Here is a 131,630-nt window from a genome sequence, read left to right on the forward strand (position 1 = left end):
TTATGACTGATTGTTTTCCCTTTACTGACGTCAGAGACACAAGGAAAAATAATACGATATTCTTTCTGCATAGTGAATATATCATCATCATAATGCCATATAAGAGCGATTCTAAATGTCTGTTCCCTGATCCTTCAGCTGGTATACTTCATGTGAAGCGCTTTGAGTGTGTAGAAAAGCACTATATAAATGTAATGATGATGACGATGATGATGAATTATCACCATTCTCATTTAAAGTGTCTGTCGTTCATTGTTCAGTAACATTTATCCCTGAAAAAATAAGATAACTTATGTATGAATATTTTTCTTGTCTAAAAATTGATGTTTCATTTGGTATAATGAAATAGAGAAGTAGCAGTTGTTAAAATTAAAGCTGCATTGAGGAGTTTGGGGGGGGGGTTGACTTGGCGCACCCCTGTGGACAGAAGCGGTAGTGTTCCCCAAAGAACGACCTCATTTGGCGACCCCTAACAGGAGCAGACGGAAGTGGTAATAGTAGCTTGTCTACATTCCGTCACTGGTAGGTGGTGCATTTGTTCTGAAGAAAAGATCGAGAGAGAGGTAGTGGTGTTTTGGGAAAACGAATGTTTACGAGATACAAAGTGGTGAAGTGATGTATCTCTATTTCAACCGCTTGAGCGATAAATCCCCCCCACCACCACCACCACCCCTTTACCCTCTCTTCTATTTTCTCTTCTTTCTCGATCTTCTTTGCGTAGCTCCAACTCATACCGGGACCTGGGCAGGAGTGTGTACGTGCCATACACACAGGGCCGCTGGGAGGGCGAGCTGGGCACAGACTTGGTCTCTGTGCCGCATGGCCCCAATGCCACACTGCGCGCCAATATCGCCTCCATCACCCAGTCGGATCGCTTCTTCATCAATGGTTCCAACTGGGAGGGAATACTTGGACTGGCCTACGCTGAGATAGCACGGGTAACATGAGGAGGAGACGCAGATGGAGCAGATCATGAGACAGGGTGTAGAAGTGGGTGGAGCCGCTGGATCACGGAAGAGTTTTTCCCATTCAAAACAGCCGTTGAAATTTTTACGTTTAACGATTACCGCAGTAATGCACGACACAGACAACATGACGATTAAGTTATGCTGTACAATTATTTCACAGCCATCAAGTTATTAAGGTTTTTGTTTCTGAGAATCACATTTTTAAGTCAACAACTGCAATACCCGTGAGTCTCAACGGCCGTTACGACGAAAGCCCGCCGCTCACATCGACGTACTTAAGAGCGGTGTCGACAGTCACGAACAAAATAATACACCACAGTTTTTGTTGAACTGATCTAAATTACTGCTGAATTATTTTAGCCGAAGAATTTAGTTAGCTACAAAGCGCAGAATTTTCAAAACTCCGCCAATGGACGGCTCTTAAACGCAATGCACATTGGGACTTGTAGTTGATTCGTTTGTTACGGACACAGCGTTCCAAAGAAGTGGATGTTTTTCAGGGCGGTTGTTAGTTGGTACTGATGTTTCGACTGGGGGAGTTTCACGATCATCCAACGGTTAGAAAAACTCCAACGGCCAGTCACGTGAAACTGTCTATAAGAAAAATGAGTGAGATTTTTCTTCTTCTGTAAACTAAGGTCGCCTGATGCAATCCTGCCCACTTCGCCGCTCTATTGAAGGAGAGAGGGAGGAGTGGATGAGTAAAGCAGTGAAAAGGGGAAACGGGAAGGACAAAGAGTTGCGGGGGGAGGGCGGGTTGATGGAGGAGAGGGGAAGTCTGGAAGATGTGCGGATATGTTATGCCACATGATCCCCCTCATACCTAAACATATCCTTTACCAAGTAGTGCAAATAGCTCAAGATGGTGGAGGCTGTCTTTTCGTTCACGTAGATCTACCTCTAGAGATAAATATTGTCAGCCTGCTAGCTATGTAGTTCACTATCCCCCACCTCTCATCGGATAAACGGACTATATTATTGACAGGCAAATTCAAAAATGCATTAAACTCGCCCTTTTTATCTCCTGTGTCACAAATATATGTGCTTGTATGAACTGCTGGACAATTCTTTTATGAAACATATTTTGAAAAGACATTTTCATGAAAATGACTCATACATTTAAATACTATACTGATAGACTAAGGCTAAATTAATTTATGCATTAGTTGTCCTAATTTATTGAAATGTTTCAGCAATTAAATATTCATAGATGTGTAATAAATCACAATGCTTATTTATCCATTATACTGAGCCATACACAATGGATTTTGCATATCATAATGGGGTATCTGTGATGATAACATTTGCTGCCTGTGCCAAAATTCTTGTCAGTATAGTAAGTATATATCCAGGCACATAATATATAAATTAACATACTATGAATTGGTAGTATGCCTTGATTTTTGCCATGACATGGACAAGACATTGACAAAGGGGTGGCTGGGGGTTTGATAATGAAGATGGAGGTGGATGAGGCTATGAGGAAACAGGAGGAAGAGGGAAATTGATATTAGCTTCATCTTCTCAAACTGAAAGATTGCTCTTTCCGGTTAAAGGATGCAAACAGCTGGCTGGATTGGCCATTTAGGATTAAATCATCCCCTTCCCTCTCTTTGTCTAGCCTGATGAGATGTTGGAGCCCTTCTTTGACTCTCTGGTGCGCCAAACGCCAGTCCCCAACCTCTTCTCTCTGCAGCTGTGTGGGGCCGGCTTCACTCAGAATTACTCCCTGGGCAGTGCTACCGTCGGCGGAAGCATGGTGAGGCATACACACTCATGCAAATAATCCGCGTGTGTGGATCGTGCAGAAAAATGCAGTATATGGCACTCTTGAAATCATAATTTGATAATCAGAGTCCCATTTTTCTCAGATCATTGGAGGTGTGGACCCATCTCTGTATGTAGGAGAACTCTGGTACACACCCATCCGCAGGGAGTGGTACTATGAAGTCATCATTGTACGCATTGAGGTCAATGGACAGGATCTTAACATGGATTGTAAAGAGGTAAGATATGAAGGATGGATGGACAAATTGGTAGAAATGGAGGAAAGGAAAAATGAAAGAATGACAAAAAATATGTTAACAAATGATGGAATACATATTAGAAAGGTAGGGTTTGTATTTCATTACATCACATAATGTAACGGTCCTGTTTTCCCCCTCTTTTCAGTACAACTATGATAAGAGCATCGTAGACAGTGGGACCACCAACCTCCGCCTACCTAGAAAAGTCTTCCAGGCTGCCGTGAAGGCAATCGAAGCAGCTTCCTCAGTCAGTCCTCCCTTTTCTCACACCTTTTCCATTATACCCTTTACACTCTTTCTTTACACTCTTCACCAACTTTTTTTTTGTCTTACTTTGTTTTTTGTTTTTTTTGTTTGCTTTACTTTTCTCTACTTTTGCAAGTAGCATACATTTAGATTGGAGCACTCCAGAGCCATGCCATCTATTTCAATTATTTTAGAAAGAATACTTTGATCTTCACATCGATTCTTACCTGGCTCGAGCAACATCTTAGAGGAGCACCGCTGTGCCCGTGACATTCAGAATCAATGGCATCTTTAGATATGCCAAGATGCAAAATTAGCACGTGTTGAGACATCTAGAGGTCTTACTTTTCTCTTTTTTTTTTGCAATGTACCTCAAGACATTTCAAGACCTAATCTTTGAAATGTGCCTTTGATGTCTAAAGACATCACAGGAAGCTAATTTCCCATGGCTTACCCAAAAGTAAATGTCAAGACATGCCCAAGACAGCAGCCTGGGCATTGAGATGGCTGCTGTCTTGGAAGATGTCAACCTAAAGTGATTAATTCATTTCAGTGGCAATAGCTATACATATTTACATGTCCGCCCTCTTGCTCTCTCTCATTTCTGCAGACAGAGCAGTTCCCCTCGGGGTTCTGGCTGGGGGAGCAGCTTGTGTGTTGGCAGGCTGGCACCACCCCCTGGCACATCTTCCCTGTTATCTCGCTTTACTGATGAGTGAGAATCGCAACCAGTCATTCAAGAATCTCCATTCTCCCCCAGGTAACTCAACATCAACTGCACCAGAACATTGTTTCTTAAATCAGGTGTCATTGAGCTTTTTGAAAGTGGTGATCTCAAAGATTCTGGTTGCATTCTTTTTCAGCATACATTTCTCAGATGTCATCTCAAAGCCGTTAACTAGTTTGTCCACCACAATACTGAAACACAGAGAGTTTGTTCCACTTCTCCTCTGAGTGATATAAACTACACCACTACCTATGTGACGCTTGGGATTTTTGGTGGCAATGTTGCAACAGACACATGTTTGTATTTCACAGTATTCCTGTGAATGCAAGTGATTTCATCAGATGCCAATAGGCTGAATCGTCATTATGCCACCTTGTTTGGCAAAAGATAGTAACTTAATGGACATTTTATGAAGTCAGACTTTTACAGATTGTTAATTTAATTTCAGAGACCCACCATATAGATCCACTTCGTAACACTACAATCCCCCCCCCCACACACACACACACCCCATCGATAAGGTTTTGGCAAAAGGAGCCCCATCCGAAAAGATCATTGTTGTTAGATTTGAAGTTGCACAGAACTACGTAATCCCCCCACTGGAAGATGAGAGAAGTGCAGTAGTCATCCATGTACATTGCCTGAAACATTAAGCAAAATTATAGTTTATTTAAACTACTCCTAATTTTGCTGATAGATCCCTAATCCCTCTCAATGACCTTTTGACCCTGCTTTAGAAACCACTGTCATAAAGCTAAATGGCTTTCGTTGAGTCAATAAAACAATCTTGGCAAGAGTGCTAAATCAATTAAAAGAGTTGTGCTCCCAGTGGGATGAAATACATTTTCTGAATTTGAGCTCCTGTGTGACAAACGCATTAGAGTGTATTTAAATGAGCCTTGTATTCAGGATGAAAACCTACTCACTGGATCATGAATTTAGGTCCACACGTAATAACCAGTGATTAGAGTAGTAGGATATTTATAGGAGTTTATTTATATAGCATCTTTTTAAATCAAAGTTACAAAGTGCTGCAAAAGCTACAGATACAGAAAAAATAAACAATGTACACATACAGTTGTATACAGAAAAGTAAAAAAAAAATAATTACAGCCCCATTACAGGGAAGGCAAGTTGGTAGAGGTGGTTTTTCAGAAGTTTTTTTTAAAGCTTTTTACAGACTCAGCTGATCTAACAGAAGGGGGGAGACTGTTCCAGAGGAATGGGACCCTTACAGCAAAAGCACAGTCACCCTTAGATTTGTGGAGGGAGCGGGATATAAATAAAAGACCCTGGTAGGACGATCTAAGTGGCCAAGAAGTGGAGTAAGGATGCAAAAGTTCAGAAATGTATATAAGGGCAAGACCATTTAGGGCCTTACATGTGATAAGCAGCATCTTGAAGTCTATTCTATAATTTACTGGGAGCCAATGAAGGGATGCAAGGATTGGTGTGATGTGGGATCTAAGATTGGTATTGGTTAGCAGCCTGGCTGCAGCGTTTTGCATGAGTTGCAGGTGGGACAGGGCTGCTTGACTGAGAAAGGAGAAAAGAGCATTGCAGTTGTCAAGGCATGAAATAAATAGGGTATGGATTAGTAGTTCAAGGTCTCTGGTTGATAGCATTGATTTGATTTTTGTGACGTTCTGGAGTTGGAAAAAGCAGGTGTTGACAAGATTGTTTATGTGTAGGTCGAAATTCAGATTTTGGTCAAAGAGTACACCCAGATTTTTTGAGGAGGGTTTAAAATTGGTGGCCAGAGGGCTGATCCAAGGTTTCACTTCTGAGACAAACTTATTAAGACCAATAAGGAGAACTTCAGTTAGGTCTGAATTGAAGAAAATTGAGTGACATCTATTCATTAATAGCATCCAGGCAGTCATGAAGTGTACCTATATTACCCATATCATTTGGCTTAACTGATAAATACAGCTGCATGTCATCAGCATATCAGTGGTGAGAGATGCAATTGAACTGGCTAACCAGATTTCCTAGTGTTAACATGTAGATTGAGAAAAGGATGGGACCAAGGATTGAACCCTGCGGAACTCCACAGAGTAAAGGGGCAGTTGAGGACACAAAGTTGTCTATGGCAACCTGAAACTTCCTGTTAGACAGATAGGACAAGAGCCAACTGAGAGCAGAGCCCGAGATACCAACCCACTTATTTAAACTTTAAAACAAGATGGAGCGATCAATAGTATCAAAAGCAGCAATTAAGTCAAACAGGACCGGGATAGAATGTTTGCCATAGTCAGCTCGCATTAGGATGTCATTTGTCACTCTTAGTAGTGCTGTTTCTGTACTATGTTGTTGACAAGAGCCAGATTGGAATTTATTGAAAATATTGTGTCCTTCAATTAAGAGAGTGTAGAACAAGAAGACTTATTTAATCAGGTTCTTCTCAAAAAGTGAGCTTGTGTATTTTACAAGCCTGGCTGTCTGGATGGGATAACAAATTACTTCGGTAACTTGACACTTCCTGTTAATCAACATCCTGTCATGGTCCAAGCAAGCTGAAAGAAGAGTTCTTTCTGATAGAGGTAGTGTAGAGGTTAGCTGCGAGAGCTAGTGAACAGGAAGTTGCCGTTTTGAATCCTAAGAACACGTGATTGTGGAAAGTGAATGAGCAGCATTACCCCCCGTAATGTCCCCACACCACTTACAAACACAATCACTGAGTTGCAGGCTGATATTAGTGGACTGAGGTTTTTGTACTGGGCATTTCAAGTGTGTGTGTGTGTGTGTGTGTGTGTGTGTGTGTGTGTGTGTGTGAGAGAGAGAGAGAGAGAGAGAGAGAGAGAGAGAGAGAGAGAGAGAGAGAGAGAGAGAGAGAGAGAGAGAGAGAGAGAGAGAGAGAGAGAGAGAGAGAGAGAGAGAGAGAGAGAGAGAGAGAGAGAGAGAGAGAGAGAGAGATCAAAGACTCGCCAGTTACCATGAGGGGACACATTGCCAAAGAGTTGATTTTGACTCTCATCTCTGAGGCTTTCAAAAACAAAAAAACAAAAAAAATCCTCCCTGCTATGAAATGACACTTTGGAGATATAAGATATAAGAGTAAATTAAAACCATCTGAAAAGAGCCGATCCTCGCCTCAGAACAACATTTGTATGTTGGTCACCTTGATGCCAGTGGAAACACTAATAGCTTGAGAGAAAAGACTTTCATGAGTTGATGTACTAGATCTGACTGGTTTGTACATACATTACACATGTGAGCCACCCAGCAAGACCACAGATTTTTATTGTTTTTCTCTGAGTAGGGTTGAGTGTTAGATACACGCAGACTGGCCCTACTGCATTGTTTGGTTCACTGAAATAGGAAAAAATCAAGAGGTTAAAATAATTTATTTGAAACCCCTGTGCACTATCTCACAACCATCTAAAGCACGCTTTCTTTTTCTTGCCATGTAGCAATACCTACGGCCCGTGGAGGACGTTGCTTCAGCCCAGGAAGACTGTTATAAGTTCGCTATATCCCAGTCCACTACAGGCACAGTCATGGGAGCTGTCATCATGGAAGGCTTCTATGTGGTCTTTGACCGTGAAAAGAAACGCATCGGCTTTGCTGTCAGCACTTGTCATGGTGAGAGGGGTGGGATAGAGGGATGCCAGGTTGAGGAATGTGCAAGGAAAATGAAAGAGAGTAGCAGAGGGTTGGGCCCAAGTTATAAGGAGGAAAGTTAAAAAGAAATTGATTAAATATGGATGTTGGTAAGAAAGGGTAGAGAATGATGTAAGTAGGTCCAAAATTGGGAGTTCTCACTCTCTGAGCTAAGTTATACTCTGCCTTGGCCCTTTACTCCCATAGCTAACAGTAATGTGCTTGAAGGGAAATAGTCCCGATTTTCATCATTATCTCTAAATATATCTTGTAGGGATAATACTCCTATTAGCTGCTATAATATTGTGCAGTCTTCGATGTGTCTCTGAAATGCTGCCAAAATTGTGTCTGCTGGTGATGTCACAGGTGGACAATCCATGAACATGGAAACTTGCTTCCTGTTTTGCCAATAGGCTGCACTGCATAAGAAAATGTGTCAACGCTACTCAGTGGTTAGCACTGTCACCTCACAGCATGAAGGTACAGGGTTCAAAGCCCAACTTAGGGCCACCTGGACCTTTCTGTGTGGTGTTTGCATGTTCTCCCCATGTTCGTGGGGGTTTCCTACCACATCAAAAGGCATGCATGTTAGCGACATACTCTAGATCTGAATCTAGCACCCAGGCGCCAGAGAAGTGGCAGCCCATTGCTTAGGATGGGTTAAATACAGAGCACAAAATGATAAAACTGTAATTCTCTTCTAAGTAAAGGTGAATAACAAAATGCTAATAACAACCCTACACGCAGCTGTATAATGTAGTGTTGATATTCACGTTTTCTTATACAATGCAACCTATCGGCAAACGGTGAAGTAAGTTTTCATATTCGCAGGTTTTCCGCCTGTGACATCACCGGGAGACAATTTCAGCAGCATTTCAGAGACACACATAAGTATTATGTGTGCTAATGGAGTCTTATACCTACAACATATATATATATATACAGTGCATCCATAAAGTATTCACACCCCTTCACTTTCCCTACATTTTTTTATGTTACAGCCTTATTCCAAAATGGATTAAATTCCTTTTTTTTCTCATCAGTCTACACACAATACCCCATAATGACAAAGTGAAAAAGGTTTTGTAGAAATTTTTGCAAATGTATTAAAAATAAAAAACTGAAATATTGCATGTACATAAGTATTCACACCCTTTGCTATGACACTCACAATTGAACTCAGGTTCATCCTGTTTCCACCGATCATCCTTGAGATGTTTCTACATCTTGATTGGAGTCCACCTCTAGTAAATTCAACTGATTGGACATGATTTGGAAAGGCACACACCTGTCTATATAAGGTCCCACTGTTGACAGTGCATGTCAGAGCAGAAACCAAGCCATGAAGTCAAAGGAATTGTCCGTGGACCTCCGAGACAGGATTGTAACGAGGCACAGATCTGGGAAAGGGTACAAAAACATTTCTACAGCTTTGACGGTCCCGAAGAGCACAGTGGTCTCAATCATTCGTAAATGGAAGAAGTTTGGATTCACCAGGACTCTTCCTAGAGCTGGCCGCCCAGCCAAACTGAGCAATGGGGGGAGAAGGGCCTTGGTCAGGGTGGTGACCAATAACCCGATGGTCATTCTGACAGAGCTCCAGTGTTCCTCTGTGGAGATGGGAGAACCTTCCAGAAGGACAACCATCTCTGCAGCACTCCACCAATCAGGCCTTTATGGTAGAGTGGCCAGACGGAAGCCTCTGCTCAGTAAAAGGCACATGACAGCCCACTTGGAGTTTGCCAGAAAGCACCTAAAGGACTCTCAGACCATGAGAAACAAGATTCTCTGGTCTGATGAAACCAAGATTGAACTCTTTGGCCTGAATGCCAAACGTCACGTCTGGAGGAAACCAGGCACCTCTCATCACCTTGCTAATACCATCCCTACAGTGAAGCATGTTGGTGGCAGCATCATGCTGTGGGGATGTTTTTCAGTGGCAGGAACTGGGAGACTATTCAGGATCGAGGGAAAGATGAATGGAGCAAAGTACAGAGAGATCCTTGATGAAAACCTGCTCCAGAGCGCTCAGGACTTCAGACTGGGGTGAAGGTTTACCTTTCAACACGACAACGACCCTAAGCACACAGCCAAGACAAAGAAGGAGTGGTTTCGGGACAAGTCTGTGAATGTCCTTGAGTGGCCCAGCCAGAGCCCAGACTTGAACCCCATTGAACATCTCTGGAAAGACCTGAAAATAGCTGTGCAGCGACACTCCCCATCTAACCTTACAGAGCTCGAGAGGATCTGCAGAGAAGAATGGGAGAAATACCCCAAATATAGGTGTGCCAAGCTTGTAGCTTCATACCCAAGAAGACTTGAGGCTGTAATCGCTGCCAAGGGTGCCTCAACCAAGTACTGAGTAAAGGGTGTGAATACTTATGTACATGCAATATTTCAGTTTTTTTATTTTTAATAAATTTGCAAAGATTTCTACAAAACCTTTTTCCCTTTGTCATTACGGGGTACTGTATGTAGATTGACGAGGGAAAAAAAGAATTTAATCCATTTTGGAATAAGGCTGTAACATAACAAAATGTGGGGAAAGTGAAGGGGTGTGAATACTTTCCGGATGCACTGTATATATATATATCCATCCATTATCCAAACCGCTTCTCTTGCTCAGGGTCGCGGGGATGCTGGAGCCTATCTCAGCAGTAATTGGGCTATATATAAATCTATGCTTTCACCTTTATGTCTGCGGCAATTGTGTCAGAGAAGCTGTCATTTTTGGAATGGAGCTCACCAATTAAAGAAAAAAAATTACGATTGTTAACATTATCTCGTTAAATGAAACACTCAATGGTAGGGAAAGTGCTCAACAAACAAGGAGCAAAATAATCCAGTGATTCAAGTAATTCTTTAATTGAGAGTACAAGCCTGTTTCGTGCCATAAGCAATCATCAGCTGTCAATAGAGCTACAACATATATATATATATACACACACACACACACACACACACACACACACACACACACACACACACATACATTCACCGGCCACTTTATTAGGCACACCTGTCCAACTGCTCGTTAACGCAAATTTCTAATCAGCCAATCACATGGCAGCAACTCAATGCATTTAGGCATGTAGACATGGTCAAGATGATCTGCTGCAGTTCAAACCGAGCATCAGAATGGGGGAGAAAGGTGATTTAAGTGACTTTGAAAGTGGCATGGTTGTTGGTGCCAGACGGGCTGGTCTGAGTATTTCAGAAACTGCTGATCTACTGGGATTTTCATGCACAACCATCTCTAGGGTTTACAGAGAATGGTCCGAAAAAGAGAAAATATCCAGTGAGCGGCAGTTCTGTGGGCGAAAATGCCTTGTTGATGCCAGAGGTCAGAGGAGAATGGCCAGACTGGTTCGAGCTGATAGAAAGGCAACAGTAACTCAAATAACCACTCATTACAACCGAGGTATGCAGAAGAGCATCTCTGAACGCACAACACGTCGAACCTTGAGGCAGATGGGCTACAGCAGCAGAAGACCACACCGGGTGCCACTCCTGTCAGCTAAGAACAGGAAACTAAGGCTACAATTCGCACAGGCTCACCAAAATTGGACAATAGAAGATTGGAAAAACGTTGCCTGGTCTGATGAGTCTCGATTTCTGCTGCGACATTCGGATGGTAGGGTCAGAATTTGGCGTCAACAACATGAAAGCATGGATCCATCCTGCCTTGTATCAACGGTTCAGGCTGGTGGTGGTGGTGTAATGGTGTGGGGGATATTTTCTTGGCACACTTTGGGCCCCTTAGTACCAATTGAGCATCGTGTCAACGCCACAGCCTACCTGAGTATTGTTGCTGACCATGTCCATCCCTTTATCACCACAGTGTTCCCATCTTCTGATGGCTACTTCCAGCAGGATAACGCGCCATGTCATAAAGCTCGAATCATCTCAGACTGGTTTCTTGAACATGACAATGAGTTCACTGTATTCAAATGGCCTCCACAGTCACCAGATCTCAATCCAATAGAGCACCGTTGGGATGTGGTGGACCGGGAGATTCGCATCATGGATGTGCAGCCGAAAAATCTGCAGCAACTGCATGATGCTATCATGTCAATGTGGACCAAACTCTCTCAGGAATATTTCCAGTACCTTGTTGAATCTATGCCACGAAGGATTAAGGCAGTTCTGAAGGCAAAAGGGGGTCCAACCCGGTGCTAGCAAGGTGTACCTAATAAAGTGGCCAGTGAGTGTATATTGAAACTTTGTATGTCAAATAGGCATCTACATTTATTATATTTCTGAAAAGGTGGGTTTAAGAATATTAGGTTAGATTTGCTGTCACAAAATGTAGGTTACGGGTTGCATTTTGGAAAATAATACGTCAGCCGTACCGTTCGATGGCCCGTTGCATTCTTTTCCTTCCGGTTGCTCTCTTTTCCTGTCTCTCTCTTTTTCTCTCATTCTCTTTTTTTCTCTCTCCAGTCCACGATGAGTTTCGCACAGCGTCAGTGGAGGGGCCCTTCCACGGCATGGACCTGGAGGACTGTGGGTACAACATTCCTCAGACGGACGAGTCCACGCTCATGACCATCGCCTACATCATGGCGGGCATTTGTGCTCTCTTCATGCTCCCGCTGTGTCTCATGGTGTGCCAGTGGCGTTTTGCCCGTTGCTTGCGCCCACACGGAGACTTTGCAGATGACATATCCCTCCTGAAATGAAGGGGAAGGGAGACAAAGACGAGAGACGTAGACACCTAAGTGTAGATGAGAAGTATCCATGGTTGTATCCATGATATGTGTAGTGCCATGTAAGCTAGTGGCACTATTCAAAGAGATTTGAAAACGAACTTGGCATGTAAAGAAAGCGCAGACATATGGGGAATGTTTGGAAATCTTTGCAGCTCTCAAATGACATAAAACTGTTGAATTAAGAGACATTATTTACAAATAGGTCAAAATTAAGAAGGCGAGTATCATTAGTAAATGATTTCACCTGTGTATTCAGGTTTTCAAGCAACCTATGCAGATACAGGGACCATAATAAAGCCAAATGATGTGTGAAGTGGACAAAAAAAAAGATGATTGGTCAGTAATGCTCAAATTGATCTAAGTGTTAACTGGATTTTAGATTAAAAGATTTGTCTTAACTTTGCATTGCTACATAATGAGTAAATTTGGTTTATGTTAAAGACTTTATTAAAATTGTTAAAGTTAATCAAGTTAAATTCCCAATGAAAACTGCTCCCTGTATTCTAGACATGGGTAGCTTTGCTGATACACGATGTAATACATGATAAACGTATAGTGTGTGTGTGTGTGTGTGTGTATGAGCGCGCGCGCGTGTTTGAAATGTGTTCCTGTGTTTGTGGCAGAAGAGGTTTAACGTGCGAGCATGCCTGTAAAACTGTAAATGATGACTATACCCAGAAAGATCGCACTAAATGGAAATGAAAATGTTAAAAATCAAGTATGAATAGCGTATATGAAAGTACCATTTTTGCATATACCAGCAAAGAACTCTGCAATGCAAATGCAGTAAGCATAAGAGACTTGTTTAAATATTAGACTCTAACATCATTTATCATAATTAAATTTTCCACAAAACTGAGGCTACTGAATACAGTTGATATCAATGCCACCTTTTCTGCTTATATTGATAGTTTAAATGTATTTATTGAACCTAGAGTTTGTGTGTCTCAGATAAGTACATGCACACGCACATTAAAACACACGTTGCTGTAACTTTGCCAACTCTTGCTGCACTATCTGATGTTTTGAACACATGACACCTGAGTGAAGTAAGACTTTTTGTGGCTTCTCCCACAGATAAAGAAACAGCCTATTTCACACCATTCAGTGGGGAACATCTGTGTCCCAGAAAGAGGAAACAAGCCTAAATATGTCAACACAAAAGAATACAATAGCCTTTATTGTCAACAAAGGACAGTTTTTACTGTCTATCAGCAAACTGTAAATAGTTAAGGAGTCAGATCTGTATATTATTCTGGCAGGTGCTGGCCAACAACGCTATTTAACCAATAAAGTATCTATTGTCACTGTAATGCAGTCATTTGATTTTTATTTTCTTGACTGCACATCAGCTACTTGAATGTTGTTGCACTCTTCAAAGCTAAAACCTACTCTGTACTGTTTTGTACTGTTAATTTTTTTGTTAATTGATTCATTCTCAGATAAACGCTGGGACCAGAGTAAAGAAATGCTTTTATTTGTATCACCTAACAGTGATAGACCTGAGTTAGCAGCAGAGATGGGCAGTATTTCAATTAAATGTATTTGAAATATGTATTTAATTACTTTTGAGTATTTTGTAATTTGTATTTTGCTGGACAGAAAAAGATTAGATGTAATTTGTAACAAAATACTTTAAGATCTTTTGTGTATTTGAAATACATTATTTAATATGTCATTTTATACTTAAATAAGCTATTTTTATCCCCAGGTTTAAACTGTAGGGGAAAAAACTGTACAACAATTAGCCTAATCAGTCTTTGGCTAAATGCAAGTGAATCATGTAACATGTCCTGTCAGGTCCAGCAACGCATTCATTGTGAGCTACCGTACTTCATTTGTGTTTCTTGTGACCAATAAGTAGCTTGAGGAAAGACGCTGCTTTGGTGTTTGGTGCAAATGTCCCTAAAGATAAAGTTATGTAATCAAAATATGATCAGATATTGCATGCTAAGGCAAGCTTTCTGAATGACTCTAAAATACAACAGAAGAAACTATCAATTAGCAAATATGTGCTCTAGAACTGGCAAATATACTTACTAGCTAGTAACGTTAGCATACCAGCTAACATCACAGACACGCTCAGGCAGCCTGGAACAGTGGCCTCTCGTGGTTAGTCATCATATGAGAAGCTTCGTTGATGAGATTAATTGTTAGCAACTTCTGTAAGTCAGGACAAAATTAATTTCTAGCATAGCTACATTTAGCCGTTTTATAGTGGCCATTCTTAATAGTTGTCAGGGAAATAGCTTGCACAGTCCTCTTGAGGATAAGGACAACATTTTACAGTGTTTGCTATGCCAGGGGATGGTCAGGTTAATATTCAGATTAAAACAAAAAAAAAAAACAAACAAAACAAAACAAAACAAAAAAATTATATATTTTAAGAAAGCAAGACATGTATCAATTAAGAATCTTTCATTCTGATGTTTACACATCATCTTTTTGTACAAAACATTTTATAATACGGATTATAGAGAGTTAATACCATTCAAAGTGAACTGACCCCGTTCCTGGATAATGCTTAATAGCACATAAATGACTGCATTTTAGTGTCTATCATGTGAGTTATTAGCGTTTTGTTTTTTTTATTGCTTCTGGTTTTAAGTTGGTTTTAAGTTTTTATGGTTTTAAGTTGCAACTGGTGGGCTGAATCAATTAATGGTATCTTTATACATATTTCTTTAGGTAGAAGTCAGTCATCTCAGGGGATGAGTGGCAATGAACCATCAGAGCCTGGCCAGGCTGGCCCATCATCTGCCACATCTGCAAAAGAAGAAGTTCCACCAATGCTCAAATGTGCAATGCTGGATGGGAAATATTTCCAAACAGTGAAGCAGATCCCAAATGGAAAAATAGAGGCCGAGTGTCAGCTGTGTAATAACATCCATCCATCCATCCATTATCCTGCTCTCAGGGTCACAGGGATACTGGAGCCTATCCTAGCAGTCATTGGGCAGCTGGCAGGGAGACACCCTGGACAGACCACCAGGCCATCACAGGGCCAAGACACACACACACACACCTAGGGACAATTTAGTATGGCTGATTCACCTGACCTGCATGTCTTTGGACTGTGGGAGGAAACCCACTAACTGTGCACTAACAAAAAGCTCATAATATGTGGCTGTCTTGCAGCGACATCAAATTTTAAAACCCACTTGAAATGAAGGCACCCTGACAAAATAAAGGAATCTGAAGACCACAAATAGGAATTTGCAAGTGGGAAAAGCAGCAAAAAAAAAGCAGGACCTCATACAAACAAATTACTCTCTTTGAACGTGGTCCAATGACTCAAAATAAATTGAACTCTCTCGTCACACCTTTTGTCACTAATGGCATGTACCCGTTGGCCACTGTTGAACATAAAGAATGTATAGGCATGGTACAGGGACTTTGCCAAGGTGCTAAAGTTATGTCCAGGAGGATACTAGAGGGAACAATCAATCAAACCTTTAATAATAAACCAGCAAATTTGAAGGAGAGACTTAAGTGCACACTGCAGATATCTGGTCAACTAAAAAAAACAAGTTATATGGGAGACACTGTACATTGGATACAAACAGACATGCTAGAACATGAATTGGCTGCTCTTGCTTGCAAACATTTTCCAAGTCAACATACCTACAATTGCATTGCAGCACTACTGGAAGAAATCCATTCAGAATATGGACTCACAACTGACACTACTGTGGCTATTGTAACTGACAATGCATCAAACTTCTCAAAAGCATTTTGAGAGTTCAATATTATAGTCGTTTCAGAGGAACAGGATGAGACAGATGAGCAGGAACGGGATCTTTCATTTGTAATAATAGATCCAGAGGGAGAAGAAGTGTCAGAGTGTGCTATAATATAATTCTACCACCTCACGTCAGGTGTTCCACTCACACACTCACTGAGTTTGGTTTCAACCACTGATGCCAAAAGGGCATCTCTCATCTCATCATCAGCCACTTCTCTGGGGTCGGGTCGTGGTGGCAGCAAGCCAAGTAAGGCACTCCAGATGTCCCTCTCTCCAGCAATGCCCTCCAGCTCCCCCTGGGGGATCCCAAGGCGTTCCTAGGCCACATTGGACATGTAGTCCCTCCAATGAGTTCTGGACCTACCCCAGGGTCTCCTCCCAGTTGAATATGCCCGGAAAACATCCAAAGGAAGGCGCCCAGGAGGCATCCAAATCAGATGCCCAAACCACCTCAACTGGCTCCTTTCGATGCAAAGGAACAGTGGCTCTACGCCGAACTCCCTCCGGATGTCTGAGCTCCTCACCCTATCTCTAAAGTTGAGCCCAGACACCCTACGGAGGAAACTCACTTCAGCCATTTGCATGTGCGATCTCACCCTTTTGGTCACTACCCAAAGCTCGTGAGGGTTGGAACGAAGACTGACTGGTGAATTGAGAGCTTTGCCTTCTGACTCAGCTCCCTCTTCACCACTACGATCCGGTTCAACATCCACATTATTGCTGATGCTGCAACAATCTGCCTGTCAATCTCCCGCTCCATCCTACCCTCACTCATGAACAAGACCCTGATATACTTGAACTCCTTCACTTGGGGCAACAAGCAATCCACCATTTTCCGGTAGAGCACCATGGCCTTGGAGGTGCTGACTCTCGTCCCTGCCAGTTTACACTCGGTTGCAAACCGCCCCACTGCACGCTGGAGGTCACGTTCTGACAAAGCCAACAAAACCACATCATCTGCGAAGAGCAGAGATGCAACTCTGAGGTTCCCAAAATGGACACACTCTCACCTTGGCTGCGCCTTGAGAGCCTATCCATGAATATCACAAATGGAATCGAAGACAAGAGACAACCTTGGCGGAATCCAATACCCACTGAAAAGGTGTTTGACTTGGGGCCGTGCCTATAGTCCCCGGGTCGGGAACATAGGACTCTTTCGGAAAAAAGGGTCCCATATTCCCCGTTTTCCCCTAAAAAGGTCCTATAATCCCGGCTGCAATAGACACCGGGGAACATAGAACCCTCTTTTGGAAAAAGAGTCCTATATTCCCCGCTGTTTCCAGGGGAACATAGGACCTTTTTCCAAATAAAGGGTCCTATATTCCCTGCTATTGCCAATCGAGGAACAAACCGGGGAACTTAAAACCCTTTTTGCAAATTATTTCCTTAACGGGTCCAAAATACTAAAACTGGGGTCATGGCTGAGTTGTAGGCTACGACAATCTATTCCTCCACTGATTAAATTAGGCCGTATTACCATTGTTGGCTGTTGTATATCGCAGGCCACCTTGAGTGCGTATCCAAATTCGGCCTAGAGGAGGCTGTAATTTGCGTTATTGTTATTTCTTACCAATATTTACTGCAGTAGGGCTAGTTAGTCGGCTCTCCGGCTCAGCATGGACAGTCGGCAATCAACGCAAGTTTGTCTTGCAGTAGGCCCGCCTACCAGTATAACCTAGCCATTTCCACCTTCGCTCAAAGTCCAATTTGCACAGCACTGGACACTTCAGCCACTTTCTTGTTACTTTGCAGTTCGTTTTCCATATTAAATCACTTGGCAGACTTTCTTTCAAAAAGACTTTAATGATGAACTTTTTAGGCAGAGAACTTAGACCAGGATTTGGAATTTAGGACCAGCACAAAGTATCCATCAACGGGGGCCGCCTACCTTACACAATAGGCTAATTGCCTAATAATAATAATATGTGCTTCTCAAAAATTAAAGGCTTGTGGAGGTGCTAAACCAAAAACATGAATCAAAGACGAACATCAAAGGATGTAAGGTAACACTCACCAAATGGTAAAAAAAATAACAGAGGCAGTCCTCTATTTCACCATTTTATTGTTTGGCATCAGTCATTAAGGTTTCTGAAGAAGACCACCCGGCCAAGTTAATGATTGATGCCAAACAATGAAATGGTAAAATAGAGAATTGTGTTTTTTTTTTAATTTGATGAGTGCTACCTTACATCCTTTGATGTTCTTCTTTAATAATAATAATAATAATAATAATAATAGCCTAATTATAAAAGAGGCCTAATAACAAATAACAATTACAGGCATAATACTATCAATAGTAACACTGATAATAGGCTATTAATAACAAAATGCTTCTAGTAAAAGCTTGGCTGAAAAAGGGTTGGTCTATGGCAGAAGCCCCCCAGAAAAGGCATGGTCTAAAACAAAAATCTCCAAGGCCTAACTAGCCTAACGTTAAGGCTTTTTTCTTCTTCAAAAAAGCAAAATGAGTAGTCCTAGTCCATTAGGCTACTCAACAAAGAGGGGCTAAAACCTCTACTCAGCCTATCTGAAAATGTGGTGGCTTACAGCCCTCCAATATGATTCCAAATCTCTGTGACCAGCATCCAGTTGACCCTTTAGCCACAGGAGACGGGCCTCCAACCTCCTCCACTTGGAATCCCGCCTTGGGGGAGCATCTCCTTGTAAATGACCCATATACACTCACTGGCCACTTTATTAGGTACACCTTGCTAGTACCGGGTTGGACCCCCTTTTGCCTTCAGAACTGCCTTAATCCTTCGTGGCATAGATTCAACAAGGTACTGGAAACATTCCTCAAAGAGTTTGGTCCATATTGACATGATAGCATCACGCAGTTGCCGCAGATTTGTCGGCTGCACATCCATGATGCGAATCTCCCGGTCCACCACATCCCAAAGGTCCTCTATTGGATTGAGATCTGGTGACTGTGGAGGCCATTTGAGTACAGTGAACTCATTGTCATGTTCAAGAAACCAGTCTGAGATGATTCGAGCTTTATGACATGGCGCATTATCCTGCTGGAAGTAGCCATCAGAAGATGGGAACACTGTGGTGATAAAGGGATGGACATGGTCAGCAACAATACTCAGGTAGGCTGTGGCGTTGACACGATGCTCAATTGGTACCAAGGGGCCCAAAGTGTGCCAAGAAAATATCCCCCATACCATTACACCACCACCACCAGCCTGAACCGTTGATACAAGGCAGGATGGATCCATGCTTTCATGTTGTTGACGCCAAATTCTGACCCTACCATCCGAATGTCGCAGCAGAAATCGAGACTCATCAGACAGGCAACGTTTTTCCAATCTTCTATTGTCCAATTTTGGTGAGCCTGTGCGAATTGTAGCCTCAGTTTCCTGTTCTTAGCTGACAGGAGTGGCACCCGGTGTGGTCTTCTGCTGCTGTAGCCCATCTGCCTCAAGGTTCGACGTGTTGTGCGTTCAGAGATGCTCTTCTGCATACCTCGGTTGTAATGAGTGGTTATTTGAGTTACTGTTGCCTTTCTATCAGCTCGAACCAGTCTGGCCATTCTCCTCTGACCTCTGGCATCAACAAGGCATTTTCGCCCACAGAACTGCCCCTCACTGGATATTTTCTCTTTTTCGGACCATTCGCTGTAAACCCTAGAGATGGTTGTGCGTGAAAATCCCAGTAGATCAGCAGTTTCTGAAATACTCAGACTAGCCCGTCTGGCACCAACAACCATGCCACTTTCAAAGTCACTTAAATCACCTTTCTTCCCCATTCTGATGCTTGGTTTGAACTGCAGCAGATCGTCTTGACCATGTCTACATGCCTAAATGCATTGAGTTGCTGCCTTGTGATTGGCTGATTAGAAATTTGCGTTAACGAGCAGTTGGACAGGAGTGCCTAATAAAGTGGCCGGTGAGTGTAATTTTGTATGGTGCTCATTATTGATTTGTATTTGGTGCCTAAAGTACAGTCCTGATTGATATTAACAGCGAATTACACTTCCTTTTGTTATGTGACCTTTATTTGAAAAACTCTGGTCTCCCATGATGCTGTGCGCCATTGCGAGAAAACGGCAGAACTAAACTGAAAGTTGAAGACGATGGTCATGTTCGCTATGCACAGAACGAATTCACAACTTATAATTGATTGATCATCATCATTTATTTAGCACCTAGCTGGAAGGCGAAAAGCTCTTACGGTGGTTCTATGGTGTGTCTACGGTGTGACTAGTAAAATGCTGCAATAAATGGTTTGATACCGCACCACGGACCCATCAGTCGTTATTGGAGTGCATCGTCTGAATAAAGTCCGGCTGGAATGCTACAGTATGAGCTAGCCTCTTCATCAACCCCGCCACCACGCTGCCAGAGGAGGTCTATGAGGACGAGCCACGGAGCTAAGTTGCTACTAGTCTACAAGGGACAATTCATCGGGCGTCTTGGCGCCATTTCATCGGGCTACTCGACGCCATTTTACGGGTCCTCTAGACAAAGGAACTCTACTCTCATCAGGCAACTGGCTTGAAGGTTTGGTGTGACGGTCAGACTCTAAAGGTATGGAACATTTCATTGATTGATACGGAACAATTCATCTTCACTGAGAACATTGATAAACATATGGTTTGAGAAGAAAAGGTTTAAGAAGAAAAAGACATCAACAACAATGGACATTTATTGAATTTGATGTTTCTCAGTGTGAAGCTGATGGGACTTTATAGAACAAATAAGTTCACACAAAGTAACAAGTGAATCAAGTGACTTTGTTTATTGACTGTTATTATTATTACTATCCATTTACTGATCATCCTTCCTGTTGACTGTGAAAAAAAGGGAAAAATGTTTAATGCATGATTTATACAGTCTGAATGGTAACTGAATGTTGTATTCAGTGGAGAGATTGATATTATAACCTTGCAGTCAGTAATATAACAGTCAGCCTACAGTAATAGGCTCTAGTCCTCTAAGCAGTCTGTAGCTATACCAGGTTCTCTGCTCCTCTCTTCGGGTAGTCTATGGGCTATAGTAAAGGCAAACAATTCATTACATCACATTTATCATGGCAGAATTGAATATGACTGAAACAGAGAATCTTGCCCCACAGTCGGAGCTAGAGAATCAGATAAATAGACTACAGCTTAAAATTAGTAAGCTACAAGAGGCTCTCAATGAAACGCTAGAGACTACCGAGATAGAACACTTAGAGAAGGAAATTCAAACTAAGGAAGAAACACTAAGTAGCCTCCAAAGTCAACTTGAAGAACAAATTGGGGATAGCCTCCGACGCTCGACTCGAGTGAAGATCTCGACTCCTAAAATGCTTGAACTGCAACAAGAGGAGGTGAGGAAGAAGGAGAAAAAGCTCCTCTCAGTGTACGAAAAATGGAAGAGTCGAGCTCATGAATCAAGAGAGCGGCTAAAGAAAGACCTCAAGGAAACTGAGCTGGCATCTCTGCTTGATACTTTGGAGAAGGATAAAGAGGCTGTGTTGAACACCTATAATGACATACGAGGTCACTTCACACCCTCAGCCAAAATGAGAAGCCGTGTTGATGCATGTGAGGCAGCGACAACAGAGATTAAGAAAATCGCCTACGAGAGGATTGTAGACATCGATTTAGATTTTGATGCAGAACAAGCACAACGACGTCTCAAGGAGCTACTCAAGGGTGGCTATGCGCGCTCAATCTATGGATCCACTGTCAAGAGTGTCAAAGTCAGTCCACAGCCACAAAGGCAGCACTTTAACAGTCAAACGTGTGGACGCGGCAGCAGAGCTTGCAGCAAAGGAAGCGGAGTTCGAAGAGTTGCTTGAAGAAGATAAGCAAAGGGAGAAGATACAACGTTTGGAGGAGCAACAAAGGACACTAGAGGAGCAACGAAGGACGCTAGAGGAGCAACAAAGGTGGCAGCTTGAAGTGAAAAACGCGCTCTTGAACGTCTACAGGCAGAAAAGGACTTAAGGGCTGCACGGGCCAGACTTCAAGTCTATAACCAGGGAACATCACAGGGCGGCAGTGTCCACTCTAATGATCCTGAAAGAAATCTTCACGGCTGCCCAGCTACCAGCAACCAAACCCTCAATATAACGGCATCGTCACTTGACGTAAACGTGTCGTCCCTTGCCCGGGCCCTCCAAGATAGTACAGCCCTGAATAGACTTCCAGTGCCAGAGCCATCGGTATTTAATGGCGACCCCATTCAGTTCATTGAGTGGAGAACTTCATTCATGTCACTCATTGACTCAAAGGCCATCTCCTCAGCAGACAAGCTTTACTACTTGAGGAAATATGTAGGCGGCCCAGCTCATTAGACACTGGAAGGGACCTTCTACAGAAACGATGGCGAGTCTTACAAGGAGCAAACTGAATCACCGATACGGACAGGCCTTCGTCATACAGAGAGCCTTCAGGGACAGGCTCACAAAGTGGCCAAAAATCCAACCAAGGGATGCAGAGGGACTTAGAGACTTTTCCGACTTCTTGAACGCCTGCCAAGACGCAATGTCTCATGTGAAGAGCATCGAAATATTGAACGACTGTGAAGAGAACATGAAGCTGGTCCACAAACTGCCAGACTGGGCAGCATCTCGATGGAACAGGAAGGCTACGGAAGCCTTGGACAGGAATCAAGAATTCCCCAGCTTCAAGGACTTCACCACCTTCATGGCAAAGGAGGCAGCGATCGCATGCAATCCGATCACCTCACCTTATGCCTTACGCAACTCCGAGTCTAGCACAGCAAAACCGAATAACAGGGACCCTAAGAGGAACAAGGCGAGTGTTCTGAGTACGCAAACTGAAACGGACAGTGACAAGCAAAAGCCAGCCAGCGGAAAGGAAAAACCCCCCTGTGCGTTCTGCTAAGACAGTCAACATGGGCTACATGCATGTCCCAAGTTCATCGCCAAGACTCTGGAGGAGAGAAGAGAATTCGTGAAAGAGAACAAGCTCTGCTATGGCTGCACCAAACCCGGCCATAGCGCGAAGGACTGTCGACATAGACATACCTGCAACACCTGCAAAGGCAAACACCCCACCTGTCTTCACAATGACAACCACGTGAAAAGGGAACCGTCTGCAGCTCGGGAAAACACTCCCCCAAGCAACGCTAATGAATCAGAAGCTGCCGCGACTGCAATGTCACATGCCGTCACGACTGGACAGTCTACCAACACATCGATGATTGTACCCGTATGGGTGTCATCCAAGAACAACTCAGGAACAGAAAAACTTGTCTACGCCCTGCTGGATACACAGAGTGACACCACATTCGTCGACCAGGAAGTGAGCAGCGCTCTAAAGGCAGAGTCCTGTCCAGTGAAACTGAAGTTAACGACAATGATAGGAAGTGACACCATCGTGAAAAGCCAACGAGTCTCGGGGCTTCGTGTGCGCGGTTACAGATCTTCCCTCCACATCGACCTTCCTCCTGCCTACGCTAAGGACTGTATACCGGTGAACCGCGCCCACATTCCTACAAGTGAAACAGCCAGACAATGGAATCATCTCTCCGCAGTCATAGACGAGATTCCACCGCTGCAAGATTGTGATATTGGTCTTTTAATAGGATACAACTGTGCGAGGGCAATGGCACCAAGAGACGTAATAGCAGGAGGAAATGAAGAGCCTTACGCAATCCGAACCGACCTTGGATGGAGCATCGTGGGTTGCTCTTCACCGTGCCTTGACACTCCAAGCGTGGCGAGACAGTGTTTCCGAGTAGCTGTGAAGGAGCTCCCGCCAGTCACCCCTGCAGATGCTATTCGCATTCTGGAGTCCGACTTCAAAGATGCCAAGGAGGATGAAAAGACGGTGTCCCAGGAAGATATCTTGTTCCTGGACAAACTCAAAAACGGCATCCAGAAGAACAGTCAAGGTCACTACGAAATGCCCTTACCTTTTAAGGAGAGACCCAACCTACCTGACAACAAACAGCTTGCCATCGTTCGTCTCAGCCATCTGAAGAGGAAGCTGGCAAAGGATGAAAGATACAAAGAACAGTACATCAAGTTCATGGAGGATGTCATAGAAAAGGGTGACGCAGAGGAAATACATGATGATGGGAAGGAAGGAGAAAAATGGTACATACCTCATCATGGTGTCTATCACGCCAAGAAGCCAGACAAACTGCGCGTGGTATTCGAATGCTCTGCCAAATACAAGGGAACCAGTCTAAACGATCATCTGCTCACCGGACCCGACTTGATGAACAATCTCAATGGTGTTCGCCTTCGCTTCCGACTGCATTCTACTGCGTTGATGTGCGACATAGAAAAGATGTTTCACCAATTCCACGTGAGCGAGACGGATCAGGATTACCCGCGCTTCCTATGGTGGAAGAAAGGAGATCTCAGCACGCAACCTCAAGAGTACCGAATGAGGGTGCATATCTTCGGTGCTGCCTCATCACCTGGTTGCGCAAACTACGGCTTGAAGTACCTGGCTACTGAGAACAGAGACCTATACCCCCTAGGTTCACAGTTCATTCTGAGAGACTTTTATGTTGATGATGGTGTCGCAAGTATGGACAGTACAGAGAAGGCTATTCAGCTCGCTCGAGAAGCCAGAGAACTTTGTGCCCTGGGTGGCCTTAGACTCCACAAATTTGTGTCCAACGACAGACTTGTAATAGAAAGCATACTGTCATCTGAATGTGCATCAGAAATCAAAGATCTTAACCTTACCTTGGATGACCTACCTTCAGAAAGAGCGTTGGGGATCCAATGGCACATCGAGTCAGACTGCTTGAAGTTCAACGTCAATCTCAAGGATCAACCTGCAACACGCCTAGGTATACTGTCTACGGTTGCCTCCTTGTATGACCCCCTAGGGTTTGTCGCCCCATTCTTGCTCATTGGAAAGGGAGTACTGCAGGAAATGTGCAGACATGGAACGGGTTGGGATGATCCTCTGACTGATGAACTTCGCCCATGGTGGGAGAGATGGAAAAATGACCTTACCAACATGGAGAAGATCGACATTCCCCGGAGATATGCACCTGCAAACTTTGGGAGGGTCACCAGACAGGAGTTACACCACTTCTCCGATGCAAGCACGGCTGGCTACAGACAGTGTTCATATCTGAGACTCAGAAATGAATGGAGGTTGGGTAGAGTTTTAGAGACTGTAGTAGATAGAGATGGACTGGTTAGGAGGGGGAAGATCTGTCTAGGGGATAGAAACCTAGGCAAAAAAGGTGAACAGCTCACCAAGCAGACAGTGCTTGAACGGCCAGTTCAAAAACTGGTCTTGTTACTAGATAGTGACTAGTTAGTTACTAACTAACACATGCCTTGCATCTCTTGAGATGCGTTTTTTTTTTTAATTTTGTTTTAAAATACTTGACACTCCTTTCCCACGATACTTATGGTTTATGGTCATTTTGAGTTGAGAAATCATTTGTTTTTGCTTATGCTTGATTTTCTATATTCAAAACATTAATGATTTGGTGGGAGTGTAAATGACCCATATAATTTTGTCATAATATTTTTTATTATTATTGATTTGTATGGTGCTAATTATTGATTTGTATTTGGTGCCTAAAGTACAGTCCTGATTGATATTAACAGCGAATTACACTTCCTTTTGTTATGTGACCTTTATTTGAAAAACTCTGGTCTCCCATGATGCTGTGCGCCGCTGCGAGAAAACGGCAGAACTAAACTGAAAGTTGAAGACGATGGTCATGTTCGCTATGCACAGAACGAATTCACAACTTATAATTCATTGATCATCATCATTTATTTAGCACCTAGCTGGAAGGCGAACAGCTCTTATGGTGGTTCTATGGTGTGTCTACGGTGTGACTAGTAAAATGCTGCAATAAATGGTTTGATACCGCACCACGGACCCATCAGTCGTTATTGGAGTGCATCGTCTGAATAAAGTCCGGCTGGAATGCTACACTCCTCGCTCCGCCATCTCCAGCCTTTCCTCTGCCAGGGTTTGCTGGTCCTTAATGTGGCGCAGAAACATCCAAAGGGATGGGTGGCGCACTTGGACCGCATCATTTAGAGTGCGATAAGCTACAAAAACAAAAACAAGAGGTTAATCATGTAAACTGTTAAAGAAATGTGAATATGCTGAACATGTTGACAGTGGCTTGATAAACATGAATGCATACTACAGCTTTAGGAGTGTAGGCCTTTGTGTGATGTAGACCTCCAAAAATTATGCTGGATTGTGTTAAACTGATTTTTAAAATGAAAGTTAAATACATAGCCTATGGTGAATTCCACAGCTAATTGATGGAAACGATGTAGATTTATCAAGCTTTAAGAGTATCCAAAGCAATGGTTGACTGCGAGTCCTACACCGATGCTATATTATTTTTTTAAATGATGATATAAATAATCGACTAAAAACAGTATAGCCTAATTTACACAACCATAATCATACAATTGGCCTACGTTATCATAGCCTGCACGCTTCTGTGGTTTCGCATGAAAATGTTAAGCGTGTTATGGGCCACACATCAAAAATAAAGTCTGTTCGCTGATTATTCAATAAATCAGAAAATAAGTCTTAGTCACTTACACTCAACGTGGTTGTTGGTCCTTTGCTCCATGTTGCGTGCATAGACGTTCCACATTGGATGTGGGAAGAGGGCTCCATTGTGGACGTATGTGTTCCCGACATACTGCAGGAAGTCATGCAGCTCTGGATGGCCCCGCTGGACGCGCCTCGTGTCCAGGTGGTGAACGAGCAGGGCGAAGTTGTCTTGAACTGTGTCCAGTGGTAGGTGGCCGAGTGCCATCACCTTGCGGATTACTGCTGCCAACTGAAGGTCATCCCGGAATGCAGTAGTCAGTCCAAGTCTTTGCACCCTCTTCCACAGGGCTTGACTGAAATGGAAGTAGCATCCACTCACTTGTGCCCTTGGAAGTTCTGTTTCCAGCGCATTGATAAGCGCCTGTTCAAAGTCGCATATGACCTTTTGAGGTGCCCAGTGGTGCTGCATAATCCTCCTGGTTTCCCGTTTGATGCAATCGAGCACCTGCCGGTAGGCCCAATTGTGCGCTGGCCCATCAGCGCATGCACCAGAGGGATAACGAAGCCATGCATGTTTCCAAGTACTGTAAAAGCTCGGCTGAAGGGGCGGGGGGCACGTTCTGAACGTTGCATCCATATATACGGTTCCACAGCCTCGCAGCTTCCTGATGTTTCCCTCTGTGGCAAACACAGCGATAGCCCACTCGTTGTCTTGGTGCAGGAGGAACTGTTCCCTGTCCCATGTTTCAGCCCATGCACCTTCGATGACGACATCCTCAAGTGTAGCTGGAATCGGGGCCATGACTGCTGCGCGTGCTCTGGCCATAACAGTCCTTACAGACTGGAATCCTTGTGGTGGTGGTCTGTCGCCGCCACCCTGGATTTGACGTTGCCGACGCTGCACGGTGCACCATTTCTCCGTCAGGGGGATGCACGTGTTCTCCAACATCGTGCACAATAATGTTAGCATCCACGTCCTCCCCTTCAAATCTATTTGTGATCAGTGGCACTCTACAGTTCCACCTCCAGCACCTCCATCTAATGGTGTCTTGATTGGTGCGGTGCTTCTGATATCTGAAGTTCTCATGTACCAACACTTTGCCCCCTCGATCACCATCCATAACTATCACCATTGTTTGTCTTCTTGTAGGCTAGTAAGCACATGACAGTGAGTCCACGAGTTATCACCGATAACAACCGATTGTTGCAAATTGTTGCAAGTTGGCGGGCGGTTTAGACATTGGTGAATTTTGATCATGTGGTTTAGAATGCCAGGAAACTTGCGTGCAGATGACCACACAACCACGACAAGTTTTAAATATTTCCAAACTCGAAATCATGTGTGCATTTGGCTATTTATAAATTATTTTTCGAGCAATATGTGTTTTGTGATTCAGCTTTAGCGTTGTTGATTAGCCTTTCATTCATATTTTGTCAAAAAGGCGTATTCATTAGCCTAGGCCTATGTCCCGTTATTTCTGTAGCATACAGCATCTTAGAATCTTAAGAGACCAGGCAGATATTATTATTTTGTTGTTATTACCATGCTATATTAGCCTACTTTATAATTATGAATATTTCAATTATCCAATTTTTAGCATTTCTAATATAAGGCTATATTGTTATTATTATCATCATCATCATTATTATTATTATTAGGCTATTATTATTATCATTATTATTATTATTATTATGTCATTATTATTATGTTATTATTATTATTATTATTATTAACATTACAATTATGATGCTTAAAGGGCCTTACTGAGCAGATGGTTTCTATCTAATATCTGTCAGATGCTTTTCCCAATAAGCTGGTGTGGTTATGATGGGAACGACGGCTTTCTAGGGAACATAGAAGAAGTGGGTCGGAATTGGCCTATTGTCGGTATCAGCCAGCTTACGCAGGAGTCTATCCCTGGTACAATGCGCTAGACCTCTGGGAGATGGACTGCTGAGGATGGAACACAACACCTATCCTCAGCTCCCAGCACTTCTCGCACAATGTGCTACTCATACGCTGAGTTGGCGGCACCCGGGATCGAACTCACGACCTTGCGATCCATAGGCAAGAGCTCTACCGACTGAGCTATGCCCGGGTACAATTGCCCAAGGAACATAGGCTTACTATATTACATTCAGACACAGACGAGCCAGCTCACCTACTTGGCGAGGTGTATTTTCCTCGATAAGTGACACATTTCACGCATAAATATCATTGAACTACCGGGGTGGGTTATGTGCCCAAATATAGGCTATAGCCTAGTAAGTTGAAATTGGTTTAGTGTCGAAAGTTTCCACATACTTTAGCCAACCTGGACTTTGTGAATTCGTTTTTGTGATATAAAAATAGAAATCGTATGATTTATTGTCTTCTTAATAATCTGCCCTAAATAATGCATTATTGAAAATGCACTTTTTGCGCCAAACAGCGTCAAACCTGCTGACCGGGGAACATAGGACCTTTCTTTATAAATAGGGTCCTATGTTCCCCGGGTGCCCTAGGGGAACATAGGACCCTTTTTATAAAGAAAGGTCCCACGTTTCCCTGCACATACAAAACGGGGAACATAGGACCCTTTTGGGGAAAAGTGAGGAATATAGGGCCCTCTGTATACAAAAAGGTCCGATATTCCCCGGTCTCATACAAAGCGGGGAACATAGGACCCGGGGACTATAGGACCCAGGGACTATAGGGAGGACCCCTTTGACTTTATGCCGAGAATGCGGACACAGCTCTCACTTTGGTTATACAAGGACCGAATGGCTTGTAGTAACTGCCTTGGCCCGGGGTACATGGTCGTAAGCCCTCTCTAAGTCCAAAAAACACATGTAGACTGGCTGGTCAAACTCCCATGCCTCCCTCAGCACTTCCGCAAGGGTAAAGAGTTGGTCCATTGTTCCATGGCCAGGAACGAATCCATATTTTTCCTCCTGGATCCAAGGTTCGACAATTGGTCGGGGCCTCCTTTCCAGCACCATACTAGAGTAGACTTTCCCAGGTAGGCTGAGCAGTTTGATGCCCTGATAACTTGAGCACACCCTCCAGTCCCCTTTTTTAAATATGGGAACTACCACCCCAGTCTGCCACTCCACAGGTACTGTCCCCGACCTCCACGCAACACTGAAGAGGCATGTCAGCCAAGACAGCCCAACAATGTCCAGAGCCTTCAGCATCTCAGGGCAAATCTCATCCACACCTTGTGGCTTGCCCAAAAAAACCTCCTTCTTCAGCCTGACGGCTTCCCTCACCATCAGTGTCCACCAAAGGATTCTTAGGTAGCCACCTCGACAGGCATCAGTGACCTTATGACCACAGCTCCTACCTGCCACATCTACAATAGAGGCTTTGAACATGGCCCACTCAGACTCCATGTCCCCAGCCTCCCTCGGGATACGCGAGAACTTCCAGAGGTGGGAGTTGAAGACCTCACAGACAGGGGCCTCTGCATTCCCAGTTTATGCTCACGACACATTTGGGTTTACCAGGTCTGTTCGGTAGCCTTCCCCGCCATCTGATCCAACTGGCCACCGGGTGGTGGTCAGTTGACAGCTCTGCTCCTCTCTTCACCCGAGTGTCCAAAACATATGGCCGCAGATCTGATGATATGACCACAAGGTCTATCATCGATCTTCGGCTTAAAGTGTGCTGGCACCAAGTAAACTTATGAATTACTTATGTTCGAACATGGTGTTTGTTATGGCCAATCCATGACTCGCACAGAAGTCTAATAACAAAGCACCGCTTGGGTTCCGATCAGGGAGGCCGTTCCTCCGTATCATGCCCCTTCAGGTTTCTCCATGTTTGCCCACGTGAGCGTTGAATTCCCCCAGCAGAACTATAGAGTCCCCAGGTGGAACTCTATACAGGACACCACCAAGAGACTCCAAGAAGGCCGGATATTCCAAACTGCTATTCGGTGCATAAGCGTATACAACAGTCAGAGCCTTCCCCCCAGTGACTCGCAGTCGTATAGAGGCAACTCTCTCATTCCCCGGGGAGAACTCCAACAAGCCAGCTCTCAACCGGGGACTTGTGAGCATCTCCACACCTGCCCAGCGCCTTTCACCTTGGCCAACTCCAGAAAAGTAACGAGTCCAGCCCCTCTCCAGGAATTTGGTACCAGAGCCCATGCTTTGTGTGGAGGTGATCCCAACTATATCTAGTTGGTACCGCTCCACCTCCCGCACCAGTTCAGGCTCCATCCCCTGCCAGAGAGGTGTCATTCCACATCCCGAGGACCAGTCTGCGATGCCAGAAGTCGGCACGCCCCGGTCCCTGCCTTTGCGTGCCGCCCGCCCTGCACCCTACCCCAGTTCTCATCCCCACGGATGTATGGGTTCATGGGTTGGGGGTTCCATGTTGGTTTTTCAGGCTGGGCCCAACCAGGCCCCATAGGCCAAGGTTTGGCCACCAGATGCTCACTGGCGAGCTCCCTTCCCAGGGCCAGCTCCAAGAAGGGGCTCCAGTTTCCCTTTTCTGGTCGAGGTGCTGTGGCTCTGCTGTTGTAAATTCATCGGGTTTCTTGGGAATCGCTCTTAGTCTGGCCCCTCCCCTGGGACCAATTTGCCTTGGGAGATCCTACCAAGAGCTATTGCCCCCGATAACACAGCTCCCAGGATCAGTGGGACACTCAAACCCCTCCACCACGTTAAAGTGGCAATTCTCAGAGGGGGCCAAAAGGGCAATTAAAGACAATTCAACACTGCAGGCTGAATCATTCACCCATGGCAAAGGATTCAGCCCTATGGCATGCTTCTGGTAGACCAAAATATGCGGAAATACTCAATGACTTGACCAACCAGCAACTGAAGACACCCTGTGTTTGTAGGTGGAATTCTCTTTATGACTGTTTGAATCGGCTTTTCTTTTTTTTTTCGGGAAATACTTCCTGAGATCATGCCTGCCTTGCAACTCTCACCATTCAACGAGGTAGAGGTTGATTTCCTTAAGGAATACGACAGAGTCCTCAAGCCCATTGCAACTGACTGCCTTCAAGGTCAGACCTCATGCTACTATGGTGAGCTCTTACTTTCCCTCTTTGCTGTTCAGGTTAAATTACATGACATGCAAGCTTCAAACCTGTGGTATTGCTCACATATCCTGCAAGCCACCATAGCTGGCTTTGATAAATGTTTCAGTAGCTTCTTACAGCTGAAGACTGATGTCAATGAAGCCATCCTGGCTACAGCAACGCACCTGATTTTCAATATGAGGTGGTTGCCTCCCAAACTAGCCGCAGAGAACAGAATACATAACCTGTTTCTTCACTCAGCTGAAGAGCTTAGCCTTGTGTCAGAAAGTGAGACTGCCTCATTAAACACTACTGAAGAGAATGGAGACGATTTCTTCATCTTCTCTGACCAGAGTATGGGTAAACTACTCTAACTTCAGTGTCTTAAGGTTAAACTGCAATTTCATGAATTAATAATCAAAAACGAATATTCATCATGTAGCCCCTTTTACCCTGTTACCCATTAAGGGCATGGCCCCGAGGTTCTCTCACTATAAGCCAATTTACATTAATCTTAGTTTGGGTTCGCTAATTATACAAATTAACATGAAATGAATAACCTTTAGATTAATAATCAAACAAGACAAAGTTGCAACTCGAAATATTTAGTTATTGTAAAAAAATTAATAAATAAATAGTGCACTTTCACTATATCAGGCTCAATACAGTTCAAATACAATATTAAAGTACTGTAGCAAATTCGGGGGACAGTCCGGGAGACCGTCACCACAGCCAGGACGCGAACCCGTGGCTACCACTACACAAGCGACAACGTTAACCAGTCGACTAAAGGGTCCCACCCATTAGTCAAGGACCAACGTGTCGACTTATCCATGCATGTTACAGTACGTTCCTTTTTCAATATTCCAAATCAAACACATTAAACATTAACTAAACTTAAGCCGGCATCTATCAAACTAATAAAGAGGTCCTCAAAAACCCACCCTTCCTAGGTGACAGGAAATGGCGGTGCACGCAAATGGTCCAGGCGCGGGTGAAAATGAGACGAAAGACTTGCTTCTGGTGACTTGTTCCCACGTGAGAATCCCACGTAGCCAGAGGACCGTTGAGCAAACCCTGGTGGCTCAAACCGCTATCTGGTGCATAGGCCGCAGAACCAGTATGGCCAGTAGGGCCGTGGCCATACCTACTTTGGCGTGCATCAAACATAAACATGTGTAAAAATTCAAATCGCAAATACGTTACATTCTTAATGTATTGCACTTTTGCGCGCTTCCTGGGCTAATTTCCACTAGCTGTAAGCCTACGTACAGTACGTAGCCTATCACAAGCAACAAACTTTGTTTCCTAATGATTGATTGGTTATTTGTGTCACATGAGCTTAGCGTCACATGGACGTGAATTTCACAGAACAAAATACCAGCGCTCTATGTAAGTAGACTAACTGCTAGTGTGTTCGATAAACTTTAAGCAATAGTAACGTTAAAATTAATGATGAAGCGTCGAAAAACAACTGACTTCTTCGGGTCAAAGTTAACCAAGGTAGCTGAGACAACCACCGTCACTCCAGCCCACAATGAGCCCTCTGAGGAACCAGAAGTAGAATTTCTAACTGCCGCTGCTCCAACTAGCCCCTCTGCCGCCGCTACCCTCAACGTTATGAGCCTATTGCCAGATGTACACAGGCTGTTGAAATTGTTTTATACAATTCCCGTGTCAACTGCCAGCGCCGAGAGGTCTTTCTCAACCCTTCGTCGTATGAAGACTTATCTAAGATCAACAATGACTCAAAGGAGACTCAATGACATGATGTGCAGCCACACACACGGGGATGCTTTGGCCAATGTGGATGGTCTCGCCATTGCCAGTGACTTCATCCAGCACAACGAGAGACGGAGGAACTTCTCTGGGAACGTTTAAGATGGGGTGATGAGCGTTGACATGTTTTAATCCTATGCAACTGGACTTGACATGTCAAATGATTTATGCTTTCTCATCATACAGATTATACTATTTGACTGTGACTCACGTGTATCCAAAGGAGTTGAATCAAGTGCAACTGGACTTGGTATATATCCGTGAAGACGTTTTGCCTCTCATCCAAGAGGCTTCCTCAGTTCGTGCCTTTCTGACTAGACCAAGCTAGTCTGACTGGCTGGTGATGAGACTCAGTATTTATCCTCTAGGAGTCGTTGTCAGAGCTATTGATATGCGTGGCTCTTTTGTGTACCGATGTTATGGCCGCGCCCGTCGCCATCGGAGCTATTGATTTGCATTTGTTTAGCCGCGACGGTCGTTGGGGGTGTTGATTTCGACTTCATTGTTCAGTGGTCATGAGAGTCGTTGGAGCCGTTAGTGACCGACTGTTGTTCTTGGAGGCTAGGCTTCTTGAGTCTCCTGGGTAGAGATGAAAGGACAGAGGAGGAGGTCTGCGACACCACCTATCTCCCACTTACAATGCCGTCCTTTCGTCTTATTGGAGCTATTGATATGTTAGCGACGGGCGTGAGAGTCATCAACAGGGAAGTGCGAGACAAGTGTGTCAAGCTCCTCCAGAAACTCACCGAGGGGGCCTGGTGGGCGGTACACAACCACGATGGTGAGTTTGACTGGATAAGAGACAGTAACAGCATAAAATTCAAAAGAGGGCGGAGAAAATTGTGGAATGGAAACAAGAGAGTATTTCCATTTCAGGGAGATCAGCAGGCCAGTACCACCATCCCGCCTCCCAGCTCTGGGAGTGTGAGAAAAAGAGTACACATCAGACAGAGGTGCGGCTGTGGTAGTGTTTTCTAGCATTATCCAGGTCTCAGTTAGAGCAAGAAAGTTGAGGGAGAGCAAGGATGCGTAGCCTGAGATAAACTCAGCTTTCGGCACCGCAAACTGGCAATTCCAGAGCCCTCCCGTCACCACTTGCTCAACGTGAGTGGAGAGAGTGGGATAGATGAGATTGGTAGGGTCACACCGCCTAGGAGTGACCCAACGTCTATGCCAGCCCCGGGAAGAGGAAAGGACAGGAATGCGAAGGAAACACACAGTCCATACTAGGTCCACAAAATACAGATGACTGACCGGATCTAAAAAGAGCAGTCCATGCTTGACGAAGTCTTGGCTTGAAAAAGTCGCGCTTGCGTTTGTTTACTCTAGCCTTCATTCAATCCAGGTTTGTTTGCCTGAGGCTTGGAAGTAGCAGCAGTGATTTAAAGAGCACTGATTGCTAATTGTCTGCCAAGAGTGCAGGCCACACCCTGGCCACTTAACACCCAATTGGCCAAAGAGGTACACTGAAAAGAGGCCTATTGCCCAGAAACTGGACACTTATGTAAAACTCTATCAAACCCCAGACAGTACTATTAAAACTGCAAACAGCAAGTTACAAAGGGATATATTTATAAGCTAAAAGGATAACTAAATCAAAACAGCTAGGCAATAAGAAATATTTAAGGGCACACTAGGTGAAAAACAGCTACAGCTAGAATAAGTAAATAAGACAAGTAAGTAAATAGAATAAGACAGTTACAATTAGAATAAGATCCCACTAGGAATCAGCAGCAGATGTATAGACAAAATGACTAATACTCAAGCAGCTGGAATAAGACTAGTAGCAACTTGTTAAGCAAGAAAGATGATACTTACTCTATTCTAGATGAACAAGCAATTCAGAATCACTCCAGAAGTTAAAATGCACACTGTGCATTACCAATGGTAAGAGCTGTTGGTTCTCTGCTAGGATAATGCTGAGATCAATGGGTGGGGTTTGAGCTGGTCTGGACTGTCCTTCACATGAGAGTGGAGGGCTAAGCTGGACTGGACTGTACTGCAAACAGATGTGTAGCCTGAAAAACATAAACCCAGCATATGTTCATGACCTTTTATTCAAGACATGTGACTAATACAACAATATCTGTCCAAATAGGCATTTCTATTTGATGCAATAATTAACAACACAGAGAAGTACAGACATTTCAGGTTAATAGACAAGGACTTACTTGGACTTATGACAGCAGTGATCTGACAGGGAGCAGAGCAGAGGAATGGGTAAGCTGATTTTCTGGTGATTCTGAGCTGGAAACAGAGGCATAAAACACATAGATTAGTTCAAGTTAACAAATATCCAAGTTTGAATATTTGAAGCATAATAAAATGAATTAGAAACAATAATACTTACCAATCGGCTTGCTTTCCATGACTTGAGAGAGCCTGGTTTGACAGAGCTGGCTGGACACGAGAGAGCTGCGCATGACAGAGGAGCACACTCCCCGTTAGCCACTCCACCTTGTCATACCTAGAACACTTAAAACTCCGATTTACCAAGCCCACTCTCTGCACCAGCTTGATGGCGGCTGTTTCACTAGGTGGGCATTAAAACGCTGTATGCTAATCTCTTTTTCTTAGCTTTCTTAGCTTATCTTTCTCTGCGCTGCGAATACCAAAAGGTATGATGAAGATTGGACAACAAGTCAATATATAGGGTATGCGGGTGACGTCACAGATGCGGAACTCGCAGCAGTAACGCGGCACTGAGCGGCAAAATGACTGAGTGGCAGCATTAACGTCCAGCTTGAATACAGCGAAAACGCATCTAAAAAGGGAAAGAGCTGTTGTGCGATAGACTGCACTAATAGATTTCACAAGAAATCGGAGTTATCTTTTTACAGACTATCAAAAGATAAGATAAAAAGAAACAAATGGATCGCTGCAATTCGCAGAAACACGTGGAATCCAGGCACCGAATCATGGATTTGCGGTTCCCATTTTGTGTCAGGTAGGGTAATGTTAGGCTATGTTGGATTTTTGGGTAACGTTAAATGGTAAAATCATAAGGTCATATACTGTACTGACTACTCATCAATTAAATATTTAACATCTTTCATAAGTTTTTATCAACATCCTTGTGTTGTGTTCTACAAACAAAGGGGAGAATTGTTGGCTTAACGTTACAGTTTTCACAGTTGTAACTTAATAAAATAAAATAATTATTTGTACAAACCTATCCACATACAAACAGAATGTCCATCGGTGTCCTCGTCACTTTAATTTCGCCAACAAATCCCGCGTTGAAGTACGACCGAGCGTCAAGACTTTTCCATACCTTGCATACCTCAAGTGTAGAGAGTGTCAAAGTGAGAACCACATCTCTGCTCTTCATCCTGGACCGCCACCGTCTCCACTTCCTGGGCATGGTGGGGAGGGAACAGAAACAACACCTCAGCCTGCTGTCTCGTCAAACTACATTGAAGTCTGTGGAGACGGTCAGAGCACAAGGTACTGCTCCAAGATCTGCTTAGTGAAGGTCTTCCCTAAAGCACACCCAGAAAGAGTGACAAGAGCATATGCTGTGCTTGACGACCAAAGTAACCGGTCTCTTGCCAGGTCTGACTTCTTTAACATGTATAGCATCAAGGGGACTGACTCATCATTTACACTCCATACGTGTGCCGGAACAACAGAGATGACCGGGAGAAGGGCTATAGGCTTTGTGGTGGAATCACTAGATGGAGCTATGACAGTCACACAGCCTACGCTGATCGAGCGCAATAACATTCCAAGTGACAGAGCTGAAATACCAACTCCTGAGGCGGCACTAAATCGCCCTCACCTCAAGCCAATAGCACACTCTATCCCACCTCTCGATCCTTAAGCTAAGATCCTCCTCCTCCTGGGTCAAGACCTACTTAGAGTTCACAAGGTGAGAGAGCAATGGAACAGTCCACATGATGCCCCATATGCACAGAGATTAGACTTGGGATGGGTTACCATAGGCAACGTCTGCTTAGGGGACACTCATAAGCCTGCATCTGTTCATACTTACTCCAGTAACATCCAGGGAAAGATGCTGCTCAGGGAGCTCTCAGGCGAGGGCTTAGAGTGGGACTCGCCACTACCCGTAGAAAGGGAAGCAGAGTGGAATGCATGGAGGAGCTCTCTCAGTGATCTCAAACAGCTACACATTCTGAGACCATATGCTGCTGCTACAATTTCAACAGCCACTAGAAAAGACCTACATGTGTTCTCAGACGCCTCAGTCAAAGCCATTGCAGCAGGTCGCCTGCCTCAAAGTAATTGACGCAGAAGAGAAGCTTCGTGTAGGGTTTGTACTAGGAAAGGCCAAATTAGCTCCACAGTCTGCTCTTACAGTCCCGAGATTAGAACTGGGTGCTGCTGTTTTAGCTGTAGATTGCAGAGCTCATCACGGTGAACTGGACTTTGTTCTTGATGCTACTGAATTCTACACAGATAGCCACGTAGTCTTAGGATACATAAGCAACCAGACAAGGAGGTTCTATGTATATGTTAGTAACAGAGTGCAGCATATCCGAAGAGCCTCAGAACCAATGCAGTGGCACTTCGTCTCCACAAGCTGTAACCCAGCCGACATAGGCACACGCTCTGTGCCTGCAGCTATGTTGGGTGACAGCGCCTGGCTCAAAGGACCTGCCTTATTGTTACAAGCCAGCAGAATGGCAGAAGCTGAAGCATATGACCTTGTTGACCCTGATTCAGACACTGAAATACGAGCACTTGTCACTCACCTGTGCACTTATGACTCTCAGCTCTGATCGCAGCGTTTTGAGCACTTTTCTTCATGGAAGAAGCTGATCAGGGCCATAAGCTTGCTCATTCACATCGTTGAGTCCTTTAAAAGCAAAAACCAAGACCAGACTTGCAGTTCATGGCATCACCGCAAACCGCCGCGCACAGTCGAAGAGCTGATGAACGCAGAGGTTGTCATCATCAAATGTGTGCAGCAAGAGGCCTTTGAAGATGAAGTTACCGGCATAGCCAGCAGAAAGGATGTTCCTAAACACAGTCCTCTACACAAGGTCAGCACCTGCTGTGATGAAGAGGGGATCTTGAGAATAGGAGGAAGGCTCAGACACGCCAACCTAGACTACAAAGAAAAACACCCTCCCATTGTTCCAGGTAGTAGTCAGGTTGCAAAGCTGCTCATAGAACACCGTAATCAGCGTGTAATGCATCAGGGTCGGATCTTCACAGAAGGAGCAGTTCGCACTGCTGGATATTGGATCATGGGAGCAAGAAGAATAATCAAACACATTCTGCACAACTGCACCATCTGCAACAAACTCAGAGGCAGAGCAAATGAACAGAGAATGGCAGACTTGCCGCCTGAGCGCCTGAGCACTGAACCCCCTTTCACCTTTGTGGGCTTGGATGTCTTTGGCCCTTGGCCTGCAGTTTCATGGCGCACCAGAGGAGGTCAGTCAAATAGCAAAAGATGGGCTGTCCTCTTCACATGCCTTAGTACACGTGTCATCCACATTGAACTGTTTGAGTCTATGAACAGCTCTAGCCTCATCAATGCACTGTGGCAATTCTTCAGTCTGCGAGGGCCTGCCAAGTAGATTCGGTCAGACTGTGGGACAAACTTTGTTTGGGGCCTGCCGAGAGCTGGGTTTCCTACTGTCCAACTCGAACATGTCAAGCATCAAAAAGTACATTGGAGAAGAAGGCTGCACCTGGATCTTTAACCCGCCTCATTCTTCGCATGGCATTCTTAGTTTAGTGGCAATTTAGTGTTATTTGTGGTGATTTTGCGCCATCTAGCGGCTTCCTTTAAAATAGAAATAATGTTGTAAATACGTGGCTCTTATTTTGAAATGTCGTATTCACTTTTTAACGGTCAAACTTCATTCTAATTCAGGAAGCTGATAGGCAGAAGGTGTGTGATTATGCTGTTCTCTAGGAAATCTTTTAAATTTCTTACTAACTTTCTTGAAAGCGTTCATGCTTTGGGAAGGCTTTGATTGTAAGTACTGACTTAGAAATGTACTTAAGAATATATTGAAAGAATATTTTGAATGCTCGTTTAAATCGCGTTAGCTACGTTAGCTTCGAAATCTATTCTATGTAACCTGGTTGATAGGCTAGGCGAGTGCATATATGTATGGAATATGAGATGTAATGACAAGATACATTTATAAGGTACATTTTATGTTTATTTACAGTTTTACAAAAAAGAATAATACTCCATTGCTGAACTGAAGACAAGTAAAAGCCTGGAAACTACATCTTGCCTCTGAAGTTCATTGGATGTTAACTGTTGGCTGTCTGCCTAGCTGAGTAAACGGGCGTGAAACGAGGACAGAACCCTCCTCTGAGTCACACGAGGATTCGAACCGGTGATCCTCTGGTTTTATTTCTTTGTAAAGCACTTTGTAACATTGTTTTATAAAAGTCCTATAAAAATAAAGTTATCATTATTAATGTAAACTACTAATAAGACACGTTAGCCCCTAGCTAACGGGTCTGACCCTTTAGCCGAGCGGTTAGTGATGTCGCGTTGTGGTGCAGTACACTCGTATCGAATCCCGCACCGGGCAAGAAAATAACCGGTTACATTAATATCATAATAAGACGGTCGGTGGTGGGGGCGACCCGGTGGCTCACCTGGTAGAGCGCGTAGCAAATACAAGGCGGAGTCCTTACTGCAGCGGCCTGTTGCTGCATGACATCCCCTCTCTCTTCCCTGCCTTTCCTGTCTCTCTGTACTGTCACTGTCAAATAAAGGCAGAAAATGCCACAAAAAAAAACGGAAAAAAAGGCGGTCGGCGGAGGGAGCAAGTGTATCTATCCGCACCCTGCAGCTAGTAAAAACAAGCCCCCCACAGTGCAACAAACACCCACATCGGTACAAGAAACGCTAGTTCAACAAACTACAACACCCTTAAAACGAGTGTGCAAGTGATGGAAGTGGGCGTGTCTTGTTCTAGTACCGCAGGCTGCAGCTGGGCCTTTCGAGGAGGGCGGGAGGATGCCGGAAATGGCGTTGGAGTCGGGGAGCAAAATTGAAAGTGGAAATGAGGACACGCGGGATAAGTGGTTTGGATAATGGATGGAGTTCATGGGATGTTTTCGTAGGGGCGGAAATGGCGTCGGAGTCGGGGACAGACAGCGAAATCGGAAATTAGAATGAGGACACGAGAGGGTTTGAAAATTGGAAAAGGAAGAGGAATACAAGGAATTGCTCAAGCAACTCTGGTCAGATAGCCGTGACAAGAGAAAACGGGATTTTCAACGACCCACATGAGGTCGGAAAGTTTGTAAAGAGAAAACTTGCAAATCCGAACTTGACTTAACCAGAAGTAAGATGGTTATCATTGGTTGTATCGCAAAGCGTCAGAGAGACATGCCCTTAAAATCGATATTTAGAAGTTGTCTCTGTGACTTGCTTTCCACTCGGATTAAAAGCAAAGAAGAAGAGAGTGATAAGTGGCGTGCCACTGTCAGTAGAGGCTGAGCTCTTTCGGGATGTTGCAGGTTTTGTCGTGTTATGCGTAAATGCGAACGTCTTTATTCAGTACAACTCAGAAGACCTCTCTGCCGTCTATTCCGGTAGCTTTCAAAATAAAAGTCCCTTGCGCTATTAACTGATTCCTCCACATCTCCCTTTCTAAGAAAACAGCGCAGACTGTACCAAAAGTATATCAGACAACAAGCCAATAATAATGTCAACCAATAAATTTCTCTGCACATCTCACATTAAACATACTTGGCAAGAATGTTGAAATTAGCTTTTTTCCCCCCACATAATACCTGGCGCATTACAGGATAGAACTGCTCACTTCTCTACATGCTCACAAATCCAGTCTGTAAGGCTTTACTACCACTCTGCCAAACCTAGTCCTGGTAGAGAAAGGCATGACTGTCTTTGGAGTCTGCATTGGAGACTCAGGGTGGTCTGGGGTAGCCAGGGCAGACCCAGCTGGCTGAGCTGGTGTGCTGTGTGTCTGTGGCTGAGTTGCTGTCTCAGACAAGCAGACGAGATGGTGTCTGTTTCGCCTGATGGTGCCTGTAGGGCCGTCCACTAGATATGAACGAGGTGTGGAGTGAGACAAAACCATAGTGCCCTTAGACTTGGTATCAGTGACCCACACTGACTGTCCAGGTGTGAGCTGACTTAAGTCCCTCACTCTGTGTCTTTTGTTGAAAGCCTGAGTTAACTTTGACCTCCTCTCTCTTTCTCTGGCTGCCACAGCAGCCCCATTAGGAAGAGCTAGGATGAGCACCACGGCGGCCCCATTCGGAAGAGCTGGGACGAGCACGCCTGTGCCCCAGCACAGGTGTGCGAAGTCTCCACCCCATCAGTAATTGTGCAGGGCTGTAGCCGTTTGCCATTGGAGTAGCTCTATAGGTCAACAGAGCAAGGTATGGGTCTCTGCCTTTCTTTAACAGCCATTTCACCGTCTGGACGTGGCATTCTGCCTCTCCATTGCTTTGGACGAACTTGGGGCTATTCATGACATGTTTGAAGCCGTAGGATACTGCAAAGTCCTTGAACTGTCGCCCAGAAAATTGAGGTCCATTGTCACTGTAGAACAGTTCGGGGATGCCGTGTCTGGAGAAGATGGATTTGAGATGTACAATCACATCCTCTGAGCATGTTGGGGTTAATTTTGCAATTTCCACAAGTCTTGAATAATAATCCAGAACTAGAAGATAGCTGCTGTTGTTGAGGGTGAACAGATCCGCACCCACTTTTTGCCATGGTCTCTCTGGAAGCTCACTGGGCAGTAATGCCTCCACTGGGTTGGCACGTTCCTTTATGCATGTTGTGCAGTTTCTCACCAGCTCGTTCAGTTGGCTGCCTTGGCCAGGCCACCATACTGTTTCTCTGGCCCGCTCTTTGCACCTTGTCATCCCCTGATGTCCTTCATGTAGACCCTACAGGACAGAGTTGTGCATCGCTGTGGGAATGACTAGTCTGGTCCCTTTTAGTAACAATCCATCGTGCACAGTAAGGATGATAGCTCTTTCTGGCCAGTAGGCTTTCACTGGACCTGTGAGGTGGCTGTAGTCAGGCCATCCGCTCTGACTAAATGAGATGACCTCTGAGCAAACACTGTCTTTTTTCAGTTGTTCTCTCAGTTGTGCCAGATATGTTGAGCTGGTGGGCAAGCTATTTATCACCTCTTCTACATAGATGTTAGTGTCTTCCATTAGGTCTTTGTCTTTGTCGTTCAGACTCGTGCTCGGGCTGACAGGTGCACGTGAGAGAGTGTCTGCGGTGTGAAAGGCTTTACCAGGAGTGTGAAGAGATAGAGTAGTTGTACCTCGAGTCTGAGTCTAAATTGCTGGATTCTGGGAGGAAGCTCTGTTAGAGCCTAGTGACTTAACAGGCTAACTAGAGGCTTGTGGTCAGTCTCTAGAGAGAAATGTCGGCCAATCAGGAAGTCTCTAAAGCGCTCACACCGCCATGTCAGTCCTAGTGCCTCTTTCTCCACAGGTGCGTACCTCTGTTCAGTCTCGGTCATAGAGCGTGATGCGTACGCTACAGGCCTCCACTGCTCCCCCTCCTTCTGTAGGAGGACCACACCAATTCCATATGATGAAGCATCCGCTGACAGTTTCAGCTCATTGTTGGGGTCGTATAGTGTCAGGACCGGAGGTGATGTTAGATCATTTTCAGCTGGTCAAATGCTTGTTGTTGTGCATAGTTCCAAACCCACTGATTTTTCTTTGAGAGAAGGTCCCTTGGTGGTTTGTCTTTCTCTGCCAGCCCTGGAATGAAATTTCCCAGCTGGTTGACCATCCCTAGGAAGCTGCGGACTTCGCCTGTATTGGATGGCTCTTTTATCTCTCTGACTGCCTTTATTTTTGTCTGGGTCTGGTTGCACTCCATCAGCTGACAGGATATGGCCCAAGAACTTCACTTCTCTCCTGCCTAGTTTGCACTTCTCCATGTTCAGTATGACGCCAGCTCCTTGGAGCTTGTGGAGTACAGTGTGAAGTCTGGTGTCGTGGTGCTGTTGGTCTTTTCCCCAGATGACAACGTCATCCATATGACATACCACTCCCTGCAGCCCATCGAGGATCATGGACATTCTCAGCTGAAAGTGTTCAGGGGCTGACGCGATGCCGAACGGCAGTCTGTTGAAATAAAAATGGCCAAAGGGAGTTATGAATGTTGTGTATGGTGCTGACTCAGGGGATAATGGGATGTGCCAAAACCCTCTATTTGCGTCTAGTTTGCTGAAGACTTGCGCTCCTGCGAAAGAGCCAAGTGTCTGCTCAACTGAAGGCAGGATGTATTTCTCTCTGCATACTGCTTCATTGAGCCGGGTGAGGTCTATGCAAAAGCACACAGAGCCGTTCTTTGTTGCCTCCATACCAAAACACCATTCTGTTGGTTCTTCGAGTCTGGAGATAATTCCCATCGACTCCATTCTTTCAAGCTCCCCCTTCACTTTCTCCAGTAAAGGCATTGGGACACATCTCGGAGTTGCCAGGGATAAAGGAATGGTGCCAGGCTTGAGCTTAATAGTGTATGGCTACTGCATCATTCCTAAGCCCTGGCACAGTTTTGTATATGACTCTTCCATCTCAGCTTTGTCTACACTGTCTAGCCTGGACATGAGGTTAAGCTTCACGTTAGCTGGTCTGTTTAACAAGGCCATTTGTAAGTGTTTTATGTCATACACATCCTCCTGGATCATTAGCTCACTTTTGCCTAGTGACTCAGTGTACCTGCCTAAAACAGGAAGTGGCTTACCTCCTGGGCTGACTAGTGGTCTGTCTGTTTTAGTCAAATGGGTGTCTGTCTCTGCTATAGTGTAGTATGTCTGAGCTGGAATGACGGCGACGTCAGCTCCCGTATCTATTTTAAACCTGACTTTATGGTTTCTGATAGTCAGCTCTGCATACCATGGGTCTGTGCATGCGTCTGCATCTACGGAGCTTAGGAACAAGGATGTGCCACAGTTCTCACTAGTTTCTACAGCATGCACTGCCTTGCCAGATTTGCACAATTTACTGTTGTGCCCTTTCTTTCCATATGTATGGCATCTCACTTCTCTGGCTGGGCACTGCCATTTTCCATGGCCTGGGGATTTTCCACATCTGTAACATGCCTGGCGACCAGATGGTGCTTTTCCTTTTGACCCTGTTTTTGGTGTGGGCAGCTTTTGTTTTCTATTCTTTGTTGTCACTGCATCAATTTCGGTTTTAGTTTCCTCTCTGAGGCTCGTTTGCTGTCTCTGTATCACTTCCGACTGCCTTGCCATGTTGACTGCTTTCTCTAGCGTCAAATCTCTGTCCAACTGCATTCTCTCAGCAAGACTGGCATCTTTCTGTCCTACTACAAGGCGGTCTCTGATTAACTCGTCGTTAAGTGCGCCATAGCTAGTTTTCTGCTAGGGCATACAATGCAGAGATAAAAGAGTCTACAGTCTCATTAGCTAGCTGCGCTCTTTGATTGAATCTTGCTCTCTCATATATTACGTTTTTTTTCTGGCCACGAGGTATTTCTCAAAAGTGTCTCTTACCGCGCTGTACTGTTGTCTTTCTGCATCGGTTAAAACTTGGCACCTGGCTTGTGAACTAAGATGCAGGTTGCTGGCCAGTCTAAATCTTTCAAACCTCCTTATCCATCTTTCCCAGTCTTGGGGTTTGAAAAGTCGAACGCTTCTGGAGGCTGAATTGTGAATGTTGTGCTAGGAGGTGCGTTAGCAGGGTTAGCTGCTAGCTGGGGAAGCTGTGCCGCTGCACCGTTGTTGTCTTGGGACATCTCGCCGTTCGCAGATATTACCTACGACTAACTAACTTAAAGCTCTCCCTAGCTGTCACAAAGTTCACTCCTTACTGACAATCTGACACCATGTCGTGTTATGCGTAAATGATTCCAACAGTCTCCTATCGAGGGTAATGCGAACGTCTTTATTCAATACAAATCGGAAGACCTCTCTTCTGTCTATTCCGGTAGCTTTCAAAATAAAAGTCCCTTGAGGTATTAACTGATTCCTCCTCAGGTTTGTATGAGGCAAAAAGAATGGCTAGATTCTAAGAAGGGGGACAGTAAGTCTCTGTGTTTGACTTTTGAAGGGACATTTTGTACGACTGTGGGTATGTTACAGGGTGAGGCCATACGAGAGAGCTCCTTTCAGAGGTTTTTGTTGTCAAGAATATGGGCATGTTGCTGCAGTATATAATGGAGTAAGAAGATGTGGGGAGGACAACTGCAATGTGGAGGATTTTTAAGTTGATAAAGCGCAAGCAAAGTGCATGCACTGCAAAGGAAATCATGATACGGGGTCAGCACAGTGTCCAAAAAGAACCAAGGAAGAGAAAGTGAATAATGAGAGCAGAAATGGGATTGTCGTACACCGACACTGCCAAGAGAATGGAGAGAAATATGTGCATGGACAAGAAAAGGTTTTGGCATTCATTGCCATAGTCATAAATTGTGCTGCTGAAATAGAGGGGAAGTCGGAAAGAATCAATACTGTGCTGGACGCTGCCGGGAGATACTTGAACGTTGTGGACATATCTGGGGAAAATCTAGATGTTACGCTACGTGGAGGATTTACATCAACTCAGACAACTGGGTCTGGTTATAGAAAGGGCAATGTCGTGAACGGGATTACTGTGGGTGTGTAATGTAAACTGTGAAGTTCTTATATTCCAGAGGGTGGCGGTAATGCAATTTTCACGGTGTGCCAACCGCCATAAAACAGGACGAAGAAAAAGAGAAGAAGAAGAAGAAGAAGAAGAAGAAGAAGAAGAAGAAGAAGAAGAAGGCGTTGTTTGCGTTTCTTGTACTTTGCGGAAATGAAACAACGAGTTACGGTTAGCTCGATATTTTCGCACGTAAACAGAAATAAGATTGCAGCTGAAGGGTGATGTATGTGAGTCATTATGGAATAATGTAGGAGTCAATCGCTGTGCTGTGTTCACTTCTGCTTTGAAGACAGCAGTGACAGTCATTCGGTCGTCAGTGCCTGTCAGGTAACTACATTAATTTAACAAAGCAACCAAGATAGCCGTGTGACTCATCCATGGCAAGCTGTTACCAGGTAGCGTTAACTCGTTTCCATAATGTCTAACACTTTTAGCTCATTTTAATTATCAACCTTTTTCACGGTTTGCCAACCGCCATAAAACAGGACGAAGAAAAAGGGACGAAGAAGAAGAAGAAAAGGCGTTGTTTGCGTTTCTTGTACTTTGCGGAAATGAAACAACGAGTTACGGTTAGCTCGATATTTTCGCACGTAAACAGAAATAAGATTGCAGCTGAAGGGTGATGTGTGTGAGTCATTATGGAATAATGTAGGAGTCAATCGCTGTGCTGTGTTCACTTCTGCTTTGAAGACAGCGGTGACAGTCATTCGGTCGTCAGTGCCTGTCAGGTAACTACATTAATTTAACAAAGCAACCAAGATAGCCGTGTGACTCATCCATGGCAAGCTGTTACCAGGTAGTGTTAACTCGTTTCCATAATGTCTAACACTTTTAGCTCATTTTAATTATCAACCTTGGCCAACATAACTTAGATTGTCTTATCGCATTGAATAACAAACACCGTTAGCTTGCCAACCAATCTACCATCTGGCAGGTACTTTAAATCAAACCTGTACAATCAGCAAAATGTAGAGCTGACTCTGGCTAGTTAAGACAGGTCAGCAGGTTGTAGTAGTTAGTAGCTGGGTTCAGTTTATTAAAGTCAGTGTTTGTTTAATTCTTAGATTTCACCCCTTCTGGATGTCTGTTTTTGATGCTGAATTTGAAGTTTTTGTGAGTGAATTGACCTAACACGTTTTTTGATACTCCATTGATCCCTGTTGAGACTCTTTTTTTTTAATGTGTCCTCAAATTGAAAATAAAAATGATAACAATAACGTTACAACCCCAAGGGCTATATCCACTTACCTGTGGTTAATTGACTCAAAGTTGTTTATAACCGTTATTGTATTTAGGAAGATTCGGGCAATTTGTGTTACAGGTATCACATTTGTTTTTCAAATGGTGGGTATTGTGCTGTGGAATGTCAGTCCAAATACAACTTTTTAAGATGTTATCACTAAACCGAAATTGCCAATTGTTAAAGCTGAAATCTGTGATTTCCCTGGTCTGGCCCTTCCCCTGGCAGTGAAAACTACAAACAAGGTGTAGCAGCCATTGTTGCACGTGCACCGTCAGCTCAGCAATAAACTGTTCCCACCCTTGTAACAATGGCATTGTCAGACCAAAGCTAAAAGCAGGCAATGTAATATATGAAAAACTAGAATTAGTAGATTACCTGTCCAACAGAAGCATCGCCACACCGCCACCATGTTTCAGTCCCTTTTTCCTGTTTGAGTGGGATTATGTTTGCTGGTGCACCAGCAGTGTTCATCCTACCCAGTTAAAAATGTCAACAGCAGCATATGGAGAATTTCTCCAACCATGGTTAAGATGTCAGTTAATATTATGTAACCTGACTCAATGGTCTAGATGGCTAAAATAACTTATTAGTAGAGAAAAATCTCGGATTTCAGCTTTAACATCTTCAGAAAGCTCTGACATCACAATTGAAAATAACCTTATCAGGTGGGAATGCATGCCTTTGGTTGGTATGCATTATATTAGTAACACACTGAACTTTCCATAGGCCATTTTTAATATTTTTTTAATCTCATTTTAATGTTTAGGCATTTTTTTGAGGAAATAGCCCACTGCAAAATATCTACAATCTTTTAAGTTTTTACAGGGGTCGTAGCATAGCTATTTTGTAGAGGTTTGTGACTCTTCCCAGTAGCCTACAGGTTCTTCTACTCTTTAAAGCTTGCATGAATGATTTGAATGGAAAGACCCTCCTTATAACACTGAATTCAGCTCCTTAGTGTTGTTTGTAGCTTGTTTTTCTTTGAAGCAGAGCACTGTTTGAATTTTCCTGTTATGTAATTAGCTAGGTTGCTGACTAATGAGCAGCATCTGTTTGTGAAAGCCACCTCACATTGTCTGTGGCTAATGTATGGATAGACTAAAGTTGTGATATACCAAAAGAGTATTAATGAACAATGTGATTCAACCACAACTCTCTTGAGTTGTAAGAGAGTTGGCCTGATGTTGTGAAATTTAGCTACTGACTGCTGAATACTGCTTACAGATGATAAGTAGCCACTATTCGTTGTCATACTTTCCTCACCACTACTGTCTTCTTAATCCTCTCTGCCTCTGCCTCTTCCAGGTTGATGTTCAGATGAGGAGGTGCTGCTGAAGTGCTCCTGTGCATTACCCTCTGTTGCCATGGCAACAACCTATTTACTCCCATTTCTTCTCCTAATTTCTCTGTCCTCCTTCTCTCTACTCCTTCTAACCCTTCTCCCCTTTGTTGCCCCCTCTTTTCTCTCGTTCTCCTCCCCTCCCTTGCCATCCCCCTGTGGCCCGGGCCAGTCCTGGGCAGTCCAGCTCCACGCTGGCCCAAATGTTGGAGAGGATGGGGAGCATAGCTCTGTGGATCTGGACCTGAGAGCCAACAAGGTGAAGTACTTAATTAACTTTGTGCCTTATATGGATGGGGGAGTTTCACAAACTAATAATCTTAATGCAAGTGTCATGCTAGGTGACATCCAAATACACTAGTTAATTACATTCAAACAGTGCCTGTTAGGCTTGTCATTGGCTACATAGTAAAAGCTATTTCATGTTTAGAATATATAGTTATGTATCTTTCAGTGAAAAGTTATGACTACAGTGCCTTGCAAAAATATTTAATCCCCTTGACAGTCATCGCTAATTTCTGGATTATGAAAGATACTCGCATCTGTTCCTGAACAATATTATTTTTGTGAACCCTTAAGCTCTAACAGCATGTTCCCAAAGCCAAAATAAGTTATGTTTCACTGACTTTTTGTAAATAAAAACTAAAATATAGTTCTTGCATAAGTATTCAACCCCCACACATCAATACTTTGTAGAGTACCCTTTTGCTGCAATAACAGCCATGATTCTCTTGATGTAAGTATGTACAAGCTTTGCACATTCTTCTGGAGTAATTTTTCCCCATTCTTCATGGCAGAATTTGTACAGGTCTTGCAGGTTGGTGGGATGGCACCTCTGGACTGTGATTTTCAGTTTGTGCCACAGATTTTCAGTGGGGTTGATGTCCGGACTTTGGCCTGGCCACTCCAAAATGTTCACCTTTTTGTTGCTGAGCCATGCAATTGTTGCTTTAGCATTGTGCTTAGGATCATTGTCCTGCTGGAAGGTTACCTTCTCCCAAGCTTCAGTTTTATGGCAGACTACAACAGGTTTTCTTCCAATATTTCCCTGTATTTAGTTCCATCCATTCTTCCCTCAATTTGAACAAGGTTCCCAGTGCCTGCAGATGAAAAGCAATGAAGAGTGGCCACTCTTTTCTATAGGGAGGGTGTTTTTTAGGGCATTAGCAGTATTAGGTTTGTGCCACACATAACGCTTGAGTTCTGGCCAAAAAGCTCAACTTTCATCTCATCTAACCACAAAACCTTTACCCATATCCTAACTGGATCTCTCTCATGCTTGGTAGCAAACTCAAAGCATGCTTTTATATGCATAGTTTTGAGCAACAGCTTCTTTCTTGCCACCCTCCCAAACAGGCCAGATATATGGAGAGCCCATGATATGGTTGACTCATGCACATTTACTCCAATTTCAGCCACTGACCTCTGGAGCTACTTCAAAGTGATTGCAGGATCGTCTGTGGCTTTCCTCACCAGCCCATGTCTTGCTCAGACACTTACAGTTGTGCTTGAAAGTTTGTGAACCCTTTAGAATTTTCTATATTTCTGCTTAAATATGACCTAAACCATCATCAGATTTTCACACAAGTCCTAAAAGTAGATAAAGAGAACCCAATTAAACAAATGAGACAAAAATATTATACTTGGTCATTTATTTATTGAGGAAAATGATCCAATATTGCATGAGTGGCAAAAGTATGTGAACCTTTGCTTTCAGTAGCTGGTGTGACCCCCCGTGCAGCAATAACTGCAACTAAATGTTTCTGGTAACTTGATCAGTCCTTCACATCGGCTTGGAGGAATTTCAGCCTATTCCTCCGTACAGAACAGCGTCAACTCTGGGATGTTGGTGGGTTTCCTCACATGAACTGCTCACTTCAGGTCCTTCCACAACATTTCAGTTGGATTAAGGCCAGGACTTTGACTTGGCCATTCCAAAACATTAACTTTATTCTTCTTTAACCATTCTTTGGTAGAACGACTTGTGTGCTTAGGGTCATTGTCTTGCTGCATGACCCATGTTCTCTTGAGATTCAGTTCACGGACAGATGTCCTGACACTTTCCTTGAGAATTTGCTGGTATAATTCAGAATTCATTGTTCCATCAATGATGGTAAGCCGTCCTGGCCCAGATGCAGCAAACCAGGCCCAAACCATGATACTACCACCACCATGTTTCACAGATGGGATAAGGTTCTTATGCTGGAATGCAGTGTTTTACTTTCTCCAATCATAACGCTACTCATTTAAACCAAAAAGTTCTATGTTGGTCTCATCCGTCCACAAAACATTTTTCCAATGGCTTTCTGGCTTGTCCACATGATCTTTAGCAAACTGCAGATGGGCAGCAATGTTCTTTTTGGAGAGCAGTGGCTTTCTCCTTGCATTTCAGCGTCATGAACATTAACGTTACCCAATGTGAGAGAGGCCTTTAGTTGCTTAGAAGTTACCCTGGGTTCCTTTGTGACCTGGCCGGCTATTACACGCCTTGCTCTTGGAGTGATCTTTGATGGTCGACCACTCCTGGGGAGGGTAACAATGGTATTGAATTTCCTCCATTTGTACACAATCTGTTTGACTGTGAATTGGTGGAGTCCAAACTCTTGAGAGATGGTTTTGTCACCTTTTCCAGCCTGATGAGCATCAACAACGCATTTTCTGAGGTCCTCAGAACTCTCCTTTGTTCTTGCCATGATACACTTCCACAAAGATGTGTTATGAAGATCAGAGTTTGATAGCTCCCTGTTCTTTAAATAAAACAGGGCGCCATTTCACACGATTGTCATCCCATTGATTTAAAACACCTGACTCTAATTTCACCTTTAAATTAACTGCTAATCCTGGAGGTTAATATACTTTTGCCACTCACAGATATGTAATATTGGATAATTTTCCTCAATAAATAAATTACCAAGTATATTTTGTCTCATTTGTTTAATTGGGTTCTCTTTATCTACTTTTAGGACTTGTGTGAAAATCTGACGATGTTTTAGGTCATATTTATACAGAAATATAGAACATTCTAAAGGGTTAACAAACTTTCAAGCACCACTGTAGCTTTGGGGGACGGCCTGTCCCACAAAGCGTCTAGGTGGTGTGATACAGCTTCCACTTTCTGACAATGGATCCAACAGTTTTCTGTGGGACATCCAAACACTTGAATATTGTTTTGTATCCCTTTCCCACCTTCTGCATCTTAATCACTATTCTGTCCTACGTGTTTGTGTCCATGTATAAACAGGCCGACAGATAGCCAACATGAAGAATCCCAAAGAAATACAGAGTCCCGGTCCAAGTTGAGGAACTTTACTGAAGAACTTTGAGAATTCAACCTTTTTTTTAAAACTGTATAGGGGGGCAATACAGAGAAAGAATGTTTCAATAAACATTGCATAAATTATAAAATGTTATCACATGTCTATGACATAACTACATAACACATGTAAATAACTGCACATGACTGCATGTAAATAATAATTGTAGGCTACATAACCATGTAAATAGCTGTACGTAACCTAGGAATTACGAAATCACACATGACTTATGAATGACTTATGAACTAATTGTAAATAATGTATGTATAACATAGCTCAGTATGCTATAATATAGGCGGAATACGGGCAGACAGAATAACGTGACATTTCTACCACGGAGCTGACACAGCTAACTAGCAACCGAAAGCCTGGCTGGCTAACTAGCTAACAGAAAATGGGAGAAGCTGACGTTACACATAGCTATTTTCATATTAACATGAATACAACGACGTTCTTATGACGGACATCATCAATCACTTAAATAATGTCGCAACTGAACTTACAGACGATGCTGTCCAAGGCACAAATGTAGATAGAAGCAATAAACACAGGAGCTGGGCAAACATGAAACTCCGCATGGAAAGCTGGACTGTACTGTTACCATGACTATAAGGCAGCAAACTATTTCCTGAATTAAAGTCACGTGAGGAAGGCTAGAGGGAGCAAATAAACTTCAAAATAAAAGTACTCTTCTCACATTCTAATGAAGTAACGTCACACTCCCCGCCTGGTATAATTACTATACCACTACCTTAAACTAACATGAGGAGCATGTCCGGACAACACAAACTAACTCAGTCCATATCCTCAGCAGGCATGAGTAGGACTGTCTCGGAGACAGGCCTGAGGAAGGTCTTTGTAGATCCATATTTTGTGACCTTGAGCTCAATCTTCCTGACCTTTCCATCCTGGCCAGGGAATGTCTTTGTAACAAGAGCCAGGGGCCACTCGTTCCTCGTCACTTGATTGTCCTTCAGCAACACTAGGTCGCCCTCCTTGGCGTTAGGACGCATGTCCTACCACTTGCTGCAACTTTGGAGTGTGGGGAGGTACTCACGCCTCCATCGGTGCCAAAAGGTGTTGGCGAGATGTTGCACCTGCCTCCACTGCTGGCGGTGGAGATCCTTGCTGTCGAAGGTCCCCGGAGGGGGAGGGAGAGTACACACCTTTTGCGTCAGTAGTAAAGCGGGGGTCAGGAGGAAGGGAGATTCTGGGTCCAAGGAGATTGGTGCGAGGGGCCTGGCGTTGATGATTGCCGTAACTTCTGCCATTAAGGTAGACAACACCTCATGAGTAAGGCGTGATTGGCTGGTTTCCCTGAGCATGGAGTCAAGAATACGTCTGGAGACTCCAATCATACGCTCCCAGGCTCCTCCCATATGGGAGGAATGAGGAGGGTTAAAGATCCATGAACACCCTTCCTCACCCAAGTACTTCCTGACGCTGGGCTCTTCGGGATCTGTGAGGAGCATATGCAACTCCTTGCAGGCGCCTGTAAAGTTTGTACCACAGTCAAAACGAATCTGCTTCGCAGGGCCTCTCAGTGCAAAGAATCGTCGTAAGGCATTGATGGAACTTGATGTATCCATCGATTCGATGAGTTCGATGTGCACGGCACGTGTGCTCATGCACGTCGATTGCTGCATGCTTGAGCCTTCCCCCTATCCTCAGAAGACCATCTTCATCCACGTAGGGGTCCAGCTTCCTTAGAGGACTGTGTTTGGGAATACTTTTCCCAGCAGCCAAGCAGGTGAACTCTTCTCTGTAGGTCTCTCTTTGCACACAGCTGATGATGAGAGTCTCTGACATTGATAGCTGTTCCGCCGTGCAAGGCTTTGTGGGACCGGTACAGGTTTTGAGGTTGTCTTCCACAGCAGCTTTTTTGAGCTCCAAGATGCGGGTTAGGGATGCGATAGCTCGCACAAGAGACTTCCATGAGGAGAACCGCTCAAAGTGATGAGATCCCAGGTTAGCTGGAGGGACGGAGAGAGTCGTGGCATGAGAACGCACCTCACTGTCAGAATCCGGGTCGACGAGTTCGTGAGGCTCCTCTTCAGGAGTGTGAACTCCGTCAGGCAGGGACAGGAAAGGGGGTCCTGTGAGCGATGTAGTGTTTGTTAGCTCGGCGGCAGGTACCGATTGGGTAGCATGATCCGCTGGGTTTTGAGCTGTGTGGACGTAGCTCCACTGTTCTGGTTTGGTGAACTTCCTGATTCGCTGCACTCTGTTGCAGACGTACAAATAGAACCGCCTGGTCTGGTTGTATATGTACCCTAAGACAACTTTGCTGTCTGTGTAGAACCGCATCGTGTCTACACTGATGTCCAACTCCCTCTCCACCAGCTCTGCCATTTCCACTGCCAGCACAGCGGCACCAAGCTCCAGTCTTGGGATAGTATGAGCGGACGGAGGCGCCAGTTTCGCCTTTCCCAGGACAAAACCGACATGACACTCTCCATCACTGTCGATCACCTTGACGTAAGCTACCGCGGCGATAGCCTTCACTGAAGCGTCAGAGAAGACGTGGAGCTCATTCCTTTGCGCGATAGATAGGGTGGTGGGAGTGTAGGCTCTTGGTATCCTGATGTCTTTCAGGTCTTGTAATGAATCTTTCCACATCCTCCATTCTGCTTCCTTTTTATCTGGTAGAGGTGTCCCAGTCGAGAGCTGCATTGCAGGTGAGTTCTTGCAGCAGAAACTTTCCCTGAATGACGACTGGAGCGACGAGACCGAGGGGGTCAAACAAGCTGTTCACCGTGGCTAGAGCACCTCTGCGGGTGAAGGGCTTCTCTGTGGCCGTTGTTCTGAAGGTGAAGATGTCGTGCTTGAGTTCCCAGCTGAGTCCCAGGCTGCGTTGGATGAGGGTGGAGTTGTCGTCGAAGTCCAAGTTTTGCAGTCCCTTCGCATGGTCTTCTGGAGGGAAGGCCTCCAGGACATCAGAACTGTTTGACGCTATCTTATGGAGTCTCAGGTTTGAGGCAGCAAGCATCTCCTGTGTCCTTTTCAACAGGTCGATGGCTTCTGTGGCTGACGGGAGCGACTTGAGGCCGTCGTCGACGTAGAAGTCGTGTTCCACGAAGTGCTTGGCATCCATTCCGTGTTCCCTGGAGCCATGTTCTGCTGCTCGGTGAAGTCCATAGATGGCGACAGCTGGGGATGGTGAGTTGCCGAATACGTGGACTTTCATGCGATACTTGACAACCTCTTGGTTGGGGTCGTTGTTGTTGAACCACAGGAAACGCAGGAAATCCCTGTTGTCTTCTCGAACGACGAAGCTGTGAAACATCTGCTCGATGTCTGCTATGACAGCCCCTGTTTCTCTTCAGAAGCGCATCAAGACTCCCAGCAAGCTGTTGTTCAGATCTGGGCCGGTAAGTAGCACATCGTTCAGGGAGATGCTGTGATGTTGAGGGCTGGAGTCGAAGACAACCCTGATCTCGTCTGGCTTTTGAGGGTGGTAGACGCCGAAGATAGGTAAGTACCAGCACTCACTTCCCTCCGGTAGTGGTGGGGCCAACTCAGCCTGGTCGTAATCAAAGATGTTTTGCATGAAGGTGACGAAGTCGGCTTTCGTCTTAGGCTTTCTTTCCAGGGTGCGGCGGAGAGAGGTAAGTCTGCTGAGAGCTTGGTCTCGATTGTTCGGGAGCCGTCGATGAGGGGATCGGAACGGGAGAGGCGCCACCCAGCTGTTGGTGTCGTCCATCACCATCTCTCTGTCCATGAACTCCAGGAACAGACGATCTTCAATGGAAAGCCCCACTTTGTCGTCATCTTTAGTACTCTGGAAGATAGTGCTGCCTAGGCTGCAGTCATCAGGGACTGGGGTGTCATGTTTGACGCTGTAAGGAGGAGAGGCGCTGTTCTGTGCTTTGGAGCTGAACCTTTCCTTGACCTGGAGACGGTTGGGGCACAGAGTGAGGAGAGATGGCCTTCCGTTTTCGAGCACGCTGGTGCGATAGGAAGTCACAGCTGCTGGCTTGTGGGCTGAACCCAGGCACACGTCCCCTATAAACCACCCAACCCAGGTCTAGACGTTGGGCATGGGGGCGCTGGGAGGACCATTGCGTTGCTCCCTGACTTTATGGACCTGAAGGATGTCGCATCCCAGAAGTATCAGGATCTGGGTTTCAGGGTCCAGGCGAGGGATTCTGCGAGCGATGGACTTCAGGTGGCTGTGGTGCTGTGCAGCTTCTGGGGTCGGGATTTCTGTCCGATCGTCAGGCATATGGTTGCACTCGATAAGTGTTGGAAGCACCACACTTATTTTTCCATCCAATGACTCCGCCAAGAACCCTGTGGCTCTTCTTCCAGATGTCTCGGTGACTCCTGCACATGTGCGCAGGGTGTACGGTGAGTCTGAACCTCTGATTTGGAAGAGGTCGAAGAATTCAGATCTTGCCAGAGATCTATTGCTCTGGTCATCCAGGACGATGTAGACGTTAGTAGCTCTGTCTGGGTGTGCTTTGGGGTATACCTTCACCAGGCAGATTTTGGCACAGGATCTGAGGCTTTGGCCTCTGCCACAGACTTCTGTGCATTTAGAGGTGACTGCTGGTGGAGGCGCCTCCTCTTCACTCTCCCCGCCATGCTCTGAGGTGGGGTCCTTGTCTTTTTTGTCCCATGGAGGAGGTCCAGGGTGGAGTGCCGCTATGTGGTCATCGCTCTCGCATTCGCTGCACTTCAAAGTTGCCTTACAGTTCTTCGCCAGGTGAGTTGTGGAGGAGCAACACCTGTAGCAGGCACCATTCTCTTTCAGAAAGGCTTTGCGCTCCTCAAGAGGCTTGCTTCGAAAACCCCGACATTTCTTTAGAGGATGGGGCTTCTGATGGATGGGACATTGTTTCCCAATGTCGCCAGGCTTGCTGCTCGAACTGTGTGACTGAGAAGCTGAGCGGTTTGTTGAGACCTCTGTCTTGTGGGTGGAGACATGCCTTTTGGCGTGTCTTGATTCCTTTTCTGATCGCTCATGTTTTGAGGACCCTGAGGAGGACTTGTTGGAAGTTTTCAAGGGAGCTGAAGGGAGAGTAAAGCTGGGGTCGTTTCTTCTGCGTGCCTCGCTGCAGATAAAGCCTGCGAAGAAGGTGAACGGGGGGAAAGAGACATGGTGCTGCTCTTTGTACTGGGAACCTTTAGTTATCCACCTCTCTTGTAGACTGTGTGGCAGCTTCTCAACGATCGGGTTGACACCCCTGGCGGTGTCCAGGTACGAGAGCCCCGGCAGGTAGCCCTCATACTTAGCAGAGTCTAACTCCATCAGCAGGTTCCCAGTTCCCTCAACTTTACGGGGTCTTTCTGAGAGATTTTTGGAAAGTTCTCTATCCTCTCAAAGAGCGCTCTCTCGATCACTTCAGGGGAGCCATAGCACTCTTCTAGGCGTTCCCAGACAAGTTGTAGGCCCACTACAGGGTTGGCGACATGCACAGAGCGAATCCTTGTAACGTGCTCTGAGGACATTTTTCCTAACCACTTTGTCAAGAGGTCGAGCTCCTCGCTGGCAGTTAAGTTCAGTCCTTCAATGGCGTTGAAGAAAGAGGACTTCCACGCCCAATAATTTTCTGGGCGCTCGTTGAACTGGATGAGACCAGAATTCACAAGCTCTCGGCGCACCAAGTACCTCGCAATGTCATTCATACCAGTCGTGTCATCATGATGTGGCTGCGGTGAGGCTCTGAGAGGAGAGTGGTGCAGCTGAGCAGGAGGAGGCTGAGGAGGAGAGAGCTGAGCAGGATGTTGGTGATGTACTGCAGGTGTTGACCTCGTAGGTTGCTGTGCCGGAGCTGCCGGCGCTGACCTCGCAGGTTGCTGTGCCGGAGCTGCAGGCGCTGACCTCGCAGGTTGCTGTGCCAGAGCTGCAGGCACTAACCTCACAGGTTGCTGTGCTGCAGCTGGCATCGACCTCGCAGGTTGCTGTGCCGGAGCTGCTGGCATTGAACTTGCAGGTTGATGTGCTGCAGCTGGTGTTGTGGTTGCAAGTTGCTGTACTGCATGAACATCGTTCGTGGCTGAGAGGTGAGGGGCTCTGAGCGTCGTATATCGTTCAAGTTCTGGGGGCTCCTCGTAACTAGTCTGTAGCTGAGAGTGGTGTTCGACGTAGTCACGTGTGCATTGAAGGCTGTTGCTAACCGATTTGTATCGACTCTTCTCGCTTCCCTCACGATCTTTAAGTTCAGCCGCTTCTTTGAGAACTTGAGCTTCTGCTATAGCTGCCGCTACCTCCTTCTCATGCCCCAATGTTGATAACTCGGCGGCTATTTGAGCTTCTTTAACTTCAATGTCAGCTGCTAGACAAGCCTCTTCTAATTTCAGGTGAGCTGCTATACGGGCCTCCTCTACCTTTAATTCAGCTTCCCATTGACCGTAGGATGCACGTGCACGGGCAGCTTCGACTTTGGCACGAGCCCTGATTGCAGGTTTGCCAGTTGAGGAGGTTTTAGATTAGGGGTCAGGAACCTTTTTGACTGGGAGAGCCATAAAAGCCAAATATTTCTAAATATATTTCATTGAGAGCCATATAGTATTTTTAACGTATAATAAATTAAATATGTCTTACTTTTAATGCGACTTCTGGTGCTGCATGGTTTTGCTGATGGCCTTGTAGTCTGGTTCATACGTGGTGAGGTTGAGCTTCATGCAGGCGTTGAGGCTTCCATCAGTTAAATGTGAGCGTAGATTGGTCTTAATGTTCCTCATATGCGAGAATGACTGCTCACATGCATATGTAGAGCCAAACATGGTCAATACGGCAATACTCACACGCTGCATTGTGTGGTATGTCACAGGAAGCTCGTTCCAAGTTTTAAGAATCAGCTGGTCTTCAGGTTGAAGATTTTTCATTTCTGTCCACTTGTTCCCTCGCCAGCTCTGCTCGCTGTCGCGCAAGACTTTCCAACTCTCCATTAAGTGACTTGAACTTACTCATCCACATGTCTGATGCCTTCAGGTCAGCAACTTCCAGCTCAAAGTCTCCGATAGAGACCCCGGGGATGCATATCAGGTCGATTTTGTCCACTGCACACTCATGTGGATGAGTGATGAACTTGAAAAGACCAGTGCACGCACGAAATTCTCCAAAACGTGCTTTGAATGACTGCAGGAGATTGGACGTAAAGCCAGCTAGCTGCTGGAGATCCAGATGTTGAGTGGAGTCACTTGCTAAGCATGCATCTCTAAATTGTTGCAGTCTTTCAAAGTGCAGAAGACGACCTGTTTCAATGTCCCTGAGAAAGACTTCCAGCTTGCTTTCAAATGCAAACACTGCTTGTTAAAGGGATGAGATTGTATTTCCAATACCTTGCATTTTCACATTGAGCTGGTTCAGATGGCCAGTTATGTCCATGAGATAGTGAAACTGCAGGAGCCAGTCAGTGTTGTCTAGCTCAGGATGCTTGACGCCTTTCATTTCAAGAAAAGTCCGGATTTCACTCAGGCAAGCTGCAAAACGGCTGAGCACCTTCCCCCTTGACAACCAACGCACGTTGCTGTGTAAAAGCAGACCGGGATAATGATTCCCAATTTCTTCTAACAGAGCTTTAAACTGGCGATCATTTAAAGCTCGGGCAACAATAAAGTTGACCACTCGAATGACCAGCGACATCACCTCACCAAGCTCCTGGCCACACGTCTGAGCGCAAAGCGCCTCCTGGTGCAGGATGCAATGAAAACTTAGGATGGCTCTCTTTTCATGTTCACGGAGAAGCGCTACAAGTCCTTTGTTCTTCCCCAACATACAGGGTGCACCATCAGTACAGACAGAAATAAATTTATCCATCGGTAGTTTTTTTTCTTTAGCAAACTCCATGAAAGACGTGAATAAATCCTCTCCTCTTGTCCCTTTCATTGGCAAAACAGCCAAGCTTTCCTCACGCAGTGTGTCACCTGCAGTATACCTGGCAATTATACTGCACTGAGATAGATGGCTATCGTCTGTTGACTCATCTAACGCGAGAGAAAAGTATGTCCCGGCGTTTAAGTCCTTAATTTGTGTTTCCTCGACTTGATTTGCCATCATGATGCTACGATCGTGCACAGTTCTTGCTGACAGGGGCATGTCTTTTATTCGTTTGATTATCTTGTCTTTATTTGGGAAGTCATCAAACAGTTCATTGGCCACATCAAGCATCAATGTTTTGGCATACTCGCCATCTGTGAATGACTTTCCATTCCTTACTATTGCCAAAGCACCCGCAAAGCTAGCGGAATTCCCGTCACCTTGCTTGGTCCACACACGTAGTTGCTGCTGACTCGTCTGCACTCTCCGCTGTAGCTCCTCGCATGCCCTTTTCCTGCTGTCCCCCGCTGGAGATTTCCATGCAAATGAAGCATGGTGCATATCGAAGTGCCGCTTTATATTTGACCGTTTCATCGATGCAATTTTATCATTGCATATTAGACATACCGCAGATCCTGCTCTCTCCACAAATGCAAATTCCTCTGTCCACGCAGCCTGGAATGCACGGTAATCATCGTCTTTTTTTCTTTTTGCCATCTTTTCCGTTACAAGGGCTGAAGCGGATAAACTAGTTGGCTATCTGATAAAACTGATTTCTTCACCTTTACAATGACCCGGATATGCTCGCGAGCCATTGGTTCCCGACCCGACCCACGGGTGACCCGTGAAATTTATCTTCAAAACTAATTTCTGTTTACTTTAAAATGACACAGTATTATTAAGAAATATCACAAGTATTTTAAAATCAGTTCCAAACTGATTTTTTTTCAACTCAAAATTGTCTGGGAGCCATATGCCGTCACCGGAAGAGCCATATATGGCTCGCGAGCCATAGGTTCCCAACCGCTGTTTTAGATCCAGATGATGAGGCGGAATGTAGAGATGCAGCGTCAGGTGAGCGGTCCTGTTTCGTCTCCTCACCTTCAGCGTTTCCATTGGTTACGCCGTTGCCCGTCATTGTTTATTGATCCTGTTGCTGTAGTGCCCGCCGTGAAGTCGTCTTTTTACTATTCTGTCCTACGTGTTTGTGTCCACGTATAAACAGGCCGACAGATAGCCAACATGAAGAATCCCAAAGAAATACAGAGTCCCGGTCCAAGTTGAGGAACTTTACTGAAGAACTGAGAATTCAACCTTTTTTTTAAAAAGTGTATAGGGGGGCAATACGGAGAAAGAATGTTTCAATAAACGTTGCATAAATTATAAAATGTTATCACATGTCTATGACATAACACATGTAAATAACTGCACATGACTGCATGTAAAATATAATTGTAGGCCACATAACTGCATGTAAATAGCTGTACGTAACCTAGGAATTACGAAAATCACATGACTTATGAATGACTTATGAACTAATTGTAAATAATGTACGTGTAACATAGATCAGTATGCTATAATATAGGCGGAATACGGGCAGACAGAATAACGTGACATTTCTACCACGGAGCTGACACAGCTAACTAGCAACCGAAAGCCTGGCTGGCTAACTAGCTAACAGAAAATGGGAGAAGCTGACGTTACACATAGCTATTTTCGTATTAACATGAATACAACGACGTTCTTATGACGGACATCATCAATCACTTAAATAATGTCGCAACTGAACTTACAGACGATGCTCTCCAAGGCACAAACGTAGATAGAAGCAATAAACACAGGAGCTGGGAAAACATGAAACTCCGCATGGAAAGCTGGACTGTACTATTACCATGACTATCAGGCAGCAAACTATTTCCTGAATTAAAGTCACGTGAGGAAGGCTAGAGGGAGCAAATAAACTTCAAAATAGAAGTACTCTTCTCACATTTTAATAAAGTAACGTCACAATCACTTTGTCTCTTCCTTCAGTATTATGCTCCTTTGTCTTCATTTTCTGATGGAGTTCACGCCCAGCTAATGAACTTTACACAGTACTTTTTATACCCATGAATTAGACCGTTACTTTAATATCTTACAGGTGCACACTAATTATGTCCAATTGTGTTAACCTGAGTTTGTTTTAGGAATAATTTGTCATTTCTGTAAACTTGGAGCTTTCAGAACACAAGGGGTTGAATACTTATGCAAGCACTATATTTTAGTTTTTAATTTATTAATAAAAAAAGTCAGCGAAACATAAATTATTTTGGCTTTGGGAACATGCTGTTAAGTTTATGGGTTCACAAAAATAATATTGTTCAGGAACAGATGTGTGAGTATCTTTTATAATCCAGAAATTGGTGATGACTGTCAAGGGAGTTGAATACTTTTGCAAGGCGCTGTATATATTCATCCTAGAATGATTGGGAAATGCATATAGGGGTATGCATTCTAATTTAAAAACAATCTCAGATCATGAGGAGGCATGTGAACTTCTGAGGTGGAGATGGATAGCTAAGAACTATCTGGGAAAATGTTTTTAAAGCAGCATAAAAGCAGTGCAGTTATTTTGATACAGAAATTAATGGTCGTCGTGTCAATTGTACATCCTGCCACTCCGTGGAAGGCAGTGATGTAGAATTGTGTGTGTGTGTGTGTGTGTGTGTGTGTGTGTGTGTGTGTGTGTGTGTGTGTGTGTGTGTGTGTGTGTGTGTGTGTGTGTGTGTGTGTGTGATATACACACAGATAAAAGAATCTCAAATTACATTAGTTCGGCTTGACTTCCTTATTTTTTTTAGACTTGTTGGATAGATGGTTACATAGCTTGTTTAAATGGCACTTTTATCAAATGTGTTTCCCATCCCTGATAAGTATTTTCATTCTTGTTACAATGTTACAGTGTTACAATTTCATTTAGCAGATGCTTTTATCCAAAACAACGTACATCTGAGAGTTAATATAACACAAGCAGGGATCTAATCAGGAGGCGATAATGCAAGTAAGTGTAAAAAAAAAAAACTAGGTTCGAGTCCAATAGGACATAGCTGTCAACAGGCAGTGCACAAAGGCAATGCATAGGGTGCATAGAAGCGTTTTTATTTTTAAGTCCCATCAGGTGTGGAAGTGTTCTTGAAAGCTGGGTCTATAGCTTCTTAAAGATGGAGAGGGACTCAGTGGATCGAATGGAGTTTGGTAACTCGTTCCACCACCAGGGAACTTCAGAAGAGAAGAGTCTGGCTAGCGACTTAGGGTCCCGTTGTAGCGGAAGTGCCAGGCGCCTTTCATTGGCAGAGCGTAGTGAGCGGGACAGTGTAGACCTGAATGAGGGAGTTCAGGTAGGCGGGAGCTGTTCTAGTTGCCATTTTGTAAGCGAGCATCAAAGTTTTGAATTTGATGCAGGCAGCTACTGGGGGCCAGTGGAGGCATATGAACAGCGGAGTGGTGTGCTGTTTTGGGTTGGTTGAAGACCAGGCGCACCGCTGCCTTCTGGATCATTTGCATTGCATTTTCTTGTCTCTCCTTAGTGTTGTCCAGGCTAAGGGAAAAAGGATATGGTTACCAGTTATTGTAGCCGTACTGCACTGCACATGCATCCTCAAAACTACAGCCTCATCATTCCAGGTGGCAGAACTGGCTGGACTGGAGAACCATGGACAGATAGGACAGCTGGAGGGCCACTACTTGTTTTGTTCTGCCAAGCATGACACTGAAGCTGTGGTTGGAACTGGTGCTGAGAGAAAGAGGATCCAGCCTGAGGATGCGTTGGCAGCCCACCCCCATGTACTGTGGCACTCTCAGGAGAAGGTCCTCCGCAGGTCCAAGCGGTCAATGGCCTTTAATGACCCCCGATATCCCAAACAGTGGCATCTGGTGAGTCCTTGGACATCTGTGTCTTTTTGGCTCTGTCACTGACGAAAACATTGCTTAGTTTTACCTCTGATTTTGAAAGAAAGATTGCCCAAATTCATGCTCCTTATATCCAACCTATTTATTCCACACCTGGAAATGTAATTTCTTCACTTGTGTTAATTTTCCTAGCTTGAACTTCTGTGTCCTTCACTACCTTATTCTTCTTTACTTCCTTCACTTTTTTTACTACCCTCCTTGCTACCCTTTTTTTTTACTACCCTCTCCAATTTCCATATTTTTATTTTTATTTTTTCACCTATGTCCTTACCCAACATCTGTCTGATTGACGCTTGTTTCTTGCAGCACAATGTTCTTAATAAGGGTATGGATATCAACGTAACAGGGGTTTGGGAGTGGAACATTACCGGCCAAGGAGTCACAGTAGTGGTGGTTGATGATGGAGTGGAACACACCCTCCAGGACATTCAGCCCAACTACGTAAGCCAATAAGCGTGACAAGTAATATTTTCCATTGAGATTCATAATGCTTTTGACTGGATAGTAGAGACAGGAGATATTTATTTTAAATTGGCCAAGAACAGCAATAACAAGAAAGGTTGGACTGAAAGAGAAGAAAATACTAGTGTCCTCCATAAGCAATCTCAGCCATCCAAACACAAGTTAAGACTTGTTGATGAATCACTTTGAGTCACCATTAAACATTTCTTAACCAAAATGTTTCATTGTCATGTGATTTAAGAAACCAGCTTTTCACTGTCTGTCAGTCCACACAAACATCTCTACATGTTTCCCCCCCCCTCCTCTTCCTTTTCCCACTCCCAGAGTCCAGAGGGCAGTTATGACCTGAACTCCAATGACCCAGACCCTATGCCCCACCCAGACACCCACAGTGACAACCACCATGGGACACGTTGTGCTGGGGAAATTGCTGCTGTGCCCAACAACAGCTTTTGTGTTGTAGGTGTGGCCTATGGCAGCAAGGTGGCAGGTGAGAAAAACGGAGAGACTTCAGCTTGAATATTTAAGGCTTGGAATCTTGGTTGTGCAGAGCAAAATGCTTTAGGGCAGCTCCCATCTTGTCTTCTGTTGAACCTGAGAGAGGCTCTGACTCTTTAAATGATGTAATTCAGAATGTTTTGGATCCACATTCTGTTCTTTCTAATGTCACAGGTTTTTGATCGACACTTTTAAAAAAAAATGTTTTGCTCATAATCCCACTGAGTCTCTCCAATGGGGGGAGAGAAAATATACACTAACAAGATTATAATGAGAAGCATTTCTCCCTTGTTTTTCTGTGTGTCCAGGCATCAGAGTCCTGGACGGTCCCCTGACAGACAGCATGGAGGCCATAGCCTTCAACAAGCACTACCAGATCAATGACATCTACAGCTGCAGGTGCAAGATACTGTCTGGCTGGCTCCACTATTTTCCCTTATTGTCCTATAAGGAAAGTTCACATTACTAAATTGTGCAATGTCCATTAAGTCAGCTGCAAGTGCACATTTTTCACAAGTGTAGATTCTGGTATTTCAGAGCCTGCACTATGAGGGCACTTGGATATAGGCTGGCAGTGGAATGTCTGTTTTTCCATAATCTATGTATTTAATTCAGACTATTTTCTGTTTTAGTTGGGGTCCAGATGATGATGGTCGCACTGTGGACGGGCCACATCCCCTTGGCAAGGTGAGAGAAGAAAATCCCAAATGCCAGGGCTAAGTAGGCTGTGTGCACTTTTCTCATACCCCAACAGAGGGCAGCACACTGCCAAAGATGACTGATCAGATGGAAAAACTGTGTTGCTAATGATTTTTTCCCCCTGTTTTTCTAATTGTGAATTTATTGATTCATTAGAAACTTCTTCATAGAAGAGGACGCTGCTTTATATACTTGAAAGTGAAAAAACACATTAAGGCAGTATTTGGTCCCTATTTAAACAGTTTGAGGGCCCTAGCAGATAGATTATTTATCACCAACATTTTATTTTTTCAGGCAGCACTTCAGCACGGTGTGATTGCTGGTAGGCGAGGCTTTGGCAGCATTTTTGTGGTTGCCAGTGGTAATGGGGGTCAATATGAAGATAATTGCAACTACGATGGATATGCCAACTCTATCTACACTATTACTATTGGTAAGCCACAGAAAGTGTCAGGTGCATGTGTATGATGGATACATGCTTCTTTATTTTCACTTGTGATTGGGAGTGACGTGTGTGTGTGTGTGTGTGTGTGTGTGTGTGTGTGTGTGTGTGTGTGTGGAGCCACAAGTGATTATGTTGTTTGTGTATGTAGGGGCAGTAGATGAGGAGGGGACGATACCTTTCTATGCTGAGGAGTGTGCCTCTATGCTTGCTGTGACCTTCAGCAGTGGACGGAACAATCTCAGAAGCATTGTAAGTTAGCTAGATACAAGCACACACACGCATGCACACATTAACACATCAATATCCCTATGGAACGATGAAGAGTAATGAAGGGCAGTCAGTGAGATTGTTCTGTGATTGGATGGTCATAGGGCCGATATCTGCAGAAGTCAGTATGTCCATCCCTTTCAAAAAGTCCCTAAGCAGAAAACCTCAACCACAGCCACATCCACCTGAGACTGATCCTTTCCGTGTCTCCTCTGCTCATTCATCTGGTGAAAGGTCTAAATTTATGTAGGATTCAACACAAAAGAACCTAATTTGTGTAATATGCTGGTTTAACTGCTATAAATGGTAAATATATCCAAATGGCAGCACAACAAAAGATTTTTCAAAGAAAAAGATCAGCTTAAAGAGGTGAACATTTGAACTGTTGCTGATGTAAGACAAGTAGTGAGGGCAAGAGGGCAGTGAAGCCATGGACTTCTGGTTGCTGTTGTGTGCATCTGTGCCTGTGGTAAACTCATTCTGGACCACGGGGGTCAGCAGCAGAATTCAGTACTGAATTCTGCTCCAGAGGGCAGCAGAATTCAGTACTGAATTCTGCTGCCCTCTGGAGAAGGTCTGCAATATCACAAACCACAATGGGAATCTTCGGCCAAGTGCTTTATACACTCTTCTTGGTGGTGTTCCTGTCTGTTGAAACCAATTGAAGTCTGTCAAGCCTTACTGATCTCCCAAGTACATATTTATCACAGGATTCCTGTGGTGTGGACATGGATTTTTTTTTTTTACATGGAATTTTGAGAAGTGTGATTTTTTTCCAGATCTGAAAAATAGTACACAACCTAGTTATGCTAGTAACTATGTAATAGTATGCAATAATTGTCTTTACCTGATCATTGTAGTGACAATTTTCAAGCAAGCATGATCATTTTCTTTGCATATATATATATATATATATATATATATATATATATATATATTTTTGTCCCCCACATATGATTGCAGAGAGTTTGCCGTTTGCCAACAACTTGCTTTTATTGTTCAGACAATGTTTGGTTCACTGTCTATTATCCTTTTAACTGTGCTGTCAAAAAGCTGAAAATAACTTAACTAAGGAGTATACATGTACAAGTAAAGTGAAAATTTGAGCAAAATCAAGGTGTATTAGCCATGTTATAGCTACTTCAGTTGACCTAAACTTAGCAAAATAATCAGATACATGTGTTAACACAGGCTTGGCTCTAGATCAGTGTAGGTGCTATGGAATGAGTAATACCCCTCCAAAACATTCACTCATTTTATCATATTAGAACAAATAACTATTTGATCTAGGTCTTTGGCTAGGTTTTCTTTCTGTTACAAATCTTCTCAAGCTCATGGGGAAATTTGGAAAACTCGTATAACTTGATGTGTCCCATCAAATTCTGTATTTAAACAGTTTTTACTTTGATTTTTAGCACAACTACAACTTTAGCTGCCACAGGCCACCCAGGTGATACTCGAGCCCCTCTTGTCCTTTATTCTGTGGGAATATAAACACCATTCTGGACAATTTTATGTCCAGAACACTGAAACTTTAGGTTAATTTTTTCAAATTAAATGATTACTTATTGATTTTGTCCATTCGGTAGACAAATCAGCTAAACGAGGTTCTATTGTGCAGGGTTCTCTTCGATTATTTGAGTGAGTATTGCATCACATACCACGGCTGCACAGTTAATCATATAGCATCTGAAATCATGTTATCAACATTTTTAATGTTTGAATTGGAAAGTTTTATTTATCATCAAAGGAACTCCATTTCCAATGGCATATAAATAACACAAAGTCTTCATATGTATTGTGCTTGAAGTTTTAAGAAAAAAATGCCAAGAACTGATGATCTTGTAGTATGGTGTACCCATAATAGACAACAACACAGCCCAAAAATGCTCCCCCCCCCGTCTATTTCAGGATGAGTATGGCTAGTTTGGTGTGTAAATCTGGTCTATAAGCCAAACGGTCATACTCTGTCCATGTGGTTGTGACAGCTATTGGAACAGTTCTTGTTGAAGTCTGTAAACGCACATGTCTGAGAATACCTCAGGTAGTGAAATTCCCTTTATCCAACAGGCTGCCACTTCATTGTGTTTGCGTCTTCTTTGTGATAACCCATTATATGCATCTTATGAAATTGTCCCTGAATAAATGTGTTCTTTCTATTAAGTGTTACAAGGTGCGGTGCGGAGGTGTGTCAGTTTGTTTTTTTTTTTTATCACATATATGTGCAGCTGTCTCTCTCCCAACTACAAACTTTATTTTGACTATATCATCCAGTGTTCTATATAAAGTTTGAATTTGATTTATTTCCCCGTCCCCCCATTGTGTTGGTCTAACCACTTTATATCCTTCTATTAGTTCTTCTGTTTCCTTAAATCTGAACTTTTCCAGGTCCATCTCTCAATCATTCAGTCCTCATGTATACCTTTAACACACACACACACACATATACACATAGTATCAACCCCAGGGTACTTGTAATAAATATGTCCTTTTGTTGGGACAGCTCTGTGACAATGGCTCCTGGGTGAAGTACCCTTCGCTGATTGTCGAGGGGATTCACTCCACGCTAAAGACTTGGATTGACCTTTTTTTTCTGTTTATGTACACATCTGCATGTGTGAGTGACTTTGAACAGTTTGTGTTTGACTTTTCTGCCAGTGTTAGTACTGACACGGTGTTGTTTGGACATATCTTCTTGTTTACAATAATCTACCCTTACCTTTTGTGTTTGCCTGTCTGTTTGCGCAGGTGACATCTGACTGGTCCATGCAACAGGGCACAGGTTGCACAGATGGCCACACGGGCACGTCAGCTGCTGCCCCCCTGGCAGCAGGCATGGTGGCCCTCATGCTGCAGGTCCGACCTTGCCTCACCTGGAGAGATGTCCAGCACATCATTACCTTCACTGCCACCAAAGTAAGCTCTTTGTGTGTATGTACAAAGTTTGTTGCTGAATTTGTAATTCCATAGATCTTTTGGTGTTCACTCCAAATTGTCTCTTGTGTCAGTGTCTTCAATACTAAGCTTAAAGGTTGCATTTGGACCAACAGTGCTGTTACTAATGTGTGCATCAATGACATGGAATTTGGTAAAAACATCTGCTAGGGCCGTCCGGGTAGCAGAGCGTTCTATTCTGTTGCCTACCAACATGGGGATCGCTGGTTCGAATCCCCGTGTTACCTCCGGCTTGGTCAGGTGTCCCTATAGACAAAATTGGCCGTGTCTGCGGGTGGGAAGCCGGATGTGGGTTGCTGCACTAGCGCCTCCTTTGGTCGGTCAGGGCACCTGTTCAAGGGGGAGGGGGAACTGGGGGGAATAGCGTGATCCTCCCACACGCTACGTCCCCCTGGCGAAACTCCTCACTGTCAGGTGAAAAGAAGCGGCTGGCAACTCCACATGTATCGGAGGAGACATTTGGTAGTCTGCAGCCCTCCCCAGATTGGCAGAGGGGGTGGAGCAGTGACCGGGGCAGCTTGGAAGAGTGGCGTGATTGGCCAGGTACAATTGGGGAGAAAAGGGCGGGGGGGGTCTGCTAAATGACATGTTATCCTAACCCTAACTAATCCGCTCCTATGTGCTCAGATTATATATATTTTTAGAAAGCAGTTTCCGCTGCCATAGCTAATTGCAGGCGGTTCAACTTTCGCACAAGAATGACCCCCCCACAAATACAACACACCCTTCAAACACATACATCAAAGCTATTGCAGCCCCAAAACCCCGCCCTAAGCTGTTTATTTACATATAGGCATACTTTTAAACTGCATAGCGTGTCCAGCCATTGCATTAAAACCATTAAACTTGTACCCTAGTTTATGCAAGTATGTCAACACACAACGAGTTCCATCCCTTTTGCTGTGTCCCATATGGAGCTGAACACCAGCCAGTTTATCAAACATAAATTTGTGCAACTTAACAGGAGCACAGAATCAGGTCTACATATTTTCCAAGAGAAAGCTCTGTACCTTTCCATACGACAATATGGGGCCATTCTTGTTAGATCCTGAGATGCAACTTTTTCAAAATAAATCAAAATAAGTCCATGCAGGGAAACTGCTGGCTGTTTACAGTGTGTTTGTCATGCAATGCCTGTTATTGCACTGGTCTTGTCATTCACACCGCAGTGGACCGTTTATCACTCATTTGGACAAGATTTTACAATAATCACACACACGCACACCATGTGTTCCTATGAGAGAGAAACACATGGATTATGTGTACACACAAGCCCTACCTTCCCTTGACCTAAGATTCATGATTTTGATTGGTTCTTCTTTTGACAGTACAAACAAAATGAAGGCTTTATGGGAGTGAAATTGTAGTGAAGTCATTGTTTTACAAAATAAAACTAAAGATTATGCACAAGTTAAACAAAATTTTCAAAGTTTATTGTTCCACCAAATAACATTTTAATCATCAATCAAAACTATATGAATTTATTTGAAATGATTTTAGAAATTTCTTTTTAGATTCAAACTAAGGGAACAAAGCAATTTGATCAGCTGGGACTGACGGCCTTTGACCCACTGTTGATGCTGATGTTGAAAGCATGTCAGGGTAGCTAATGGGTTAAAGAATTATTGCTAGTCATTGTGTTGTTTGTTTTTAAATAAACAAACGTTCACTCATCTTTACTACTTCTTCTTGCTTTTCTGCCCTAGAACATTCCTAAGAGAAACTCCAGACAGTATGACATTTCTGACTGGAGTGTAAATGGAGCAGGCTTCCATCACAGTCACAAGCATGGCTTTGGTCTGCTCAACGCATGGAGACTGGTCAACGCGGCCAAGGTACATAAATATACTGGTCTACGTATTGGTGCTTAGTTAGATTTTAAGAAGTGTGACAATTTATGCGCATATTTGCGAGGGTGGGTTTCATTTTTAACATGTGCCTGCACATTGTTTTTAATGACAATAAATTGAATTGAATTTATGCGCATGTTTGTGAGGGTGGGTTCTAATATGTCATTTTCTTTGTCTTGTCTACTTCCATTTTTCTCATTTTCAATGTTTCTGTTTCTCCCCTCAACTTTGTCTTTGTTCCCCTGTCTGTTTCTGTTTTTTCCTATATTTTATCAAGTTCTCTCTCTCTCTCTCTCTCTCTATCTCTCTCTCTCTTTCTCTCTCTCTCTCTCTCTCTCTCTCTCTCTCTCTCTCTCTCTCTCTCTCTCTCTCTCTCTCTCTCTCTCTCTAAGCGGAAGTGCGAGTGAGTGTGCTGAGCAATTGTGAGAGAGCGCTTGTGGGTTGTTTTTCTATTTTTTTTCTATAAATGTTGTAAATAGTGTGTAGTATTAAGGTTTGTTAGGTGTTTACTGTGTTTGGTGTGTATATAGAGGGGTTTAGGATTTGTTTAGGAAGGTTTTTCTGTGTTTTTTGTGGACACTGGCGTTTCGCTGGTCGGCATCATGGCAGCAGCGGACACAACGTTCACCAGGCTGACCAGGTAGTATGGCATTAAGATAGCGCCAACCTTTCCTTGTTCTGTGGAACAATGTGGTTTGGCTGTAGCTGATGTTGTTGGTCCCAGCAGCATTAAGTCTGTGGCTAGAATGAACAGCGCTGTGGGGATTTTTCTGGATGAGGTTGACAAAGTGCAGAAGGTGGTTGTAAACGGAATTGTGTTGATTGAATCGTTTGTTTCAGTAACACCGCTTATCACTCTGGCAAAAAAGATAATGCTGTCTAATGTGCCCCCGTTTATTAGGGATGAGATGCTGGTTAGAGAATTGTCAAGATACAGGAAAATTGTTTCCCCAATGGAAAAAAGTAGTGTCAGGGTATAAATCGCCCCAGCTGCAACATTTCGTTTCTCACAGACTTTTTTTTTTATAGGTTTCTTAATAACAGGAGTAAGGAACTGAATCTGGTGTTCAAATTAAAGGTTGATGGTTTTGATTACATTCTGTTTGCAACTTCAGAGACGGCAAGTGTTTTGGTTGTGGTAAGACAGGACATATGATCAGGGCTTGTCCAGAAAAACCATCTGGTTCTTCTGAGACAGCCGAGGAGGCAACAGAACAGAACCAAACTAAAAATGATGAAACGGGCTCAAACAGCAAGGATAGGGTTGCTGATGATCAGACAAGTCAAACCAGTGCCAGTGATGAGAAGAGTCACAAACAAGAGTGATAAAAAACAGAATACAAGTGGAGTTCACCAAAACAGTCATGAATGTGAGTTGGTGAATCAGGAGGAACGTGAGAATGACAATGGTGGAACTGTGGCAGGGGGTCTCTTGGCTGACGATGAAGAGGCTGACATGGAGTGTGGAGAGGCCAGTCTCAGAGTACCATGGCATAAGAGAAAACCCAACTCAGTGTAGTTCACAGGCAAAAAAAAGTGACAGTTTGTAAGGAAAAATAGAAACAGCCAGCCAAACAGAAAACAACTGAGTCTGAGTCCAGTATGGAGGATGATTGTGTGGCTGATAGTAACAGTGAAAAAAAAAATCTGCTGCAAAGAAACATAGAAAACCACAGGGAAGCACAGGGTTATGGAGTAGAGGAAATATAACGGTTCCTACAGAAAACAAAAAATATGAAGGGTGAGAGTGGAAGACTACTTCTCAGATAAAGAAGTATTTCTGGATTCAGCCAGCTCTCAGATGAGTAAAGGAAAGGGAGGCTTTACTGATCAGGGGATTTCCAGATGAAGAAAATTCAAACACAAACTCAACAATGATGATGATGAAACACATTAGGGAGTTTTGTATCAATTCTAACTTAATGTTGCTTTTGTTAGACTCATATTTTTTCTCTTCCTCATGAGTAATTCTACAATTGGTACTCTTAATCTAAATGGGGCAAGAGATGTCAGGAAAAGAGCCATTTTGTATGAGCTGATAAAATTAAAAGGGATTGATGTCATGGTTGTACAAGAAACACACAGTGACAGTACAAATGAATCTGAATGGAGGGCAGAATGGGATGGAGAGGTTGTTATGAATTATAAGAGCTCAACAAGTAGGGGAGTGGCCATTCTCTTCTCTAAGAGGTTCTTACCTACTTCCTATGAGGTAGAACAAGTGGTAGAGGGCAGGTTCATGGTTAAAGTGAAGTTTGAGTGTTATACTGTGATTTTTGTTCATGTTCCTAATATAGGGCATGACAGAGTTCTGTTTTTAGAAACTTCAAATAACAATCTGAATAATTATAACTCTGTTGATTATTTATACTTGGGAGGAAATCTTAATTGCACCCAAAATGATAGTTTGGACAGAAGTCATATTGGGCCTCATTATCCTTCACAGCGTGTACTGAGTGAGTTAATTCAAACGCATGACTTAGTAGATATATGGGGAAGATTTCATGGCATAACACACAATATACATGGGATCATATTCGGGATCATTTCATTTCTTTGGCTAGGTTAGATAGATTTTACTGTTTTAAACATCAGTTCAATGTTTTGAAAATGTGTGAGATCGTACCTGTAGGTTTCACTGATCATTCCCTGGTTATTTGTGATGGTTTAATTGTAAACATAAAACTAAAACGTGCATACTAGCATTTTAACACTGCTTTGACTTGTGATCTTAATTTTAATAAAGTTTTTAGAGTATTTTGGAATAAATTTAGAACTAAAAAATCAGACTTCATATCACTGAGACAGTGGTGGGAGTATGGTAAAGTAGAGATAAAGCAGCTCTGTGAACAGTACAATCTCCATGGTACTTGGGACATTACCCGGTTTATGAGTGATCTGGAGATAGAAATAGTGGAATGTCAAATATTAGTAGAATCCACAGGAAATTGAGGCCATATTGAGGTCCTCAACCATAAAAAAAACATTATTCTTGCAGACCTACTGGGCACTAGGGCTCAAGGTGCTTTAGTCCGATCAAGCTTTCTGAGTGTGAATCAGATGGATGCCAGGGATAGATGTTAATATTTTTAAGCACTGGCCCTATGGCCCACCAAGCCCCTAAATTTGGTGGCCAAGCCCCTAAATTTGGTGGCCAAAGTACATTTTTGGTGGCCCAAATGTAAAAACACATAAAAGGCAATTTAACACAACTTAACACTGTGACACATCAGCAAACGAAAAGCCATCAACAAAATGAAAATATATTGCTATTTATTTAAATTGAAAACTCAAGTTCATTTGTAAACATACATACATATTCTCTGTCTCTTAGTTCAGTCTCTTTTTCGCACCCCCCCTCCTGCCTCTGCCTCATACACGCTCTCTCTCGCTCCCTCCATCCCTGCCTCCCTCCCTCCCAGCATTGTGCCTGTCAGTCATGTCTACAATAAAAACATTACAAAAAGCACTAGAAAACCTATAACACATACTTCTAACTGTAGCCAAAATTGTCAAAATACATGAGCAGGATGAATATTTTTTTATAATTATTTAAATTGAAAACTCAAGTTTTTGCAAACATATAGTACATACACTCACTGGCCACTTTATTAGGTACACCTTGCTAGTACCGGGTTGGACCCCCTTTTGCCTTCAGAACTGCCTTAATCCTTCGTGGCATAGATTCAACAAGGTACTGGAAACATTCCTCAGAGAGTTTGGTCCATATTGACATGATAGCATCACGCAGTTGCTGCAGATTTGTCGGCTGCACATCCATGATGCGAATCTCCCGGTCCACCACATCCCAAAGGTGCTCTATTGGATTGAGATCTGGTGACTGTGGAGGCCATTTGAGTACAGTGAACTCATTGTCATGTTCAAGAAACCAGTCTGAGATGATTCGAGCTTTATGACATGGCGCGTTATCCTGCTGGAAGTAGCCATCAGAAGATGGGAACACTGTGGTCATAAAGGGATGGACATGGTCAGCAACAATACTCAGGTAGGCTGTGGCGTTGACACGATGCTCAATTGGTACTAAGGGTCCCAAAGTGTGCCAAGAAAATATCCCCCACACCATTACACCACCACCACCAGCCTGAACTGTTGATACAAGGCAGGATGGATCCATGCTTTCATGTTGTCGACACCAAATTCTGACCCTACCATCCGAATGTCGCAGCAGAAATCGAGACTCATCAGACCAGGCAACGTTTTTCCAATCTTCTATTGTCCAATTTTGGTGAGCCTGTGCGAACTGTAGCCTCAGTTTCCTGTTCTTAGCTGACAGGAGTGGCACCCGGTGTGGTCTTCTGCTGCTGTAGCCCATCTGCCTCAAGGTTTGACGTGTTGTGTGTTCAGAGATGCTCTTCTGCATACCTCGGTTGTAATGAGTGGTTATTTGAGTTACTGTTGCCTTTCTATCAGCTCGAACCAGTCTGGCCATTCTCCTCTGACCTCTGGCATCAACAAGGCATTTTCGCCCACAGAACTGCCGCTCACTGGATATTTTCTTTTTTTCGGACCATTCTCTGTAAACCCTAGAGATGGTTGTGCGTGAAAATCCCAGTAGATCAGCAGTTTCTGAAATACTCAGACCAACCTGTCTGCACCAACAACCATGCCACGTTCAAAGTCACTTAAATCACCTTTCTTCCCCATTCTGATGCTCGGTTTGAACTGCAGCAGATCGTCTTGACCATGTCTACATGCCTAAATGCATTGAGTTGCTGCCATGTGATTGGCTGATTAGAAATTTGCGTTGACGAGCAGTTGGACAGGTGTGCCTAATAAAGTGGCCGGTGAGTGTATATTCTCTCACAGTCTCAGTTCAGTCTTTTTCGCATCCCTCTGCCTCATACACTCTCTCGCTTGCTTGCTCCCTCCCTCCCAGCATTGCCCCAGCGTCAGTCATGTGTGCAATAAAAACATTACAAAAAGCAGTAGAATTATAATCCGCAACAACCGAAATATAGCGGGCTTGGCACAGCTTCTCCAGTGTTGGTTCCCAGATGTCATTGTAGATGTGGGGAATGAATCTACAGCAGTAAAGTTGCCGACAACAACGTTAACACCATTAACTATGAGCAACTAGCTGCAATCTACTACTACTACTACTTTCGGCTGCTCCCGTTAGGGGTCACCACAGCGGATCATCCGTTTCCATTTCTTCCTGTCTTCTGCGTCTTCCTCTGTCACACCAGCCACCTGCATGTCTTCCCTCACCACATCCATAAACCTCCTCTTTGGCCTTCCTCTTCTCCTCTTCCCTGGCAGCTCCATATTCAGCATCCTTCTCCCAATATACCCCGCATCTCTCCTCCACACATGTCCAAGCCATCTCAATCTTGCCTCTCTTGCTTTGTCTCCAAACCGTCCAACCTGAGCGGTCCCTCTAATATAATCGTTCCTAATCCTGCCCTTCTTCGTTACTCCCAGTGAAAATCTTAGCATCTTCAACTCTGCCACCTCCAGCTCTGCCTCCTGTCTTTTCGTCAGTGCCACTGTCTCCAAACCATATAACATAGCTGGTCTCACAACCATCTTGTAAACCTTCCCTTTAACTCTTGCTGGTACCCTTCTGTCGCAAATCACTCCTGACACACTTCTCCACCCACTCCACCCTGCCTGCACTCTCTTTTTCACCTCTCTACTGCACTCCCCGTTACTTTGGACAGTTGACCCCAAGTATTTAAACTCAAATGCCTTTGTCACCTCCACTCCTTGCATCCTGACCATTCCACTGTCCTCTCTCTCATTCATGCATAGGTATTCCGTCTTGCTCCTACTGACTTTCATTCCTCTTCTCTCCAGTGCATACCTCCACCTCTCCAGGCTCTCCTCAACCTGCACCCTACTCTCGCTACAGATCACAATGTCATCCACGAACATCATCGTCCATGGAGACTCCTGCCTGATCTTGTCCGTCAACCTGTCCATCACCATTGCAAACAAGAAAGGGCTCAGAACCGATCCTTGATGTAATCCGACCTCCACCTTGAACCCATCTGTCATTCCAACCGCACACCTCACCATTGTCGCACTTCCCTCATACATATCCTGCACCACTCCTACATACTTCTCTGCAACTCCTGACTTCCTCATACAATACCACACCTCCTCTCTCGACACTCTGTCATAAGCTTTCTCTAAATCTACAAAGACACAATGCAACTCTTTCTGGCCTTCTCTATACTTCTCAATCAACATTCTCAAAGCAAACATCGCATCTGTGGTGCTCTTTCGTGGCATGAAACCATACTGCTGCTCGCTGATCATCACCTCTCCTCTTAACCTAGCTTCTATTACTCTTTCCCAAATCTTCATGCTGTGGCTGATCAACTTTATACCTGTGTAGTTGTTACAGTTCTGCACATCGCCCTTGTTCTTAAAAATCGGTACCAGTATGCTTCTTCTCCACTCCTCAGGCGTCCTCTCACTTTCCAGGATTGTGTTAAACAATCTAGTTAAAAACTCCACTGCCATCTCTCCTAAACATCTCCATGCCTCCACAGGTATGTCATCAGGACCAACTGCCTTTCCACTCTTCATCCTCCTCATAGCTGCCCTCACTTCCTCCTTATTAATCCACTGAACTTCCTGATTCACTATCCCTACATCATCCAACCTTCTCTCTCTCTCATTTTCTTCATTCATCAGCCCCTCAAAGTATTCCTTCCACCTTCTTAGCACACTCTCCTCGCCTGTCAGCACATTTCCATCTCTATCCTTGATTGCCCTAACTTGCTGCACATCCTTTGCAGCTTGGTCCCTCTGTCTAGCCAATCGGTGCAAGTCCTTTTCTCCTTCCTTAGTGTCTAACCTGTCATACAACTCACCATACGCCTTTTCCTTTGCCTTTGCCACCTCTCTCTTTGCTTTATGCTGCATCTCCTTGTACTCCTGTCTACTTTCTTCATCTCTCTTACTATCCCACTTCTTTGCCAACCTTTTCCTCTGTATAATTTGCTGTACTTCCTCATTCCACCACCAAGTCTCCTTGTCTTCCTTCCTCTGTCCTGATGACACACCAAGTACCTTCCTAGCTGTCTCCCTCACTATTTCTGCAGTGGTTGTCCAGCCATCTGGCAACTCTTCACTACCACCCAGTGCCTGTCTTAACTCCTGCCTGAACTCCACACAACAGTCTTCCTTCTTCAACTTCCACCATTTGATCTTCGGCTGTGTCTTCACTCGCTTCCTCTTCTTGGTCTCCAAAGTCATCCTACAGACCACCATCCGATGCTGCCTAGCTACGTTCTCCCCTGTCACCACCTTGCAGTCTCCAATCCCTTTTAGATGGCGCCTTCTACATAAGATATAGTCCACCTGTGTGCACTTTCCTCCACTCTTGTACGTCACCCTGTGTTCCTCCCTCTTCATGAAATATGTATTCACCACGGCCATTTCCATCCTTTTCGCAAAATCGACCACCATCTGTCTTTCCACATTTCTCTTGTTGACTCCATACCTTCCCATCACCTCCTCATCACCTCTGTTCCCTTCACCAACATGTCCATTGAAGTCCGCTCCAATCACCACTCTCTCCTCCTTGGGTACCCTCTCCACCATGTTGTCCAACTCACTCCAGAATTCTTCTTTTTCATCCATCTCACACCCAACTTGCGGGGCATATGCGCTGATAACATTAAGCAATAAACCTTCAATTTCCAGCTTCATACTCATCACTCTGTCTGACACTCTCTTCACCTCCAGCACGCTCTTGACATACTCTTCCTTCAAAATTACCCCTACCCCATTTCTCCTCCCATTCACACCATGGTAGAAGAGTTTGAACCCACCTCTGATACTCCTGGCCTTACTCCCCTTCCACCTGGTCTCTTGCACACACAGTATGCCTACCTTTCTTCTTTCCATCATGTCAGCCAGCTCTCTCCCTTTACCAGTCATAGTGCCAACATTCAAAGTTCCAACTCTCACCTCCACATGCCTACCCTTCCTCCTCTCTAGCTGCCTCTGGACATGCTTTCCCCCTCTCCTTATCCTTCGCCCAACAGTAGCATAGTTTCCACCGACACCCTGCTGGTTAACAGTACCGGTGGCGGTCGTTGGTAACCTGGGCATCGACCGATCTGGTATGTAAGTCTTATTTATGATCCGCATATTTGATTTGGCAAAGATGTTACGCCGGATGCCCTTCCTGACGCAACCCTCCCCATTTGTCCGGGCTTGGGACCGGCACTCAGTGGCTGGGTTAGCAACTAGCTGCAATACAAACAGAAAATATGCTATGCGAGCTAGCCAACAGTAGCCTACTGCTGATGAAGAGTAGCTAATGTTACATTATTTGTCCAATAAATTTAGGTAGCTGCTCTACTTAGTAGCATTAGCACTACGTTAATTTGCAGCATATAAACCTAATCAGCTAGCTAGCTAACTAGATTAGAATTAAACCAACCCACCTTACTATGGCTTTGTCGTTTGCATATCCATGCACCATGTCCACGCCGTTCTTGATATGGAGTTCGATAAGCCCAGGGGAAGCACTGAATGTGATTTCGTTACATACAGACAAGGCTCAACGTTTTTGGTTTTTATTTTTCAAAGCCATCCAGCGTGCCGAGTTTCGCCACAAGAGGACACTGTTACATAACCCCACACACAAAGGAACAACATTTGGATCCGTGGAAACATAAAATCCGGGTGAAAATCAGTTTAAACCGATCTGCTCCTTTTAAAAAAATCTGGGCATTTTTCTGTGAAAATCGGTAAAAACCGAAGATACTGAGCCTTGCGTACAGAATAGTATGCGATGTTGACATTTTTAATCATTTTCTCCCGTTATCCACTCTCCATTCAGACGTATCTGTCTCCCCATGGGTGTATTTTCAGGCGATGTAACTGCAAGGTGTGCAACTGTGCACCTTAAGTGTTGTCCACTTTTTCCATGAATTGTGATGTGGTGTTTCCTGAAGGCATTGTTTCCGATGAGAACTGAGCTAGACTTCTCGGCTTGTTGAGGAAACTGGCGGCACACCGCAGTACATTACGTCCTTAGATGTGTCATATTCTAGCCACTTAAACTCTTGCTTCCATTCGCTCCTAAATTTTCGTTGCCATTCCGTTTTTTCATTGTCCACCTTTTGTGTTTCTGGTTCTTCTGTAGGGATCATGTTCGCAGCTTGAGTAACGTTAGGCTTAGTAAACTCATACTTCAGCAGCCCCGACATAGCAGCAGCTAGCCGGCGACGAGTAAAATTGAGTTATTGTTAGCTGTTTTCATAGAATGATGAATTAAAAGGTGCGAATGAATCAGGATGTTTGTGGAACTGTGACGTTGTGTTTGCGAAGGGCAGTGGGTTTTTTTTTTTTAAATTTAACCTTGACTTGGTGGCCAAAGGGGGCCACCTACTGGGGATACATGGTGGCCACAGAGTAACTTTTCATGGCCACGGGCCATCGGGCCATGGTTAATGCCGAACCCTGGATGCGCCATCTAAATTCTTCTTTGGTTTTGAGAAGAAGAATGGTCAGAGGAGGTTTATTCATGCGCTTCGCTCTGACACAGAAAGGGAGTAAACAGCCGAAAGAAATACGACGACAAGCAGTGGAGTTTTTTTCAAAGCTGTACAGCAGTGAGAAGGAGGAGATGTTTGCCTCTTTTGTCGAGGGCTTGCCAAAGATCTCCAAAGAAGACAGTGTTCATCTGGAAGAACCGCTGGTGCTGTCAGAACTGCATGCAGTTTTGCAGGGCATGGACGGAGGAAAAGTGCCTGGTATTGATGGTCTTCCAGTGGAATTTTATAAGACTTTCTGGAGTGAAATTGGACAAGACTTGTTGTCTGTGTTAAATGAAGGACTTAACGCGATGTTGTTGCCTTTAAGTTGCAGAAGAGTAGTAATAACTTTACTGCCAAAGAAAGGAGACCTTCATGACATTAAAAACTGGCATCCAGTTTCGCTCCTGTGCACTGACTACAAGCTCCTTTCCAAAGCTCTGGCCAATAGACTGAAAGAAGTGATGGATCAGGTCATTCATCAGGATGAGATGCACTGTGTGCCTGTTAGATATATCTCAGACAGTGTGTTTTTAATTGGAGATGTTTTGGAAGTCTCTGTTTTATTTGGTTTTGATATTTGTCTCATTTCATTGGCCCAAGAGAAGGCATTTAACCGGGTTGAACACCTCTATCTCTGGAAGACTATGGAGTGTTCTATGGAGTATGGACTATGGAGTGTTCTATGGACTATGGAGACTTGATCATGTCAATAAAACATTGGCTTCAGCCAAGGTTTTATTGACATGATCAAGGTTTTGTACCCGAATATAGAGTGTGTACTAAAAAAAAATTGAGGTTTCAGTGCCCCTTTCAAAGTAAACAGAGGCATTCGTCAGGGCTGCTCTCTCTCAGAAATGTTATATGCTATTTCAATTGAACCATTATTGTACAAAATTAGGAATTGTATTGAGGGATTGTCTTTACTAAACTGATACGAAACTGGTTTTGTCAGCTTATGCAGGTGACGTAGTAGTCCTTGTCAAAAATCAAGCAGATGTTGACAATCTATATAAGGTTGTTAATGAATTTGGTGTGATTTCAGTTTGGGGGGAGACTGAAAAAATTGAGATGGACATTGTCTCAAATATCCTTTAGAGGCCAGGGTGCCGATAGCCAATAATTTAGTAGCCTCTGCAGTGTGGAATAGGTTGGCTTGTATGGAACCACCTGCTGGTTTTATACAGAAACTACAAGTGATCTTAATAGATTTTTTTTCAGACAGACTGCGTTGGGTACCCCAAAGTGTGCTTTTCTTACCCCAAAAAGATAGCGGTCATGGTTCGGTACACTTAGCAAGTAGAGTGGCGGCTTTCAGGTTACAATTTGTGCAAAAATATCTTACAAGTTCTATTGCGTGGAAAGGAGTAGCATGTGCCATTCTGAGGAGAACTAATGGTTTGGGTCTTGATACAGGTTTGTTTCTGATGGATTCTAAATATTTAGATTTGTCTGAACTACCCTCTTTCTATCAAGGAGTTTTCAAAGCAAGGGACCTGTTCAAATGGAAAAGAAAGGAACCGACTCTTTCTCTTTACTGGTTATTAAAGGAGCCTCTCATTCATAGAGCCAGGTTGGACATACAGGACAGTTCAACACCAGGCCTCACTCTAACACTGTGCAACACTGGGGCTGTAACATTAAAAGACATAGTGGATGTAGCTGGACCTGGTCTGATGGACACAGGCTGTGGCTTCTCATCTGAGGCAGAAGTCTATTCATCATACTATGAAGATATTAACTTGTTGGACTGAGAGACTGACTGATGCTGAAAACGGGAACTGTTGCAGAACTACTGTGTAAAGGTGGAAACTCCTGATCTAGATTTGGAACTTTCTCCAAGGATGAATGATTGCACTGGACAATTTTGAAGAGTTAAAAATATTGATGATCTGGATTTATATTCAGTAAAAGGCAAAGAAGCTTGTAAGTGTTGTGTCAATGTATTAAACAAATGCAGACTAAATGGGAAGGAAGACTTACACAGTGTGGAGACAAAAATTAACTGTTAATGATAATGTTAAACCTGTATGGAGAGTATTGTATAAACCGCCCTTGAAAAAAAGAACAGGTGACATTCAGTGGAGAATCCTACATTGGGGTATTGGTGTGAATGCTTTTATATCTGTGATTAATCCTACAGCATCCAATACATGTCAGTTTTGTGGAATGATGGAAACAATTTTTCCACTGTTTTATGGAATGCAATAGATTTAAAGATTCCACTGTTTTGATGAAAGATGGTTGAAAACAGCATTTATTTTCAGGGCAGGTTACAAAACAGTGAATATGACAAAGTGGACGCTTCTAAATTTCATAATAGGAGAAGCAAACATGTCCATGTACCTCAGCACAGGGAATAAAACAGAAGGAAGTGTAGGACAGGATGTGATCCCTTTGTTTGTTTCTTTGGTGAGATCCAGAGTCTGAGTTGATTTTAGGTTTTATAAAGCAATGAGGAATTTGGATCTTTTCATTCAACAATGGTGCTAAAATGATGTGATTTGTTCTGTGGTGGATGATGAGTTGGTTTTTAATAATGCTTTTCGATGAAATTTGTGAAATCAAGTGGTGGATGGATTGATTGTAAGTGATGTCTGTACTTTTTTTGTATGGAAATTGTCTCTGAATCATGGGACTCAGTTCAATGAAATTTCTACGGTCACTATGTGATCTTTTAAATAAAATGGAATTTTAAAATTAAAAATCCCCCCCCCTCTCCCTCCCTCCCCCAAGGTGTGGGAGTCGGTGCCATTCCTTGTGTCCTATCAGAGTCCAGTACTGAAGGAGGAGGTGCCTATCCAGACCGATCCTGACAAGCTGATCCTCACCTGGAATGGTAATTTGGTCTCACTCCCTCTCTCATTCTCTCTCTCTCTCTCTCTGCCTCAGCTTTCTATTGGACTGTTGTTTGTAGAGGATACACATTGCAGTACATAGCTGGTTCCTCCCTCCTGCCCTCCCACTTGATCCAACAGACAGCAAGCTCCCTGTCCATATTAGGTAATGTTCTCCAGTTGGTGTGTCTGTGTACACTTTACAGGCTGAAATGTTGGACAAGCTTTCCCCAGATTGCCTTGATTTCTTTTTAGTCTTATTCATATGTATCCCTCTATCTGTCTCTGTTTCAATAATCTGTTTGTTCTTGTTGCATGTTGTCTGTTGTGATGTTTCCCCTATGAATCTCTAACTTTGGGATTCTTTGTGTCTGCTTACGCACACACATGCATGTGCACGCACACAAACTTGTATCTACACAAGCTGTGAATTCATCATAGCTGAAACATCTCCTCCATTCCTTCTCTCCTTCTCCATGTACTTTTTCCCTCTTTTATGGTCTCGCTGTGGTCAGAGCGTAACCAAAGATGTGTGTGTTTGTGTGTGTGTGTGTGTGTGTGTGTGTGTGTGTGTGTGTGTGTGTGTGTGTGTGTGTGTGTGTGTGTGCATGCATGTTTGCTATTGGCAGACTGAATTTTTTTCACTCCTCTGTGTGCAAGACAAATAACTCTAATCTGTGTATCTATCCAGTCTCAAGCAACAGGAGTTCCTTGGGATAAAGTGGGTGTTGCTGACTGTTTAAAAAAAAAAAGGACCCTTACCATGTAGGACTGGCCTGTACTTCAGAAAACTATTGACCGTATCAAATACCTTATCGCACATTTCCTCATTTTAAAGTTCCACACTACTCAGTCACCATCAGTCCCTACCGGTCTTTTCCTCATTGACAGTGTTCAGGCCACCATGTTGCACTACTCAGAAGTGTGTTTGTTTTTCTGGTTGCTGTGTGTTTTGGCTGCCTAGTTACTTAATGTCTTGCTCTCAGCATTTCTAAGTCCTGCTGTCCCCTGTGAATTGAAGTCACTACAGGCCTCATATCCATCATGGGGATCTGACTGGTGGTTAATAGATGGAACTTCTGCATGCGTGCACATCCAGAAGTTCCATCTATTAACCACCAGTCAGATCCCCACGATAGACTCCCTCACAGGAATGGAATGAGTGATGTGTGTGTGTGCCCGGCTTACTTTCTTCTCCCCTCCACGCTCCCATGCTCAGTTCCTATCTTCCATTTTTATCTGTACTTCCTCCTTTTCTGTCTGCCTGTCTTTCCTTACCTGCCTATCTCCTTCTCAATTTATGTCTCCCTCCTTAATATTGTAACGTCACCCCCCCAACCTTACACACACACACCCCTACCTCAGTCACCTCCTTCCTTCTCTCCCCTGTTCTCCTACAACCCTCCCTGCCCTGAGGATATGTGCTGCCCTACATGGTCAGAGAGCGACAAGGCCCATTAGCAGGCAAAGTCCAGGAAATACCAGGGAATTACTGGACACTCACACAGAGAGGGAGGTAGACATAAGGAAGACTGATTAATTGATAATGACTGTTGAAAAAGAATGGAGGTAGTTAGGTGATCCAGTCTGACAGAGAAAACATTACAGAATGATGTAAACGAAGCACAGAGATGGCAGTTCAAAAACTGCTTCAGCTGCTTAAAAAAAAAAAAATTTGTTGCCAATTTTTAATGGCCATTTTTTTCAAGACGTCACTTTGGAAAGCACACCCTGTCTGGTATTATTACAGTTCCTCTCTTTCCTTCCCATTTTCTGCTCTCCATCCCTCTCTGCGTTCCTCCTTCCAAACTATTAACGGAGTATATCCTTGTATGTCCAGGGCATACACACAGTCACACATTTTGATGTCCATTTTCCCAGTCACTGGGGCTGACTTGAGCCACTCTGGGATGCAGACACTGGAGCATGTGTCAGTCACTGTGACAATAACCCACCCGTGTCGTGGCAATGTGGAAATCAAGCTAATCTGTCCAAGTGGCATGACATCGCTCATCGGGGCACGCCGTGTTGTCGACAGGTACACACTCTCAAATGGACTGATTTGTTTGATCACGATCCTAACACAATAACTCATCACTAACTTCCATCGACCAAATGCCGAAAAAAAAATTATATAACATTTTGTTGAGACATTTAGTCTGTGATACTTTCTTTGTGAAACGGACATTGGAGGTCCCAAATATTTGTTTGTTAAATTAAATAAGAATTGAAGAAAAAACAAGATTATATAAGAATGAATTAAAATAAGAAAAAGAAATAATTGCTCAGGTTTCTGAACAAGAGAGATGCAGGCGACCCAAACACTTTGAAGATATGATTTAACTTGATTGGTTGGCATGTGTGTATATGCACATGCCTCATCCTAACTTAACGTAGATATCTCTCGCCTCTGCATGTTTGTGTGCAGGGACCCCTCAGGTTACCAGGACTGGACGTTTTCCACTGTGCGCTGCTGGGGTGAGAGAGCTGAGGGCCAGTACCGCCTACAGATAGCTGACCAGAGTAAGACACTGACAAGAGATGTATTGTGAAATGTCTGGCAAGAAAAGTGTCAGTAATGTGATGGGAATGTCTAATTTAAGTGTCTTACTTAAGTGTGAGGCGCGCACACACACACATACTTGTTGTCTTTCTTTATCCCCTCTCTCTCATTTTATCTATGGTTGTGCGGTCATTTGAGGTCTGTGTCAAGATTTTTTTCTTCTTTTGAGATTGTTGGGCTTCATGTGGAAAACAGCCCTGTAAAATGGCTGGCCTGCACAGTATCTGGCTGTACTAATTTGAATCGAAGTATGACAGATTAAAACTGTGCTGCATCACTCTCCATTCCTGTTGTGTTGGTTGGTTACAAATTGTGGCTTGATTGCGTCCAGAGTCAGACTGTTGAGTTTCATTCTTAATTAGAGTCTGACCTCAGTCCCCTTTCTGATAGATCATTTTATCTCATTTTGAAAGAATGGGCTCAGATGTTATCTCATTTATTTCATTTAATATGTACTATGATGGGAAAAGGTGCTTTTTAAATTTAGTCTCTGTCTAGGGTTGTGGAGGACATTTTCTGTTTTACTGCATTAACTAATTCTGTCTTTTGTCTCATGTCTAATGAGTTTCCTGTTTTGCTTTATCCCCCCCCCTTCTTTTTTCCCTCTGGCCCCACAGAAGAGCAATCTGAGCTCTGTGCTCCAGTGGGGGTGTTAAAGCAGTGGAAGCTGACCCTGTATGGCTCCTCCATGACCTACAGGGAAGTCAAGGACAGACAGAGGTCAGGACATTATTTTCATTTGATAATCTTGGTTATGTTAGAAACAAATAATCATAGTACTTTTTAAGTATCGAGTGCTTTTTTTTTTAAATTGGGATTTTTTTCCCCCCCTGTTGAAAGAAATCATTCAAGTAGCTGTAGACAACTTTCAACCCCACCCACCCCACCCACCATTTCCAAGTGGTATTATTGTTTGCATCGCTGTTGCAAAGACAACCGGATCGCTTTCCGTTTATTGGCAGTCTGGCTACTGTACAAAGCAAGAAATAACCATAAGAATCCCAATTTGAACCAGAAACCCGATCTCAGTGGAATGATAAAGGCAGAATAAAACATCCGGTAGTATTAATAAGTAGGCAGGTTGCAGTACTTACTGATCCAGTAGAAATAATGCAACTAAATTAGGTTTTGGAACCCTCTGAAGTCGCGGGTGTTGTATCAAACTCCGTTTCCCCTGTTGAGACCCATTCCCCCTAGCCAGAGTTTGATACAACATCGGGACACTTGATTAACCCTAACCTAACTCAAACGTTAACCTAACGTCAACCTTAACCTAACGCTTATCTTAACCCTAATCGTAACTGATGGATAACCTGTTTCCATGCAAACGCTTTCATCCGGCTAGGGGAAAACAGCTCTTGACGGGGAAATAAAGTTCAATACAACACTGGAGCTCTATGCATCGAATGAATGCCTGTCTGAGGTTCGCTCTTGTTTTACCTCTGTGTCTATCACTCTCCCTTCATCTCCTCCTTCATCGAGGGGGTTCTTTTTCTCTCGCCGGGTAGAGCTTCCACTCTCACTTCGGTTGTTCCACCATCCGCCATTTCCGCTACTGTGAATAGCTGCCAGAGAAAACGAAAGCTCTACCCTCTTCCTATTTTGGTTGGGCAGTGGTTGACAAACTTCCTTTGTACCGTAAATTGAGCTTTCATTTTCCTGTGAGATTATACCCAGTGGCAGGCAAAATTGCATTGTGAAAGTGAGGCTTATAGGGAACCAGTCTAAACACAGATGGTGTCATTATTCTATAGCCATTACACTGTGCAATCAACTCTTACTTCATAATGATAAGTTAAAACAAAAAAGTTGTCTGTTGGCACTTTAAATGAGGTTGGGGGGGATGAAACTTAATGCTTTTAACAGATTTAATCTGTTACAATCATTGCATTAATTCTGCAATGTTTATGATATTACTAGTTGGCACTGAAACACAGGAAATAATTCCTTCTGAACACTTAATTGATTGCTGATTGGCTCAGTACATTGATTGAAAGGTTGGCAGTGGTGTTTTCTGCATGCTGATAAGCTGTGTGGTATTGACAGGCTGGTAAAAGAGGCTATGAGTGGCCGGTATCTAGACAGCGGCTTCTCTTTGCCCTGCCCCCCTGGCTTGGACATCCCTCCAGAGATTATCAACCCCTTTACTTCCAACAGCCTGAAGGTAAGGTCCTTGTATGCAGTTTATGTTTCATCTTCAACTCTGCCGCTTCTCTCGTTCTCCATAGCTCTCCTGCTATTTTTTCATCAACATATGCACTCACGAAACACAATTATATAGGTAAAATATGGCAGTAGGTAGGTGCACATCTTTGAATTCATAATTGATAAAGCAGAATTAACTATGTCTTTATGTCTTCTTTCCTCATTCAGTCAGCTTCTCTTTCATCTTCAACATTCCCTCTCACTGTATCTCCCATTTTCTCTCTAAGCCTGTTTCTCCATTCCTCTTTTTGTTGTCTCTTGGGTTTTCTGCCTCCTGCTCCTCCCCCGCTCTCCTGTTTTTTTCTCCCACCTCATCAGCATCACCCATCAGAGGATTAAAGAATACAGTCATCCCAGAATTCTGGTTTACTGTCATATTTCTCCCTCTCTCTCTCCTGCCTCACCAGTTTCTGCTGCTACTAGGCTGCTTCGCTCTCTTCTGGTCACTGTACTACACCCTGGAGGTCATCCTCAGCCTCCTGGACCTCAAGGACCTGCTTTGTCGGTGTCGGAGAGGGGGTCGCCACCAGGCCAGGAAGGAGCGCCGGGGTCGAGGAGTCGAGGGAGAAGAGGAGTCGGTGGAAGAGGAGGAGGAGCTGGAGGCAGAGGAGGGGGAGGAGGACTCAGGGAGGGGCTCAGATATGGACCTGCATGCAGTGCTGGGCTCTGAGGACAGAGTACTGCTTATCACTGGAGCAAGGCTGGCCACATAACACTGGGCCTGCAGGTAGACCAAAGACCTCCACACTGTCCATGTGCTCTGATCTTCTCAGGCTCCATTCGCTGTCACTAGACACACCCTGTCCCCACCCCAATCCTCAGAGGCTTTCTCCCACATTGTTCCTCTGTCTGTGGTGGGAGGAGCAAGAGCAGACAGGAGGGGAAACTTGACTCTGATGAGAGGACTCCTTTGTCTTGCTCTGCATTCCCCAAACATGTGGCCTTAGGTCAGACTCTGTGTCTTTGTGCGTTCATCAGTATGGGGATGTTGAAGTGTGCATGAATGTGTACTTGTGTTCCTTTGTGTGAGTGTTGGTTAACATACAAGTCCATGGATGGCAAGCACATGTTCTTGTATGTAATAATAGATTACATTTATATAGCGCTTTATCTAGACACCCCAAGCGCTTCACACAGAAGGGGGGAAACTATGGCAGAGTAGTTAAATTTCAGATTATTTGGAATGAGCTACTACCATAACAGGCACCTTATTGAGTTTTAGAACTTGAGAGAGCGATAGGAATTTTATGTGCACTCTTTAGAGATGCGTGTTTGCGCATGTGTGAACGTATGTGACTGCATGAGTGCGTGTGTGGGATGCTTGTGGATTGTTTTATAGGCATAGACGCTTCCATGTCATCCATGTTAAAGTGTCATGACATTTTGGCTTAAAGAGTTTATTGGTAAAGGTTTTATTTGATGCATTAGACTTTTAAATCTGGGACTCTTATGTGTGGGTTATGAATTCCTACAGTTATTAAAACTTGAAGTGGGTTTTTCAAATGTGTGGGGTTTGAATGTTTTTTTTTTTAAATCAAGTGTAATATATATATATATATATATATATATATATATATATATATATAAACGTGTGCCTGTTGTACAGATATACACCAACTGAGTTTAATGATTTCTATAAAGTGTTTAAAGATTGAAGAGTTTTAATTTTTTACACAATAAAAATTGCGGTGTGATGAGTGAAAATTGGCAATGTTTTGAATGAGTGTTCGAGTGGTGGCTGTGTTTTGCTGTGCAAGTCACAGATGATTGAAATGGCAATAAAAGACTGTTGACAATATTCTTTCTGGTCTGCTGAGAGTAGCTGTGAAACATGGGTTACATACATGGCATTTAAACATTAATTTGAGGCTTCACAATAGCAGACAAACTGAAATGTACAGAATCACAAAGTCAGCTTTCTGACGCATTTAAAATCATTATTTAATAAGACAATGTACAAAAATACTGGAGTTGATACAGCAGATGTAGCATACTGCAGAAAGTGGTCAATATTGTTACCGTTTCACTGACAAGCACTTGTATGCCACATATAGTATCATCTCTCAATTTGCATAGAACATCCGTCTTAAGGCTTGAGACATTCAGTATTCGGATTCCAGATCAATGTGTTATTCAGAAAACAGATGCAATAATGTAGACATTTTTGGAATATAAGAGCTAATCAATAATATGGAATATGACCTGTGTTTCTTAGTCTTTATTAACAATTTGCATAGGAATAACTTGTCTTCGGCACACAATCTTGGAGAGTTTTTATTTTACATCCGAAGCAAGAGAACTAACTACATCTATCTGCTGTTTTTTTTTGTGTTTTTTTTTTTTTTTTCTTTATCCAGCAGCTGGGTCTGGTTGTCGGGTACAGCTACGGCTACATTGATTGTTTTATGGATCCTGACCTAATGAGAGACAAAGCAGGGTGAGCTTTGCAATGGCAGCAAAGGTCAATGTGAGCAGTTCTAAGAGAGTAGGACACTAAAGTGGGGTATTTAGAACATCAGTAACCTAATGGTATAAAGAGCAGCTCCATTCTAAAGCAGAAAGGGAATGGGGGGGGCAGCTTGGGTTTTGGAGAGGGAAAAAAGTGTAGGTGGGGGACCAGCTAGACTCTACAGGCTCTAAAAGGATCTAAATGGGCATGAAGAGGTCTTGGGTGTCTGTGTCTCAGTGATTTCAGAGGATCTGCCGGGGTCGTCCATAACTCATACCCTCCTGAGAAGCTCCCTTGTTGGATCCCATCTGTAGGCCAATCACGCTTTTCCCCGCCTTCAGCTGGTCCTCACTGAAATCACGCTTGTTCTCCTGCGATTTCCTGGATGGTATGAATGGCAAGTAAGAAATTTTTTTAAAGGCATCAAAAGTTTTGCATCTGAACTTTTTTTTTGGCTTTCCCCCCCTCCTTTTCTCTCCAATTACCCATTTTCCGAGCCATCCAGATCTCTGCTCCACCCCCTCTGCCAATCCGGGGAGGCCTGCGGACCACCACATGCTTCCTCTGCTACATGTGGAGTCGCCAGCCACTTCTTTTCACCTGACAGTGAGGAGTTTCACCAGGTGGACATAGGGCATGGGAGGGTCACGCTATTCCCCCCAGTCCCCCCCCCGAACAGGCGCCCCGACCGACCAGAGGAGGTGCTAGTGTAGCGACCAGGACACATACCTACACCCAGCTTCCCACCCACAGACAAGGCTAACTGTGTCTGTAGGGACGCTCGACCAAGCCGGAGGTAACGCAGGGATTCAAACCAGCGATCCCTGTGTTGGTAGGCAATGGAATAGACCACTACACTACCCGGATGCCTACATCTGCACTTTTAAAATGTTTAACATTGCAATTGATATATTAACTTATGCATATTAAGATCATGTTTGTTTATTTGAAATTCAAGGTGTCAGATTCTGATGCTCAATAGAGTCCAAAGGGTAGCTAGGTGCTTATTTTCTGCATGAGACTCACTTGAAGAACCAGTTAGGGTCCCCATTGTAGGTGCCTTCATCCTTGGTGACAGCCAAACTGCCAAGAGCCGACAGGGTCCTCTGCACTGCTGCCAGGTCTTTACCTATCACAGTGTGCATATTAAGCAGAATCAGTCAAGTTGGCAGCACGGTGGCTATTGAAACCTATGTGTTCATGTATCTATTTAAATACCCCTCTTCAAAACAATGCACAGGCGAGCTCACTACCACCATGCAAACTAGCCGGCCCTTTAAAGTATAGACAGTTTCTTCATGAAAAAATTAATGAAAACATATGAAATGGGAAACCCTTCTGACCTTCCCAGAGGTCCACAGTCTGGAACATGTCAGTCTTGGTGACACCGTACTTCTCAGCTGCATTTAGGAACTGAGATATCTGCTCCATCTGTTTGAAGGCCATGGAGGAGCTCTGGATTTTCTTCACTGGCTTGTCCCCGGTGAACAGACTGTTGATCAGTTCACTCAGCACCTACGGGTGGAGGAAAATAGAGGAGAGAGGAGAGAGAATAGAAGACAGGAAAGAGAGGGTAAAAAAAAAAGAATAACATTCACCTTGGGGTAAGACGACATGAATATATGACCTGCTCTGATTACCCGTTCAGCTTGTTCAGTGTGCTTGTTATTCTTGGCATAGGGCAATTTCATTTGGCAGAGAGCATTTGTTTTTCTTGGAAGCATGGAAGAGCAACGGCTGGGCATGCCAACAGAATATGCAGAATGTCTCCGTCATTTTAAAATGAACATGTTAAAACTGTCTGTCTGGTATTTTTTTGTTTCAAAGCGCCACATAGCATCCTTGTAGCATACAATTTAATACATACCTACGTTGCATTTTAATGCTACGTTTAATTCATACCTAGGATTGTAGTACTCGACTATAGACTCACTCTTGGGTCCACATTTTAAAAGTCTCGTCTCAGACTTCACACCATAATGACTCTGATGTCACTTATTCTCAGACATTGCGGGCTCGTGATAATTTTTCAAGGCCAGTCAAGTATAAGACTTGAATTGTTCATTTTTATTTTTTTCTTTAAACATCACACTTCTCCTGAGGAGATCAGTGAAGTATCATCTAATTTTCCCTTTACTGATAATATTAATTTATGTCTCAAACATTTGAAAATTGAAATCTGAAACATTCTTTTCTTGGTAGAGGTAGAAATAAAACTAAATGACTATTACAATGTTATGCAATGTTGACTTTGGTAGACAACTGCAATTACAGTCATGTTGTTTAATTGGACATGCCCTGTTCTTGTTTCAGTCTTTACAGAAGTTTTGGCCCCATTGTCTGAAGTTGGACTCGCCACCTTTAAGTCCCGGACTTGACTCAGATCAGTTCCCATAAAGACTTGGTCTGGACTTGGTCTCATCTTTGGGTAGTCTTAACTAGCAAGGCTGGTGTGACCCAAGGCAGGCACAAGTGTTGCGAGCTTTTTAATGATCATAACTAATGACTGGATGTGTCAGTCCTAACAAAAGAGAGAAGCTCGTGGACGGGTGGGAATTTTGCAAATGCCCAGGTCTAGATAGTCACCAAGCACTTTAAAACCTCCTCAAGATGGTATCTAGCGAAAACAAAGATCTTAGTGGCTATTACTAACAACTCAACCACAGTAAGTGAACTACTCACACATCCGTCTTTGAGCCAGGTTTGGAAGCCATGTTTTCCTGCCTCGGGCTTGCCCACAGAGGAGCCACACTGGAGGCTGATCCACTCCACTAGGATCTGCTCCAGCTCGGGGTCATACTTGCTGTCAATCTTATCCTGCACCTGCCGGCTCAAGCCGTATGATGGACCCTTGTTAGCCATGGTGACTCCCTGGGTGAGAAGGGGTGAAAATGAAGGAAGGAAAGGAAGATTGAGAGAGAGAGAGAGAGAGAGAGAGAGAGAGAGAGAGAGAGAGAGAGAAATGTGGATTGAGCCCATTTTGAAGCGATGGGTGGTTGGAGATGTTGGACGGGAGGCAGGGAAGAACAGAGTAGGAAAAAAGGCGTCAAGGAAGACAGAAGTGAGGCAAGGGTGGAGGAATGCAGGGAGGGAGAAGATTAAAGATCAAGCAATATGTTAATATTGATAACAGACAGACCTCTACAATGTCAACAGGGATGGGATTCTGGCATGAATTTAACTCCAGAACAAGGCTCTCTATAAAACAGGGTAATCCCTCCCAGCAACGTCTTCAAATGTTTTCTGTCTTCTCTCCCATTACAGCGATGTGTATGTATAGGTATGCCAATGATCACTTTTGGTCCAATCCTTTTTCTACTGCAAACAGACTGTGTTCTTACTATTGTTGAGATCTATTTCTAATCTTTGTGTGTGTGTGTGTGTGTGTGTGAGTGTGTGTGTGTGTGCACATATATATATATATATATATATATATATATATATGCATCATTAGCTTTATTGACAGCTGATGATTGCTTATGGCATGAAACAGGCTTGTACTGTCCCATAAAGAATTTACTTGACTCACTGTATTATATATATGATATACATGGACATTCTAGTATCTACCTTTTTTTCACAAGTTGGTTTTCAGTTGATACAAATTCTAGCCAACTGCTCAACCTGGAAGTTTTATATTCGGACATTGCTAAAGGCACAAACATGCAGAGGCAAGCAAATAATGTGGCTGCAAAAACACATATACCCTGCACATTAACAAATACATACTGTTGACATGCATGTAACAAAGGCGTGTCTGTAAGCACAGATGCTCAGCACTCAAGTTGAGTACCTTTGATCAACCAACACAGATTATTTTTTTGCATGAGTAGCCTTGTGTCTCCAAATGCACACCACCATGGTCTATCATGACCAGTGTCTGAGACCAAGTAGTGTCCAATGGGAGCTCTTTAACAGCCAGGGTGATTTTCTTACACTTCTCCTTCACACATTCTCTCTTGCTTTTCCTCTCTCATCACATGCACACTGGCATCATTGCTAGCACTTTTTTATTTCTCGTCTTTGCTTTTGTATAGCCTCTGGGCCAACAGCCAAATGCAAAGCCCATATAAGTGCGCTGTCTGCACCGTCACCTTTGTTGCCATCTTGATGTCAGGTCACTTCAACTTCCTGTTCCTGGAGATGAGGAGGAGGGTTCAAAGTTCAAATGTTAAAAGTTACAACCCAGAGATTATCTGATGTATTGCACCGCAGGCCTGGTGATGCCTGAGTTTATGAAGTGTTTTTGTCAAAGGCAGCAATACAAAAAGCTGTATTAGCAATAAACTGCACATTTTGCTTTTTTAAGATGAAAAATGTGATTTTCCACCCACCCAGTGTATTCTCTGGCCCATAGTCTCTGCTGTGGTTTCTTTTAGTTACATAACCTGACAGAATGCCAAGTTGGGCCAAGACTGAGCCCAGATTTTTTTTTTAAATAAGCTTGCCACTTCACTAATGTCCAGGCTATTCAACACAACAAAGTGACAGACAGATAGTAGCCAGCATACTGAAGTCTATGTGTTGATGGCATTGACGGACTGCTGCCAGGGCTGTCCACACAGTTTGACCACCAACCTGGTCTCATATTTCCTCCTTTCCCAGTGTTTTTTTCCACCCCACAAGAAATCAAACACATATGTATGGCAACACATTTACTTACTTACCCATTGCCACAAATTTAGCAATTTTCTCTTTATGTCTTTCTCTTTTTCTTTGTTTGACTCTCTCTCTCTCTCTCCCTCTCTCTCTCTCTCTCTCTCTCTCTCTCTCTCTCTCTCTCTCTCTCTCTCTCTCTCTCTCTCTCTCTGAATCACACACACACACACTCATACCCTTAGTTAGCCTGGCTGATGTCCATTATTACAGAAACATAACAACAGATTGCCTTGTCTGGAATGTTCGGAAGTTGTTTTTTTCCATTGAGTCATTAACCCCCAAAATTACAAATTGCACACGTTTTGGAGAGACAACATTCATGATAATATGCACTCATTGCTCTCTATGTCAAGAGAAGAGAAGAGAGGACTCAGTCATCACTTGTTTCTCTCTATCTCTCTCCTGAATCACTATCTTCCTCTACCTCAAACCAGCCATGTAAAGATCACATAACTACTCAGGAGGTCAAATAAGACATTTAGGCCCCAGTTTCTATTTCTGACATTTATGTGTGGCTGGAGACTTGTTATTAGGTTCGGGACTAAAGCCCGGGACTATTAACTTGGCAGACAAGCTTCTCCTCTGTCTTAAAACATTGGTCTCATTAATCATTCTAATCGAAAAGAATGCTGTTCACCATACAAACAACACAGTATTACCAACTCTCAAAAATGTCATTTTCAGAGAATGCTACTTTTTAAAGAGTTTTCAAGCAAGCAAAGCTGTTGAAGAACCACTTTCAATGAACTGTATTTGAACAATATGACATCGTTTCCGTCGTCTCTCAATCCATCCTCCCCAATCTTTGTTGTTACTGGTCTGTTTCGACATCACCATGGTTACGCTGTCTAATGCCAGGACAGGAAACCAGTGCGAGGGCTGTGGTCAGTGTGGTGAACTGTGGCAGGCTGTGAGGATGTGACATCATGTGGCCAAGTCTGTATTGGAAATTAACCAGCCAACCCACTGCATGATGATTTGATACAGGAATGCTGCTGCCAATGAATTGTGTAGATACACTGTGTTATCTAAAGTAGATTGTCTAAAAAGCTATGTGTTTGAGCCCTTTCATTACATTGCCCTGGTGTATATTATCGGTAGAGAATACTGTGCCATTTTGTGTAACGCCACCAGTGCCCAACAAGTGTGTAGAGTCCTTTCTACATACACTTGTAGAAAAGACTATGTGTGTTGAGTCCTCTCTGATGCAGCTGACTGCAAATGGCAGCAGTTCATTCCTGCTGTAGGGCTTTGAAATAACTGTGCCTCTCCATTCTGCTCTGTGTGTGCTGGATGTATAGATAGCGTTATCTGCTCCTGTTGACGCTACTTAGCAAGTTAATCCATCCTGTCGGACTTCCCCCAAGATAATGCAGGCCCGAAGCTACTGTTGAAACTGCCGTGGTTTCACCATTAACCCCCCACCCTGCAGGCCTTGGTTATTTACTTCACCCGTATTCATGGGGAAACAGATGGAAACTGAATGTTTTGGCTGTCTTCCATGGACAGCAAGGCTTCAAATCTTTTTTTATCACTTCTATCTTAATATTTCTGCCCTGCTGATGTAACCCAGCGGCGTTAATAGGTACACACTGTCTCTTTGGGAGTCCCGACCGTGAGCACCGCTTTACAGTTGTAGAGTGGGGATCTCACAGCGAGAGAGTTTGCGGCTTGACTTGGCTAGTCGTCTCTCTTCTTCTTCTCTCATTTAGGCAATTGAAGCTGCAAACTCTCTCGCTGTGAGATCCCCACTCTACAGCTGTAAAGCTGTGCTCACGGTCGGGACTCTTAAAGAGACGATATACCTATTAATGCCAAATCAACTGACTAAGTAACTGCTGGGTTACCCAAGTGTAACCGGTTATTTTCTTGCCCGGTGCGGGATTCGATACAGGGTGTACTGCACCACAAGGCGACATCACTAACCGCTCGGCTAACGGATCAGACCCGTTAGCTAGGGACTAACGTGTCTTATTAGTAGTTTACACAACCTTAATTTTTTCATAAATTGATCCATATCTGCCAGCCTGTCTGTATAATTGAATTGTCTTCATTATCTCCGCCACGCCGTTGCGTGTAGGTTGCGTGTAGATGTTATACGTTTGGTCACATGTGTGTGTCTGTCTGCGGCTAATCTCGCAAACCACTGGACCTATCAGCCTAATCCCCCCCCCCCCCGCACTGTTATGACTGTATGATGAAGTTGTAGTGAGTCACAAACCTTCGTAAAACGTTTGTTCTTGCTATCGCCGCTCCCTCTTTCCATCCACTCTCTAGCTCGCTCGACCAACGCTACTCTCCGTCGCTGCCCGCGCTGTCAACCGTGTGCAAGCGCAACTCACACCTACTATGGTTGATTCAAATCGTGCAGTGATCGAAACCAAAACATTATGTATTCGGGTGAAAGTAAACGAGAAGTCAATCGTATTTCGCAAGCTAGCAAATCATTCACCGCTGATCTCAGCACAGAAGAACTGGAGGAACACCGGATGACCAAAAAATAATTCGTCTTATTCACTTGGCCGCCACGCGGAAGTGCCATAGTATCCAATGTTAAAACGCCACTATAAAAATACAATTTCAAGAGTAGGATTAATCAGTCAGCTGGAAATCATATCAATAGCTACAGCAAAACATTTCCCATGGCTGAGCTGTGTTGTCTTACCGTTGTTTTATGGATGAAAGTCAATCAGCAGAGCAGCCATTCGCCTTGATTCATGTTATATCATGAAAACCGCGACAGTTAAACACATTTGAAGTCTTATAAATGCTTTGAAATTATGATAGCTTGATCACTGTCATTTCATGTCAGACTTTGTCGTATTCATGCGAGGGTCCACCTAGGAGGCTGCACATCCACAGACTGACAGGCAAAACGTTTTAATTAGGTAGATTTTTTTTTTAGCTTGAAGCTATATATCATAAACTAGTTTTTTTTCATATTTCCAGTTCAATTGACTTGGGCGCTGTGCAAAAGTCTTATAATGGCAGGAAAAACACTTTTTTCTGTCTGTGTGTGCATATATTTCCCTTCTCTCAGTAGGCGAAAAAAGAGGGGGAGATACGTACACCTGGTGGAGATCACTCCTTTAGTTGAAAAATGCATCCCCACTTCATGATTTAGTAGCTTGCAGGTTTCCCATAAACTGGGTATTGGAATGGATCGTTTGTTATCAAGTTATCAAGTTTTACACGTTCATATGTAGACCGTGTTACAGCCTCTACCTTACCCCTCAGTTTCGTTTGGCTTTGCTCCGCAGAGAGCACATAGAAAGCCCCATCTAATTTCTAAAGTGAATTATGTAACAGAGAAATGGCTCACAGGTTAATCCTGCAGTAAGGTAAGATCCTGTTAGGAGTCAGGAGTCATCTACTCCTGAGGTACAATCCAATGAATTCGACACATGTTGCAAGAGATACTAGAACAGGACAGTAAATATTAAAAGATGTGTTTGTATCCAATGACCAGTGATTCATATTTAACATAAATCATATTACAGTATTCTCACTGACAAGATAGCCACACTGGACGGATTATGTGACACATCACAGGATGTCACTACAGGATAACTGAATATGCTTGAGAAACAATATGATAAACACAATGTGATGTGTTTTTCACAATGTGAAAAACATACTTTTTGACTCATTCTGCATCAAGCCCTCAGTAATTTCATACTGACTTTTTCTCTGTCCTTTGTCCAGTCTAAATGCTTTAATTCTTATAAGGCTCCACTATATTTTATGTTCCACTTTGTCAGAACAGTTTGATAAAAGGCATATGTATATATAATGTGGCTCAGTCAAACAAGGACACCAATAACATATGCAAATTTGACTGACTGATTGACTGACTTGCTGAATCTAGTATATTCCCAGATCAACCGATTGACTGAACAAAGGCCTGACTGAATTAATGACCAGCCGGCTGAGTCATTCTTTATGCCTGGCTGAATGTCTGGCATTCGGCACGGCAACCTCAAATTATGTAGGAGTAAAAGAAAGGCATACTTACTGTGTGAAAGGATAGGTGAAGAGTCAGTCCTCTGCGGGCCTCGAGTGTGTGTAGGGGCAAGTGTGGCTGTTTGACTAAGAGTTTGTATACGATTCTCAGGGTCCTCCCTCTGAAAAGTGCAGACTTAAAAGGACCAGAAGAGGCCAAATGACTTCACCAGTCTGAGAGAGAGAGAGAGAGAGAGAGAGAGAGAGAGAGAGAGAGAGAGAGAGAGAGTATGACAGAAAGGAGGGTGAGAAGGAAGGAAAAAGGAAACTGCATCCTTAAAAGGGCTTGGCCTTTCTCCCTCTCTCGCTCTCTCTCTCTCTCTCTCTCTCTCTGTTGCTCTCTCGCTCTCTCGACCTGGTAAAAAAGCCAAGCCTTATTTGGGTAGAGCGGTCTCATGGAGAGGGAGCAGCCAGACGGCTTTTGGTTTGGTCAGTAGGAATTCTACAAATACTTTCACCACACCCCTCCCACTTCAAACTTACTGCAAGAGGGAGGGGAGGAGGGGCAGGGAGAGGGAGAGAAGGGAGAGAGTGAGAGGAGGAGGAGGGATGTAAACAGTAGGACACAGAGAGAGAGATGGGTGATGGAGAAAAGAAGAGGGGTAATAGAGGGCACAGCCCTAAGTTAATGTCCATACACTGCGTTGCCAAGGTCAAAAACCCAACAAAGGATATTTCCATGACACACACTTCTGCACTTCACTCCTCTTGCAGTTGATTTGCAAGTGTAGCTAAGTAGAAGGAAGAAATAGAAAAGGAAGGTAGGAAGGATGGAAGGGAGGAAGGAGCAAATGAAAGGATGGGAAGGAAGGAGCAAACAAACAAATCAAGTAAGAATGAAAGGAAGAGAAAAGGAAGAAAGGATGGAAGGAAGGAAAGAAGCACGGAAGAAGGATTTTAATGAGAGAAGGATAGAAGGAGTGAACAAACAAACAAATGAACAAAGACAAACAAAGGAAGGACGGCAGGAAGTAAGGAAGGAACAAGGGAAGGACCAAACGGAGGAGAGCAATGTAGAAAAGGAATGGGGGAGTTTGACAGATATGGATAACAGGAATGGTGGCGTCACCACATCATCCAGACAGAGAACACCATTTAAGTCCTCTGTGTCCTGCATCCTCATCCACAGCTACACTCCCGCTGTGTAAATGTTTGTGTGTGTGTGTGTGTGTGTGTGTGTCCAGCAGATCTGCACAGGGCAGTCTTGGCTTATTGTATCATTCATCTTTAGCCATAGGTGATGTCAGCTAGTCTTCCCTCACCTTTCGGATGTGCCACAGAGCCTATGATGGTATTAAACTGAAGAAATTATTGTTCACCAAACATGACATTCCTCAGCAGCAATTGAACACCATATGGATCTAAGTAAGTATTAATATCAATGAGGTGTGAGAGAAAAGGCTCAGATTCATACCATGCAGTAAATCCAATACCGGCCTAACTCACATACAGTGCATCCAGAAAGTATTCACACCCCTTCACTTTCACCACATTTTATGTTACAGCCTTATTCCAAAATGGATTAAATTCCTTTTTTTTCTCATCAATCTACACACAATACCCCATAAGGAAAAAGCGAAAAAGGTTTTGTAGAAATTTTTGCAAATTTATTAAAAATAAAAAACTGAAATACTGCATGTACATAAGTATTCACATCCTTTGCTATGACACTCAAAATTGAGCTCAGGTTCATCTTGTTTCCACCGATCATCCTTGAGATGTTTCTACATCTTGATTGGAGTCCACCTGTAGTAAATTCAATTGATTGGACATGATTTGGAAAGGCACACACCTGTCTATATAAGGTCCCACTGTTGACAGTGCATGTCAGAACAGAAACCAAGCCATGAAGTCAAAGGAATTGTCTGTGGACCTCCGAGACAGGATTGTATCGAGGCACAGATCTGGGGAAGGGTGCAAAAACAGTTCTACAGCTTTGAAGGTCCCGAAGAGCACAGTGGTCTCCATCATTCATAAATGGAAGAAGTTTGGATCCACCAGGACTCTTCCTAGAGCTGGCCGCCCAGCCAAACTGAGCAATCGGGGGAGAAGGGCCTTGGTTAGGGAGGTGACCAAGAACCCGATGGTCACTCTGACAGAGCTGCAGCGTTCCTCTGTGGAGATGGGAGAACCTTCCAGAAGGACAACCATCTCTGCAGCACTCCGCCAATCAGGCCTTTATGGTAGAGTGGCCAGACGGAAGCCTCTGCTCAGTAAAAGGCACATGACAGCCTGCTTGGAGTTTGCCAGAAAGCACCTAAAGGACTCTCAGACCATGAGAAACAAGATTCTCTGGTCTGATGAAACCAAGATTGAACGCTTTGGCCTGAATGCCAAACGTCACGTCTGGAGGAAACCAGGCACCTCTCATCACCTTGCTAATACCATCCCTACAGTGAAGCACGGTGGTGGCAGCATCATGCTGTGGGGATGTTTTTCAGCGGCAGGAACTGGGAGACTAGTCAGGATCGAGGGAAAGATGAATGGAGCAAAGTACAGAGAGATCCTTGATTAAAACCTGCTCCAGAGCGCTCAGGACCTCAGACTGGGGCGAAGGTTTACCTTTCAACACGACAACGACCCTAAGGACACAGCCAAGACAACGAAGGAGTGGCTTCAGGACAAGTCTGTGAATGTCCTTGAGTGGCCCAGCCAAAGCCCAGACTTGAACCCCATTGAACATCTCTGGAAAGACCTGAAAATAGCTGTGCAGCGATGCACCCCATCTAACCTTACAGAGCTCGAGAGGATCTGCAGAGAAGAATGGGAGAAATATCCCAAATATAGGTGTGCCAAGCTTGTAACTTCAGACCCAAGAAGACTTGAGGCTGTAATCGCTGCCAAGGGTGCCTCAACCAAGTACTGAGTAAAGGATGTGAAAACTTATGTACATGCAATATTTCAGTTTTTTATTTTTATTAAATCTGCAAAAAAATTCTACAATACCTTTTTCACTTTTGTCATTATGGGGTATTGTGTGTAGATTGATGAGAAAAAAAAGGAATTTAATCCATTTTGGAATAAGGCTGTAACATAAAAAAATGTGGGGAAAGTGAAGGGGTGTGAATACTTTCCAGATGCACTGTAGTTCTATTAAACTCACTGAAGAAATGGTTTTCATGTCTCAGTGTGCATGTGTGTGTGAGTGTGTGTGTGTGCAGGAGCATGGGTAAAATTATATACACTGTCAGTTGTGTGTGTATGTTTGTCAGCTCTCCAGCTTGTACATTGGTATGTGTTTATGCCACTAAAGACATTTTCTTACCCCCCAGCCATGCTTTGATTTATAATCAGGTATAATGGAGTGCCATGGAAGGCACATGTTTACAGTGCTACACAATGTCATCATAGGCCAGGGGCTTTATGATATGACTCATGTCTAAATAAATATTTGAAGTCTGGACATCTACCCATTTTCATTGCTAGCATATGGATGTCCGAGTGTGTGTGTGTGTGTGTGTAAAATGGGCCGAACATTAAAGTAATGTAAACTGAGAATTAAAAGTTTGTCAATTATTAAAAGCCACTTTTATTTTGCTCAAATTAAATCCCCTCACAATTTTACACTTTTTTCATGTGCAAAATGCAAGTTGTTGAGGCGTGGTTTCACTATTGCACTTGTGTAGTTTGCTTTGATGTGTATTTGCATGCTTTTGTGTTTCCTCAATATGTACATTATGTGTGTTTTCGAGTGTTTTAGTGTGCTTGTGTACATGTGTGCGTTACGTCATAACATATTTTGCTTGAAAACATGGGCTCCTAAAGACCTGGGGTCTTGACAACAGAAAAGCTTTATGAACCAGCGTCCGAAGCGCCATCGTCACACAGAGTACTAGTATGTTTCCATGAGCCCCGCAGTCCCAGCTGGGCAGTTGAAATAAAACTGACTCATTTATGGACTCGAGGTCATAAACTTGAAGAGCTTCTCTCTCTTCTTCTGTTCCTCTGCTACTCTTCTTCATAGGGGTAAAGGAAGTGTCCGGAGAAGATGTTGTCCCCTCTGGTGTCCCCACAAAGGTTCCTGCCAGACAACAGCTGCATGTATGCCTGGCCACCTCGCCGTAGAGCCACCAACACCACCTGCAACACACACATTCAACACTGTCTGACAAATCTGGCTTATTCATTAGTGTAACCTGGTTATTACATGAACTGACAACAGATACTGCATTAGAAAGAAGTTACAAATGATCTTTTTTAATTTGCTCACAGCAATGATTTATAGCCATCACTTATCGATACTGTCACTCAGTTTATGTTCTTTTTTTTTTTTTGCCTCCTTACATTTATTTATTGTTCTATTAGGGGTCTAAGCAGCGAAGGTGTGGGAACACTATTGTTTTAGTTCCCATTCTTTCTTCTTTCTTTCTTACGATTTTTCTCCGCTAAAAGTGTTTGGGCAACCAACACTGTAGGACCCAAAAACATGAAAACTGGGAGGTGGATTGCAAATGCCACCCTCTACTCAGGCACATAAAATGACCCCATTGACCTCAAGGTGGCACTGTACTAATCAGGTTTATGTTTTTACGATTATTTGCGATCAAACCCAGCCGGTGAGGATGCATAAGCCAGTGCATTCTTTGTGCCGGTCCCAAGCCCGGACAAATGGGGAGGGTTGCGTCAGGAAGGGCATCCGGCGTAAAATCTTTGCCAAATCAAATATGCGGATCATAAATAAGATTTCCATACCGGATTGGTTGAGGCCCGGGTTACCAACGACCGCCACCGGTACTGATAACCAGCAGGGTGCCGGTGGAAACTATGCTACTGTTGGGTGAAGGAGAAGGAGAGGGGGAAGGCATGTCCAGAGGCAGCTAGAGAGGAGGAAGGGTAGGCGTGTGGAGATGAGAGTCGGAACTTTGAATGTTGGCTGATATGATGGAAAGAAGAAAGGTAGGCATACCGTGTGTGCAAGAGACCAGGTGGAAGGGGAGTAAGGCCAGGAGTATCGGAGGTGGGTTCAAACTCTTCCACCATGGTGTGAATGGGAGGAGTAATGGGGTAGGGGTAATTCTGAAGGAAGAGTATGTTAAGAGCGTGCTGGAGGTGAAGAGAGTGTCAGACAGAGTGATGAGTATGGAGCTGGAAATCGAAGGTGTATTGATGAATGTTATCAGCACATATGCCCCGCAAGTTGGGTGTGAGATGGACGAAAAAGAAGAATTCTGGAGTGAGTTGGACGACGTGGTGGAGAGGGTACCCAAGGAGGAGAAAGTGGTGATTGGAGCGGACTTAAATGGACATGTTGGTGAAGGGAACAGAGGTGATGAGGAGGTGATGGGAAGGTATGGAGTCAAGGAGAGAAATGTGGAAGGACAGATGGTGGTCGATTTTGTGAAATGGCTGTGGCGAATACATATTTCAAGAAGAGGGAGGAACATAGGGTGATGTACAAGAGTGGAGGAAAGTGCACACAGGTGGACTATATCTTATGTAGAAGGCACGATCTAAAAGGGATTGGAGACTGCAAGGTGGTGACAGCGGAGAACGTAACTAGGCAGCATTGGATGGTGGTCTGTAGGATGACTTTGGAGACCAAGAAGAGGAAGTGAGTGAAGACACAGCCGAAGATCAAATGGTGGAAGTTGAAGAAGGAAGACTGTTGTGTGGAGTTCAGGCAGGAGTTAAGACAGGCACTGGGTGGTAGTGAAGAGTTGCCAGATGGCTGGGCAACCACTGCAGAAATAGTGAGGGAGACAGCTAGGAAGGTACTTGGTGTGTCATCAGGACAGAGGAAGGAAGACAAGGAGACTTGGTGGTGGAATGAGGAAGTACAGCAAATTATACAGAGGAAAAGGTTGGCAAAGAAAAAGTGGGATAGTCAGAGAGATGAAGAAAGTGGACAGGAGTAAAAGGAGATGCAGCATAAAGCAAAGAGCGAGGTGGCAAAGGCAAAGGAAAAGGCGTATGGTGAGTTGTATGACAGGTTAGACACTAAGGAAGGAGAAAAGGACTTGCACTGATGGGCTAGACAGAGGGACCAAGCTGCAAAGGATGTGCAGCAAGTTAGGGCGATCAAGGATAGAGATGGAAATGTGCTGACAAGCGAGGAGTGTGCTGAGAAGGTGGAAGGAGTACTTTGAGGTGCTGATGAATGAAGAGAATGAGAGAGAGAAGTTTGAATAATGTAGGGATAGTGAATCAGGAAGTTCAGTGGATTAACAAGGAGCAAGTGAGGGCAGCTATGAAGAGGATGAAGAGTGGAAAGGCAGTTGGTCCTGATGACATACCTGTGGAGGCATGGAGATGTTTAGGAGAGATGGCAGTGGAGTTTTTAACTAGATTGTTTAACACAATCTTGGAAAGTGAGAGGATGCCTGAGGAGTGGAGAAGAAGCATACTGGTACCAATTTTCAAGAACAAGGGCGATGTGCAGAACTGTAGCAACTACAGAGATATAAAGTTGATCAGCCACAGCATGAAGATTTGGGGAAAAGTAATAGAAGCTAGGTTAAGAGGAGAGGTGATGATCAGCGAGCAGCAGTATGGTTTCATGCCATGAAAGAGCACCACAGATGCGATGTTTGTTTTGAGAATGTTGATTGAGAAGTATAGAGAAGGCCAGAAAGAGTTGCATTGTGTCTTTGTAGATTTAGAGAAAGCTTATGACAGAGTGCCGAGAGAGGAGGTGTGGTATTGTATGAGGAAGTCAGGAGTTGCAGAGAAGTATGTAGGAGTGGTGCAGGATACGTATGAGGGAAGTGTGACAATGGTGAGGTGTGTGGTTGGAATGACAGATGGGTTCAAGGTGGAGGTCGGATTACATCAAGGATCGGTTCTGAGCCCTTTCTTGTTTGCAATGGTGATGGACAGGTTGATGGTCAAGATCAGGCAGGAGTCTCCATGGACGATGATGTTCGCAGATTACATTGTGATCTGTAGCGAGAGTAGGATGCAGGTTGAGGAGAGCCTGGAGAGGTAGAGGTGTGCACTGGAGAGAAGAGGAATGAAAGTCAGCAGGAGCAAGACGGAATACCTATGCGCGAATGAGAGGGAGGACAGTGGGATGGTCAGGATGCAAGGAGTGGAGGTGACAAAGGCATTTGAATTTAAATACTTGGGGTCAACTATCCAAAGTAACGGGGAGTGCAGTAGAGAGGTGAAGAAGGGAGTGCAGGCAGGGTTGGAGTGGGTGGAAAAGAGTGTCAGGAGTGATTTGTGACAGAAGGGTACCAGCAAGAGTTAAAGGGAAGGTTTACAAGATGGGTGTGAGACCAGCTATGGTGTATATGATTTGGAGACAGTGGCACTGATGAAAAGACAGGAGGCGGAGCTGGAGGTGGCAGAGTTGAAGATGCTAAGATTTTCACTGAGAAGAACGAAGGAGGACAGGATTAGGAACGATTATATTAGAGGGACCGCTCAGGTTGGACGGTTTGGAGACAAAGCAAGAGAGGCAAGATTGAGATGGCTTGGACATGTGTGGAGGAGAGATGCTGGTTATATTGGGAGAAGGATACTGAATATGGAGCTGCCAGGAAAGAGGAAAAGAGGAAGACCAAAGAGGAGGTTTATGGATGTGGTGAGGGAGAACATGCAGGTGGCTGGTGTGACAGAGGAAAATGCAGAAGACAGGAAGAAATGGAAACGGATGATCCGCTGTGGCGGCCCCTAACGGGAGCAGCCGAAAGTAGTAGTAGTAGATGTTTTTGCGATTATTTTGATAACGGCTTGACCTAGCATAAAAATTCTTTCATTATTTTAATCTCTCAAGTCATTTGCACCTTTACTTTGGTCTAAAAATGTCAAATGTTGCATTTTTTCTCTATTTTCTCAAAATCCTGTTTTCGACCTCTTGTCTGAAATCGCTAGGCCAAACGTTTCAAAACTTAGGTTCATTTACATACTTTGCTGATCTTAAGTTGTTAAAGAAATTTCAATATGTCAATCAACTTCAATTATACAAGCCAATCAATTTTTATCAAAATAGCAAATTTTCAAAAAATGTGCAATAACTCACGAACGCATTGAGATATAAACCTGAAATTTGAGATAAACGTTCAGGAGTTTTCACTAAGCGTACATATTAAAGCACATTGTGCTTCACCTCTGGGGTCCCACAAATGTTAACATTTTATATCTCATAATTAGCAGTGCTGATTTGAATGACATTTTTTCCACATGTTCTACGATCATGTTCAACTCGTTTTATAAAGTTCGGTTGTGGTTGGCAAAAAGAAGACTGGTTTATGAGCATAAATCACATTTTCATCAATATTGCACTCAAACCTTCCAAAAATCATTTAATTTTCACTGTACAGAGCTGAAACTTTTTCAGTACATCCACTGATGTGCGGGGAAAGTTTGCCTCATTGCAACCTATGATCAATTCAGAAGGTCGTCACTCTATATTTTTTAAAATGTGCAAAATCAATTAATATCTATACCTCCACAAGTCTTCATTTAAATGCCACCAAAATTGACACAGACATTCTTTAGATACTAGATACCGCTGTCATGGTTGTATGGTCTGGGTCATCAAGGCTCACCTGTTCCCTATCCCGATTAGTATTTCGGCTCACCTGCACCCCATTTACCTGAGTAACCCTAATTGCCCCATTTACCTGATTGCCCTGGCTGTACTCACCTGACCCCCAGTCCCTCATTTGGCTTGCGATTCCTGCTCACCTGTTCCCCATTTCCCTGATTGGCTCTCCAACAGGTTATATATTCCCCCTGGCTGCCCTGGCGCTTTGTCGGATCGTCACACATACACACGTGTGTATGTGTGACGGATGCTTCATGCCTTGTCCTGAGTCTTCATTGCTGTCTGTAAGTCTGTCTGTTTGTTTGTTTGATTAAAGAATTGCTATTGCCCAGTCTGTCTCCGCTGTCTGCATTTGGGTCCTCAACTCCTGCTCCGGGTGTGACAATACGATCCGACCAAACATGAACCCAGCAGATTTGCTCAGCTTGCTATTCACTTGGGAGGATTTCAGGGTGTCGAGGGACACCTTCCTGAACGAGTCGCCAGGCTTCCTTAAACTCCTCACAGCCATCTGGAAGAGGGACCCTGAGTTTGCCCAATTCACAGCGTTTTTCAGGTGGCAGTACTTTAGTTAACCAGTTCCTGATCCTCCCAAGCCCGGCATCTCGGCCTCCCCATGTTTCCCCAACGTCTTTGCTGCCCAGCACCACAGCAGCCCCGAGTCTAAGCTGCCCAGTGCGCCTGAGTTTCAGCTGCTGAGCATCCCACAATGTCAGCTGCCAAGCGTCCCAGTGTCAGTTGCCCAGCATCACGCTACGGAGACCCCTCCAGTTCCAGAGTGGTCGGCTGGTCCCTGCCGGCACCCAGTCTGTTCCCAAGCCGTCAGCCGTCTCTGCTGATGACCAGTCTGTTCCCGAGCCGTCGGCTGCCACTGCCGACGACCAGTCTGTTCCTGAGCCGTCGGCAGAGCAGTCTGTTCCCCGAGCGGTCCGGCTGCCTCTGATGCCCGTTTCCTGAGCGGTCTGGCCACCTCTGATGCCTGTTCCTTGAGCGGTCCGGCCGTCTCTGATGCCTGTTCCCTGAGCGGTCCGGCCACCTCTGATGCCTGTACCCCAAGTGGTCGCGCCACCTCTGATGTTAGCGGTCATGCCGCATCCAATGCCTGTACTCTGAGTGGTCACGTCGACGCCTCTGATGCCTGTGCCCCGAGCGGCTGCCCCGACCCCTGTGCCCCGATGCCTGTGCCCCAAGAAGCTGCCCCGTTGCCTGCAATGCCTGTGCCCCAAGCGGCTGCCCCGCCGCCTGCGACACCTGTGCCCCGAGTGGCCGTCCTGATGCCTGTGCCACGAGCGGCTGTCCCGCCTCTGTCCTGTCTGCGTCGCCATTCTCCCAAGCGGCAGACCCATCGATGTTATCAATCTCTCCAGAAGCTGTGTGATTTTCTTTTTTTCTTTAAGAATGTTATCCCCAACAGATGAATTGTTGTGAACTTTTAAAATTTAAACTGACTGAAATGCTCCTGTTTGGCCCATGTCATTTTTTCCCTCAAAATGTGAGAAGGCGTGTATCAAACCACATCCTTAATGGGTCACAATGTAAGTCACCTTAGCTGAGGACAAAGGTCCTGGATTCAAGTCCTCCTTTTGTTCAATTTTATCTTGCCTGCTTTTCAAGCTCTATTCTTCTGTAAAACCAAGCATTTGGCTTGGACCTCGATCATTGCCGCTTGTGATGATATTTTTATTTGATTTCATGTTTGTTTGAATAGTGACAGACACTATGTAACATTGAGAATTCAACAAATTATCTTTTGTCACTTATAGCCCAAGTAATATGTTTTGTTAAAAATGGATAAAAAAATAGATCATCACAATCGTGTGCACAAATACACACCAATTGGCTCAATAACTCTTCTTGGTTACAATATTTAACTTCAGCTACCTGTACTTGTAACTATGTGACTTTAGTCCTGTTTCTTGCGGTGTGTGTTAACTCCTTCCACCATACGAAGGTGTTGGTATACCTGAGTACCACTGTCCTCCATGTCCTCCCGGTTGTCCTCCCACATCGATGCCACCACCTGGCCGTTCTTCATCAGCTGGACCTTTAGAGAGGATGTGTGTGTGTACACACACACACACACACACACACACACACACACACACACACACACACACACACACACACACACACACACAAAACAAAACATGTAAAGTGTTACACGTTCTTAACCTTTGCCCTGAAACACAACCGAACTGCTCTCATCACTTTTACATAAACTCCATTGCCGAACTACATAAGCAATATGCAGTCATATAGCTCAACAAGCTGCAGTGAGGCGTCTGCAGGCCTGCGTTGATGGTTTACCTTATGGTAGAGGCGCCCTTCGGGGTCCCCCACATTGGAGTAGGCAGTGAAGGAGAAGACGTAGATACCGGAGCGGGGAGCAGTGAAGATACCTACGGAGATGAGGAGAGAGCTAAAGGAATTGTACCACTTTGCCCTGATGTTGCGAACATACATATATACATTTTACATTTGATAGCAGGTGACATGTATAAATACAACAGGCTTTGTATAATAGTCTCATAAACAAAAAAAAATTTGCCAGGTGAATAGTGTTACTGTGTATGCAAGAAACTAGTGGCAATGTGTGTGTGTGTGTGTGTGTGTATGTTTTAGTATGTGTTCAGCAGAAGTCAAGCACTGTTCAGTAGTATGTGTTCAGCAGAAGTCAAGCACTGTTCAGTTATACATGTATTTAGGAAAAACACTAAACCACCATGTGATACATGTCTGTGAAAGAAAGAGAATGTCTGTGTCTTTAGTACGTGTTGTGTGTGTGTGTGTGTCCATGTTTCATACCCAGAGTAGGGTTATAACCATAGCCTTGATTGAGGATGATGGAGGTATAGGGAATGGTGACATTCGTAGTGAAGGGACCAAAGCAGTTATCTTGGAGCATGGGAGCCATGACAGCTGTGAAGGCTATCTGAGTGTTATCTGAAAGAGAGGCACATAGGGGAGACGAACCGAAGGAGAGTGAAAAACAACTCTGACTTTAGTAACCAATAAAATCACGCTTCGAAGAAACATTTGTCTGAGTGTGTTCTTTCTACTACTTTCATGTGTTTGTGTATGTTCCTTTACAGGTGAGTGTGTGTGTCTACCCTACTACTATCTGCAAGTCAATGTGTGCATCCGTCTTACAGTGTGTGTGGGTGTTTACCTGTAAGCTCCGCTACATCATCCTGCAGTCTGGAAAGCTGCTCCCACAGCCCGACCATCCTCACAAAGGTGGCCTCTTCAAGAGCGTTCACCTGGTTCGCCACGCAGCAGCAGCCCCGCTGGTGCTTGTAGGCGCAGTCACAGTTGTAGTTGTGACAGGGCAGAGGACTGTCCAGGCTGACTGGAGAGAAAGGGGGGGGGGGCAGGAACATGTGAGCAGGAGAAATAGATGGGTGAAGGATGGGCTCAAAATGGTGGTGTAAAGGGTTGTTAGAAAAACAGAGGTAGGAGAATATGCTTGGTTGAGAGAAATGGCCAGACAGGAACGAGAGGTATGAATATTTGGGTAAAGAAATGTAATAAAGGAACTCGGGCTGCATAACAGCCGAGGTTGCAGACCCACTATTTGCCAAACACGAGCAAAAGTTGGGTTTTCCAGAACAGGACTTCTTTGTGGCAGTGTGTGAGACTTACGAGCGGCCTCCCTCATGATGTCAAAGGTGCTGGACATGGCTGTCACACTGGCACAGAAACACAGCGCCCCCCACAGGCAGGGAACAGACAATGCAACCATCTTCATTCTCTGAATATGAAAAAAATCAAGTCACGATCCAGGAGATTAAGATTTTACATATAATACGATTTCAGTGATCTCATTCAAAACATATCACAGAGTAAAACAGTATTAATACTACAGATGTCTATCAAAATTAGGGCAAAATCTATTAGGGAAAAGTCTTATTTTGTTATAGAATTTGCCACGTGTTTCACAAAATTTTATCAAAATTTTGTAGAATCGCTGACAAACTTTGGTTGAATCTGTTGTAACATTACACACTAAGGCTGAAGACTAACCTGTATAGTGTGAACTTTTAAAGTAAAATATTTCAAAAGTTGAAAAAAGTGGTGGTTATACAACTGACACAATCTTTTGATTATAATTTCATGTATAACTTGTATAATGTATAATTTAATGTACTACAGAGTTGTAATTGTGCATGTCGAACCAGCCTAAAATTCTAAAATTGGCTGGAAATACTTCTCATAATAAAGTCGGTAAATGCAGAAATTGGCACAGCCCAATAAGTTAATCAGCTGAAACATCAGAACAAATGAGTTGAGAGAAGCTGATGCTTAGTTTGGTGTTGAGTCACACATTTAGGAACTTGTGAAAAAATGTATTCATAACATTTCTGAGTCTATTAGTCTATCAAGTCATTGGTTAGTAGATTTAGTGGCAAATGTAAATTCCACACATTATGTCTCGGTGTTAATGTGAACAAAAATCATCTTTGACCATTGTAATGGTGGCTAAATTTTAGCTAGATTGATTTATATATTGATAGAATATGAAGATAAAACTGTCAATTATTATTGTTGAAAGAATAAGGGTACACACGGAGTCACGTAAAACTTACTGTATCTGTTCCCATCGTTTCCTTGTCCTGACAGACAGTCTTACAAAGTCCCTGTTGAATGTGTGAGAAATTGTGATTGTCTGCAGGAGTTTTATGCAGGGGCTGGTTTTGGCTGTCTATTGATGCACATCAGGTCACCCCCCCCTTCAAGGGTGAACGATGTGAGCGCCACCCCATCTGTCAAACACAGCTTTATGCATTCACAAACAGTGACCAGCAACCCCCCCCCCCCACACACACACACACACACACACACACACATGCACATGTACAAGAACATTCACACACATGCATACACTAAAACACTCACACACATACAAAAGGATATAGCAAAGGGTAAACTTTATCATACTGTGAAAAGTTTGTTATTGTGGGTTTTTGTTCATGTTTTATGCAATCTCAAAACAAACTCATGCAAATGAATAGACATACAAAGACACAAACACTCACAAAGACACTCAATGACACTGGAATTTACATGCAACACCCTGTTGATACATTGGGTGCTGTTTGGTGTAAAAAAAACAACCCCAGAATCTACTTTATAATACCTTTCAAAACACCATTGTATTTTCCACAATAGCCTTTATTGGAGCATTGGTGTCTGGTTGCCGTCTTTGCTGAGGACACCATTAGCTCTGAAATGGGGCTGATATGGAGAACATTGTTTGCAAGTCTCAGAGCGTGTGATGGTTTCATGTTTACAGAGAAAAGTAAAAAGAATGAATAAGAAACAAAAAAAAAGAACCAAAGAAGAAGCGTTATCAATCCATCAGAGAAGACCCAGATCAGACATCAGCACTGAGCATCAGTCAGTTCTCATGTTGAGGTGGAAGAGGAAGAGCTAAGAGTAAGAAAAGAGGAAACAGAAGATGCCATCTTTACTTTCCTTTTTCTTCCCTGAGCTTGGTCTATTGTTGGAGACCCACAGGTGCCAATTGTGTTTTGTGGGTGTATTCGGATAAAGGATAGAAGCTTGGCCCCTTTGGATTATGTATATTGTAGTAACTCTAAAGATTCTGGGTTGGAGTCTAAGAAAAACACGATAAGCCGACCTTCATACTAGCCATTCTGTCTCGTCATTCTCTCCTATTTGATTTCAAAAGTTACAGTCTGCTGCCGAGTGGACCATAGGTGTCATGGTTGAGAAATGACTGCAAAAACTCTAGCACTTGTCAATACCAAAACACTGGTGGATGAACTGCTGTTTCCAGACCTGAAATAAGTGTATTTTGCATGCAGTGATTTCCACTTATATCAAATGTTGAAACAACTTTGATGTTTTGTCTGGATGTTCTCATTTTCAACTTATTTTTCATCGTAGTATACTGTTCAGTGGGATCCATGATGTCATGACACATAAATCTGTATTACTTATTAGTATCTGATCATTACGGGCAGGTCAAGTACTAAAGATGACTAACTCATGAATATTATCACATCAAATTTACTCAGAAAACTAGACACAGTGAAACTATACATATAAGACAGCGGTGTTCAACCAACGTGCCCTCAAATCAAATCTGACAAACAAGCATTGGGACATTGTGACAACCAAGCACTGTGTCTTTTTTTAAATCTATAATGTAATTGCAGAGTGAAACCAAAGCACTAAAAAACTGTGTTGCAGTCCAAAACATGTCATCAATATGGTTGTATAACTCAAGTATGGACTCAGTCTCAAATCCAGTTCCAAGTCAATAATTTGAAAGTCTCCGTCTCATCTCACACTTCACGTTATAACTCAGACTTGACATGGTCTCCTATATTACAAGATTTTAATTAGATTTAATTTACTTTTTTATTATCAAAATGAATATCCAACTTCCCCCATGGAGATCAATAATATGCAATCTAATCTAATTTGTGTCTTTTTTTAGATTTATGAAGTCATGCCTCTGAAACATAGGAAATTGGAATATGAAACATTCCCTCATTAGTGGAGGAAAACAGATTGAAATGAATATAATAGCATAGTGAAATATTGACTTTTACTTCAATGGTAGTCTCCTAAAATGTCTGGTGTCAGTCTTAACCAATGATGTGCGGTCAGGGTAGGTAGGGTAGGCAGTGCCTACCCTGTGATAATTTAATCAAAATAACCATACAACAAATTCATAACAACATATCAAAATCTCATTCTAGTTACAAGTATGCTGTGTTATAACGTATTTTTAATGATGTTTTTATGTCCTTGTCCTTTTTCAGTCAAACTTCTAAGAGCGAAACACCATATAGTGCGCACAAGCTCACCTACTTTTTCAATAGGAAGGGTAGGCTCAAGGCTGGATTAGTACCTCCAAGGGCCCCCTGAGCACTGAAGCCCCCCCCCACACACACACACACACACGCACGCACACCCCACGCCCCAACCATTAAACCCCACCTTAATTATTTTGAGCTTCCAGTCAAGCTGGCATGTCAAATCCACCAGACCATAATCACACACCTATTGGTCAAAGGCTGAATAACCAGTCCAGCTGAGCAGGTATGCCTATAGAGCTCAATAGACCCAAGTACTGCCATTTCACTCACAAATCACAAGACGATGAAACAATGGATTAAATCATCCCAAATCAGCGTATGACTCTAGACAATGGCAATATTTGTGTTCATGGAAAACCACCCAAGCAGACAGCACACCAGTTATTACTGCTACATAATAATGTGACTGACTAGCAATAGGCTTACAACAATGCCATCCTAAGGTAATCACACAGCACAACTGAATACAGGTTTCAAAATAAGGCTTACTAAGTGAGCTAGGAAACGCCACACAGAACTGCAAAAACCAACATATAATGAACTTGACAAAATGACTCCAATACAATATAGCAGCATCGCAACACAGAGATGCAATACACGTTATGCAAACAGCATATCAAATAAACTCATCCACAGAATATATAGCAACACACAATCACAACAGACAATACTGCTCAATGTACAGACAACATAATCAAATCGTTCTTAGCTTTAAAAGTTCTTCTTTCTTGACTTTTTCTTTGCAAACTCTGTGATCAATTCTTCAAAATCCTGCCACTGCAAATGAGCTTGAAGTAACGTTATGGTTCGGTCATCCCCGTCTTTGTCCATTTATTCTCCCGTTTTTTTTTCCGTCGTTTTCCGTGTCTTGTACCCATGGATGTATTATAGCAGAGGATGCCGGATCTAAAAATGGCGTCTGTCCATTCCAATGAGAATTGCTCACCTGGCGGGGGAGCGTTCAAGATAGTGGCCTGACCAGACCGTCTTCGCAACGCTGTGCACCAGACTTTTAAAAGACTCGTGAAAAGCCTACTATTTGTCAAATGTATCTGCCTGTTTCTTGTTCAAGTGAGACTCTTCACTCAGCGTGCAAAGATTTTATCCTGAAATGGGGAAAAAAACGTGTGATCTCGTCTCTCTCAAGTAAAGACAAGAAAGCTAGCTTAATAGTCCATGGGCCAGAGCCCAAAATTTCCTATTTCGGTACACTCAAGGTGGCAAAACTTACTTATAATTTTTGAAAGGATCCATGTCTGTAGATGATATTTTGGTATGATAACCATTCCTGAGTGGCAGCTGTATCACAGTTATCAGCTCATGAAGTTAACCACCCGCTAAACTAAATTGCATTTTAGACGCGGGTGCATATCCTGGTTTAGCCTCATGGTCAGGACATTTTTCATGTTCTATAATATTGTCTTTGGTATCATTTTAAAGGGGACCTTCTTAGCTTTCATTCAAGCCCTGTTGTGGATATTTCTCACAAATATAGAGGTCACTTGAGCTCTTCAACCCGTCAATAACACACATCTTTCTGCAATGTTCGTCTAAACTATATACTTTCTTTTAGCCCTGTGGCATCTAGGAATATCAGGGACACAAAACACAAAAACTGGAATACTCACAGGACTGTAAAGATTCAGGAAATGTATAATATACCCATACTATTTCATTGTGTGAGGTGATTGTGAACCTTAAATTAGAAGGGCATTATTACTAAGAAACCAACTAGACCAAAGCCAGTTATTCCATGGGTCAGACCAGATATCGATATCACCCAAGGTGACACAACTTCACTGGTGCCATTTTATTTGGTACACTAACAGAAGTAAAATAATACATGATAACCTTTCCAAATGAGCAGCTATTTCATTTTTCTTTCAGGAAACCTGTTTCTGTTCCTCTCACAATTGTGTATTTGCCCAGATTTTTACAAATATAGCATTTCAACACCCCTGGTACTGATTAGCCTAGCTTAAACTCTGGGACAGTTCTTAGTTGGCCAACAACCAAGGATAACCAGTACTGTGTACTTCCATTCATTGTGCTAAGCTAGGCTAACGTGCAGCCAGATAGCTTTCTACTAAACACATATAGAGGAAACTGGTATCTATCTTCTTGTCTCACTCTGGAGAAGATTGTAAGCTAATTTCCCATAATGTTAGCATGTTCTTTTAATGTATATGTTAATATGATTAGTTAAAGTGGCTACGAGGAACTTTCATCTTGTATTGATTTTAGCGGCCTCATGTGGACAAAATACAGCTGTTGCATAGCAACTAGGTAATGTATCTATTTGTGGCTATGTAAGATAAATAATGGTAATATGACGCTGGTGAAGCAAAGTAAACTTTGTTTTAGTAGTGTTCATACACCTAAGTTACATGTATTTGTTTGTATGTGGCAGGTGAAAACTGACTGAATATGGCCACTGGTGAACAAGCAAGTTTTTACCCAATACCAAAGCGCCCACGGGTGGAGTGCATTATCCACTGTTCTGATGATACAGATAAGCTGGTTTCACTACAAAGTGTCGACTCATGGAGAACTCTGCTCAGGGCAGCTCACATACGAAATCATGCACCAGTTTTGAAACTGGCAAAAGACATTCCTGAGGGACAGATTCCAGCAATCTACTACCACAGAAAGTGTCGCAGTATCTTCACTATGAAGCAAATTCTTGATGGCCTCCTTGCAAAAGAAAAGAAAAGTTGTGTCTCTGCTGAAGAGAAACAATCTAAGAGAGTAGCTCGACATGCTCCAAGTACATCTAGGACTTATGATGCAGAGTGCATATTTTGTCAGAAAAACAGCAAATATTCCAAGAGACAGAATACGAGAGAAGTACTGGAGCAGTGTCGAGAACTGCGAGCTGATGCAAAGATCAGGAGTGCAGCCACAAAGAAAAGGGACAGCAGAATCCTTGCCATTGTGAGTAGAGACCTTGTAGCAGCTGAAGGGCACTACCACAGGTCATGCTATAGACTTTACACCAAAGAAGAGGTTTCCAAAGGAGAGGTTGCCAGCAATGAAGATGATGATGCTGCAGCCCAGTATGAAGCTGCTGTGAATAAGGCATACAATGAGCTGTTCCTCTTCATCAGGATGGAGCTTTTTGGCAATCCTCAAGTGATGACAATGACTGATCTCTCTTCTAGACTGGTAGCTTCAATGAACTCCCAAGGCATTGCCCAAGTCAAGGAATCAACCAAGAAGCACATAAGGCGAAACCTGGAGAGTGAGTTTGCTGGAGCCTTGCAGATATTCCCTGATGAGAAAGGAAAATTCCTCCTCTATCCCGATAACTTGTCCATAAGGGAACTTGCCAAAGAAAATCAGTCTCTCAAAAGGGAGCTGCAGACCCTGAAAAGTGTCAGTGCATAAGATGTTATAGCCAAAGCAGCCATCAAATTGAGAGCAGACATTAAAAGTCAAGATGTTCCTCAAACCTGGCCGCCTGAAGTCAAACCAGAAGCAGAATGTCCTACCATTCCAGAGTCGCTCATTATCTTCCTGTACTCTCTACTCACAGGCTCAAATGATCCTGATCATGCATCCCAGAGAGTGCAGTGCCTTCTGCAGTCATTTGGCCATGACATAGTATATGCAGTGACATGTGGAAATACCAAGCCTTCCAAGCACATTGTTCTGCCATTCAGTGTCAAATCGTTGACAGGAAATGTAGAGTTGATAAACATCCTCAACCGACTTGGTCACAGTGTGTCCTATTCACAGATGGAAGAGATCAACACTGCCCTGTGTCTCCAGAAACTCTCATCATCAGGGAGTGGCATTGCCCTTCCAGCTAACATCCATCCTGGCATATTCACAACTTTAGCCTGGGACAATATCGACCGTCTTGAAGAAACTGTCAGTGGTGAGGGAACATCTCACAGAGTCAATGGGATTGCTGTGCAAGCAAAGCCAGTCAACCCACTTCCTGTCCAACCCATGCCCACTGTTCCCAAAACAAAGAAGAGAAGCATTGATGGACCCCCACCAATGTTACCAACTTACAATGCTGGACAACGGGTAGGGCCACCACAAAGCAAAAAGTCAGATGCCGATACTGCAGCCAATACTAAGCTTGCCAGAGAGAAAAACCTTCTTTGGGTCCTAGCACGCATGTCACAACAAGAAGAACAGTCAGTCAGCAGCTGGACAGGCTTCAACATCCTGACTCGAGGAGAGATGACGGTCATCCCCGACAATATAGGCTATCTGCCTACCATCAATGCTCCAGCGACACAAATGTCTACTGTCAACGAGGTGCTTAACCAGTCACTGAGCATCATGCAGTGCTTAGGCCTGAGGAAGATTATCTGTGTCTTTGACCAAGCCCTGTATGCGAAGGCTGTCGAGATCACATGGAAACACCATGACAAGTTCCATGATATCATCGTTAGGCTTGGGGTATTCCACACCATCTGCACACTGCTGGCAATAATAGGAAAGCGTTTCCAAGATGCTGGACTCAAAGACCTCTGCATTGAGTCTGGCATGATTGCAGAAGGCTCAATTGTTGGTGTTATGGATGGCCGCAAGTACAACAGGGCAGTGCGACTACACAAGCTCCTGTATGAGGCTCTCATGCGACTGACCTTGAATGGTTTCCTGTCCTGGTTGGAAGAAACTCACAGGAATGACATGGTTCACCTGAATGAGACACTGAAGACCATTGACAGCCTTGGGAAAGAAGTCTCACAACATGCTTTGAAGGAGGTCCTCGAGAACAGCTCTTGTACACGCATCATGGATCTATTTGAAGTCTACCGTGAGTTCCTTAGAGGTGGAAACGGCAGCCTCTCAAACTTCTGGATGTCCTATTTGGACATGGTTGAAATCTTGTTGGGGCTCATCCGAGCATCCAGAGAGGGAGACTGGATGCTACACTTTGCTGGCATTCGAGCAATGATCCCATGGTGCTTTGCTTATGACAGGATGAATTATGCACGCTACCTCCCCTACTACTACGCCCAGAAGTCTGAGCTGCCTATCACACACCCAGATGTGTACACAGAATTCATGGAAGGAGGCTTCTCAGTCCAACTGGGCTCCACCAATCCCTTTGGCCGAATCCCTGTTGACCAAGCTATAGAAGAAACGGTGAACAAAGACACCCAAACAGCTGGAGGGACAAAGGGATTCAGCTTGAAGCCAGGAGCTGTGACCAAATATTATCTCACAGCTGAGTATAGAAGCATGTACCTCAGACAGCGGAGAGACCTGACAGGTCATGGCAGGTGCAAATGATCTCATCCAGATCTACAGAGTCCAAGGATCAAGAGAGATGAAGCAGATGTCCAGTCTCTCATGGACCTTATGGAGAATAACTGGCTCAATCCTATGTCCCCTGATGAGATTGATTTGGTTAGCCTCTCCACTGGCAACATGGCTCCACCTGATGTGACCATAGATCTCTTGAGAGCTCTTGAGAGAGGAGAAGAGGCCTACCAAGCATTCCAGCAAACAAGGTTAGATGCAGACCCACCACCTGTGAAATTCCACGACAAGATGACCAAGAAAAGTCTGAAAACATTCTCCAATGTCAGCACAAAACAAGCTCATGGAAAGAAAGCACAGGATGTGGTTCTGAAGGTAGATAGAAACCTTTTAAGTCACATGATCCTGGTGGCTGAAAGCAGGAAGGTGAATCTGAAGGATGTCCTTGCCTACCCATTGGGCCCACTACCATGGGCACTGGCAAACGCTGATGGGTCCTTACGAAAAACAAACAAGGCTGCACTTGCCAGAGAGCTTGAAAAGAATGTATCTCCTGCAGAAGACATCCCAATCCCATCTACTTCCATCATTGATGGGATGAGCCTGGTCCAAAAAATGAATGGCAACAACAAAACCTTTGCACAGGTGGCAGAGTCAGCCTTGACCCAGGTCCTCCATGAGGGAGCACAGAGTGGGAGGATTGATGTTGTTTTTGATGTCTATCACCAGACCTCGATCAAAGATGCTGAACGACTGAACCGGGGTGGAGACATCACTCTCCAGTACAAGAATCTTGCAGGGGGACACCACGTCCAGCAGTGGAGAAAATTTCTGTGCAGTTCCTCCAACAAGACCAGTCTCATCAAGTTTCTGGTGGAAGAGTGGAAACTCCCACGATACAGAGCTATGCTGCATGGCAAGGTATTGTACATGACCTGTGAGGAAACCTGCTACAAGTTGACAGAAGATGGGTGTGAGGAAGCAGCAGAACTGCACTCCACACATGAAGAAGCTGACACCCGTCTGCTCCTGCATGCATTGCATGCAGCAAATGCGGGCTCAAAGTCAGTTATCATCACAGCTGAGGACACTGATGTCATGGTGCTTTGTCTTGGCTTCCAGAAGGACATCACCTGTCCCATCTACCAGAAGTGTGGGACTCAGAACCGCACACGGTTTGTCGACATCACCAAACTGGCAAGTTCACTTGGAGACAGCATCTGTGACAGCCTAATTGGCTTACATGCCTTCACAGGCTGCGACACTGTCAGTGCATTCGCTGGTCGAGGGAAGCTGAATGCCCTGAAGATAGTGAGAAAGCACACTTCCTGCCAAGAGACTTTTAGTCAACTGGGACAGACATGGAATGTGAGTGATGAGCTGTTCCAGAAAATTGAGCAGTTCACCTGTCGGATGTATGTTGCTAATAGCAGCACTGCTGAGGTGAACAAACTGCGTTACCAGCTCTTCTGCACCAAAAATGGAGAGGTTGAGTCCAGCCAGCTGCCACCATGTAGAGACTGTCTCTTTATGCATGTTCAACGAGCCAACTATCAGGCAGCAATATGGAAGTGCTGTCTGCAGGCTAACCCTGTGGTGCCAAGCCCTACTGAGTATGGATGGACAGACGATGAAGGCAAGCTGGCCATTTACTGGATGCGCTCCCCACCTGCACCAGATGTGGTCTTGGAAATGCTAACATGCAAGTGTGTGCATTCATGCAAAATGTCAAGCTGCATGTGCCTGTCAAATGGACTTCCATGCACAGACATGTGCAGGTTACAGACCTGCAGTAACCAAAAACAGCAGGATGGTCCAGAACTGGACTTTGAACTTGGGGAGTCAGATGATGAGAGAAACGAGCAGTTTGATGAATGACAGTGTGATGATTCTGATGGTATTACTGTGGTAGTAGTCTATTGATGCACAGGATGTTGATTCTGGACTTGGTTACCCAGAGCTTGATAACAATAATGTAACCATATTCACATATACCCATTACCCTACCCATTACCATTACATATACCCACTAATGATATGGGATTACATGTATCATTGACTAAGTATATGTAAATGTCAATGTTGTTTAAAATATTAAAATAGTTCATTACCTCACTATGGTATTCCTTTTTATCATGTATTTTGATTGTGTATTTAAACAAATGTATAGAGACCAGTTTGTGACCTAACTGGCTTTGGTCTAGTTCTCATTTAAGGCTCACAATCACCTCACACAATGAAATAGTATGGGTATATTATACATTTCCTGAATCTTTACAGTCCTGTGAGTATTCCAGTTTTTGTGTTGTGTGTCCCTGATATTCCTAGATGCCACAGGGCTAAAAGAAAGTATATAGTTTAGGCGAAAATTGCAGAAAGATGTGTGTTATTGACGGGTTGAAGAGCTCAAGTGACCTCTATATTTGTGAGAAATATCCACAACAGGGCTTGAATGAAAGCTAAGAAGGTCCCCTTTAAAATGATACCAAAGACAATATTATAGAACATTGAAAAATGTCCTGACCATGAGGCTAAACCAGGATATGCACCAGCGTCTAAAATGCAATTTAGTTTAGCGGGTGGTTAACTTCATGAGCTGATAACTGTGATACAGCTGCCACTCAGGAATGGTTATCATACCAAAATATCATCTACAGACATGGATCCTTTCAAAAATTATAAGTAAGTTTTGCCACCTTGAGTGTACCGAAATATCGTCTGGCCCATGGACTATAAGTGTGTGCGCTAGCTAGCGGTGGCCATGATTATTCACAAGATGGAGGTGATTTGGAGGTCTGTTGCATAACGGAGGAGTAGTTCTCATCTCTGCCAGCTACACCAAGTAAATCCTCAGCGGTGAAGAAAAAAGTATAGGATCTGTCAACTCGTCCCTGGTCAATGATATCCACTCTCAACTTGCCAACTTAACTAAGCTTATCAACAACAGATCCGATATGATTGAGGGCAAAATCTACGACCTGAACAACAAGGTATATTGTGTGGTTGCTGACCTTAAGGCTGTCACCACGAAGATATCTAAACTTGAACAGCGTGTTGATATGGTGGAGCAGCATGTCAGGTTTATGCAAAACAGAATGGATGACCTAGAATCCTACTCGAGAAGGAGGAACTTAAGGCTAATGGGAGTCCCTGAATCTGCCCAAGAAAACGTTCGCCTTGAAGTAATAAAGATTTGCCAGGTTGGCCCCTACACTGCATGAAAGATAAGCTTATGGATGCCATTGACACTGTTCATCACCTTGGGAAGAAGCGACAGTTCACTGATGATACCAGACCCAGAGGTATCATTCTCCAGTTTGTCTTGCGTGTCTGCAGGGATGCGGTGTGGAAGGCGACGAAGAACTCATCCTTCTTGAGAAATCGTGGTTTACAGTTCAAGGAGGATTTCTCCAAGGGGGACCGAGAGAGGGGGCAGAGGCTGTGCCCTGAAGTGCAGAGGGCCAGAGCTGTCATTGACAGAGAAGGCGAGATCATCCTAACTGGTTGACTACGTGTGAGATTCAGTTTCTTCCACCTGTGAAGATTCCGCCTAATAAGGTGGTTGACTCTCTATTCTGCCACCCCTATACGCCCTGCATAAGCTGGCAGATAGACAACTCCTCCTCCAATCACCACACTGAAGAGGGGGCTTAGTTCCACTCCGTTTAATGGTTGACTGGAAGTAGGGTAAAACTACAAGATACAACACACGTCATCAGTGAACAAAAGACTCTTAAAGAGACAGTACACATTAAGTAATACCGCCGGCACACTCTCACTTTACAAATATGGAGGTAAAATTGCTCCAATCAGATTAATTTTAGTTAATGTTGACAGTTTACCACTTTGTTATGTGGATCTACTTGTATGTTGTTGCAGTAAGGAGCATGAGTATAACTTGGCTTATACATTATGTTCAAAGAGGTATTTTTCATGTAATTTGAAACACTGAGGTGCTGCGTTAGCTACTGACCTATTTTCTAAGGTTTTAAGCCTTTTCTACATCTACACAAAATAGGCTATAATCGAATTTTGTTCCCTTTTATATAGTTTTTTTATGTCTATTGCTATTATCTCTTTAAATGCCAGGGGGTTAAAAAAACGATGTAAGTAAGGCCTTGTTTTTATTTGCCAAACAGCTAAAAACTGATTTTATATTTTTTCAAGAAGCACACTCATTTGCCAAAGATTGTAATTTTCGGAGGTCACAATGGGGAAATTACATTTGGCTGTCTCATAGATCAGAGGATTCTGTGGGGGTGTCTTATTTAAAAAATAATTTTGGAGGAGACATTTTGCATTCAGACTGTAACACTAATGGTCACTTTGTCTGTTTGGTTGTCAAGGTTAATAACATAATTTTGATTGTTGTCAGTATCTATGGTTTCAATTCTAAAGCGGGCAATGGTCAGCTACCTGATTCTTTGGAAGGTAGACTGGCTTATTGGTTAATTAAATTTCCTGGTGCTTACTTACTGATAGGGGGTGACTGCAGTGTCGTTATGGATGAGGTTAGTGATAGATGACCTCCAGGTCATCTCTCAAACTCCAATTCCCCATTAAAGCTACTTATGAGCAAGTTTGACTTAACTGAGATATGGAGGGATACATTGCCGAATAGTAGGATATACACCTGGAGCAATAAAGACTGCTCCAGACAGTCACATATAGACTTCTAGCTTGTCGCTAAAACTTTAAATAAAGACAGTATTACAGTCAATATTTTAACAACACCATTAACAGATCACAGAGCTGTAACCATTAGTATTAATTTTTTCCTCTGGTGAATATGGGTTTAAAAAAATTATCCTACTGGAAAATGAACAGTTCCATTTTAAATCACAGCAGTGTAAAACAAGAGCAGGAAAATCTTATTACTCTCTACTGGAACAAAGTTCAAAGAGAAGGATTTTTTGGAGCTAATTTGGAGCTCCTTAAATTTGAAATTTGTAAATACTGTAGGAATTATGGCAGCCTGCTAGCTAAATCCAGACGAATCTCAGAAGAAGAGCTTATTTCAGAAATCACATCCCTGTCTAATGTCCCACCAGAAAATTTATCTGAAGAGGAGAGATTAAAATTAGCTGAGTTACAAAGCAAATTATATGACATGTGTAAAATGAAAGCAGAGGAAGCTTTTGTAAGATCTAGGCAGAAATGGCTAGAGCAAGGTGAGCAGATGTCTGCGTATTTCTTTAATTTAGAAAAATCATAAGCCAAGTAAAATTCTGTCCTGCAGTTGAATATTTCAGGAATGGTTACTGATAATAAGAAGCATATCTTTGAGATATGCTTCTTATTATCAACTAGATGCATCTCATGGTTTCTGGCAACTGAAATTGGACGATAAGAGCAGCAAGTACTGCACGTTCAATACACCGTTTGGCAGATATTGTTTTCTTAGACTTCCTTTTGGAATCAAATCGGCTCCTGAAATCTATCACAGAGCAATGGAAATGGTCATTGAGGGTCTAGAAGGCACCCGGGTTTACATTGATGACTTAGTTGTGTGGGGCTCTACACTACAACAACACAACAAGAGACTATTGAACCTCCTACAAAGAATCCAGTTGAGTGGTCTGAAACTGAACAAAACAAATGTCAGTTCGGGGCAACAGAGATCACTTTCTTAGGTGACAAGCTGTCTGGAGGACAAGTGGAACCAGACCGCTCCAAAGTACAAGCCATTCTGGACATGGCTCCACCTAGACAAGAAGGGAGTACTGCGAGCCATGGTTGTGGTAAATTTCCTAGGCAAGTTCATCCCGAATCTCTGCAAAAACAGTCTGGATCAGAGATCTGCTACACAAAGGCAAAGTGTTCAAGTGGACTGCCAGACATGACAGAGAAGGGAAAAAGCTTAAAGAGGCACTTACCATAGAGCCGGGGCTTACCTTTTTTGATCCCTCACGCAGAACAAAAATCTCCACCGATGCATCCGAAGACGGATTGGGCGCCATGCTTCTCCAGGCTGATGACGATGACAATTGGAGCCCAGTGGCATATGCATCCAGAGCAATGACAGAGACTGAAACACGATACGCCCAAATTGAAAAGGAGACCCTAGGGTTAGTGTTTGGATGTGAGAAATTTGATGGCTATGTCTATGGACTACCCACCTTTACAGCAGAAACAGATCACCAACCGCTCATTTCAATCTTCAGAGAAAAACTGAAAGGCATGTCTCCCCGGATCTAGCGGATGATGATGAGGCTGCAAAGATATGATATGGATCTAGTCTACATGCCAGGTAAATACATCATTCTCGCTGATGCACTGTCCCGAGCACCTGCACCAGTCACAAAGACACAGGTCAGCACCATCTTGGTGGATGTTTAAATGCATGTTAACTTGATTGCTTCCTCCCTCCCAGCGTCAGACACGATGTACAAGAAGATTGCACTAGACACGGAAAAAGACATGACATTGCAGACAGTGATGGCCAACCTCCAACATCGATGGACAAAAGGTAAACTCTCACAAGTCTATCCTAACAGGGCAGAGCTGAGCGTGGTCAACAGCCTACTGCTGAGGCAAAACAGAATTATCATTCCAGAGTCTATGCACCAAGAGATGCTCAGCCGGATCCAAGAGGGTCACCTTGGCATTGAAAAGTGCCAAAGAAGGGCTAGGGAAGCTGTTTATTGGCTAGGTATCAATAGAGACATTGAGACACCGATTAGTAAATGTAACACATGTCAAAGACGCCATTACAAGCAAACCAAAGAGCCAATGCTGATTCAAGACATGCCAGCCGAGCCAAGGCAAAAAAGTAGCAACAGATCGCTTCCAACTGAATGCAAAGGACTTTCTATTAGTAGTAGAATATTACTCAACCTATCCTGAAATTGCACAGCTAAACAGCACATCTGTAAGCAGTGTTATTACTCACCTGAAACGCATCTTTGCCAGACATGGAATTCCTCAAACAGTGCAGAGTGACAGTGCCCCCCAGGATAGCTGCCAGGAGTTTCAGATGTGTACAGAACAGTATGGGTTCCAACACACCACATCAAGCCCTCTCCATCCACAAGCAAATGGGAAGGCAGAGAGAGGACTGAAAATTGTCAAAAGACTCCTGAAAAAGACCACTGAAACCAACTCGGATCCTTACCAGGCATTGCTGACCTATCGATCCTCACCTCTGGCATGTAGAGCATCGCCTGTGGAGCTCCTCATGAACTGTAAACTGTGCAACACACTGCCATGGATGCCTGTGAAAAAGGAAAACTGGGAACTGACACAGAAACACATGCAGCTCAAGTGTGAACAGAAAAAGAACCACGACAAGGCTGCCAGCAGTCTGAAACCTCTCTCAGAACATGATGTGGTCAGACTCGAGTAGCCCCCTGCATGGAACAGAAAGGTAGTGGTCCTGAAAGAAGTAAGTCCAAGGTCATATATCATTAGGACTGAAGATGGACAGGTACTGTGGAGAAACCGCTGAAGTCTGCTTAAGACTCGGGAGACATTTCAGGAACAGGCAAGTGCTGAAGTGACACCTCCTGTCGTGCATCCTCCTGATGTGCACCCAACTGAGTTTCCTCCACCTACCCCAACGACTGAAACACCAGTTATGCGCAGGTCTAGAAAACAGAAAGTTATGATAGAAAATTAAAAATAAACAAAAGACGTTGAGTTTGTTTAGAGATATCCTACAAGACATCAGTGTGGAGTTATTTGAAAACTTATCAGAAAGTTACATTGAGTTGGGATACCTAAAAAGGAAATAATGTGACTTACCTGTTTGTTATTATACAGTATACCTGTACTGAAAAGAAAAGTGTTAAATATATTGTTTAATGTTTACATGACTAGGTGTGGCAATAGCTTAATGTGACTTACCCATTTGATATTTTACCTGAACAGGAAAGTGTTAAAAATGTGGTGTAATGTTTAAATGACTAAGTTTGGTTATAGCTTATCAGTCTCTAGACTTTTTACTTACCTTGTATTCTTATTCTTGTTATTTTTTGTGTTAACGTCAAAAGAAGGCGTATGTAATGATATGTGCCCACCGGACCAGTAGGTGGCAGTGTTGGTATAGCTCGTATATTGGAGGATTACGTTTCATGGGCAGAACGCTCTAGGACAGGGGTCAGGAACCTTTTTGACTGGGAGAGCCATAAAAGCCAAATATTTCTAAATATATTTCATTGAGAGCCATATAGTATTTCTAACGTATAATAAATTAAATATGTCTTACTTTTAATGCGACTTCTGGTGCTGCATGGTTTTGCTGATGGCCTTGTAGTCTGGTTCATACGTGGTGAGGTTGAGCTTCATGCAGGCGTTGAGGCTTCCATCAGTTAAACGTGAGCGTAGGTTGGTCTTAATGTTCCTCACATGCGAGAATGACTGCTCACATGCATATGTAGAGCCAAACATGGTCAATACTCACACGCTGCATTGTGTGGTGTGTCACAGGAAGCTCGTTCCAAGTTTTAAGAATCAGCTGGTCTTCAGGTTGAAGATTTTTTCATTTCTGTCCACTTGTGTCCCCTCGCCAGCTCTGCTCGCAGTCGCGCAAGACTTTCCAACCCTCCATTAAGTGACTTGAATTTACTCATCCACATGTCTGATGCCTTCAGGTCAGCAACTTCCAGCTCAACGTCTCCGATAGAGACCCCGGGGATGCATGTCAGGTCGATTTTGTCCACTGCACACTCATGTGGATGAGTGATGAACTTGAAAAGACCAGTGCGCGCACGAAATTCTCCAAAACGTGCTTTGAATGACTGCAGGAGATTGGACGTAAAGCCAGCTAGCTGCTGGAGATCCAGATGTTGAACGGAGTCACTTGCTAAGCATGCATCTCTAAATTGTTGCAGTATTTCAAAGTGCAGAAGACGACCTGTTTCAATGTCCCTGAGAAAGACTTCCAGCTTGCTTTCAAATGCAAACACTGCTTGTTGAAGGGATGAGATTGTATTTCCAATACCTTGCATTTTCACTTGAGCTGGTTCAGATGGCCAGTTATGTCCACGAGATAGTGAAACTGCAGGAGCCAGTCAGTGTTGTCTAGCTCAGGATGCTTGACGCCTTTCATTTCAAGAAAAGTCCGGATTTCACTCAGGCAAGCTGCAAAACGGCTGAGCACCTTCCCCCTTGACAACCAACGCACGTTGCTGTGTAAAAGCAGACCGGGATAATGAGTCCCAACTTCTTCTAACAGAGCTTTAAACTGGCGATCATTTAAAGCTCGGGCAACAATAAAGTTGACCACTCGAATGACCAGCGACATCACCTCACCAAGCTCCTGGCCACACGTCTGAGCGCAAAGCGCCTCCTGGTGCAGGATGCAATGAAAACTTAGGATGGCTCTCTTTTCATGTTCACGGAGAAGCGCTACAAATCCTTTGTTCTTCCCCAACATACAGGGTACACCGTCAGTACAGACAGAAATAAGTTTATCCATCGGTAGTTTTTTTTCTTTAGCAAACTCCATGAAAGACGTGAATAAATCCTCTCCTCTTGTTGTCCCTTTCATTGGCAAAACAGCCAAGCTTTCCTCACGCAGTGTGTCACCTGCAGCATACCTGGCAATTATACTGCACTGAGATAGATGGCTAACGTCTGTTGACTCATCTAACGCGAGAGAAAAGTATGTCCCGGCGTTTATGTCCTTAATTTGTGTTTCCTCGACTTGATTTGCCATCATGATGCTACGATCGTGCACAGATCTTGCTGACAGGGGCATGTCTTTTATTCGTTTGATTATCTTGTCTTTATTTGGGAAGTCATCAAACAGTTCATTGGCCACATCAAGCATGAATGTTTTGGCATACTCGCCATCTGTGAATGACTTTCCATTCCTTACTATTGCCAAAGCCCCCGCAAAGCTAGCGGAATTCCCGTCACCTTGCTTGGTCCACACACGTAGTTGCTGCTGACTCGTCTGCACTCTCCGCTGTAGCTCCTCGCATGCCCTTTTCCTGCTGTCCCCCGCTGGATATTTCCATGCAAATGAAGCATGGTGCGTATCGAAGTGCCGCTTTATATTTGACCGTTTCATCGATGCAATTTTATCATTGCATATTAGACATACCGCAGATCCTGCTCTCTCCACAAATGCAAATTCCTCTGTCCACTCAGCCTGGAATGCACGGTAATCATCGTCTTTTTTTCTTTTCGCCATCTTTTCCGTTACAAGGGTTGAAGCGCATAAACTAGTTGGCTATCTGATAAAATTGATTTCTTCACCTTTACAATGACCCGGACATGCTCGCGAGCCATTGGTTCCCGACCCGACCCACGGGTAACCCGTGACCCGTGAAATTTATCTTCAAAACTAATTTCTGTTTACTTTAAAATGACACAGTATTATTAAGAAATATCACAGGTATTTTAAAATCAGTTCCAAACTGATTTAAAAAAAAAATTTTTCAACTCAAAATTGTCTGGGAGCCATATGCCATCACCGGAAGAGCCATATATGGCTCGCGAGCCATAGGTTCCCGACCGCTGCTCTAGGATCAGAACGTGAAAGCCATGGAGCAGACAAGACGTGATTAAATACACAGAGACAAGATTTACTTTTCAGCTTGATTTCTTACATAACAGAACATTACACATATGGCTCTCCATGACACATGGTTAGCCACCGCTGCTCTAGGCTAGCGAACCGCGTTCAGGATCCGGCGCTGCGCGTTCATGACTGCTATGCTAGCGGACTTTATGGAGGTAAACTCAAAATATCATATTGTAAGTGTAACATGCATGGATAAGAAGACACGCTGGCCGCTGGCTCGCGGGTCTGACCCTTTAGTCGAGCGGTTAGCGATGTCTCCTGCGGTGCGGGCGGTACGGGTTCGCTTCCTGGCCGCGCCAGTTCCTGTGGTTGCGTTGTCCCCTGAATTCGCTACATTGGTGTCAGAAGTGGGATGGAGCGACCGTAAGGCCATCGGAAGCGTAGGCGCCCTGAGGCGTGACCACGATTATAGCTGCAGGTGTCCTGTCAACAGTTTTACAGGAGTCTCTTTTACAATGGCGGTCTATGGGGAAAATGCTTTTCGGGCCGCAGGGGATTTTTTTTTTGCTGCAATGCCCCGAGTGACCACTGGAAAAAAATTGGCTGCAAGGCTGAGCGGCGGCCGGCGACATAATGCTACGTTCAGACCAAAGGCGGCGAGAGAGTTCGCGCCGCTTTGTTCGCCCGTGTTTGGCCGCCAGCTCCGCCAGGTGTGTTCGAACAGAACGTTGACGTCACAACAAGCAGTCAAGTTACACCAACGCTGCTAGCAAGTTTGCTAGACCGCACACAACAAATACCACACACGAGCAGTTTGTGTTTACTTGTGATCATCATGGATGAGCGACAGAGATCAGTTGCGGTGGGTATCCCTGTAAGAAGATACTGCAAGCTGTGGGATAAAATACTTGTTTATCCTTTCTTACATCGGAGTCCCGTGGACGGTTTCTCCTTCTAATGCACACGAGTGAAGTCCGGGCAGTGGTTGAACTTCGACCCCCACGTCCGTAAGAAACACCGCTCCCGCTGGAGGACTGGACGTTTGTCGAAGGGTTTGAAACCAAAATAAATGGCAAGGTGGGCCAAATAGAGTCCTGTGTGTCCCCCCCCTCCTTCCTTGATCATGATGATGATGATGAGAGACTGAGGGCCCCCCACAACACCTGGGACCCCACCGAAAATAGAACACAACGCAGAGCTATTGATGAGAAGTGACGGGCGTGCAGCAGGCTGACCAGCAAAGGACAGCATAGGACTGCCCCCGTTACACCAACACGAAGGCGGGTTCTAACCCTACTTGAAGGTGATTGGCTATCGCCTGGCGAAATATTCGCCCGAGTTGGACATTTTTGAACTCCCGCGAAGGCGCGTTCGTCGCTCGATTCGCCCAATTCGCGTCGCCCGTAATTTCGCCGCGAATTATTCCGCCCATTCGCCTCCTGTGTCTGGTTAGACACAGTCACAAACATGGGCATTGTAACAGATGGTGAAGGATTTGTGAATGGGAAATAGGCTAAATCAGTCCTCTGTTACCTCCTTCAGTGAAAGATAGTGGTAAATTGTGACCAAAATCAACTTTATTTTTTATCAAAAAAAGTTAAAGAATGCCACTTTAACCATCAATTATTTAAAACACAATTTCTATTGTGTTAACATACTCTACTGTAAAGATTGTAT

General features: G+C 43.9%; 4 protein-coding genes across 8 annotated transcripts; 2 read left to right on the plus strand and 2 right to left on the minus strand.

The window, feature by feature from the left end:
* Positions 1-2,477: 2,477 nt before the first annotated feature.
* Positions 2,478-13,796, plus strand: bace1 (beta-secretase 1). The gene is given in 6 exon segments (XM_056283248.1): positions 2,478-2,727; positions 2,840-2,974; positions 3,141-3,242; positions 3,852-4,001; positions 7,382-7,553; positions 12,015-13,796. Coding segments are annotated over 6 exon segments (927 nt in total). The 5' UTR covers positions 2,478-2,598; the 3' UTR covers positions 12,254-13,796.
* Positions 13,797-46,024: 32,228 nt separating this feature from the next.
* On the plus strand, positions 46,025-89,582 carry pcsk7 (proprotein convertase subtilisin/kexin type 7). Of its 4 annotated transcripts, none has more exons than XM_056282954.1 (17): positions 46,025-46,217; positions 48,439-48,731; positions 63,218-63,466; positions 63,809-63,943; positions 64,289-64,454; positions 64,771-64,861; positions 65,095-65,149; positions 65,456-65,594; positions 65,755-65,855; positions 68,622-68,789; positions 70,535-70,663; positions 82,936-83,038; positions 84,918-85,074; positions 85,465-85,559; positions 86,217-86,319; positions 87,646-87,763; positions 88,212-89,582. In XM_056282954.1, exons 2-17 carry the CDS (start codon positions 48,498-48,500, stop codon positions 88,515-88,517), a joined length of 2,349 nt encoding a protein of 782 aa, XP_056138929.1. In that variant the 5' UTR covers positions 46,025-46,217; positions 48,439-48,497; the 3' UTR covers positions 88,518-89,582. The 4 variants fall into 4 exon arrangements, with proteins under 4 accessions (XP_056138929.1, XP_056138928.1, XP_056138927.1 ...); XM_056282953.1 differs by lacking the exon at positions 46,025-46,217 and adding an exon at positions 46,403-46,459; XM_056282952.1 differs by lacking the exon at positions 46,025-46,217 and adding an exon at positions 46,486-46,618.
* A 425-nt stretch (positions 89,583-90,007) lies between these two features.
* On the minus strand, positions 90,008-99,084 carry tagln (transgelin). Of its 2 annotated transcripts, XM_056282956.1 has the most exons (6): positions 98,928-99,065; positions 94,348-94,390; positions 92,936-93,124; positions 91,597-91,768; positions 91,280-91,382; positions 90,008-90,634 (listed from the first exon to the last, which is right to left on the minus strand). In XM_056282956.1, exons 2-6 carry the CDS (start codon positions 94,357-94,359, stop codon positions 90,496-90,498), a joined length of 615 nt encoding a protein of 204 aa, XP_056138931.1. In that variant the 5' UTR covers positions 94,360-94,390; positions 98,928-99,065; the 3' UTR covers positions 90,008-90,495. The 2 variants fall into 2 exon arrangements, with proteins under 2 accessions (XP_056138931.1, XP_056138932.1); XM_056282957.1 differs by lacking the exon at positions 94,348-94,390 and having other exon boundaries at positions 98,928-99,084.
* Positions 99,085-102,430: 3,346 nt separating this feature from the next.
* Positions 102,431-111,112, minus strand: cbln18 (cerebellin 18). Its single transcript, XM_056284094.1, has 6 exons — positions 111,048-111,112; positions 110,575-110,754; positions 110,211-110,348; positions 109,713-109,804; positions 109,369-109,449; positions 102,431-102,994 (listed from the first exon to the last, which is right to left on the minus strand). Exons 1-6 carry the CDS (start codon positions 111,082-111,084, stop codon positions 102,863-102,865), a joined length of 660 nt encoding a protein of 219 aa, XP_056140069.1. The 5' UTR covers positions 111,085-111,112; the 3' UTR covers positions 102,431-102,862.
* Positions 111,113-131,630: the final 20,518 nt, after the last annotated feature.

This window comes from Lampris incognitus, chromosome 7, assembly GCF_029633865.1.
Source record: "Lampris incognitus isolate fLamInc1 chromosome 7, fLamInc1.hap2, whole genome shotgun sequence".
NCBI lineage: Eukaryota > Metazoa > Chordata > Actinopteri > Lampriformes > Lampridae > Lampris > Lampris incognitus.

Coding starts and splice junctions, on each gene's coding strand:
- pcsk7 (XM_056282954.1), top strand. CDS start 48,498: ATGGCAACAACCTATTTACTCCCATTTCTTCTCCTAATTTCTCTGTCC. Junction 63,944..64,288: donor AGGACATTCAGCCCAACTAC/GTAAGCCAATAA, acceptor TCCCACTCCCAG/AGTCCAGAGGGCAGTTATGA. Junction 85,560..86,216: donor CCTACAGATAGCTGACCAGA/GTAAGACACTGA, acceptor CTGGCCCCACAG/AAGAGCAATCTGAGCTCTGT.
- tagln (XM_056282956.1), bottom strand. Junction 91,769..92,935: donor CCTGGCTCAAAGACGGATGT/GTGAGTAGTTCA, acceptor CTCCACCCGTAG/GTGCTGAGTGAACTGATCAA. Junction 91,383..91,596: donor GACTGTGGACCTCTGGGAAG/GTCAGAAGGGTT, acceptor ACACTGTGATAG/GTAAAGACCTGGCAGCAGTG.
- cbln18 (XM_056284094.1), bottom strand. CDS start 111,084: ATGTCCAGCACCTTTGACATCATGAGGGAGGCCGCTC. Junction 109,805..110,210: donor TGGTTATAACCCTACTCTGG/GTATGAAACATG, acceptor TCATCTCCGTAG/GTATCTTCACTGCTCCCCGC. Junction 102,995..109,368: donor TGGAGGACAGTGGTACTCAG/GTATACCAACAC, acceptor TGTGTGTTGCAG/GTGGTGTTGGTGGCTCTACG.